This window comes from Hoplias malabaricus, chromosome X2 (assembly GCF_029633855.1).
Source record: "Hoplias malabaricus isolate fHopMal1 chromosome X2, fHopMal1.hap1, whole genome shotgun sequence".
NCBI lineage: Eukaryota > Metazoa > Chordata > Actinopteri > Characiformes > Erythrinidae > Hoplias > Hoplias malabaricus.
The window spans coordinates 39,879,801-40,023,979 of record NC_089819.1 but is presented as its reverse complement, the minus strand read 5'-3'; the positions used below and the strand labels follow the sequence as shown (position 1 = coordinate 40,023,979).

The window sequence follows — 144,179 nt, the reverse complement described above, 5'->3', positions numbered from 1 at the left end:
TTTTCGTCATTTTGCATTAAATTAAGTGCAACTTCTAGCTAGAGTTGTTGTCCACCATCTACGTCACATGCAAGACATCTATTAGAGTTTCTGAACACCGTTGGGGGGGGACCAACGGTCTTTTAAACCTTATTCGTTGAATTAGTAAGAAATAACATGTTTTATGACTATCAATAAACACAAGTTAGGAACTCAAATTCCACTGTATTTATTTGTTTGACACTTTCATATAGCTGGTGCTTAGCCTTTAAGATAATGCTGCTTTTACACACGGTTGATAAACAGGTAGCCATCTTAGATTGTGAATTACGGCCTGGTGATGCTACCCTAGCTTTCTGAGTAGGAAATCCGACATCGTTCACCACACCAAAAGCAGTTCCTTTCCTCAAGGTGTGACTTCTCAGACCTGCAAGCATCATCTTGCCTTAAACTACATACAGTTGTAAAATAATCAAAAAATATATTTAAAAAATTGCGGGTAGCAATCTTGTTCCACTGAAAAGTGCTACAGTTGCACATTAGATTCATTGAGTCATGGATTCTAATTGGTTTCACTTTACAAGTATGAAGCACTGAATACCTCCCAAAGCATGAATGAGAATGTAAAAGACTAGCATGACATATTTCTGACATATCAAAATCTCAATCATTACAATTTATTTTGTAATATTAACCTTTATTTTCCTTTTTCTCATCCAGAAAAGAAAATCATGTCAAATTTGCAAGTCTGTGGGTTTTCTCCTGCTCCTAGTGTCTGAGACAGTTCTACTTCCATAAATACTTCAAGAAACCCAATTAAGAGGAATATATCACAATGTTGAAATCAGGAGAGATTAAATGTGAGGATACAGTCTGTGAAAGCACTATTTCTCTGGAAACATCCACAGCTATTCCTAACTCAAACACATCTGGCCGAAAAACGCAGACAAATGCAGACAAAGGGAAAATGTATGACTGCTCAGACTGTGGGAAGTGTTTTACTCTGCAGAGTTCTCTCAAAAGACACCAGCGCATTCATACTGGAGAAAAACCTTACCAGTGCTCAGAGTGTGGGAAAAGTTTTACTCAAAAAAATTCTCTCCAACAACATCAATACGTTCATACAGGAGAGAAACCGTATTCCTGTACAGTGTGTGGACAAAGCTTTACTTTACGGCGCAATCTACTAACACACCAGAACATTCACACAGGAGAGAAACCGTATTACTGTTCAGAGTGTGGTAATAGTTTTAATCAGTTGACTAATCTTCAAAGACATTGCCGCATTCATACTGGAGAGAAGCCATATCAGTGCTTAGTGTGTGGGCAGGGTTTTACTACACAAAGTAACCTCCAAACACACCAGCGCATTCACACCGGAGAAAAACCGTATTCTTGCTCAGAGTGTGGTCAAAGTTTTACTACACAAAGTCATCTTCAGAGACACCAGCGAATTCACACAGGAGAGAAACCGTTTTCTTGTTCAGAATGTGAGCAAAGTTTTACTCAACAGAGTAATCTCCAAATACACCAGCGCATTCACACTGGATTGAAACCATATTCCTGTTCAGAATGCGGGCAAAGTTTTACTCAACAGAGTAATTTCCAAAGACATCAGCGCATTCACACTGGGGAGAAACCATATCATTGCACTGAATGTGGGAAAAGCTTTAATGATCAGAGTAGTTTTCAAAGACACAAACGTATTCACACAGAAGAGAAATCATATCAATGTTCAGTGTGTGGGAAGAGCTTTACTAAGCAAAGAAATCTTCAAAAACATCACTGCACTTATGCAGAACAAAAAAAATACCACTGCACACAGTGTGGAAGCACCTTTGGACGTTTGGATTTAAAGAAGCATAAATGCATTAAGAAGGAGCTAAGAACTCTCTGATGACTTGTTTGCTGCTGGTTGGGGAGTTCTACTGATTATCATGTTTGTTTTATTTTAATTTGGAAAATAGCAGAGTGTGCTTAGTCATCAACAAACAATAATATAAATAAGCTAATTACTTATTATTATCTAAGAACTAAATTGTCCTTAAATCTGTTTAATATTTGGGGATTTGGAGACCTCTTTGATGGACATGTGTACTTTGTATGCAGAGGAAAATTATGTAACATTTTGAGGGACTTGTCTTCCAATAAAGAAAGTGAATGAGCAGCTATGCTGTCATGTCTTCATCAGTGTAATGTTTATTTTATATGCAACATTAAAACTCCAGCCACATTCTAATGTGAGACTTTGGACCATTGCTATGGAGATGTCGCATTTGGAGAAAATTCTGTCAGATACTTTAAAAATTATGATTTGCTTTTCATTTTGAAAGCATATATTTCAAATTGCTTCCCAATCAAACACATACTGATAAATCTTCATTTTATCACTCCACTTCGTTTAGGAGGAATAAAGTGCGCGCTGGATTAGCGCTGATTGACATGATGTTTCTCCAATCAGCAATGACCATTGCACCGTTCTAACCAATAACGTTTGAGCAGGGGTGGTACCAGCTGCAATGTCAGCCAATCAGGAGCGCTCTGGCGTTGATCACGCTTTAAAACCGTAGAGGAGCATCCCAGTGCTATAACGGCTGCTGAAAGACAAGGATTGTTTAGGTTTTAGCGAGTTTGACATAGACGTATTAAAAACAATTGTGATAAATTAAAATGTTCCAGTTTAGGGGCTTTCACGCGTTAAGGGAGGCGTACCGAGGCGGTTTAAGACGTGTTATATGTGAGAGCACCGTTGCGGAAGAGCGGCGGCCCTCAGCGGCTGGATGCCGGCCTGTGAGGGTCTGTGGTCGTGCTTTCTGCTCCAAAACAGACGCTGGAGCAGCTCACAGCGCGAAAGACACGGATAAGTGAGTACATTCGCTATTTAAATGTTTAACTTTAATGTTATTAAAGGTAAGCACATTTGAGAGAGCCCGCCCTTCTTTCATTGGCTGGACACAGGCTCAGGTCACATTCATTCACTCATTTCTTCGTTTATGTATTATTATAGGCCTGTCCTGGGAGTGATCGATACAGAGTGACGTCACGTCAAATCGTAAAAGGCACCTCGATAAGATATATTAGGATTTCAAAGTGTATACATACATTTACTTTAAAACTGTCCTGTCCTAACACATATGCTATATGACTATGACAATTTAGGTTATAAAGCTTATATGAAACCATGTGGCACAGCTATATCATTTTTATGATTACATTTTAAAATTATATTTTAATTTGTATGTACATTGTTGATCAAATACATCACAGTATGATACAATATGTCATTGTTTTGGTATGAACATGTAATTACTAAATAATACCTACTTAACTACTTAATAACAGCTAGTAAACACAGCAGATATTAGCTAAGTGGAAATATAATCTTTTTAAAATAATTTTGAATATTATATAATGTTATAATGAGATGACAGGAGCGTGTTGGTGTGAGGCTTTAACATCCACCCCCCCCCCTCCTTTCTCAATGACTGGTGAAGGTCAGGTTTATCTGTATAATATTGCAGTATTAGTATGTCCTCCTGTTTATCTTGCTTTAATGGAAATTATGATATTCAGTAGCAGTTAGATAATTGGAGAAAGCACTCTGTTGATGCTGTATGGTATATTTAGTCACGGTCCAGATGTAGTACATTTCCTTAAGTGTTTGATGAATTTTGATGAATTACAAATACAAAAGAAATTTGTTGTAAACATTATGACTCATTTTGCCTAATGCAGGTTTTGATTTCTTTTATTTTCTTACAGTAAGAAACAGTTGAGGGCCACACTCGTTAATTAACATGAATTATTTCCCCCTGTATGTCAGTTCTGAGTTGTTGTTTTTTATTTGTTTGTGTCAAGTATTTCCAAGTGTTTTGAAATATTTTGTATTAAACCAGTTTGCTCCCAAATGTGATCATCCACTCAACACATAGCGCTCCACCCCAACTTTTCAAACTGTGACACATTGTCTCTGGAGCTCAAAAAAAGGAGAACACTAACGGCTCATTCTCTTAGATCAACTAGCAGATGCTTGTGCAATGTGTTGACTGATGGGTGGGAATGAGAGAGAGAGAGAGTAAGAGAGAGAGAGAGAAAGAAATTTTCTTCCACTTGTGTTTACAGCTCAACACACTTGGAAAATAACAATGAAAAATAAGTCTTTTTTGTGAGCTAACAGATATCCTCTTTGGTAACAATTACTGATATAATACTGATAAATACTGATAAAAGTAATAACCCTAATACTTTATATCAATAAAATTTCACACACAACTCTCTCTCTTTTCTCACAAGCGCACACACAGACCGTCTAAGCCAAGGAATATTCACATCAGTCACAAATGGCTCTCGAGGCGTCGAGTGATAAACACAATTGGGACATTTAGTGATACACTCTACCTCATTGTTGAGCCTGGGGAATGTGTGTAATTGAATAAAATGGTGTTGACTGCATAATAAAACATATACGTCGCTCATAATTTTCACTGGACCATGAAATTACAACCATAAAATGTAACGTTCGTATTACTCTAGTCGTTATAATCACAGCAACTGACAGAAAAGCATTTATCATAAGAATTGATGTCCAGTGCTAAAACGTGCACTAATTCGTGTAAAGTTAGCGGGTGCCACCACTGACCCTCATTCATCAGTAACTCTCAAAAACCTAATTCTAACACTTTGTCAACAAAATGTGGGATTCACTGATGCAAAGTGTAACTGGCCATTGTAAACACACAGCAACCAGAAAAAAGAACTTACTACCAGAATCAATGGCTACCGTTAAAAAGTAAGCTCAAACGGCTAGCAGGTGCAAATTCTCTTTCTCTCTCTCTCTCTCTCTCTCTCTCTCTCTCTCTCTCTCTCTCTCTCTCTCACTGTCTCTCATGCTCACTTGTTCTCTTTATTCTCTTACTAATGTCTTTTGTTCTCTTCCTCCTTTCCCTCCTTTTTTCTCTTTTTGCCCTCCCTTCATCATCATTAGTATGGTTTGTAAATTGCTCTATGTTTTTGGGCTGGAGGTGAGAACAGCTGGTCTGATTTAAAACACAAAAGCACACATACACACACACAAACACACACAACCATGTATTTCAAAAAGTAGTGGACCTTTAAATGTTTTGTGGTACATGTGGCACTGCATTGCCGCCAGTACGGAAAGGTCACCAAAAAGCCTTCAGGACAGAAGAGCATCAGTCTGGCTGTCAATGAGCGAGATGTGTGTTTGTGTCGTTCTCATTGTTTGATGGTGAAATGAGGCCGTGGCACCAGTGGAAATTCACAGCTCACAGTGAGGACAGTCCACTCCAGGGCCAGTGAAAAAACACATCACAATCTGGAGCTCAGATTGCATCGGATATGGCAGCACCAGCTGACCAGCTGACTGCCAGAGGTGTATGTCTGCCTGTGTGTAATATATGTGTTTGTGTGTGTGTGAGAGTGTGAGAGTGTGAGTGCACATGTTCACACTGTTTCTTCATGATCCATGACTCTGGTTCTAATCATATGATGATGATTGTGGTAATGATAATGCCACCATGAAAGACTAATTTATGTGATTTATTTTTTTCAATGTGTAAAGGTATTTCTGCTCTTACATATGTTGTTTTATGTGTATTAATGGAGTAGCTCAGGAAAAATTTAAAACATAACTCCACATTTGCTTCTTTAGTTAGAGCAAGGGCTAGGAGGCTGATGTCACTAAGCAGCAATGGGGTAACATTAATTCATTGTAACTACTTATCCAGTTCAGGGTCGAGGTGGGTCCGGACCCTACTCTGAATCACTGGAACACCTGGAGACAATGAGACAGAGGCGGGGACTAGGGCGGAGTCAAGAACAACAACAAACAGTCTTTTATTAGTATTAGCTTAGCCTCATAGCTCTAGCTCTATAATAAAGTAGCAAAATTTGGACCCTAAACAGTGCTTTGCCAGTTGGTTGCATTTGCAAAATTATTTTTAGCTGCATCATTTTATTTACTCTCAAAATTAATCACACCAACTATGATGTAAGTCACATGCTAATGATATTGATTGTTAATTTAACATGTAAGGCTTCCAGTGCAGCTCCCGAAGTTGAACATGTCTGTGTATTAAGATCATCAGATATTTATATGAAAAATACTGGATATCAGAATATGTTTGTGATTTCCAAATCAGGCCTTCCATTTGGTTAAGGACGATGAACTTTTCCAATTTAATTTGCTATAGCGATTGCTTATATTGTATGATATAGTCCAGCTCTGTACATGTAAATATGATTTATAAATGTGGATATGTCTGATACCCAACAAATCATGTTTCATTTTTATGAGCACATCTGGATAATCTCTCCCCTGGCAGGAACGAGAGGATAAAACATGAAGCCTGACCAGCCAAAGACCCAGGGCCCAGGGCTTTCCGTCACTACTTATTGTCATCCAGTTACCATTCACTTATCTTCCAGTTCTGATCTGTGTATGTAACACCATGCTGACCACTGGCATAGTTCCGCTACAGCAGGGGATCAGTGGCTGTCAATTTAGGGAAGTTGAGGCTTAGCAGAATGCTAGCATGCCCTGCTTTATAGTTTGCCAAAAGCAAATGTGTGACAACGACCTTTGCTGGTTACTAATACACACTTTACACCGGACTAATCTCTTCTAGATTGCTGATGAGCTTGTGGCCATATTTCATTCTATCTACTTCTCTCTACATCTAATCCTGGATGTAGAGCTTTAAAAAAGAGCCCAGCTCCAGGATTTCAGGGTACTGGGTTCATTCCCTGCCTCGGGTCATTGTCTGTAAGGGGTTTGCTGTGTTCTCTCCATCTCTGTGTGAGTTTCCTCTGCATGCTCCTGTCCAAAAAAATCACACATCAGTTGATTGTGTGTAATTGCCCATGGTATGAGTGCATGGGTGAGTGTGTGATAGATGGGCGCCCAGGATGAAGCACAGGATGCCCACAGGACGAAGCAGTTAAAGAAGATGAATGAATTACATCTAAACATTAATCATTTATTTATTATATACCATCAACATAGGATTGCCTCTTTTGCTAGCCACTATAAATAAGATTTTTTTATGAGTATCATTTTCATTAAATTAAAATGCTGTAGTACCAAACTTGGTCAGTGTTATGCTGAACCACTACAGCTGCACCACTTCAAGTTGGAAGAATGACATTCTTAACTGCTGTAACATCTTCCTGCTGATGTTTATATGTTGGCATTACACTAGTTCGATCTGTAGAGGGTTTTGTACACTCCTGCTGTGTGGATTAACTCAGCAGGAAGGAGTAAGAAGAAGTGAGTAATAGGTGAAGGGTTGGTGACAGAGCACATTGGCCTCAGTCACAATGGTAGAGTGGGCTCAAAGAGGAGGAAAGAGAAAAGCTTAACTGTACGACACCTAAGGGGATCTAGATTTATTCATAGTTTCTCTGTCACCCTGTGTGCTATATCAGTGGTTCTAAATCCTGGCCCTGAAGTACCACTGACCGGAATGATTTATTGTTCTCCTTGCTCTAAAACTCACAGTTCAACTCATTAAGGGGTTGGCAATTAGTTCATGAGTCGCCTTAGCTGTGTTTGAAGCAAGGGATTCTTTAAAATATGTAGGTCAGTGGTATACCAGGACCAGGATTGAGAACCACTGTGGTAGGTCATTGCTTTGAATTTTGGTCCTGGGGATCCAATCATTTCTCAGCACTTTTTAAGTGTCCATGAAGAGACTCTTAAAATGAATGTGTTAAAGCTTGTATTATATTAAGATTTAAAAATAGAAAACACTTTACCTTGCCCTGGGAAGGACTGGCGCCCCCTCCAGGGTGTTCCTGCCTTGCGCCCAGAGATTCCTGGTAGGCTCCGGACCCACCATGGCCCTGAACTGAATAAGCGGTTACAGATAATGAATGAATGAATGAAAAACTTTCACTGCATCATTTAAAAGCACTTATAGCTGCATTTTAAGCTTGAATACGGGTAATAAAATTAACATTTATACATTTAAAAAGTCTCACACTAAGGATCAACTTACAAGCCTCCAAAAAAATATATATTCTGGCAAAAAAAAATTAAAAATAAATAATAAGTTTTTAAAATTGAAATAATGGGCAGAAAAAAACACAATCAAATATTATTTTCCAAATCATTCAGCCCTACTGTTCATTGTCTCTAGGTGAAATCCTTACTGCATTATTTTAAGATCATGTAACCCATAGGCCTGACAGTCATATGATAGAATGAATGAATTTCTTTTTTTTGAAAACATCTCCATAATGTGACTCTTCACCACAGTGTTTTTCACTAATCAGGGAATCGTTTAGGTTTTGTAGTTTTACCCTTCTGTTTTGTTGGATACTTCAATTCAGGAAATACTCAGTATTACGTACTTTACATTATTGTTTTGTTTTCTTTCTTTTCAGGGTTTTTTTTAACAACTTTTAACTTGTTTTCTGAGACTGGTTATTAATCATCATAATGAGAGCTATGACCATGATGAATGAGGTGGTATGTTGTCCTGATTTATGAGTGATTCTCTCATTCATTCTGTGTATTTTCTCTCCCTTTGATTGATCTGCTTGCTTTTGAATTTGTTGTGTAAGTATTAAATGTCGTTTTGTCTGTTTTCCTTTTAGTCACAGTAGTGTCTTGCAGCTTCTTTCCTCCAAAATCCCCTTTAACCAGCATTGGAACATTTTACACTCTAGAACCCTTCTCAATCTAGAATATTTATAACACCACTCTGACATTCCACATTTCAGAACTGTTCTCGTTCTTCACTGCTTTTGACATTTCTACCACTAGAACTCGTCAACACTGACATACATTTCTTGGACAAGAAGCTATCATTTCTGATATCTCAATCCATTTGTCCACACTCTAGAACTTTTGGCACCTGCTTCCACCCAGCCTATTGGCATGTCAGAAACTGCGCCCTATTCACTATATAGTGCAATTGATTTTGTGTTCCACCATTTTGTAAACCTAGTGCAGGATTTTCAGAGGACTCAAAAAATTCCACAATGCATCAAAAAAGTTAGTGTACCACCCATGTTCACTTGCTGACACTAGTGGAGAGTAGATACCCATAATGCACTGCGTTGTTTGGTAAAAACATGCATGAGTTAGTGTCCAAAACCGTTTACTATCCTCCTGAATTCAGTTCCATATAATAGTGCGCTGTATAATGAGTAATATGGAGAATAGTAAATAGGGAGCCATTTCAGACACATACTTGGCTCGAGAACCTCATTCATATTCAACATACAAAACTTCTAATACTTATATGCACCACTCTAGAACTATACTGACCCAGGTTTAAACATTCTGGAACAATTTTCACATGCTCCTGAGTCTTTCAGACATTCCAGAACTTCTTTCTTCTCCATTGTGATCTTCCACTTTAGAACTGTCTAACATCCAGTCCTCTGTTCCATTTCCTAGAGCCCCTCTGACTCCCACTTCAACACTAAAGATTCTAGAACTTTCTGATGTTCTGTGATGCTCTCAGCCATCCAGAGACCATGCTTAGAACTTAGTGACTCTAGCAGTTAGTTAGTCAAAAATACTGGCTACAGTTTTCTTTTGTTATAAGATCCTGAAGGATATTTCATTGTTATCTAGAAACCTTGGCTTAAACTGCAGACTTTTAACATTTAAAGCCTATAAGGCATTCTAATAGTTAACAGTGTTTAAATAAATGTTAAAATGTATATAATTGTGTCTCAAAATTTCAAATAATTTTAAATTGTGTTAACATATAAACTCTGACAAAAATAAATAAATAAAATAAAGTAGTTGTCCTCTGAGACTAATCTCTGGATGGTTAGACCCAGTCTTAGAAGCTGTACTGTGTTATGTTTTGCTCAGAAATCCCTCTCCAACATGGAGAAAGCTCCTCAGTTGTGAAGCCAAAGCTATCCCACAATCATCCTTCAGAACCTGATTTTGAATTTCTTGTAATGTTTGAATATATTTAAACACTATTTTTATTATACACCGTGTATATACACTGGGTTTGTGTGTATTGTGTGATCTTGGGCTTCTCTTACAACCTATAACACACTAACTCCTCTTTCTTTCCACATGAGAAAAGATTTCAACTCCATCACAATGTCAGTGAAATCTCATATGAAATAAAATTTGTAAACTATATTTGACCTGCACTATATTTCTAAAAATATCCAGTCACCTTAGTGAATCCACCAGTTTTAAGGTGCATTTATCTCCAAAGGATTGATTAAAAGAATGGCTTTGGAGCAGCTGCACATGAGCCTTTGTCACTATGCCCAAAGCCAAGAGTCTGTCCAGCAGTGGATCTGTGTTCTCTAGAGTTATGGAGCTTTTAACTGCGAATAGCTGTGATCCACAACTAATCATGTAACATCAGTACAATATATACAAAATGCTTGTGTTTGCTCTTCAGGTCCTCTCAAATTATTCCCAAAGACAGTTACCGTAGCAAGGAGCAAACCTCTAATTAATACACTTAATTTCAGACAAAACATTAACTTACAGGTGTCTACATGTTTTTGGTAACTAGCTAATAGCTGGAAATTCTTAGTTACAAGATTTATTCATATGCAGCCCTTCAGTTATTTTGTTATCTGATATTCAAGTATATAAAAAAATCTTTCTTGGCTGACATTTTGGTATTAAAGTTGAAATAAATCTCAGTTCTGTGCCAGTATTCTATGAAGTAATTGCTTCTTGTTGTTTTCAGTGCAGAGTGTCTTGTTTATAGTTACGTACATCCAGTCTAGAGCATGTGACCACTCTCTCACAGTGTGTATGTGTGTTACAGGAGAAGGAAGGCAGGGATTTTGCCCAGTCTAGAAGACTTGCTTTTCTACACAATTGCAGAAGGTCAAGAAAAAATCCCAGCACACAAATTCACCACGGTAAACACACCCACATATACTGTTTTTAATCATGTTGCATGTATTTCTGCAAATGGTAGGGCGCAAGCCATTAATTTCTCAGCAAAAACACTAATATTAAACACATAAATACACAGAAGTGTATAAATATAATGAGAACCATTTCTGTATTTATTATGCCCACACTTTATTACAGCTTTTGATCTTTCAGCAATATGTGCTTTAAGTTTCAGAGAAATCTTCAGCCAGACCTTCAGAGTTCATTCTTAGAAACGGGTTAAATATTCTCGTCCTATTCTCGTCTCGTGTATTCTCCTCAGGTAATTAACATGTTTTGGGTATGTGTGTGTGTGTGTGTGTGTGTGTAGGCACTGAAAGCAACTGGTCTCCGTACAGGTGATCCTCGTCTGAAGGAGTGTATGGAAATGCTGAAGGTTACTCTGAAGACCACATCAGACGGAGCCCTGGACAGACACCTATTTAAAAAGTAAGTGTGTGTGTGTTTGTGTTGTTGTTATTTGTTATTTATTTATTTAAAGAACAGGGACAATACGCATTATTCAACATCATCAATTCATAATGTAAATGTGCCAGATTTAGCCAAATGGCTAATTTTCATCTGCAGTCCCTGGGCAGGTTGATGTTATAAAAGAACAATCTGACAAAACATTAATAAACAAACATAAGTTATATATAATACAGCGCAAATTAAAGATCATGCTGACTTCATGTGTGTGTGAAGGTGTTTTATTTATTTATTTATTTATATTTGTCTGGAGTGGTCATGGATCATTAAAATACTCTGACGTTCCCCTTGAGCTTAAGATGTTACTTTGATGTTCTTTATTTCTGCACAACGTAAACAATTAAAGAGCTGATTCCAATGTTCTGATCTTTGATTGGTCACACAAAGCTGCTTATAAAAGATTAACAGCAGTTCTAGAATGTTCTCACTAATTCACAAAATTCTAAAATTTTCTGCCCTATTGAAACAATTTTAGGTTCACTATGTCATGGTTATGTAATTATATATAAACTGAATAGGAAATCATAAATGTATTTTGTTCATTTCTTACTTTTAAATAAATGTATCTTATGTTATTCTGATATTAGTGTTTATTTGATTTATTTTTAATTCATTTATTTATGCATTTTCCTTTTGCTTTCTAGTGTATTAAGATTGCAGTATCATTGTCAATATTCTGGGAACATGCAATACTTCAGAAATTCCTAAAAATACATTTAGCAAAACAATTAGTATATGAAAACACTGGCGGCATCTCCAGTTTTTACAAGTAGAATTACTCCTTGTTAAATATTTGGTGTAATAATGTACATCTGTTTCTAATTAAAATGTGTATATTTTGCATTTTACTCACATGCACATTTTTGCTTCTTTTAATATGTCACGCACAGTGTGTAGGAGGGATTTAAGTGTGTGTGTGTGTGTGTGTGTGTGTGTGTGTGTGTGTGTGTGTGTGTGTGTGTGTGTGTGTGCGCTAATACCAAATGGATATTTCCAGATGGAATTATTTCAATCTCAGGAAGACAGCAATAACAAGAGGGCTGAAATGAGATTGAGAGAAAGTGTGTTCCGTTATACTGAGAATGGAACATATTGAAATGTATTTATGTATAAATGTGTATCTGCTTTTCTTCAATAAATGTGTTAATATTCACTCTCTCACGTTTTATTTCTCTCTCAGGTGTGTTCAGAGTAATATTGTGCTGTTGACTCAGGCGTTCCGGAGGAAATTTGTTATTCCTGATTTCCAGTCATTTACATCACACATTGACGAGCTGTATGAGAATGCCAAGAAACTCTCTGGAGGACAGGTGCCTGAAGATTCCTGTTCTTTTTTTTTTTTCTTTTTTTTTTTTGAGGAAATGCTGTTATTTTAAAAGCCAGAACAAACAGACACCTGCACACACCAGAAAACATCTAAACACAACCTGATACAAAACAACCACAGAACACATCAAAAATCTACAACAGACATCAGAGAGACACAGACATGAAAAAGACACTGCAAGATCTCTACAGATGTCAGTAGACACAACAGACACCAGCAAACACCAGTTAACTCAAAGACTGATAGACACCATCGAATGGAGAAATTCGAGTTTTACACAACATACTCGAGTATGTTTCACTTGAGTTTTACAAAACATACTTTAAAATGTATACACTTTTGTATATTTTATATTTTCTTTGCAAAATAAGCTGTTTGCATGGCATAAATATCATTTTACCAGCTAATATATATCAGAAGTCTTGCTAACTATAAAACAAAATCACACTTGTATACTTTTTTTCATTACAACCTGTGGGCATATTAAGCTGTGATTAATGCTGATATTAATTTGTGTAGGTAGCAGACTATATTCCTCAGCTGGCAAAGTTCAGTCCTGACCTATGGGCCGTTTCTCTGTGTACTGTGGATGGACAGAGGTACCAGCATTAGATTGGAGTGTGTTTTTATAAATAAATAGGATTCTATTACACTGTGAATCTTGTACATTTTATACTTATTCATTCTCATCTTTGCTCTTGCTCTCTCTCTCTCTCACTATCTATCTATCTATCTATCTATCTATCTATCTATCTATCTATCTATCTATCTATCTATCTATCTATCTTTTTACAGACACACAGTGGGGGATACTAAAGTGCCATTTTGTTTACAGTCATGTGTGAAACCTCTGAAATATGCCGTAGCTGTTCATGACCATGGCACAGAATATGTCCACCGCTTCATTGGGAAAGAGCCCAGTGGCCTGCGTTTCAACAAACTTTTCCTTGACGAAGACGGTGAGACACACACACACACACACACACACTCGTTTTGTAACATTCACTTCTCACTTTAATATTCATGTTCATGTTGGCTTCCTTCTCACTTTAATATTCATGTAAACCACTACAAAGCTTTAGGACTCAGGAAAGCATCATATACTTGTATTTGGACATAGAAAACATTCCATTTACACCAGCAATGGATGCATTTTTTGATCACAATGAATTTACATTTTTCACTTAATGTGATTAAGTAAAAATCTGAACATGATTCAATCACCAAACACACAATTAAATGCAAGTGTTAAATGTCTGTGTGTAAATGTTTTTACCCAATTTTCTATTTTTAGATAAGCCACACAATCCCATGGTAAACGCAGGAGCAATAGTATGTACATCACTTATCAAGGTAAATCTGTTTACAACTGCTTATAACAGTCTGTGGTTGAAATAAAACAAAACAAAACAAAACAAAAAAACATCTCTATGCCCATGTGGGATGTCCAACAGATATCTGATGGGTGATGGCAAAAACTTGCAGAGTGGGTGGTGGCGCCTTATTTTGTTCTCATAAAAATGATTAAGATTATGAATAATGATTCTGAGAGAGATTTTTTAGACATGGGTGAGTGGGGGGTGGAGAGAGAGACAGAGAGAGAATACATATAACAGGTGATGAAGAGCGAGCTGTGAATAGCACGTGCCATGGGTTCATTTCACAGTAATCTTCCATGGCATTTCTGCAGTTTTGTTACACACGCACATACTAGCTCTGGTTTCAATTTTAGACTCAAACATCTGCCTATATTTTTTTGTTTGGACTCAGACTCCTTTTGCCACAAAAAATATAATATAAATAGGATTCTTAGATTATGAAATCATATCTTATATTTACAGTCCACTCCATAATTATTGGCACCCTGGTAATGATGAGGGTTATAAAAATTCACATATTTGTGCATTTTATGAATTTCATGTCATTTTAATTTAATATATTTGGAGACATAAATGAAGATTGCATAATTATTTTTAGCAAAACCATGTGCTACACTTATTAGCAACCCTGCATTTGCATGTATAACTCTTGGGCAGTAAAACAGCAGTTAGGCTTTTCGTAATTTATAAAGTTTGGTTAATTTGAGGCAGGTCATTTGAGACCATTCCTCTTTACAGAATCTCTACAGATTATCCAGGCTCCTAGGTCTTCTCTTATGTACTCTCCTCTTAAGCTCACACCCCAAGTTTTCTATGGGATTTAGTTCAGAGGACTGTGATGGCTAAAGCAGAAGCTTGAATTTGTGTAACATTTTTTCTTCATCTGCACGTATTTTATTGTATCATTGTCCTGCTGGAACGTTCAGTGATTACCCAAATTTAATTTTATGTCAGAGAGGCACAGATTTTGATTTAAATTTCTAGGTATTTCATGAAATTCATGATAGAATATACCCTAAGGGTGCCCATACTTCAGCCTCAGGTTCTTCAGCCTCAGTTTTTTTTTTTTTTTTTTTTTTTCCAAGAAGGTTTTTTGTTTCATCTGACCATAGAACCTGATTCAGTGAAAGTTCCAGTAGTGTTTAGCAAACTCCAGGCAATTACTTTTTGGTTAGATGACAGGACCTCAGTAACTCTCCAAAGGTGATCCTTGTCTGAGGGGAGCAATCTTGCACAACCAAGCAGGTTTTCACAGTTCCAGTTGTGTGGAGTTTTGTGGAGTTTTAGCTGTTGTCTGACAAATGAAATAAACACACTTTTCCCTTATTTGAATTATGGATTCATTAGTCTTTCGCATACTGAAGATTGACTAAGTGAGTTTGATTTTTTCAGAAAAAATTAACTCCAATTAACAGTTAGATTTTTCTATTGTCTTTCAATACGAGATGAAAATAAAACACCAAGGGTTATTAACTCATCTTTACCAGGAGTACCAGCAATAGTGCAGGAGATAGGTCATGTGGAAATATAGTAGTCCAAAAAAAGACAAGGACAAGGAACAGACAAGTAACACCTGGGAAGGATAATGAGAGGGCAGGGCAACAAAGGAGACTGATTATAAGGTGTGGCTAGGGCGGAGCTAAGGGGAAGACCAGGACAAACAAAAGCAGAGCCATGTGCTCCTAGCACATGGCAAACAAGGGAGATACACAGCAGGAAAACACAAGACAGGGCCAGAGCATGACACAAAGTTCTCAAACAGTATTGCAAGGGAAATTGGTGTGCTACTGTGCTTGCTGTTGCAACATGGGCTTAAGTGTACTTTAGAAAAAACATTGTCAAATCTTTTGCTGTGTCATGAAATGCAATCTGAAACTATTACACAAGGAGAATGCCATAGATCAACTTTATGCAGAAGTACTCAGTAAGTACTCTGGGCCCAAGCTCATCTCAGGATCACAGACTACAACAATTAATATCCTCTATTCCCAAATGATTTAAAAGTCTAATTTAAAGGAATGGGCATTTAACACTGTGTTGAACATGCTGCTTTCCCAACCTATTTTTGGATGTACAGCAGGTATCAAAGTCAAAATGTATTTACAAAATACAATTTATTTTGTCATTTAAAACACAGAAATCCTTTTTATTTTTGATTTTTTCAGCTAAATAAAAGTTCAAATCAGAGTTTCTTGTTTTTATTGTATTGCATATTTATAAACTGAATTAAATAATACTGAGTAATAACACTTAATCTATTATTAAGGTTATCTATTGATAAATGTAATTTGCCTACTCATATTAAGGTTGTGGCTGTTCTTAAAATATTGGCCACTGCTGTAGGCTCACATTAAAATTTTCCAGAAAAAATTGCATGTTCATCCAGGCTGGGATGGAAATGTGTAGTGTGTCTTTCAAGCATTTTTTGTGTTTTTTTCTATTGTTGTCTCATATTTTTCAGCATTATGAACTGTGGGAAATTATGACCACTCCAACAGGTCAATGGCGTCGGTAATTTTTCTTTCAGTATTTTTTCCTCATTGAACAAATTTCACAAATATTATTTATAAATCTGATGAACACCAACCTAAGCCACCTACATTGCAGTTAATATATATCCATTGATTATTATTTATTACCATTATTGATTATTAGCAATTATCAATGGTTATTATTATTCATGACTATTAATAATTATTAGTATTGATATTAATATTAATAGTTAATATTAATATCATATTCAACTTGGTATTAAAGCTGATTTTATTTCATAAAACAGGACACTTTTTATGTTTGATCATACTATTTCAATACGCTTATATCATCAGTGATTACACAACACATTTCTTCAATGTGGAAAAAATGTGCATAATTTTAAACTTTTTTGTTAGGTTTATTTTCCTTACACCCACAAGCCTAATGCAGTTCAACTCACCACATTGTTAAAATGCTCTACATACAAACATGTTTTTTCATGTAGTGTGGATTAAATCAATATTGTTGCCAAATACATATTAGGTACTTTCATTTAATAATCAGTAGGGGTGGGAAACAAAATTATACAAAAACGTAATAATTTGGATTTAGAAATAGTATAGATACAGGCCCAATGATAAAAAAAACAGAACCTATTATCAATGCTTTGCTATTAATATTTTTAACAAGTATTACACAGTTTATTTTTAAGAATTGGTCAGTAAAGTGGATAACATGCTCAATTCCAGTCTATCCATACAGACAGAAATGCCCACTTTAAATCACTAATAAATATCACTGAACAGGGTTAATAACATAGCATTACACTTGCCACTGTACATTTCTCTGAATAAAAGCAATTGTTAAAGGCACTGCTTATGATTCTGGAGGGCTACTGTTGATATTTACATTCAGCAAAATAAGCACACCCCTCCATTCAGTGCTGCTCAATTTCACACTCAAATTCATACACCCACATTGCCAAGGTAATGCCACTTGGGCTTGCAGGTACAGTCTCTGCATCTCCTATTCCCCTGTGCTGTGCACGCCCCCTGTTACTGATTGACTGGAATAGTGCTGTGTTTCTCCATCCAAGCTTTTTCTTTTAGTTTCCCATTTACTGGCCCAGGGCTGACTATCAAGACATGAATATTTTCCCTAGCACAAACAGCTGACTTTTACAGAAAATGTATCGGATTGAAATAATATATAGCACCTTTAAACATATTTGGATTAGAATTATGTGTAGGATGCAATTTCATTTAAATGTTCAGTGGTAGATGATGTCAGAAATGTGGCTGCTGGTAGGAAGACAGTGGGCTGGGCCCTATGTAAATTTCTAAAGGATTGGCATACAATAATTTTACATTTTATCCTGTGTATAATTAAAATGAGGATAAAACATGTTTTTCATTATTATTGCTTTTTGTTTGTTTGTTTTTTTGTTTAAATAACAAATAAAAAATTGTATTAGGAAAATATTAAATAGGATTATGTCACAATATGTCATACCACAACACTCATCACATCTCAAATCTTTAAATAGAGCAATAAAACTTGCACATTTCCCACCCACACTGTTCAGAGCTCCAGATATTCACTTCATAACACAAACACACTTTAATTTAACCCATCTTTTCTGTAGAATAATATACTTATTAGGGTTTACCTACTACATTTGTCAATGTACAGTACTCAAATGTAGCTGTAATATGTAGCCTCTTGTTGGTTTTCTTTTTTTCTTGCTGTTTATAACCAACTACTCAACTTAAATGTCTTTATTCTGATTATAGTAATTTCCTAATATAAACATGTTTGACCTTCTACTACTTAGTGTATTAATCAGTTTGTAGTATTTTTATTTATTTTTGATGTATATTAATAGTTTGAATCTTTTTCCATTGTGTTGTTGCTCTTAAGTTGAATTTACATTAATGTTTTTACCAAGCTAATATTTAAAATCATCTATATGTGTTTTAGCAAGGAGCAAGTAATGCAGAAAAATTTGACTACGTAAGTAATGTTTTCATTTCTTTTTTATATATAAAGGGTTCTCAACTGAAAATTGATTTATTCAGTGACTGCAAAGTTTGATTGTTTGATTGATCCCATAGAAGTTGAACTTCACAGAAATATTGTAAAAATAAAACAATTGCCTTCATTAAAAATGTCTTTGTTTTGGTGATTAATGTCTTATTACTCTTTTAAAGTAGTCAGGGATATGACTACATTTGTTTTCTTTTTTAACTGGTAGGTGATGAACTTTATGAAGAAGCTGGCAGGGAATGAGTATGTGGGCTTTAGCAATGCTACGTGAGTCACCTTTAAATTCATAGCTTAAAGAAAGCTGTTTATGCTTCTAATTTATAAACTGGACAATCAGCAGCTCTTTTTTATTAGTTGCACATTTTTGTTGTTTATTTTATGTTTTTGCTTTGTCTGTTTCAGGTTTCAGTCTGAGAGGTTGTCTGGAGACAGAAACTTTGCCATTGGTTACTATCTGAAAGAGAAGAAGGTGAATAATATTTCAATATTTTATGTGTTCAAAATATCAAGACATTTTGAATGGTATTATATAACTAAATTCGAAATGATAAATGTATTGATACATAGGTATACTTTCATAGGTTTGTAGGTTTGTTTTATATATATATATATACCTCTGCTTTCTCATTTGTCTATAGTGTTTCCCAGAGGGTACTGACATGACTTCTATCTTGGACTTCTACTTTCAGGTTAGAAATCTTAAAAAATATGCATTCTCTGTTTAAGAAAGAAAAGAACTTGGGGATTTCCTAATCAGCATTACATAATATTATTATAAGTGTCAGAGAAGCTGGAGAATACTCTTTATATATAGAATAAGGCCCAAAAACTTATATTAACAGGACTTGAATATTAGACCATCAGGTGACACTGCATTCAAAACAGACACGATTCTGTAGTGGTAGTGGAAATTACCGCATGGCCTCAGAAACACAAAAAAACACTGTCTGTGAATACAGTTCGTTGCTGCATCCACAAATGTGAGTTAAAACATGCAAAGAAGAAACCACATATATACAAGATCCAGAATGCCACTGCCTTCTCTGGGCCCAAGCTCATTTAAGATGAACCTAGGTGAAGAAGAAAAGGTCATTTTAACTCATTTTGGGATTTATGGATGCTCTGTCTAGCTCTGGGCTAGAGAGGAAAGGAATCGTAAGCCCACAGTTCAAAAGTGGAACAATATATACAGGTTTTGGAGAAACATGCTGCCATCCAGACCTTGTCTTTTCAGGGAAGTCCTTGCTTATTTTAGCAAGACAGTGCCAATCCACATTCTGCATTACAGTATTACAACAGCATTGTCCCATAGTAAAACAGAGGTGCTGAAAACAGTTGGTACATTATGAAATGAAAAATAACATAATGAAGACCTGAACTGTTGAGTAGCTGAAATCCTCCAGCTAGAATGTAAAACGCCACTTTCAGAACCACAGTAATGGCTCTTCTCAGTGCCCAGATGTATACAGTGTGTTGTCAGAAGAAGAAGTGATGCAACACAGTAGTAAACATGCCCCTGCAACTTATCTTGAGATGTGTTGCTAGCATCCAATTTAAAATGGGCAAGTATTGTTTTCAAAACAATTACTCAGTTTCAGCTGTAGATATGTTGTCTTTGTTCTATATTCATGTAAGTATATGATTTAAATGATTAACACATTAGTGCATTCTGTTTTATTTACATTTTTCCAAAACCCCTAATTCTGGAAATGGGTTTGTGCACTGACCTTTTAATAAGTTCAGATCTAAATAGTTTTCATATTTCTTATATGAAAAGCGCTATATAAAATTGATGTATTATTATTATAGTCACCAATAATTTTATACGTTTGAGGTGATCAAAATACAGATCACAATATAGACTTGTCTCTTTAAATGATGTAGTATTTAAAACAATATAATTTCATTTGGACTTATGAAACTGATATAAAATTAGAATATTTGTGTGTTTAACTGTGTTTTTGTGTGTTTGTTTGCTTGTTCATTTGTTTAGCTGTGCTCTATTGAGGTGACGTGTGAGAGTGCTAGCGTGATGGCTGCTACACTAGCCAACGGCGGCTTCTGTCCAATTACAGGCGAGAGAGTGCTCAACCCAGAGGCTGTGAGGAACACACTCAGCCTCATGCACTCCTGTGGCATGTACGACTTCTCCGGACAATTTGCCTTCCATGTAAGTGTACAGGCACGCTATGCACACACATTACAATTATGACATTGGTTAAACCTTCTTATCCAGGGCAATTTATAGTTTAATCATGTTACAGAAGAGCTCTGGTTCTTAAATTGGGTCCATTCCTGATTCTTGGAACCTTGGTGTCCTTCAGTGGACTGGCACACATTTCCACCAGTGTAGATGGGAACCAAAAATATGACATCAGCGGGGGAGAGCTGCAAGTTCGCTCAGTTCTAGCGTCACCTTTTCTGAATACAGCACCATAAACAGAGATAAACAGAGTTATGACAGGGTCATTGTTTATTCTTTGTTTACAGCGAGGTCAGACCAGGGATGATACATGTGTAAATGTAAACGCTTGACATGCCCACAGACAACATAATGAATTTTCATGAATTTTTAAGATCTTTGGTTCCAGCTGGAAACTAACTTTTCTGGTTCTAATTTATTTTAGTGGAAACACACCTAACACTCCAGATTGGGTTCGGGTTCCTCATTGGTGGAAAAGCACTATGAAAGAAAATATAACATAAACATGGCAACGCAAAATTATGTTTCAGTCTATGTTAGTGCATGTGATATTGATTGACATGCGATTTTCACAGAGATTTGGTGTCCTGGAGTATGTGTTAAATTGTATTGAGATGGTTGTTGAAACTGATAATGTGGTGCAGACAACCTCACCTAGAATATTTTTTATCAGTAACCACTGGTTTACATTTACAACATTTACAGCTGCTTTTATCAAGAGCAACTTTAAAACGGGCTTTTAAAATCAGAGAATCCTAGGGAGTATAAATAGCTTTGAGTCAAAATACCCCTGAATCATGATCACACTAAATACAGGATTCATTGCTAATACCTAGAAGGCACAAATACAAAATGAAAAGATCTTAAATACCATACCAAATTAATACTAATGCTAATACTTAAAAAAGAGAGACTACAGTACATTTTAAAAATGAGTAATGGATTAAATGCTGATCATAGATTTGGGTCTACAGGTGAATTTGAAGGCTGTCAGAGACATTTTTGTGAGTGTTTGCGTGTCTGTGTGTGTAGGTGGGTTTACCTGCTAAATCAGGTGTAGCTGGTGGGATTTTGCTGGTGGTTCCTAATGTGATGGGAATAATGTGTTGGTCTCCACCTCTGGATAAACTGGGCAACAGTGTCCGTGGCATCAAGTTCTGCACGGTACAGACTTTCTCTTTCTCACTTTTTCTCACTATGTGTATACATAGAACAAAAGGACAGGCAAAGAGGTATAGCTGTGTATAGCTCTAGTATAGCTCTGCTCATTTACTTTATAAAGACTTTAATAATTTTAAGTGGTTAACGTCTGGTCTGCTATTTGATTGAACCAATTGAGCATCCTGTGTAATCCTAGAGTTTGGAAAATGGATATGTAAAAAACATATTATGATTGACCCAGGTTTACACTGGGACAGAGCCCTTTATGCTATCACTATTAGACTTGTTATGCAGTTTCTGACCCTGGACGACAAATATATAAGCTTGTATTTTTATTTATATGTCTGTATACATCTATTTCTCTTTCTGTAGGATCTGGTGCAATTGTTCAACTTCCACAACTACGATAACTTGCGTCATTTTGCTAAGAAGCTGGATCCTCGCAGAGAGGGAGGTGACGAAAGGGTGAGGCATTATTCCTCCTTCTTCTTCCCAGTGACTTGCATCCCTTTAAACACAAGTGCTTCTATGTGCCCAGAAAATATGTTTCTAGTTATAGTTAACTCATTCACTGAAGGTAAAATCAGCTCTACTGAATTTGCTGTTTACGCAGTGTCACAAAACACATATACATATGTTTGCTTTTTCGGCCTATAGCAGTATAGCCTCACCCATTTGTGCTGAAAAACTAAGAAGTGTTTCAACCCAGAGTGCTTTCTTTTTTAATGGAGCTATAAATACAATGCAGGTCAGCCAATCAGAACAGAGCCCCTTTATATGTAAATCAGTCCTAAAGGCACAGCCCATTTAATTCTAAGGGATACAAAGAAGTCGGAAATGATATATGGTTTTGGTATATAAACCAACATAAAAAGTAGAATATGAATTCAGGAAAATTCAAGAAACATGGGCTCTTTAAAGTGGAAAATTTTATTGCACATTGAGAAGAACTGAACCAAGATTTGTTTGATTCTCAGGTGAAGTCAGTTATAAATCTGCTGTTTGCTGCTTACACTGGAGATGTGTCTGCTCTGAGGAGGTATGCACACAAGCACAACATACACAGTATACATATAAGCACACACAACTGCATCAGCCTTATGTCCTGGGGTTGTGGGTTCAGTCCCCACCTCGGGTCACTGCCTGTGAGGAGTTTAGTGTGTTCTCTTTGTGTCTGCACGGGTTCCCTCCTGGTGCACTTGTTTCCTCCTACAGACCAAAAACACATGCTGGTAGGTGGATTGACCATGTGAAATTGTTTGCAGGTGTGAGTGTGTTGAGTGACTGGCTGAGTGTGTGTTGCCCTGTGATGGATCATTGCTCTGTCCATGGTCATGCCTAGGACCCACTGCGACCTTGATCAGGATTAAGAGATTATAAGCAATGACTGACTAACAACTGTAACACTGTTCATTTTTCTACCTGCAGTCTTTGGTCTAATGAACTTTGCTGCACTGTATGTGTGTGTGTCTAGGTTTGCTTTGTCTTCTATGGATATGGAACAAAGAGATTATGACTCAAGAACAGCTCTTCATGTGGCTGCCGCAGAAGGTACCAAGAGCTCTATTTCCAGCAACAGAAAATAAATATGATTTACAAAAAAGAAAAGCATATATCTGAACAAAACTTCATTTGTATTTTTAGGTCATGCTGAAGTGGTTCGTTTCCTCTTGGAAGCATGTAAAGTGAACCCAGTACCCAGAGACAGGTATAATCCTCCCAATATATGAAAGGTTTATGCTCCACAGCACATAGTGTGGCATCCAAAAAAACAGTTATGCACAGTGTTATTTCATTTAAATTTTCAAAATGGTTTTGTGGTTCCCAGTGTTTTCTTTACTGTGTGAAATGGGTCCAAATGGCTCTTTGAGTGGTAAAGGTTGCCGACCCCTGCTCTAAACCATTTATTACAGCAGATTGTAGATATGCTTGAGGTGATGTTTGTGTTTTATTTCTATGATAATATTAAGGTGGGGTAACACTCCAATGGACGAAGCCGTGCATTTCGGACATCATGATGTAGTGACCATCCTTCAGGATTATCACAACAAATACAGCCCTCAGGAGACCACCGCCGCTGGGGAGAAGGAAACAGCAGAAAAGAACCTGGACGGTATGCTGTAACTCAGCTCTGTCTTCATCAGGTCTTTACACACCAAACTTTATTTACTATTAATTCAGTGAGAGGGTAAATTTTTTATACTCCACAGAGGCCATGTTTAAAATGTGTTTGAACAGCATCTCTGATACATACAGGCTACTACATGTCAGTAAAACAACTGAAGAAGAATCATTTGAGAAGTTATTTATTTCATTTTCTCACGCTCGGTGTGTACCGGCTTCTTGTTGAAGGAGATTCTCTTGTTTGTAAATTTTTCTGTGTGTGTGTGTTTGTCTCTATTATGGAAAATGTAGATTAGCGACGTAATTTTGCAGCTGTATGTGTTTATAGGTTTCAGTTCTGAGCACTTCTGATCCAGTTCCCGCTGTGCTGGGTGCGTGAATGTTTGTGTTTGCAGGCTCATATTATCCTGGTCCGCAGTGATGTGTATGTAGCCTTCCCCTTTTACTGTGTGTGTTTTCACACATACACACACTGTAAATGTATTTTAAATAATTTACAATGTACATTTATGTATTGTTTTAATATGGAATATTTTTCGACTTTAATGATGTCGTTTATATCAATATAAAGATTGAGGGCTTCATAAAAAGAGCCTGAGGTGGAGAAAACTGCTGTTACTCAGTGGGATGTATCATTCTAAAAAAGATTATTTAATTTAATTTAATTTATTCACATATATATTCAGTGCTGCTCTGAAGTTTGGTAACAATGATTTTCCACACTATAAAACCAGGTTAGGTATGAACAAATTTATAAAATGCTTCCAGTAGAACTGTAAAACTAAGAATTGTCAGGAAACTGTAAGAAACTATGAAAGACAGAAAATCTTGATGAATGAAATCTAAAAAAGTGTCACAATATGTATACCCAGAAAGATGAAGGTACAGAATAAAATTATTATAAAATACACAAATAAATCATTCCAAAGGTGATGATCAAATCTTCAAATCTTGGATGGCTACATGGAAAAAGCAAAATAACTCATGGCTGTTTCTAAAATACTTCTACAATGGAAATAAATTTAATATGTGATATATTTCTGTGAAAAAAAAAATCTAAGATATGCCTATAATCCAAACTTCTGAATGGTAGGGAAAATATTTAAGTGGCATCTGCTTATTATTGCAGTGTGGGTGAGGGTTTTTTTTTTTTTTTGCCTTTTGAATAGTTTGTGATTTGTGATCTAATCCAAAAGAGAAATGTTTTTGATTGTATGGAACCATTTGCACTAGTTTTGTGTGTATTTGTGGATATTTCAGAACAAAAAAGATGTTTTTAGGGACCAGCCATTTCTGCAGAACATTCCCAAAACTGATTTTTGTTGTTTCTTGATTAGTGTTTTTTTTTTTTTTTTTTTTTTTTTTTTGTATTTGTTAAAAAAGACATTATTAATACCTAATAATTCAAATCCCACCACTGCACTGTGACGGCAGGAAGCAGTACAAAAAAGAAAATAAAATTTTCTTATTTGTTATTTATTTATTTATTTATTTTTACACATTTGCTGGACGTAGATAACAAGACAAACCAGAACTTATTCCTCATTTTTCTGAAAATTATTCATTTTTAAAGGCCAGGATGCACTGAAGAGATTTGCATTTAAAAACAAACAAACAAGAAAACAGAACACTAAAAATTAATAATAGTTAACAAATAATATGATTTCAAGATGAGTTTGTATTTTTAAGAACCTACTAAATATGTGTCCGTGTCCCAGGGTCCAGGAAAAAGAAGAAACAATTGAAAATGTGCCAAGGTTTTTATGAGTGGTTTAGTTTATAATTTTCTACAGAGAACACACTTCTGGATTTTTTAGTAGACAATTACTTTTCATTTACAGAAATTTTGGGGAAAAAGCACCCTTATAACAGCCTCTGCAAAAGTTATGGCACAATATGGTACCTCAAATACATAAAAGTAAGCAAATAAATATAAGTTGTGCACTATAATAGCAGAAAGGTGCCGTATTTTAGCGTTTATTTTATCAATGTTTTTTTCACCGAAAAATCAATTTAAACATGTAATTTGGCCAAATTTTTAATCTAAAGTTATTCAGCAAGTCAGTATTAAGTCTTTTTTTCAGTAGATTTTGTACTGTATTTTGACTTCTGTAAAAAATGTCAACTTTGTAGTTCTAAAAGCATGGAACTGTAGCAGAACAAGCAGGCAACTTTAAATTTTGTTTTAATGCAATATACAGTCAAATGATGCGCTCCAGTAAAATTACATTTATTTGTGCAAAATAAATGACAGCTCATCAAGTGTTTTCATGCATAGTTTCTATTTTTAACATATGATCAATAAAAATAAAGCATGAAAATATAAAATGTGGGTGACGCGGTGGCGCAGCAGGTAGTGTCGCAGTTACACAGTTCCAGCGACCTGGAGGTTGTGGGTTTGATTCCCGCTCCGGGTGACTGTCTGTGAGGAGTTGGTGTGTTCTCCCCGTGTCCGTGTGGGTGTCCTCCGGGTGCTCCGGTTTCCTCCCACGGTACAGAAACACATGTTGGTAGGTGGATTGGTGACTCAAAGTGTCGATAGGTGCGAGTGTGTGTCTGTGTTGCCCTGTGAAGGACTGGTGCCCCCTCCAGGGTGTATTCCTGTTTTGCGCCCAGTAATTCCGGTAGGCTTCGGACCCACCGCGACCCTGAACTAGAAAAGTGGTTACAGACAATGGATGAAGGAATGAAAGAATGAATGAATATAAAGTGTGTCATGATGTTCACTGCATATTTCTCTAATTATACATTTTAAATGCTTAAATTAACTAAACTGTGCAGTAATATTATTTATTTATTTATTATTAATATTGCATATTTAATGTGTGTTCTCTGCAGAGAATTTATTCATTATTTTTCACTTGGAAAAGCGACCAATAAAATTTGTGAACAGGGGGCAGAGAAACATTTGCACAAGAAGAGCTGTAGACTCTCAGAAGCTTCAAATCTCCTCAGTGTACCCAGGCATCCATCAGAAACAAAGAGCTGATAGTGAAGGTCCTCTGAAGAAATTTACAAGCAATTACGGATGGAGTTGCACACAAAAAAAACCCACTAAGAATAAAAATAAACTGAAGTAGATGGAGGCTCACAAAAAGCACAAGAAGCGTGTGTTCAACAGACTTTATATTTCCGGTAAAAACACTTAGAATGCTACTTCACTACTGTATGTTTGTGTGTGTGTGTGTTAAGCATGAGGGTCACATTGTGAACATTATTTAAAGCAAAACAATAAAACTGTAACCATTAAACAAAACAAAACAAAACAAAAAAAACTAAACAGGAGGTAAAAGTGTAGTACAGGCCGTAGTCTCTTCCCTTGGCTGTATCTACATTACATATATCCAAAAGTATTTAGACACAACTCATCCAATGTTACCTTTGTATATTACTATAGAGGTTTGTTTTTCCTTTGATGCAGCAATAGCTTCTAATCTCCTGGGAAGAATAGACTGTAGACATTTGCTATGATGCCACCAGAGCATAGGGAAATTATGATTCAGCATTGTTCACAGATCATCACAAAGGTATAGGATAGAGCTTCATCACTCCTGAGAAAAGAGTTTTGCTGCTCCATATGTCACTGCTGGGGGACTTTATGCCTCTCTTGTGTATTTCAGCTACTAGTATTTTTATCAGTGGAGATTTCACACTAGGGCTGAAAGATTGGAAAAGGAAGGAAAGTTTCCAAAATTGCAGGAGCTGCAATTTTATTTATAGCCTGCATTATCAAGAACATCTCTTCGAAAATGGTGACATCTAGCTTTAATGCGACAGAGATAAATCAATCATTCTGCTGTACACATGATAATGATTACAACTAAATGACTGTCTGACACTGTTCAAAATTTAAGCTAGATTGTTGTGGTCTTCTCAGTTATAAAATCAGGCTTGAAATAATAGCAGTGGATGCACACAAAATAAGTGTCCAGATACTTTTGTACATAAGGTGTATTTTAGTGATACCTCATGTTGAACCTATCTGCTAAAACCAAGAAAACAACAATTCACTGGGTGTGTTTAGCGCTGTTACGAATGTACTTTATTGTCTTTGTTTACCTGCTTTTTTTTTTTGCTGTATTAGGCTTTTGTCCTATTGTGTGTATACAAACTGCACTGAGTATTTCACCCATGTAAATCAATTAAAAAAATGGAAGCTTCAAAGTTGTCTGTGAATTTTTGCTGTTTAAAAATGTCCGATGAGCAAAATCCAGTTATTTTTTGTATAAACATTAAGTGCTAACTAACTATTCAGTTTTACTCAGCTACTGTTTTGGCATTTGGTGCCATTTCCCTGCATGCAAAGATACACATTGATCAGCCAAAATAGTAAAATGACCTTTGATTGTTCCTACATTTGTCTATTTTATCAGCTCTATTTCTTCCTGTGCTCCTGGAGTGAACATCTCAGAGTCCACCTTGAACTAAGAATGTTCCACCAACTAAAACTATCCAGCCAACAGCATCCTGTCTCCTCTGAAGAAGGACAAGACAAACTCTTCAGCAACAAATGAGTTACTGTCTCTGAATTTACATCTACAGAGTGGACTAATAACGTAGGTGTGTCTAACACAAACACACCACCATCATGTTTGCATCAGTGCAGTGCTGAGAGAGAGCCTCCACCCAAATAATACTTGTGCTGTGGTGGTCCTCTCGGGGGCACTGAAGAACGGGGTGAAAGGGGCAAACACAGGATGCAGAAAAACAGATTAACTGAATTCTGCAATTGTAGAACTACAAAGGGCACCTATATGGTCAATGGAACGTTTAAAAAATGTATATATGTATATGACTATATGTGTAGAAGGAAAGTGATTTTAAAGTTATGGCTGACCAGTTTAAATAAAAAAAATTAAAATATAAAAAGTCAACTCTACTTAAGTACTTTTGATTATTACTTAAGATTATTTGATTCCAACTTTTGAAACTAAAATTCTTTTCTGCAACATTTCTATACTTTTAAATGAGGCTATATTTGTAAATATCCTGTGAGGCTATAAATAAGGCTTGCTTGCCAAATAAAGTAAAATATCTGAAGTGCCAGTTCACATAAATGTGGATAAAATTTCTCTTTACTTAATATCAGTAGACCAAGACAATATTGATAAAGTTTGCTTTCTTTCTAACACTCATTTACAGGTTATTCTGCCTTTAAAACTAAGGCCAAAAATTCAAATTGACAGTCACATTATCAGCTTTGTCCTTGAGCTTCAGGAAGATGGGGGATTTGGAGAAAAAGTGCTTATATTTTCTTTTTTTTTTTTTTTTCTTTTTTTTTCTTTTTTTTTTTTAAACATCACAGAACTGCCACAGTTGCATAACAGTAAGAGTTTTTAAAACTCTCACGGTGTTTACACTTCAGCAAATGTTACAGCAGGTGAATCATGAAATGTTTTCTTTTTAACCAGCTGGAGCTCTGGATCATTTCCTCATGAATAAGTGGAGATTCTCTGTCAGGCCATCCACTGTTTCCTTCATTCTGGAAACCCTCGGTACAGCTAGACACCAAAAAGAAAAAGAATACATTTAATTGTGAGTTTACACTAGATGTTCTTTTTTGTAATTATGTTATAATGTAAAATATGTATTATAAAAAGCTCTGGCTTGTATCTGTTGATTTTCAAATTGAAAGTTAAGGTTTCTCTATGATGAACAAATCATTAAAAATACATTCATTTGCTAAGTAATATAGCTAAATATACAGTATAATTGCTGAGTCAACATAATGGAAAAACAACATACAATATAAATTTGGCCATAACCTCTGCACATTTGCTGGTATGGACCATGCATATGAAGCCAACACCCATCCCACACCGTTGGATAGACGAATACAAGAAAGATGGTGGATTTGGGAGCCAGTTTGTCCGACACCGAAATGAGGTGGGTTCACAGGGTATATATAGGGCTGAGGGGAGGAGTTTGGGCATGGTCCTACCTATTTTCAAATAAGTTAAATTAACAGTAAGAGGATATGAAAATGTGCAGAGGTTTGTTTTCTATAGCAGGTGTGTATCTAAGGGTATACAGCTGCCAAATAAACTAATCAAACTGCACTGTTCCCTAAAGTGTACTTTTATTTTAAAAATAATTCAAAGAAAATTTGATTAATTTGCATTTCCTTTGGCTTTTCAAACTTGTCCAAGATTAAAAACTTCCCATCCAGATTTAAATTTGGTGGTTGGAAAACCTTCCTCTTTACAACCTCAAGGTATCAACCAAACTGGAGTTAAAATGTGTCCTTGTTTGCATAATGATAAAAATTGAACATTTATTTGGGTTGATGTTCATATACCTTAGTATACTGTAATGGAAAAGCCTATGTTGAAAACATGTTTTTATAATTTATTAGGTTTATTTTTACCTCTCCAATATCACCAGTTGTCAGATCCCGAGTCTGTAACAGGACACAAATTGCACACATCAGTGTAACATCATCATCCGATAAACTGGTGAAATATACTATAAATATTTTTACACTACCATACTTTATCAGAGTAAATGCTAATCTCTAATTTAATCAGTGTAATTCATTAGAACAAGATCTAATGTTTACAGTACTGTATTTTACCATGCACTTTACACAGAGTACTCTAAGACTTTCTACTTACTCTGATAATTCACCATAAACTTGTTTTTAGAGCTGATTTTTACAGCACTATTATTATAGTACATAATAGTAGGTATAGCACTATTCTTAATCAGAATAAGACTTAATGTGAACTGTAATGTATATTAATATATACTTTACTGGAGTAAGAGCTAATTTTTAAAATAGTGTTCTTTTTTTGTGTATTTTACCATGATGATTATATGAGCCAGTGTTAATGTTTACAGTACTGTACTTTACGATGTACATAACATACCAGAATAGGCACTAGTCTTTGCTGTACTGTACTATGTATACTAATTATATCATATGTTCTTAATCACTGTAAGCAATAATCATTGCCATACTGTATTTTACCATGTATTTGCCCTGTACAACCTTTACAATACTGAAATTTTATGAGTGTAATCAGTAATCTATACAATATATAATCTATAACAATACTGTATCTGAGTAAGCATTAACCTTAACTTTACTGTACATTATCAGTGTCAATCCTTACATTGTTAAAGTGCACCAGAAAGATAGTATTTCATAAAGGTACTTAGGTATTGTAAGTTTTTTTTTTTTTTTTAAATTGTAATTTATCATTCACACTTACCATTCTCTCCAGTTCTCCATACACCTCTGGAGACAGGGGCATTATATTGTCATTGTATTCGGATGTTTTCCTGTCAGTAAAACACAGTGGAGTAAGATTTACATTTACATCCTGCTGAACTGTTATTAGGAAAAAATTAATATATTTGATAATGGCTTACATCTCAGAGACAGAGATGAGGGTTGTGCTGATGTAACCTTCATCTTGTTTCTTATCCACGTCCATAGGCTCATGTTCTACAAAATGAGAGAAATATAAAAAGGAAAATGAGCAGAAAATGTATATTAATAAATATGAAAACACAAAAGCCCTTGTTAAATATATATATATATATATATATATATATATATATATATATATATATATATATATATATATATATATATATATATATATATATATATACACATATATATACATATATATACACACACACACTCTATCTCCTCTAAATGCAAACCTTGCGATATTTAAAAGCTGCTTATGTCCATGTCCCTTTGTTTTAAGTTTGATTAAATAAGAGCCAATCACAAAGCAATGAACTGCTACCGTCTTATCTATGATGAAAAGAAGAGAGCCATTACCCAGACATTACTAAACCAGTTAAATAAGAAAGTGAATAAATCTAAGCCTTGCCAAAAATCTGAACTACTGCTAACATCATCAGGTGTTACATCTTGATCTCTGCCTCCTGTTGCTCATGACCCATCTCAACCATCTCCCAATACAACCTCGTCCTTCTTCACTCAGTAACCATTTTCTTCTTGCCACTCAAAGCTGGTCCCGTGTTTATTAGTTTACAGTGCTATTATGCCATATGCTAACAACAATGCTGGATGTCAGGCTAACTCTTTTGCACATGTGAACAAACAGAATTTGCAAACGATTGTAAAAACGTTTGTATTTAGGGGACTATCTCTATAATCATATCTTTAATAAAAATATAAAAACATAAGTGCTTTCAGGTTTTAAAATTTGATTTAGTAAAAAACCAAAATTATTATTATTAATGATTTGAGGCATTCGGCTATATGGTGCATTACTTGTTTATGTAGTTACGAATTATAGATTACATATATATTGTAATGACACACTACATGTAGGATTGTATACAAACTTTACAATTACATCTGCCATTTTAGAAATTCTAAGTTCATAATAAGAACAGCAGAAAACATCTGTATACAATTAGAGGAAGGGAAAGCAAGTGTTTGGAATATAGATAAATGTAAGATGCCAGAAGCTTTCTAGGAAGTGAGTTCCAAAGTTCTTGAGCTGTCATACTGAACCTCCTACCACCAACTAAAAGCAATCTAAAACAGGCAACTCTGAGCACACCAGTACCAGAGGACCTAAGTGAATGGGCTGGGGTACGGATATGAAGAAATCCATGTATGGCTTTATGGGTTATGGGGAATAGCTTGTATTGAATTCGAAAAGTGGCAGGTAACCAGTGATGTTTGTGTAGGTGTAATGTGGGCAGAGTGTTTAGTCTGAGTGAGGAATCTAGCTGCTAATATATGTGCATTTGAGTAATTTAGTGAAATGTTTAGTGGGGAGACTTTAAAAAGGGCTTTACAAAATTCCAATATGAGGTGGAGTTTAGAAATATTAGAGGTTGAAGAAGGCAGTCTAATGAGAATAGGTTATCAAATACGATACCAAGATCACAAAAAGGCTGTGAGGGTTTAACATACTCTATCAATGCTGAAGATTATCATCAGAGAGGATGACATCAAGTAATTTTTGTTGACATATTTGACGGCTTGTATAATCTCTATGGGAAAACATGAAATGTGGTACCGTATATGTGCCTGATGTCTACATGCTCAATTCCTAGTGTTGGTTATGAAAGGAAACAGCCATGAGGCACTGGAGTGTGGAGCAGTAGAACTGTGTTCTCTGGAGTGATGGCACTCCATCCAAAACCACTGAGATGCAAAACTAATCATCACAGCAATGTAATGTAGAGTGTCTGAATGTTGAGGGAGTGAGTAGAGCACTTACTCTCGGTGGGTTTGGAGTAGTATTTGCGAAAAGCCTCATCTTTGGGAGTGGAGGGATACAGGAAGCGTAAAGGATCTTCAGGAACATTATCAGTTGCCATCACTCTGTAATTTCGGAGGATATCTGGCAGAGAGACTGCAGACAGCTCTTTCTTTGTATAGGGCTCAACAGACCGAACCTGTGGCTCATCTACACAAAATAAAAAATAATTATAATTAAAAAATAAATAAATAAAAAATAGAAACAAACCACAAACTTAGTCTTCAATCCAAATTGCTCTGCATTTTGAATGTGTTTTTTATTAGAATTTTTTTTTTATAAGATCAAGAGCAAGTTTTGGCTCACCATTTAAAGTGTGTTCTACCCAGCTGAAGGTGATGGCTCCATCGCGGTTGCTTTCACTGAAACGCAGCAAAAATGTTCCTGGAGCCTTATCACTGAGAAGAGCTTTTGTTCGGTCCTTCGTCACAAAACCCATAATACACCTGGCACAGAGTGAGAATGACGCAAAGAGAGAGAGAGAGAGAGAGAGAGAGAGCGCAAGTAAACAAATTATACAGAGAATAAGAGAAAGGGAATACAGACAAGAAAATAGGGGTGGGGAATTCACTGAGGATCCTTAAATGGAAAAACTGAAAAATTTAATAAAATTAATTAACTGATTGATGTATAAAATTGTATTTATTTATTAATTTTCAAAAATGGTTTCTAGTTTCCTGCAGGGATGATTCAAAGGAAGCATGTCTGTAAGCCTAAAAACAAACTGAATCTTTTCTATATGTAGAATTTATGTTTGCTTTCTTATGTAGAATATTTCTATAGTAAGCTGCAGTATGTATTTTGGAGTGATTTCAATCCAGTATGAATCTGAAGCCTGTGTAATTTTGTTCTGCTGGTAATAAATGCAGACTGATACTAATTTCAGTAGGAATCCTAAGTGTTTGTAATTTTTACAATATGATGGTAATGGTTGTGAAGTGTGTAGTTTTTACTGTTTTCACAGTCTGATGGTACTAGTCATGGAGTGATTTCACTCCAGTATGAATCTGCAGTGTGTAGTTATTTTTAAAGTCTGAAATGACTCTGTATGAATATACAGGTGCATCTCAATTAATTAGAATATCAAAAAGTTAATTTATTTCACCAATTAAATTCAAAAAGTGAAACAGTGAAATAGATTCATTACAAACAGAATGTTTGTAACAGAATATAATCTATTTCAAGTGTTTAATTTTTCTTTTAAATATGGCTTGCAGCCAATGAAAACCCAAAAGTCATTATCTACATAAATTAGAATAATCAACACAAAACACCAGCAAAGGTTTCCCAAGCTTTTAAAACGGTCCCTTAGTCTGGTTCAGTAGGCTACACAATCATGGGGAAGACCGCTGACTTGACAGATGTCCAGAAGGCAGCCATTGACACCCTCCTGCTGTATCCAAGCATATTAATGGAAAGTTGAAGTGTGGTAGAAAAAGGTGAACAGGTAACAGGGATAACAACAGCCTTGAAAGGATTGTCAAGAAAAGGCCATTAAAAAATTAGGGGGAGATTCACAAGGAGTAGACTGCTTCTGGAGTCAAGAGCCAACACACAAAGGTGTATCCAGGACATAGGCTACAACTGTTCCATTCCTTGTGTCAAGCCACTCATGACCCAGAGACAACACCAGAAGCGTCTTACCTGTGCCCAGGAGAAAACTTGGCACTAGTCTACACTGCCAACAGTACCAATACCTGGTTTAATAACCACAGTATCATGTGCTTGATTGGCCAGCAAACTCGCCTGACCTAATTTTCAAGAGGAAAATGAGCTGAAGGACGCTATCAAAGCAACCTGGGCTTCCATAACACCTCAGCAGTGCCACAGGCTGATCGCCTCAATGCCATGCTGCATTGATGCAGTAATTAATGTAAAAGAAGCCGTATACTGTACATGCTTTTCAGTAGACAAACATTTCTGTATTAAAAATCATTTAAAATTGGTTTTATATAATATTCAAATTTTCTGAGACAATGAATTTTGGCTTTTCATTCGGGTGTTTAATCATCAACATTAAAATAAAATAAATACATATACAATAAATAAATACATCCTTTAAATAGATCATTTTTCATGATATTCTAATTTATTGAGATGCACCTGTATATTATATTCAGATTCTATCTTTAGATATCTGAAGTCCAACAGTAACTGTGCAGCAAACCAGTATATATCTTAACTGTGTGAAATAATACAGACAGTTTATACCAAACCAGTCAGCCAATAAAATCCTGATTATTACCCATCATCCCACAAGCTCAGCAGGTGCCGTTTTATCAAGTCCAGGATTCCCTCGATCCACAGCCAGAAGGTGAAGTTTCTCTCACTGCCGCCCTACACAAATATACACATCAGTCAAACAGCTCATTGGATAGAGAGATTGTTATGATTATGTATTTGCTTGTTGTACAAACCTTGCAAAATTTATTCCAGGGAATCTGAGCTTCTGGGTCTTTTGATGCTTTTGGGCCTGATGGGGTCAAAGCACAAAATTATTCAATCCAGTAAATGAAAACAGATTTTAACAACACACAAACAAAAACACACAAGCTTTGTTCAAAATGGCTCCCTACATTTTTCACTATATAGAGCAGTATTGTAGGGAAGTGAAATCAGTGGGTAGTACCTTGTGTTTTTTACCAATCAATACTGTTTATTGTTGTTATCTGCTATAGTGTATATACTACTTATTACAGTGCATTGTCGGGTTGCCTGAGTGCACTAAAAATTGTTCACTATGTTTTTTGGACACCACTACAAAATGGCAGAATCCCTAAATAGTGCACTATATAATGAATAGGGAACAATATCAGACACAGCAACAGTTACACAGAACTATTTGTGTAACAATTACAATCTGCACAAATATCGACAAAGAACTTACAAATGCTACATATATTTTTATATTATATTAAAAATATTTTTAGAACACATTCAAGCTGGGAAATATATACCCATATACAAAGTGTAAGGTCCTGCTTATAAAAAGAAATTTGTAAAATAGTTCCTATTTAACAAATTCCATATTAAAAAAAATAGTATATTATATGTATACATATAGCATATGTAAGTGAAGCTTACTGAAAAAAAACCTCAATCTAGTGTAGATTATAGTTAGTAAAACACAGCCATATATTAAAGGCTACAATTAAAAACATTCACCCAGAAGTTTATGTCCCAGCATGCTTAGCTGTTCCACATTGAGGCCTCTCTTCGTGATGGAGGAAAACTGCCAGCTCAAAACCTCAGACAGCTGACCCCAAGTGACCGAAGGAGGGTTGACAAAGAACGAGAGATTCTAGAGAGGGAGAGAGAGAGCAAGAGACACAGAGGGTTAACTGGTCGAATGGTTTGTATTATGTGATTCTTGCATTATTACGTAAAGTCAACCATCTTAAGGAAATGATTGGAAAAAAAAAAAAAAAAAAAAAAAAAAAAAAAAAGGAGGAGCAACTCAAACAACAAATAACAACAAAACAATTTGTAAAAAAGTAGCTGCATTTCAAAGCTGAGACTGGAGCTTCAGAAAGACTCCTGAGGACCTGAAACATTCCACTGAAAAGAACAAGGTGGTTTCCAAAAGAGAAGCTGTTTCATAGGATCACTGAACAAATTCAACTGCATCAACAGCTTACTTTTAAAAAGACAAACTCTGATCTGGAGACTTCAGATTCCACCAAATTTTTATTTTTTTACATGGTGACATTCACCAATCAGCCATAAAATTATGATCACCTTGTTTTGTACTGACCAGACCTGAGCACTTTGTCGTTCTACAATTACAGACTGTAGCCCATCTGTTCCCGCATGCTTTGATTACCCACTTTCACCGTGTTCTTCAACGGTCTGGACCTTCACAGGACCACCACAGAGTTGGTATGATTTGGAATGGTGGATGATTCTCAGCTCTGCATTGACACTGATGTGGTGGTAGTGTGGTAGTGTGTGTTGGACTGGTATGAATAGATCAGACACAGTAGCCCCGCTGGAGTTAGAGCGACAAATGGACAACAGTCTGCTAATGTAGAACTACAAAGTGCTCCTGTATGGTCAGAGGAGCTGAGAGAATGGACAGTGAGTGTCAAAACAAGGAGGTTTTCATAATGTCATGATTGATCATGCATGCAGGAACTGTGGATAACTGAACAAAGTAACAGGTACATCATTGAATGCATGGGCACATCATCCAAATCTCTCAGAACAAAGCCTGCATTTCTTGGTAGTATTTGGAGGACCCTTCACACTGGAACAGCCTTCAGAGATGAAACTGCTTGACTGCAACCTGGACTTTGAGACTAGGCCAATATAGTGTGTGAAACTAAAACTGGACCTAGTGTCGCCTAAATTAAGAAATTATGGGGAAGAAATGCTTTGGTATACCTTGGGTTCCGGGGTCAGCATGTTGTACCACAGGATGGAAGCCCAGCCACAGGGCAACTGACTTACATTTGAGATCACTACAATGGGCAGAGAATGGGTCTACAGAGAGAGACAGAGACAGAGAGAGAGAAAGATTACTAGTCATCATTACTGTGGTAGTAGAAAAATCTTAACCCCTTGTGAATAGTAAACATGCTCTAGTAAGATGTGCACTGCAGACTGCCTCATGAAATATTCATATTATGGAAAATAGTGATTTTTTTCAGTGGATGCAGACTAATTTTGGATATAATCGACTGCCTATTAACACACAAACTGTGAAATAAAACATCCCAGTCCATTTTTAATAGGCTGACAATATCAGAAAACATATGCATTTGTATTACACCTCCAATTTACATAAAACCAGCCATTATGATTTTGCGCTGCTTTGTACATCAAGGGCAGAGACTTTAAACCTGTACCCAATGTTTAGTACTTACCTATTCAACTTTTTATAGTATAATACTTTTTTCCCCCCTCTCTCTTCCCTCCAGATGTGTATATATACATTATGCAATGGGTAGGATGTGGTGGGTTGGGTTGTTATTATGTTATGCTTACTGTAACATAACAAAGCTTTAAAAAAAAACACCTGTCTCCAATGACACTGTTGGACCTGCATTTACGTGAGTGCACAAAGATGAGGTTAAACTGAGTGCAGAAGTATAACAGTTCTGAGTAAAGGCGAAAATGAGAACTAAGAAGAAAAAGAACCAAGGGAAAATGACTAAAAACAAGCACTTTTTGCTCACTTGATTTTTACTATGGGTGTGGTTGTGTTGAACTGATATGTGATTCATTCTCATTTAAAAGGAACAGGCACTCAAACCAGCCTTTCTAAATAAGTGTGATTAAACTGTTAACTTGTGGAAAAGGGCCATGTTATGTCCCCTGTAATGCTAAAATCACTACACATCTATGAACTCAGCATCCAGTAGTATACTTATTAGTCAAATTTTTTATCTCACCTCAAAGTTGATTACGAGTCCGGACCAGCAGAGCTCTGCCTCAAAAGTGAAAGAGTGGAGCTCCTCAGTGACAATCAGTGGACCCTAGTGCGCACACACACACAAAAACACACTTAAAATGATCAATATTAATCAAGCAGGTAGTGTCTGCGACCAATATTTATTTATAATGTCTATATCTAACGTTACATCAAAACAGATTTTACAAGCATAAGATTACCAATAAATGAATTGTTCATAATATAATGTAAAATAAAAAAAATGTTATGCCCTACCTCGCTTGTTCTGCTTCCAGCCATCTTTCTTTCTTTCAGTTGCTGTTTTTGTGGGAAAAGAACATCAGAGCTTATACTTAGTGATAAGAAACTAATCAGAAGGATAACAAGGCATGTTATGAGTTTTTTCTCCTCTTTTACCAAATGTCTGAATTCTGCAGCCATCCCGATAGATTCCTCCATGTTCATCACTTTCATAGCGGTCCCCAGGATATTGAACTTACGGTAACTAAATACAAAAGCATGCATCAAAAAACAGGCTGTTTTAAAGTGATGGTTTATTATCATCATCACCACCATCATCATCTTTTCCATTTAATCCATTTCAGAATAACATCTCCAGTAACTAAAGACAGGCACAGAGTGCCCTAAACTACTTCATGTTGTCAATTAGCCAAGACATACTGGTTTTTGTTTATTTTTTAGCTTTACATTTGAGAAGCTTGTGGAAAAGTTATGAACATGAAAATCTCTCTTTGAGCAATATGGAGTTATTGGGTGATTTTTAATAGACGTCATTATATGATTTCTGTCAATTTTATTCATTGGACAACAGTGTACATCTATTTTCATCCTTTAAAGTAGAGATGCATGAGTACCGATACTGGTATCAGGTATTTGCCCGATACCATGTTCATTTGCTCGTAATCGTAATCACAAACAGGACTCCGATACCTTGTGCCTAGTGCGCGTTGCTGTGCTAATGAGCTAATGTGAATTATTTCACAAGTTCAATAAACCTTCCTTTCTATTCCTAGTAAACACAGCCACGCTGTCCGGTGTTTTGACGGGTTGTGCTACCTTGTCAAAATGTGCTACTTTGCAGCTCTGCACATGCTCAGACCCAATATTTTTCATGTTTTCATTTCTTTTTCGTGTTAAATCTGTTTTTTTTCCCTCCAGTGTATTACACAATATTAGTTTACTGTTATAATTTGCTTGAGTGTATCAAAACTGTAAATGACGAATTAAATGTAAAAAAAAAAAAAAAAAAAAAAAAAAAAAAAAAATATATATATATATATATATATATATATACTATAAAACTTTATCATCGTAATAATCTCATAATTTCTTTAATAAAGGGGATTTGGACTGTGCATATCTCCTGCTTATACTTCTGTAGGCAGCATTTTCTGCTACATTTATCCCACCTAATGTTTTATTTAAACTACGTATAATAGTACTCTATGGCAGCACATCTCGAACACTGGCACGTATACTTATGCTATCATGCATATATTTTTTTTTTGTTTGTTTTTTTGTTTTTCTCTGTATTTTCCTCCCAGGAAATGTTCCAGGAAAATTCCCAGCTGTTATCATATAACAGAAACTGTCTTACCAAACTCTCTTACAGAGCAAATGCATATCCAGAACTTGTTGCTCATCTTACTAATTTATAGATCGGTACGTTATTGATCCCAGTGGGAAATTCAAATTATTGGTATAATGTGGGAAAATGCTAAATAAAAATGGACAGTTCCAGAAATTAACAATAAAGTTTTTAATTAAAAAAAAAAAAAGGTTTAATTAATAACTACACTAGTACACAATGCTCCTGATTGTTTAATTCTAAATCGGCAAGTACAAAAATGCACATACTTGGTTGGGGAAAAAAATTTTATTTATGCATCCCTATTTTTAAGTGTTTTGATGTGTAGTGAGACAGATAAGAATTAACACACAATATGGTATGTTATCTTTTACCTGGCTGGCCAACAAGTAAATGCAATTTCTAATTGTGAGAGGGCATTGTGGAAGCCAATATGTGGAGTTCAATATTCTCTATAAACATCCCAGATGCCACCCCGTCCTGAATGATTAAATTGGCTAACAATGTACTTACAACCACAAACAGGACTGTGGTGTAAACATTATACTCAGAATCTTACCCTTTCCGCTCCTCCGTTACATCTCTATAAAAACAAAGCAAAAATGACATCAGACGTTCATGTAAACATGCATTACAACAATGATTTAATATTATATAAGAGCATTTTATATGAGGAGTTGACTACATTAAAAATGAGCCTCTGTACGTAATTGTCAGAGGGAGAGACCAGTATCAAAGGTATTCTGGCTACTACTATTTTGCTCAAACCATCCTAACACAGAGCAGTGTTTTACATTTATAACTGGTTGCTAGCTGAAGGAGTCACTTACTTATCAAAGTTCACCTTGACTCTGACCATGTGATTGAATTCTTGAAGTCTCACCAGCAATCTGGAGAAGAAAGTCATAGACAAAGGTTACATCCTAAAAGGTATTAATGCATTTCTGGGGTATTTTGTGTGCGAATCTAAATGTGAGCTGGAAGATTTATCTAGTACTCTGAAAATCTTTCATATTTTAGCAATGTGGACCAGTTAGATTGTGTATGGATGAGTGTTGGAGGTTGAATATATTTGGTGAGTGTGTGTATATGTAGAAGCAAGTGTGTTTATTGAGTGTGTGATGGCAGGCTGACTGTGTGTTTTGTAAGAAGGCTTTATTACTTGTTACTTGTACTTTGGAGAGCATGGTTAAGGAGGTTGAGTGTGTGTTTTGTAGTGTGTGTTTTGTAGTGTGTGTGTGTGTGTGTGTGTGTGTTGAGAGTGTGTGTTTGATTGGTATGTGCATGGAGTCTGGTGGGGTGTTACCTGACTTTGAGGGTAAATAGAACACCAGTCTTCAGTACTAGGGGCCTCTGCAGCTGTGTGGGCATGCATGGTTGTCTTTCCACCACCATGGAGCTTAAAAAAAAAAAAGTTCAGGTGTCAATTGCCTCCAATGTAAGTTAATTTAAAAATGTACGCAAATTCTAGTAACCACAAAACTTTAACACAATGTAATTATTGGTGGAAGGGGTATGAAATTGTGGTAAAATATGATACCACTGAACCAAAGACTATTCTATTGCATTTCTCAATATTTTACACTAACACACACTGCTATGGAGCTATGGACATATGACAGTTATATAACATTGCAGGGCCTCCAATAATGTAAAATAAATAAATAAATATATGCGTAAATAAACAGTGTTGTTGGTTTAAAGATTTACTTGGTGATTAATGTCTTTAGGAGTGTTAGTGCCCTCTCCTCCAGTGTGCCCCTGCTTAGTGCAATAGGATCATGCTGGTATGAATATTTCTGCTCCAGCTCCAGAAGCTTCTTCAGCTGCTGACGAACCTGTAGCAGGCACTCACCTACTGCCGTGAACCTGTCAGAAACAGAAATATAGAAATTTTAATTAACTCACTTGTTTGTGAGTGGGGCGGCACGGTGGCGCAACAGGTAGTGTCGCAGTCACACAGCTCCAGGGGCCTGGAGGTTGTGGGTTCGATTCCCGCTCCGGGTGACTGTCTGTGAGGAGTTGGTGTGTTCTCCCCGTGTCCGCGTGGGTTTCCTCTGGGTGCTCCGGTTTCCTCCCACAGTCCAAAAACACACGTTGCAGGTGGATTGGCGACTCGAAAGTGTCCGTAGGGTGTGAGTGAATGTGTGTGTGTCTGTGTTGCCCTGTGAAGGACTGGTGTCCCCTCCAGGGTGTATTCCCGCCTTGCGCCCGATGATTCCAGGTAGGCTCTGGACCCCCCGCTACCCTAAATTGGATAAGCGGTTACAGATAATGAATGAATGAATGTTTGTGAGTGGATGAGTTTTAAGTTCATTCATTATTTATCTTACATTTAAGGTAATGTTAATTACATTTTCATCTAACTACACATAACAAAATGGCCTTAAGACATATGCCACTATGAAACTCTGATTTTAATCCAGGATGAATCTGCAGTGTGTGTAGTTTGTACTGTCTGACAGCAATAACCATGGACTGTTTTGAACCTGCATAGTAAGTAATTTTACAGGAAACATTAATTCGTTTTAGAGTAACAATAAATGAGTGATTATAACCCAGCTTGAATTTGCAGTCCCTTAAGCCTCAAACTGGCATGAGAGACTTAGCTCCATATTGCATCACATAGTTGAGCAACTTCCTGTACACTTACACAATGCGTAGAAAAACTGTGGCAATGTGCTACAGACTCTGTAAAAAAGGCTAAAAATATTTATTCCAAACTGATGGCATACCCTTTTGACCCCTTAAAACGAACAACTATGACACACACATTAAGCTTAGAACTTGACATAAACTACTCAGTAACTAAAATGTATTAATTAATGTCATTATTATGTAATGTAATGATTAAGCGAATATTGTAAGTAATAGGGATGTTTCGTAATTTAAAAGTTTTAATGTATAAATATTTTAAAAATACTACAATAAACGTTCATACTAAAATGATTAAAATAGATTCCTCATCAGAGTGTGTGTCGCCCTGCTAAGGAACAACACACCCTCCAGGGTGTGTTCCTGTCTTGACCCCAGTGACTCCGGGGAGGCTCCGGACCCACCGCTACCCCAAATTGGATAAGCGGTTACAGTCAATGAATGAATGTGATCACTGGTCAGTTCCCACTCTTGGGCTAATCCAGTTAACCTGTTGCAAGGGTGAAATATTTGATTCATGTGTGTTGGGACATTAACATACCTGACTCAGTTGTGTTAGGAATATAAGTTAATTGGGAATATTGGTGCACCTGACTTATACCTGACCCAGATGTATTGGGAATAATAACAGTAAAAATCTGTGACAAATATGTACAGCACTAGCACACCTAGCTCAAGCTTACATAGCTCAGGTGTGTTGGGAACACCTGCATAATTATTCAAGTATCTTTTGGTGGCTTACCTGGCTCAGATTTATTAGAAACATTAATCTACTTTGTTCATATCTGAATAAGATGCAATCAAAACAATAGTGTACCTTTTTCATTATTACGTACACTAGCTTACATATGTTTAGAACACCTACACACCTGGCTCAAACGCGTTGATTACACTAGTGTACCTAGCTCAGATGTGCTCAGAACACCAAGGTGTTCCTACCTTATATTCGTGTTCTGAGCGCAATTGAACATCTATTCAGAAAGACAGTGCAAGTAAATTTGGTGTTTTTAAACTTTGTAATTTTTTTTTTTTGGTATTACCCTGATATAAATGGATCAGATACAGCAGTGCTGCTGAAGTTTTCTAAGACCCCAGCATCAGTGTTGGACTGAAGGTCCATACAGCAACAGCATTGTGTGGGCAGTGCCAAGTGACTACAGATAAAGGACTAGAGAATGATAAACGAAAAATGTGTAGCACCTCATAAGCTACTGTCTCTGACTTTGTATAGAAGGTGGACCAACAAGCTTCATGTGTTTAATAGAGTCGACAGAGTTTTTAAAACTCATGTAGCACTAACACATCACCCCAGTGCTGAGAATGAGCCACCACTCAAACCATACTTGCTCTGTTATGGATCTGTGTCTTGACCATTAAAAACAGCATGACCAAGGGCTAACAAATTATGAAGATCAACAGATAGACTACCGTATTTAATTGTAGAATTATAAATTATATTTACATGGTGAGTGTAGCTGATAAAATGAAACGAGTGTAGAAATGACAACATAAATTTAATGTTTTAACTGCTTGGTGTGTATAGCATTGGCCTGTCCAGAAAATGATCATATCTAGCTCAGGTGTTTTGGAAGCTTATCACGTGAGACTCATTGTGCCAGGAAATGTCTTACCAGTTCTGCAGCTGATCAAGACAAACATTGGTGAGGCCTCCAATGCATGACATTTGCTGACGTCGTTTCCATTCACTTAGTTCCACAGTGATCAGCTCGTACTCCAACTGCTCCACCAGGTTCAGCACCTCTGACATCTGACTCACCACTCCCTAGATATACACCCAAATTCAGCGTGTCCATTAAAAAATTAAGCTTCCTGATATTCCAAAATATGGTCAAGCACATACTGTGTTTGGTATTTGAAGTTTGTTCAAGATGACCACTACTTCTGTTCTCAGCTACATACTTAGGTACTCTTCCCCCCACACATCTTCATGTGCCTCAACAGTTAAATCCATTTTAAGGCAAGTGAGTAAATCTAATTGCATTTATACAGCATCATAATTTGTTTCAAATGCTACACAGCAGGCAGGAGTGGCCCAAATCAGATTTCATGATCCAATCTGTTCTTTTTTCCCTGGCATTCCCATTATCTATATAATGTGACCTATATCTGACATCAGTCTGAACAGATCATGCTCCTAAACTGCCCCACATGTACAAATGACAATGCTTCAGGCTCAGATTACAAAAGTCAGCAATTATTCATTGGCCAAGCATATGAATATCTGTTACACTCTACGTGCAAATTTGCCAGGTCTGTCTCAAACGCAAGGTCTCCAAAAAAGAGAACAAGAGATTTAAAAAAAAAAAAAAAAAAAAAAGTATCCTTGACCCACATTTAAGCAGCCTTCCTATAGACATGAACAATATGAAATTGATAATGAACTGCTAAGAAATAGCTCTTCTTGTGTTTGTTTCATAAAACACTTAATACAAATTTTCATGAGATTTATTTTCTCACAAACGAGTGACAGGAACTTGGATTAAGAAATTTCACATGTTTTTCGTTGGCGAATATGCTCTACAAAAAGAAAATGTTTTAAATCGGTGAAAATGAAAATGCTTTGGACCCGAGTCTATAAATCATTCTTAACGGCCATGGAGTGAGATCACATGAATTCAGAGTCAAACAGATCGGAGATATATATATATATATTCAATACCACATATTTCTGCTAATCATACAGCAACAAAATAAATACATCTGTCTCACTTATGAAGAAACACATAGAATCTGGCCACTTTTATCTGTTTTGTGAACAAGATAAGGATAAGAACAAGGATACTTTAAAATTTTTTACTTTAAAAAGTAACCTGTACCATAGGTTGAACTTCAAATTAAAACCACATGAAGGATCTTTTCTACTCTGTCACAGTTAATACAATGTCAATTATTTCCAGAAATATTCTACAGAGTTGACTTGTTGACTTATAATATATTTGCACCATACATCAGCCTCTTACCCCTCTCATGTCATTGAGCTTCATGAACATTGCTTTCAGGTAAAGCTTCTCACGATTCAGTTCCTCTCTCGATATTGTGCCATTGAGTTCCTCTGTTAAAAGCAAACATGTTCTCATAATCCAAAGAATCTCATAAAAGAGATCTAAAAAAAGAATCTCAAAAAGCTGTATATTAAAGTTGAAAACTGAGAGAAACAGTAAGAAAAACTGTAAAAATACACACTAACCTTGGCTCTGCAGTGTTTTGCTCTTAAAATCATGCTCATCTTGCAAATCCTCCAGATTTTTTATGTTCTGTTCAGTTTCCTGTGCAGATTGATGTAAAATGTTTACAAAATATTAAAATATTTATTCAAAAATGACTGCATGACTTAACTAAAAATAAACAACGGCATATAGATTATATATATTTTAGTGACTAATAACAGAATAGTTTTATTTTAGTAAATGACCAGTCCTCACCTGTACTTTAGTCTTAATGTCCTTCACCTTGCTATCCAGCTCTCTCTGTTTCTCCATCATCATGTCACTCTGAGTACTCTGTGTTGTGCTCTGCCACAGAAACATCAAGTTTGCATATATGTTTATGCATCAGAAACCCCCAACATATAGGACTGTAGTTACAATTTATCAGCACCCTTCTAAATCATCAATCAGTTTCTAACCTGAATTTACCACAACAAGCAGATGCATTTCACAACAGAAGGGTATCTGATGTCATTACTATTTTGTAACTCTGAAAAACACAATCTCATGAATTTCACTGTCCCTAATTGGCTGCAATTCATCTGAAGTACTGCACCATTTTATTCAGATATCTTTATGGTCAGACATTTGCAGCCTACCTCTGAAACTTGTGCAGCTGCCAGGATCTTCCTCTCCTCACTTAGGTTCTTGCTGATGATCATTGCCATAGAAACAGGGTTGTCTTGGAACAGAGTCTGCAAGATAAATAAGTATGTAATCATGTTATCTGGAATCCACATCACGTCTCTGACGTCGAAGAGGTTAGATGTTAACTCGTGTTCAAAGAGAACAAAGTACATGAATGGTTTTGGGAGCAACATGTAGTGCTACTAAGCATTTTCAAAGATTTCAGACCTTTGAAACGAAGTAGTGCATACATCTGAAAAAGGCATGCTGAAAAAAAGTGGACTGTGCGTCAATTTGTAACAAATCAAAGAATCTGTACCTTGATACTAAGTAACAGACACTGGGATTTTAGACATTATTAGTGTTTAGTTGCTGATATTTGTGATTCTCCCATTGTTCTCTCTTACAATAATAAAGAGAGCTGCATTTATACTTTTAAAAGAAATACAAAACATCATGTATGTGAGTGCATAGAGCAACATGTTGAGAAAAAGGATCTAAGAAACCACAAGCACTGTCTCTGACCTGCAGGTTGCGTTTGATCTTGCGGATGTTGTGCTGATTCAGGAAGTCCTTCTCCATTGCAAAGCGGCTGTGCTGATGGTCCAGCTGGGTCAGAAGATCATGGAACCTCACAGTTGCTAGAGACTCATTCTCAACATTTGCAACATGGTCCCTGGAGGAAGGGAGGAAATGATGGGAACAATAGGTATTAGCATTTCAGTTTTGCTCTATTCTACCTTCACAAGCCCATATATAAAATAAATATGCAGCACAAATGAAAGATGCAACTTCAGATGAGTTAAAACTAGAGCTAAGTGTTATAACCTATGTGATGGGGAAGCTACCATTATAGTTTTAAGATTCGTTCAATAATAGTAAGATTAACATTAATACATGAAGATATTCATTTGGAGTGTTGAAAAAAAATTCAATTCTACAAACATAAGAACAAACTCCAGATATTTGTTTTAATTGTCAAGTCATTGGCCGTGTATTAAGCCAAGCTGCACCCTTATATGCTTCCATTTAACATCCATCATTAAACAAACAACTCAGCTATTTAAAACTCAGGGTCTAAAAGATTGAAAATGAATGTGATCAATTCTCATGCATCACATTACCTGGAATAAAAAAGGGGGCTTAAAGAAGTAATTTTTTGTAAAATAAATGTAAATAAGTGTTTTAATTAATGCTGATGCCTGTTCTAGTTCTCACCAGTCATGACTTTCGATCCAGGTACTCAGGTATTGACGGATGGCCATGGGGAACGTGTCATCGTAGAGTTGATCCACCTGCTCCAAAAATTTTGAATCTAGCTGTTGCAGCTCCAGCCACTGACTCATCTCCACTTGTTACTCTGGGAGTCACTGGGGAGGAAAATATTTTAATAACTAGGTGGATCAGCATGTGTATAAGCCAACAGACATTCTTTATGCTGAAACTTTAACTAAAGATGCATGACTAATTGTAAGACATTTACATTCACATTTATGGCACTGAATATCGTTAGGATTCTTTTCGATGACTGCAACTGGTAGACAGCAATTTCACTGTCTGAGCTGGGAAAAGACCACTAGTCTGTTGTGTCTGGTAGCAACTATTTACCCAACAACCACTACTACAGAGACAGCAAAAAATATTTAACCCAAATGTGGCACATTTGCACGTCTTTTATAGCCCTGGAATGACAGCATTGACTCACAGTGAGCCTGGCTACCTTAACTCAGCCACAGGTCCACTTTACATGTGACAGAGGTTAACAGTTAGCCCACATCCGGCCCACACTGCATCTTCTATAAGCCACTGGCAACACTTGCCAGTAGTATAACTGAACCATAAGTGACAGATTTGACCCAAATGTGTCTGCTATCAGGGTATGAGTATCACAACAAAAAACTTCTTCAGTGTTGTATATTTAGTGAATGAAGCAGTAATGGCTGTCACAACAACTTGAGACACCACAAATACTTTTCAAGTAATTAAATACATATTTATTTGCTTTGAGGGACCAAATAAAAAATACACATATGCATTCACCTGTTACCTTTACCATTAACAAAAGTAAGCTGCATTCATTTCTGCACATAGGTATCTACAAGGTATCCAAGATAGACTCTGTTAAGTGGAGAGTTAAACATGGTGTAATTGTAAACGTTAGCTAGTTAACGCGACATTTAGACAGTAGTTATATAAAATGGCAGTTGTATGGACGTAGAGACGGGGGTTGTGTCCGATTTTTACTGCGTGTCCGATATACATCATCATCAGGTTTATATTGTGGCTGATATAAAAGACAAGTTTGAAGTTAACGCTAGTTACTCATTAGAATGTCATCGGAATTAGCCATTCCACCTTAAATTATACAGTAGCTATCTACATGTAACAACGGCGCTACTTAAGGTGGAAAAGACAATTCAAGTGAAAACAAGCTGTCGAAAAAGTAGCAACTGTCAGCCTTTTAAGTTACATGTCATAATTTAACGTTCACTACTGCACCATTTACGTTGGAATGAATAATTATAAGAAGCTAGCGACAAAGAATTTAACTTTATCTTAAATAGTTACATCTTAGCTTACCTGGCACGTACGAGAGTAAAAACGAATTTAGTTCCCTTCTGTTGATATAACAGCAGCTGCTGAGGTTTAATACAGCCTCTTATAATACCTTTGTCGCATTTAATTCCGTACAAAAACACACAAACTATGCTTTTCTATCTCCTCCAACGCAGTCCCATAGCAGAGGCAGGGAGGCGTGTGAGACACGTACACATTTCAGCCAATCAGAAACTATACATTTCTTGGTTTAGCCAATCGGCGCAAATAAATGGTACAAAGAGCCCGCCTCCTAATTTTTGTCACGTGGTTTACGGGAAACTGAAACCTAGGCTGCTGTGAATTTCCAGACGTTGAATTCAATCAGTTTAAGTACTTATATTTTTTATAACAAAGTTTAATGAACAACGCAATTGTTGTCGATATTATTAAATATACACGAGATACACTGTAAAAATATAAATTTTGTAAAACGCATAATTCTCATGTTTTAGGGCATAAAGTGAGTTTATATCCAATGTCGTTTAAGTGTGCTGAAGAAAACAAATGCCTTTGTTTTGTTCTTTATTCACATAATTTGTGTCAAATATAGATTCCAAGTGGCATTTAGTTCTTAATAGCTTGTAATTATAAATAATTATAATCAAAATATAAATATAATGAATGTATGCATTTGTATATATGTATATGTATGTATATATATAATCTACATACACTATGTAGATTATTAAATGTGTGACAAGACCGGGCTCATATTTATTTGACAGGGGAGAAACCCCAAGACAACGTTTAAAAATGCCGAAATGTCAGTGATTTCATGGCGTAACATGTATATGTTGTATCACACAGCTCCAGGGTCCTGGGGTTGTGGGTTCAGGCCCTGCTCCGGGCGTCTGTGAGGAGTTTGGTGTGTTCTTCCTATAGCGGAGTGAGCAATAGACTTTAGTTAATAATAATTTATTTGATTAATTTTATTATTTTGATTTATTTTATTATTATTGATCTGTTTAGTGTGTAATAAATACAATGTTATTTAAGAATAAATTTGCATGGTTTCAGAATGGGATCTTTTTCTCAGATTTACACTGGACATCAATGAGAAAATTCCACACATCTTTCAATTTAACACTCTCTCCTGCTGATTATCTTAAGGTGTGAAGTGGCGCTCTGTGTTGATACTCTTGTCGTGAATTTTGATTACAAAGGTGCCGACTGCAAGGTCGAGGGTGCCTGGATAGGTCCCCCAATCTTCCTTGTTCCTTAGAGAAACCAGACGCATGGCATAACAGAAGGGGTCTGTGTTGTGGCCTTGAGTAAACAAGAGATTTTAACTTGGGGCATCTGATTTACTTCAAAGAGATTTAATTTGAGATTCGTCCTGAGTCTACTACATCCCTGTGTGCTTTTGGGTTTCTTCTGGGTCATCAAAAAACACATGTTGGTAAGTAGATTGGTTACTCTAAAGTGTCCATAGGTGTGAGTGTGTTTCACCCGATGAAGCCTATGGTGCCTGCTACAGGGTGTGTTCCCACCTTGTTCCCACCAGTGATTCCAGGTAGGCTCCAGACCAACCACAACCCTGAACTGGATAAGTGGTTAAAGACGATGAATGTACTGGAATATTTTTTGTTTATATAACAAAACTGAACATAATCAATTTGAAGACTTAGAACTTCTCACTGTGCTTCGAATTAAACAGGGTGTTTCCTCCCCCAGGCAATGAACTAATTAATTTTTATAACCTCACCTTATAATTAAGAAGAACAGTTATACAATTGTGCGGCATAGTGGCACAGCAGGTATTGTCCAGAGACCTGGATGTTGTGGGTTCAAGTCCCGTTCCGGGTGACTGTCTGTGAGGAGTTAGGTGTGTTCTCCCCGTGTCCACAGTCCAAAAACACTTGTTGGTATGTGGATTGGCGAATCACTCCATAGGTGTGTGTGAGTGAATGTGTGAGTATGTGTGCCGCCCTGTGAAGGCCTTGCACCAAATGATTTCGGGTAGGCTTTGGACCCAATGCCACCCTGAACTGGACAAGCGGTTACAGACAATTAATGAATGAATGTTATACAATTACTCACTGTAGCCCATGTGTTGTTTTGTGTACTTAATTGTCCTCTCCTTTCATCCTGTTCTTCAATGCTCAGGACCATAACAGATCATAACAGATATGTTGACACTGGTGGGGGTGTGTTAATGTGTGTTGAAGCTGTGCTACTGCAATTTTTAAACCCCTCAGTGTCATTCTTGGATTGAGAATTGCCCACCAACCTAAAATATTCAGCCAACAGCATCCTGTAGCCAGTGACCTGAGACCACTGATGAAGGATTAGAGGACGACCAACAAAATGTGCCTTGGCCTAATGGTTAGAGGACTGGGCTTGGTACAAGAAGGTTGCCGTTTTGATCCCCAGGACCGACAGGGAACATCCATGGCTGAAGTGCCCTTGAGCAAGATACTGAACCCCCAAATGCTCCCCGGGTGCTGGGGATGGCTGCCCACCGCTCTGGATGTGTGTTCACAGCCCTTAGTGCACTAGTGTGTGTATGTGTTAACTGCCACAGATGGGTTAAATGCGAAAGACACATTTCCTTGTATGTTGTACAATAACAAATAATTGCACATTGCATTACATTACAACAGATGAAATATATCTACAAATTGGCCCAACAAGATGGGTACATCAGGTAGAGTGGACAGACACCACCACTGCTTTGTCTGATCCAATTTTATTGATGGGTATGAGTGGATCAGAGACACCACCAAAATAAATACATGCTTTATAGTGGTCCTGTGATTTGTGGTGGTCCTACCCGGAATTAATGGGCGCAAGGTGGGAACACACATCATGGAGTTGGCACCAGTCCTTTACAGTACGACACACACACATTCATTTACAACTATGGACACTTTAAGACAACAATCCATGTATTAACATGGGTTTTTGGATCGTGGGAATAAACCGGAGCACCCAGAGGAAACCTACGTGGACACGGGAAGGACACATCAAACTCCTCATGGAACGTGGCTCCGAAGCAGACCTCGAACCCACAACCCCAGGACACTGGGGCTGTGTGACAGCAACTCATGCTTTGCTGGTTTTTATAAATATGTTATATAAAGTGCATGATCACAGTGCAGCAGGTGTGCATTATATGCTTTGTGAATACCAAATGTTCATTCATTCATTATCTATAACCGCTTATCCAGTTCAGGGTCGCGGTGGGTCCAGAGCCTACCTGGTATCATTGGGCGCAAGGCAGGAATACACCCTGGAGGGTGCGCCAGTCCTTCACAGGGCAACACAGACACACACACCTACGGACACTTTTGAGTCACCAATCCACCTACCAATGTGTGTTTTTGGACTGTGGCAGGAAACCGGAGCACCCGGAGGAAACCCATGCGAACATGGGGAGAACACACCAACTACTCACAGACAGTCACCCGGAGCGGGAATCAAACCCACAACCTCCAGGTCCCTGGAGCTGTGTGACTGCGCCACCGTGCTGCCCAAGACTAAATGTTTCATTGATAAATATTTTATAGGCTGCAGTGTGCAACAGCTGTTCTGTTGTTTTGCAATCAATATATATAGCAATAATTAAATGCACATGTTATGTCTAAACATTTGTAGAAGTTAGTGAATTCAGCTAGGTTAAGGTGCACCCATTCTGATCATTTATAACATTCCGTTATTGTGACCAATTTGTATATCTACATTCACTCGTGTGCTCTTGAGTTTGCCATCAAGTTCTTGTAGCAATGTTCCAGCCATTTAAAGCTGATTTAATTCATAAGAAATTTTGGGTGATCCACTAACTTTTGATCTAAAAGTGTATGCTAATGTCTGTTTCAAACCTCACCTATAAAGAATGTGTTTAAAATATATATTTTTGTTTAACATACAAGGGTCAGAATGCATTCCCATGCACCAGGACTGACTTAAATCTCATCAGCGTGTCAGCAGAAATGTGACAGTTTTGATATTTGTGTCCTAAACTAGCCCAGCTCTAACACAGGTCACTAACACATAAAGCATCTAGTAACACTAGTAAATTTGTATTTGTTAAGGAGCAGTTAAACATTAAGAAGTGAACCCTCTAATTTCACACTGATCTTCAGAGAGCCATTTAAGCAATAGGAATTAAGAGTAAAATGTTTACAGATTGGAAGAGATAGAAGGTATGATAAATATTTCCCAAACAGCATAAGACAGATTCATAAAAATATATAATTGATAAATATAGGAACCAAGACAATCTGAGGAATAAAATTAACATGAAAGAAGAGACAATGTCTCCAGTGAACTCAGTTTCATGGTTTATTGAGCGCTAACAGCTTTTATTTGTTATTGGATTGACATCAGAAGATTGCCAGACATCTGTGGCTAGTGTTGTGTGTGTGTAAAGACCACTCTGGAAATATGACTTCCTTTTTCTCAAGATCCTTCCAAATAAACAAAGTGCTAAAAAAGCAACAGATCTCATTTAACTTGTTTCAGACAACAGTGCTTTAGCCTGGCTGTACTGGCTATATTCAGTCAATTTCAAATCCAAGGGCCCAAATAACACTTCAGTACAAACATTAGGGGATATCCCTTTTAATTTGGCTTTTTTTTGGCTTATAGTTGTGCCTACTATAAACATAAACATTCAATTATGCATGCTCAGCTTCTATTAAAGACACCAGCAATATAAACGAGCTCACTTAGACAACTATACATGAGCCTAGGGTCACCATGCTCAATGCCTAGAGTCAGACAATGAGAAATAAAGCCTCCAGCATTGGGCTATGGAGCAATGGCACTGCATTCTTTGGAGTAATAGAGTTAAATCATATAAATTTGGGTTAAGTTAGAGCCATCCAACATTTTATCTGACCTCACCAATGCTCTTGAGGCTGAATGCCATCAAATACAGTACAATCTTGAAAATAACGGTGTTACAAAGGCTTCTTTGAGCGATTCCATAGAATAACCACCTTTGATTCCATAAAGAATTGTGTTTGTTAAGAGACGTTTAAGGTTTAAAATCACTCAGTCTGAAGGTTCTTCATCCATTTAAACAATTAAGCACAAATTGTTCTTTGTGGGACAACCAGAGGTTCTTCATCACTCAAAGAATCCTTTGTAGCAGCTTAATTTTAAGAGTGTAATGTCCCAAAATATTGTCTAAATAAGAAGTAGTTATTGTAGCTAACTGGGAAGCAATGTACATTGTCATTTTATTCTGCTCAAGTGAAAGGATCTTTGAAGACTTGCAGAGTACGAATTCTAGAATGAACAACAAGCACTGTGTATACAATCAATTTAGGATAGAAAACATATCTACTGACTTTTTAAAAATCATACTTTTTAACATTCACATATTGTCCTCTTTAGCTAAAATGTGTTAGATCCATCAAGGCACAAATGTTTTAATTCAAGCCCATTATTTTTATCCATGTCTATATATAACAGTATGTCATACAGTTTCAGAAACCATTTACGAGACAACACCACACAATTTGAGGTGAGTGTGTGATGACATTGGAATCGATGCTTGGTGGGTTATAAAACTTTCTTGTTAGCTACATTGCCCTAGTAGCTCCAGTGCCAACAGAAAAGACACAAACCTCAGACACTAGACATGTCTTGGTCAACACTATGTTCACATGTACATTTACACATGATAATTAATGGATTTTGGCAGTTAACTCATTATCATAATTGTCATGTATACAACAGATTGAACAAAATCTCCTATAAGATTTCAACAAATCATATAAAGAGCACAGTAATGGGATTTTGTCATCACATGTTTTCCCTTAATCTTATTTCTTTAAATTATTTACATCTGCACATGTGCAGTGACGAAAACAATTTAAAGAGGGGTTAACAAGAATCTGTAAACTCTTAATGCCTATATAAATGCTATAACTGTTAAATTGTAACAAATTACCTTATATAAGTTACCTTACATTAATGAGAAAACTGTGCCAAGATATTTTTAATATTTTCATTATGTGCTGTTGAATTTATTGGCATGTTGCTAAACAACAATAAAAATGAAATCTGATAACTGCCTGACTCATGTAGACTGAGTTTCTCATTGATTGGTAAAGTGACAGAAAAGTTGCTGAATGGATTATTGTAAAAATCAGATTTTCTGAAGTTATCAAATGATTGTGTGCATGAAAACACAGTCATTCTTGGGTTCCAATTGTGCAAATCTCTTCTTTGACCATCTGCGGGCGTCCTTGTTGTCCTCAGGCCAAGGCCAGTGCTATTGTCACGACCCAGTGGGATATTTCCCAGCATGCAAAGTAAGCTGGGTGTTTGTTTATTTCTTTAAAGAGCCGTAATCCACTCCACATGCCCCAAGGCAGGGTTAGCGGGGCTGTTCGGTTACCAGAGGACGAGGTGCTTTCAGGTCGTCAAACAACTCATCAACAAGCATCCAGCAGCTTTTACAAAACAGCGTTTGCTTATATTCACCATGACTGGTCTTCTCCAACCAGTTCTGCTGATATTAACAACATAGTATTTGTAGTTCTGTTTCTTAACTATTTATACAGCTACAGAGATAGAAACATTTTTGTAAATTGAATTTACATTATCATTCTCACCGATCCTAAAATTATTTCATCATTTTTGCCTATGTATGTCATATCAGAAAGCAATGACGCACTATATGTCTGAGGGTTTACAGATTCCATTATACAGTGAGTGAAATTTAGATACACCTACTGTTGACACTGATTCAATCATACACCCTGGGTATAATATTTTTAGAAAAGCCTACATAAAACTTGTAATTTTAGAGCAGCTGCACATGAGCCTATGGTCATAATATCCAATGGATAGTGTGGGCAACAGGGGTCTAAAACCCCTGAGCTTTGAGCTGTGGAGGAGTGGAACTGCATGCTTTGGAGAGATGGATCTCCACTCAGTAAGTCTGTGATGTGCTGTTCTCACTATTGTTCTCATTGCTAAATGCTACCAACTCCACATAGCAATGGTTTAGTATAATGTCTAAAGCAAAGGTGGACAAATCTGCTTAATAATACTCATTTCAGAAAAAAATGTGGAATAAGTAGGTGTCCACAGTCCCTAGGCCATAGACATTAAATATTCGTAGAGACCACCATTTGGCCTAGATATTAAGACCAAAGTAGCTAAATAAAGCTAGGCAGCAACACTTAATAACTCAACCTCACAGCTTGCAGTGGGCCCTAACCTAGTCATAGTCAGTAAAAATAATAATAATAATAATAATAATTATTATGTAAATTGTCAAAACTGGTTTATACTTCATCATCCTAGTAGTCATTCACAATGACAAAATATTGTGTCATATTACAATATTTTTTTCCTATATTTATAATGTGCCTAAATTTAACGTGTTGTCTTCACGTCATGAATGTGGCACATTTGTTTTGAGGGGAGGTCCACAATTATTTAAGTCCTCAAAGATTTGATGTGATATTTTAACTTTTAGTGCCTTGGTCTGGGTTGAGGCACATGATTTTTGGGGAGAATCTGAACTTTTACTTTAGTCCTGGGCCCGGAGATTTGCCCTAAAAAGCTCAGCTATTGTTCAGCAAAGCACTGGCTATGAAATGCTCCTGGTAGCATGACTGGGCTCAGGAGCAGCCACAGAGGTCCACGACCATGGAAGGAATTTTCCCATAGATGATCTGCTCACGGTGGTTGAAGTAGAGCATGTTGATGGGGGACATCTTTGTTGGGGTGCAGCAGGGTCCTGCGGTGCCACGAGGGTTGGCCTTGTTCACCAGGTGAGTGTGTGGATACTTCTGCAGGTGAACCTGCTCACACTCACCCGAGCAGTAGTTGGCTTTGTAGCGTTTGGGTGCAATGATCCAATCCCAGCCGAAGTCCTCAAAGTCCACAGTAAGTGGATAACGACAGCAGCGAGACTCAGTTGAACGCTCGTCACAGTCCAGACCCGTGTCTCTCCTTGAACGCTTCAGACTCTCTGCAATCTTCACCTCCAAGAACGGCTGCTGTGAGAGCAAAGAACATAGTTATTTCCTCCAGTAAATCTTCTTCATGTTATGTAGCAGCCATTTTGCTGACAACTACAGGCCTGTAGACGTATCAGATTTTATATTAACCCTGCTATAAAGCAACACTATGTAAGATTTGGTATGTTTGCTCCTTGGCTCCTCTAGACTCGCTTTTTCAGCACTGTCCTGCAGTCAAGAGAGACAGGGATGGAGGGGTGGATTCCTGCCCACCTCCAAAGGTTACATAATGCAGTGTCTGCAGTGCTGAGGCCAGAGAAGCAATGACCCTATTCTCCCTATAGTGGTACATAACAATTATTCTGAAGCTGTAATTCCAAGGTAAAAACACTACATATCATTATTTTAAACATGGCCACCTCCAAATGGAGCATGAACATGTAAAAAGGAATTTGTGTTTTCATCTAATACGACTTCAATTTCATAGAAAAAAAATAATTCATAAATATTGCTGGTAAAAAATGTCTGATTGTTCCATTAATGGCTGTTCTGATTTGAAATGTATAAAACATGCTCTAAGCAGGAAATGCCTTACAAGCCCCTCCTCTCCAGACTCAGCGGAGGTGATGGCCAGGTCCTTGCCATGTGTGTCCAGTGCCTTGATCTGGACACCGAAGCTGCTATTCGGCCGCTGCAGCCAAGCTTGGAGCGGCTGCTTCATGTCAACACTTTGCCATGGGCTAGTGTGAGAGTCCACATCCAGGCTCAGTGAGTGGATATTGGAGCTGCTGCTGAGGCCAGACAGCTGCATGGACACAGTGGTGGCCTCTCGTCCCAAGCGCAGGTGGAACCACAGCTGGGCCTTCACAACGTTGTCCGGCAGGATCTTGGGGCTTAGAGAGAACAGGCAGCAGCGTGGCGCTCCATTGCCCTGGACCATGCCTTGTGCTGAAACCAAATATAACCAACATCTTTCTTCACTGTGAAATTATGTACCTATGTTAAAAGCAATAAAAACACTAACTATTCCATCAAATCCGAACTTCAGAAGCATGTGTGTGTACAATTCGTGTGAAAACCATTCCATAATGTTGTCTATATACAAGCCTATAATAATTTTTTCATGACATCAGAAGCATGTTTTAATAAAAGCTTGCATGAACATTATATATACTAAGTGGCCTAAACTTTGGGGACAGCTGACGGGTATAAATCAGAAGTTTGTTTTTCTTTGCTACAGTAACAGTCTCTACCCTTCTGGGAAAGTTTATCCTATATTGTGGAACCTTATATGGAGCTCATTCTCTCCACTGCTCCACAGTCCAGTTCTTTTTGGGATTTAATAGCCCTCTAGCACACGCACTGGGCATGAAAGGCTCACATGCAGCTGTTCATTATAAGAGTATGCTAATTAGAATACATTAATTACGTGCGTCAGAGCTGTAGGCCCTGCCTGTGTATAAAATAATAGAATAATGAAATTATGCGTAAAAGCACGTGGTCTTACGTTCCGTGGCCACGACGATGATGGTCTCGGTGGTCGCCTGCTCTTCGTCGTGCTCCGCGCTCTCGCCGTTTTCGTATTGACTGAGCAGCTGCTGCAGAGGTGGCGCGCGCGGCAGCAGCTGCTTCACCGCCTCTCTGCTAATGTTAGGCGCGTGCTGCAGACGCAGTAAGCTCAGGATCTGCGCCTTGATGGAGTGCAGGCGCATCCGCTTGCTCTGCTGTCGGGACTCGCACGTGGCGCATTGCTCGCCTTCCTCTGTGGGCGCGGGGCTCTGAGCCTGTCCCGCGCGCAGCAGCGCCAGAGCCGAGAGCGCAAGAATGACAGCCTTCATCTTTAAATACGCGTCCAGGACACGTTAGGCCACGACTGTGCAGAATGTCTGAAAGGCGTTCAGTTCCCATCCACAGGGTTTTATAGTGCGTGCGTTCATCCCCCTAAGCCCCCCCCACCCCGCGAGCCATGATTGGCTCAGTGCACAAGGATGAAAGGAGGGAAAGTTGCCAAACTGTAACATGTGCAAGACTTTTAACACCACTGGTCAAATTACGTGCTGATTATTCACTGTTTTAATATACCCAGTAAACATTTAGACGTTGATTCAACGTTGAAATAACGTAATGACTGCCGTCTAATCAACGTTCTCTTAAGGTTGAAAATGAAAGTTGAAAAGACATCCAAACACAGACATTGAAAAGACGACTATTAGACGTATTTTGGACGTTTTTTGGCGTTATTAATTGGTCCCGAAATAAATTACTTGTATATTACGCATTTTGGACGTCCAGATTACGTTATCGATTGGTCACCACTTAACCAACTTTTTAAAATGGATTTTGGATGTCCATTGACGTTTAAAATATGTCCCTGACAGACAGACTACTTTTAGACCTATTTTGAACGTCCAGGGACGTTCCTTGTTTACTGGGTATTAACTGGTTATACCTTGGCTATTCGGTGGCCCAGAGAGTCCAAACACAACAGGCATCATCCAATCATTATACCTCTAAAACTAATATTTGTAAATCAAAACCGCATATTTATATTTTACTGCGTCAAACCAATAAGCAACGTGTAGGTCCCGCATTGACACGCACCTCCCCCCAAAAGAAATCCTGTCATTGACACAGACTGCAGACAAAAGCAAATTTATTACAATAGATTTCCTCAGACATCAGATTGAACATCATGGAGTAAAAAATACATTCACCTCTGCTTTTGTTGCTTTCCTGGTACCGAATGTATTATGCTCTGTTCCAAATGGCACCCTATTCCCTAAACACAAAAAGTGTAAATACTCTGTCACAGGGGCGTCGCCTTGCCCGGGGCTTCCGGGGCTCTATATTGGCCTTTGGGGAATTTTTTTTTTCATCTCATGTATTTTTTTGTTTTTCTTGCAGAAAAAATGGTGATATGTAGAGGTTCTAATTGTACATAAATGTTCAAGTAAATAATTGAAAATAATTACTTATGAATGCATGTTTTGATTTGGTGGCCCACTTCTAAATACCCAAGCAGCAGAGTGGGTGGGGAAGTTGATGAAGAGTACGGTGGACAAGGGGTTTACAAAATTGCGGGGAAAAGGGCGAGGCACAATGATGTGATGAGCCTCGCGCCTGGATTTAAGGTGGAACACAGTGCACTTACTCTCTATGAAGTTTTAAGTTAGAATGTCGTATCTTAACTACTTAGGGTGACCAGACGTCCTCTTTTACCCGGACATGTCCTCTTTTTTAGACTTAAAAATATGCCCGGGCGGAATTTTACAAACGTCCGGGATTTTGTTTTTCTAGAGCTTACGTAGAATTTCGATAAGCGTTTCATTCACAAACTAGTCCCGCCCTCCTCCACTCCGATTGGTTCGCTTGAGTGAGAAGGGGGCGTGGTGAAGTAGCCTAAAATCTTCGGATTGCACGGTCTGACTGTAGAGCTACTGTTATTGGTCGATAACCTTCTCTGTAAACACTTAACTTGCTTAGCATACTTAACTGAATCTTAACTACTGACAACTCGAAGTTTCTCATTTGTGTTGTCTTATGGATTGTTAAGGCCTTAAGGTCTCAGGGACTGTTAAGGGCTGGGCGAACTGAGAGCGCCTTCGCAATCTTTGCACGGTCGCCTGCTTTCTGCGGTTTCGTTTTGCCTGTCGCGTACTCTCCTCTACTGCAAATGCTCCGAGAATTTCTCCTCAAAGTCGTCCATGTTGTCCAGCTACCGGAGGCACTCAGACTTCCTCTGACTATGTTGGACGAGACTCTGTCTGCATTCCCTATCCTTAACCCCTGCCCCACCAGCGAGGATTGAGTGTGTATTTTTTTTTTTTTTGGTGGGGGGGTGCTCAATAAAGAACGAAGCGGCCATTTTAGTTTATGGCCTTGCCGCACCCAATCCTCATGTGGCAAAGGAAAGAAAAAATATATATATAAAAGGGTGCCTAAGCGCTATGGTTGACAGCAACAAATCAGTGTTCTGATTGGTTAAACAAACCTCGCGATCTGATTGGTCCAGTTAAAGCTTTCCTATTGGTCCATCAATTGGCTAACAAAACGGTCATATATCCGCAACTGAAACATAGATTAACACAAGCAGCAGAGAAGTGGAATGTATGGATTTTTTCCCAAAACATTTAAAAACTCCCACTGACATATTTGGAACCTTAAAAATGTTGGCTCTTGCACATTTTAAGCCATATACCATTAAGAGGTATATGCAGTTATTTGATTGGGATATTTGATAGAAAAATCTTTTTACCAAAAGCCAATTAAAATTAGTAAACATCCCCTTTATTTTGACTTAATATTGGGTGTTTACTACTTTTTTTTTCGAAAAAAATTAGAGTTATTACAGCTGAAAGGGCCTGCTAATAATATTTGTTAGAATAAGTATAGAGAATGGGCCACTACATAACAGCGAATTGCATTGTGGGTAGTGTTCAACATTTTACAGGACAAACTCAGCAAAAGAACAAAACAAGGGACTGGGTGAAGAGCAAGCGCTCCCAGTATACTGAAAATAAGCAAAGGCTAGAGACAGGCGTGAATAATTCATATTTTATTGCAAAAACGGCAACGTGGAAACGAGAAAAACAAACCAACACCAGTGAAATACTCCTAAGCCCAGAAGGACTAAATGTAGAGGCATAAATAGAGAGAACACTTAACTGAAGGAAAACGACGTGGCAGATCTTCACATCATTAAGAGTCCTAAAACAGTTTAACAGCATCGCACCTCCTTTACTTACTGATACAAGTGCTGAGAGCCGCTGTGAGCACCTGCTCCAAGCATCACGATGTTCTCACCTATAGTCTATTAAAGCACATATTAAATTGAGCTCTCTTCATGTTGTTTCTTTAAATAAGCATATTTCCCCCAAAATTGTAAATTTTCTCATAAATGTGTAATTGTGTTTAAAGCATCATATTAGGCCTAATTATTATTATTCAGCATAAAAGAAACTGAATAGTTTAGGTAAAGTTATTTATGAATATGGAATGGCAAGGTTTGGTAGGTTGCATAAAAAAGTAAAGTGCACAAGATATAGTGAAGTCAAGATGGTAAGTAGAAATAGATAAACTAATACAGGAGTTAAGGGCTCTTAGAAACAGTGGAGGCGAGTAGGGGAAGAGGAAAGAGGACTTGAGGAAAAAGAAGGAACATGCTAGGGCAGTGTTCTTTAGGAACCCTTTTAATTTTGTAAAGACCTTATATGTTAGAGAGAAATCTGGGGGTTTAAAAGTTGGAAAGAGGGAATTGGAGGAGCATTTCAATGATGTGTACTGATAAGGATAAAGCAAAGGAGCTAGAGTTGCCACAAGATATTTCACCAGTAGGTGTGCCGTATCGTGTGTACAAGTATGCACCTGAGGTCTTGAAGTTTTTGTGGAGGTTGATGGTTATAGTTTGGAAGAAAGGGATCATTCCAAAAGAGTGGAGAAGAGCAGGCAGTATCCTTATCCTTAAGGAGAAAGATGCTGTGGCTATAGAACAGTTTCGGCCTATAAGTCTTTTTAATGTGGAGGGTAAGATTTTCTTTAGTGTGATAACGAGGAGACTTGCTGCTTATTTGAAAGAAAAAAAAATTGATACGTCAGTACAAAAGGCAGTGTTTTCTGACTTTGCAGAATGTTTGGAAGATAGCCTTTGCCCTTGATTTTTTCCAGATGTCAGATAAGGTTACTAGGCTTGTTAAAGCATATTTTAAGAACATTCAGTTTTGCTTTTGTATGGGGGAATTTGTTACATCATGGCAGTGGTTAGAAATGGCTGAATGTTCAATTTCACCATTAGCATTTATGATGGCGGCTTCCCACAATCAGGGCTTACATGGGCGACATGACGACCCTGACGACTACTGCTCCTTGGACACGGCGGTTGCTGGGGAAGTTAAATGGTAATCTAAGGTTGGCTAGGCTGAAAGTTAAACTGAGCAAGTCTAGAAGCCTGTGGATTGTCAAAGGAAAACTTGTACAGGAAAATGTTTGGATGGAAGGAAACATTATCAGGTGCTAAGTGTTTTAGCATGTTCATTGCCAGTTCAATCATGGCGGGAACATCCATGACTGAAATGTCCTTGAGCAAGGCACTGAACCCCCAAATGCTCTCCGGGTGCCGCGGATGGCTGCCAGCTGCTCTGGGTGTGTGTTCACAGCCCCTAGTGCACTAGTGTGTGTGTGTGTTCACTGCCACAGATGGGTTAAATGCAGAAGACACATTTCATTGTACATTGTACAATGACAAATAATTGCACCTCAACAAATTATCAGATATAAGCCAGCCAGTTCCAATAGCAAACTCAAAACCAAGATTTGTATCTCAGGTGATAGCCCCAAGCTGCTCTGATCCAGAGGTGATTGTTTTAAAGAAACATGTAAAGAGGTTGCAACAGAAAATCACCACCAAAAAGGCTAATTCTGCCCCTATGTCTGCTGTTGCCGTTCTAGTGGAACATTCTGAACAAACAGAATTGGTGTTGTGAGATTGGACATTTCACAAAATGCAAAAAATCCTGAAAACCAGAGCAAAGTTATTCAAAAATGTATTCGGTCCAAAAGAAAATACAAAGAAGGGACCATCCTTAAGTGATGCAACCCAACCTGATGTCGTATGTTCTGTGAAAAAGAGTGCTGTAGAAGCTGTTGAACCTAAAAACATTCACAAAGTATTGATAGGGCCTCCTACAGTGGTACAGGTAAAGCGAATGGTCACTCATGTGACACTTTGCTAGATAGTGGCTCTCAAGTCACCATAATATTTGAATCCTGGTATAGAAAGCATCTGTCTGGGAGCAGGTGGTTCTCAGTCCTTGATTTATGCAGTGGTTACTACCAGATAGCAATGGTGGAAGAGGATAAGGAAAAGACTGCTTTATCTTCCCCCTGGAGTTCTGTCAGTTTGAACAGATGCCTCAGGGCATTGCTGGTGCCCTAGTGACATATCAGAGGCTTAGGAAAAGGCTGTGGGAGACATTAACCTTCTGCAGGTGATGGTGTATTTCGATGACCTAATAGTCTTTGTGAGGTCTTTGGAGAAGTATGAAGAAAGGCCTAAAACTTTCCCTTTATAAATGCCAGTTTTGTCAACCCAAGGTGAAATATGTGGGGTACATAATATCAGCGGAAGCCATCGCCAATTACCCTGCCAAAGCGGAGGCCATTACCAACTGGCCTCAGCCTACTGAACTGAAGTCATTGCAGTCCTTCCTGGGACTCTGTGGGTACTACCAGCACTTTATAGCTAGCTACTAGTTCATTATGAGTCCCTTGACTTACCTAACCAAAGGACATGCACTGAAACAGCAAGGTGGAGCATCAGACAGTCAGAGAGCTAAGATGTACCTGAGGGAGTAGGAGCCATTTGGTTATAAGTGGGACCAGGCATGCAGTAATGCATTCCATCACATTATTTAGTGTCTGACTAATGCCAAAGTACTGGCATTTGCTGATGTCAGCAAACCTTTATGTAGATGCAAGTTTGAAGTTGCTAGGGAGTGTGCTATATCAAGAGTACCCAGAGGGGTTAATTCCTGTAGCATTTGACAGCAGAAAGTTAAGCAAATCTGAACAGAACTATACCATACACCAGCTTGAATTTTTAGTCGTGGACAAGTTCCATGACTACTTTTACTGTGCACACTGATAATAACCCACTTATGTATATCCTTACCACAGCCAAGCTTAATGCCACGGGTCAGTGCAGGCTTGCAGCATTAGCCTGATATGATTTTGATATACACTATAGGCCTGGCAAGACCTGGCAGGGCAGGAGGAGGGTGCAGATAATGAGCATATCCCAAAGGCAGGCATAAGAGCAATGTGCCAACTCATTAGTAGTGATGAGCTACGTGACTCTTCTCTGAGATATATAGAGCAACTAAAAGCTACACTGTTCTGTATCCCAGATGTTTATGCCTACCCCACGTGCCTGAAGCATGATTCACTGGAGTAAATGTCAAAAGCAGAGTTGATAGAGGCCCAGAAAAAACACAGTCATAGATGGATTGAGAGAAGCTGTCATAACAGGGGAGTGGCCAGATGATAAGTCAGACCCAAACATGCAGCTAATGAAGTGAGACAGATGAAGGCTAGTGATGAGAGAGAAACTTCTATAGGACCAGTAAGAAACCTGATGGAGAGGTTTTCCAGCTTGTGTTGCTGGCTGAATTTAGGAAACTCACTTCATGATCAGATGGGACATATGGGGATGGAGCGAGTAAATGATCTCTTGAGGAGTAGGTTTTACTGGCCCAGGATGACATCTAAGGCTGTGGGTAGTGAGTGATTCACAAAACTCCTTGTAAAAAGGTAGCCCCGTCCACATCAGTGAGGATTTCACATTGACACTGAACACCACGAAGCTGGTCATAACAGCTCAACAGCGGCTGTAGTTCCTGAAGAGGCTGAGAAAGTTTGGGATGACTCCCAAAATCCTCAGCGATTTTTACAGCTGTGTCATCGAGAGCCTCCTGACTAGCTGCATCACTGTGTGGTACAGCAGCACGACTGTGATGGACCATAAGCGCCTGCAGAGAGTGTTGAAGACTGCTGAGAAGATCACCAGGACTCCACTGCTCTCTCTGCGGAGCATCTACCACAGGAGAGCCTCCTTTAAAGGCCCCACGCACCCCCAGCATATAATGTTCACACTTCTGCAAGAATGCAAGACCACCAGGTTAAAGAACTCTTTCTACCCTACTGCCTTCAGACTCCTGAACCTACCTCAGAAATAACCCTGCGTTTTACTGTCTACAGGTTTAAATGCCACTGTCACATTACCGTCATACAAAATGATTGTCAAGTTGTTTACATGCCAATGTCAATTTACTGTAGCACATGTTCACTTATGTATATATCTATAATTGAACTATTGTACTTTATACTAGTTATTATTTCTTGCTTCATTGTAATTTTCTTTTTCTATTTGGCATTCTTAGTGAGGAGCAAAGAAAGAATTTAATTGTAAACGGAAACCTGTCTCCTTACTGTGCAAATGACAAACTCTTTGACTTGACACTACTAAGGTATTGCTTAGCTGTTGATGTTTCATCAAAGGTGGTTGCTATGGCGCTTATGTTAGTTCAATGATTACTTATGTCCTCTTGAGCCATACTTATGTGATCCCAGTTGGTGGCTGAGGTGTGGCAAGACATTTGCTATGTTATCCAAGGCAGGTGTCATGTTACTAGTGTTATTCCAGTTGGTTGCTAGGGTCGTGTGATGAAATGTTGCCACCTGCTGACCAATCAGTGACTTTACAAGAAACGTGAACATGGTGATAAGGTTGGACAGAAAATGGCGCCATATCCTCACATCAAAACATTTGTGCTTTACATTTACTCATTTCAAATGTGACAGGGTGAGTGAGTGATGTGGACCCTGTCCAATGTGTGTCCCTACATTGAGCCTAAGGATTAAAGATAGGCTTCCACCATAGTCCTAATTATAATAAAATGTTTACAGAAGATAAAAAAAAATAATGAATTCATGCATACAACATTTCCATGGGTTGGTTATATTGTCTATATTAATTGCAGTGTGCAGATGCTTTTTAATTAAATGGTCAATTTATGTCTTTTTTGTACTTGTAAAAGACATATATTTGTCTTTTACAAATTTATTATAAGATATATTTGAACAAATAATGCATAATCAATGCAGAATATTCTGACCACACTGGAATACAGCAGTTTATCATTTTGTTTAAGATTTGATATAATACTGAAAAATGAAATATGAAAAGATTCTGGATCAAAATGCTTTGTTGTAGATTTGAAGGGAGAGAGGTGGGAATTCAGTGGCATTGATTGGCTGCCTCCAGCACTGCAGCAGCGCTCTCTCTTGCTTCCTGCAGTAGTGCGGATGCCCTTTCCTCTGTCTAATAAACACAAATAGAACGAAAAATAAATAATAATCAATTAATTAATTAATTAATTAAAAATATATTAATACATTAATTTAGAAAATATTTTTTTTCAGGAGGTGAAGAATCAAATGATTTAGAGGTTTGTTTGTGTATTGTTTTTTTAAGTTCCTGGATGAATGACGATGAATGAGTTTGTTTACTTACAGCCCTTCTGAAGGACTCATCGGTGATATTTTTTAGGTTGATGATGATATTGTAATAAGCTCCATACACAGCCGTCTCCAGAGCTTTAGCAGCTACCTGTTCATCAGGAGAAGAGTGCAATTGTCAGGTCTAGTTAATTAGTAGATCTTTAAGAAAACCAACTATTTTCACCAATTTTGGTGAATCACATTTCCCTATTTGTGTTAAAGTGAATCAGTTATATTATTGTGGTAAAAATATTTTTAATGTCAATGTACAGAATGTTTGAAGAAATTTGCATTTGTGTTGTCCATTTAATATCACAATTGCTTTGTAGAGAGGACAAAAATTGTTTTACAGCACTGGTTTTCACGGCTTACTGCTCGCTAACAGCTCAACTTACAGTCAATAACAACAATTTTCTTATTATAATAAGTTACTTTCAATACTCTCTGTGTGCCTTTCTCTCTCACCTGTGCGTCTGATTTGCAGGCCACATTGCCATGCTGGATGAGCTCTCTGAGTGCTGGCCACAGTGTGGTCACTTTCTCAGCAAGAGAAAGTGGAACACTCACAGCTTTCTTCAGGCCGTCCTGCATAGCCTGCTCCCTCCTGAAGAACAATAGAGATTAAAATTAATACAGACCACCTCCCATTATTTGCATTTGCAGCCATAAAGTAGATTATCCATAATGTACTCAGTGTTCATACTTGAAAACAATGTCTAGAGAGATAAAATCATGCTTGCTTTGTTTGAGCACCCACAGATGTGTTACTTATGTCCTCCGCTGTACTACAATTACATTTTAACAAAGTAAGCTTGGGGTGGTGTTATGCTTCTTTGTGCTAATTTGGTTGCAGAAATAACCTAGTGTTGTTTTAATAACGTAATAAGTTGAGCATGTCCCAGGCCAAGTTCACACCTGGCATTATCAAAGAACATAGTACAAATGTAAATGAGGTACAGTGCATGTCGTGGAATGGAATGGGTATATGTGAATGGAAGGGCGTTTTTCCGAAAAACCAGGACAATAGGAGTCCTGAAAAGGATGATTAATTTTCCAGGACAGACAGTAAAAAAAAAAGAACAGTCCCGGTAAAACCAGGACGTGTGGCCACACTAATGCCAGGTGCAGTGTGAAGGGGCCCCCAGTTCTTCTTTCAAGTTTCGGACACGTTCAATGTGTGCTGTGCATTGGAGGTTGAATCCACTAGATGGTGCTATAGCATGTAGTAGGTCTGATTGATAGCCGTATACAATTAAGTCCATTTCTCCCCTCCTATTGAGGATATTTATATTGAATTTGTGTGTTAATAATTTGAAATGTATATTTTTTTTAAAACACAGTTAATGACAAGTAAAGATGTGCATGAGCATACCTTTTAATTTCCTCTGGTGAGCTTTTGGACATTTTTAAAGCAGCCTGGAATTAAATAGAGATCATGGAATTCATGTTAATAAACAAGGAGTAAAAATATTACAACTTTATAATATGTTGGCGCACATGTGTTTACCATGTAGCTGTTAAAGGCTGTGCTGTCCGCATCTACAGTGAGCAGCAGCTCCTTCATGGCTTGATGAAATGGAGGGATGAGTTTCCTCATTACACCATCCACATCCTCAAACTGGCGCTTTCCATATGTCATCTGACCCACCATACAACCCAAAGCTGCTCCCTGAAAGAGGGAAAGAAAAAAACTAATCTGTAAAGGGAAAACAAGATAATATCACAGTATAAATAAAATTGTATAATGCTGTTAGTACTTGTTAGTAATACTTCATTACTCAGTTAAGTGTTGCTACAATGACCATGAAGGGATGTGATAGGCTTTGTTGCCACAGCACAGTACTGTTGTTACCGTGGTAAAGAGTATAGGGAACATGACAGCTAGTTTTAATCCCTTTCATTGTTACCATGGTAATTACTACTAATTGTGATGTACATTGATTGCAAGAGATACACCTAAATTTGTTACCATGGCAATAATTGTCACAGATGTGATAATCAGGCCTTAATGCAGCAATTGAGAGAGATGTGATAATTATTTCTCGTTACCATGGCAGCAATGGCTGCAGAAACAGATCCTCCCCCTGGAGCAGCTGTCCTGGCACCAACACTGCACACAAACTGCTGCAGGGACAGAGACACCAGTCGTCCCTCGTCCTGATTGGCTTCCACCATATATCTGTGCACAGCAGCAGCCAATCATGTAGAGAAGAGAGCATTCATGTCTTCACTGGAGAGATTATGTACACTGTACACTTTGGAATAAAAACTGTCCTAATCTTTACGTTAAAGCATGTAATAAAATAAGGAGTGGCTTACACTAGTCTACGATCACCATGCTCACTGCCAGACATGGGCAAGCCCCAGTTCAGTAGTGGAAATTTGATTTATAAAGAAATGTTAGATGAGCTGGTGTCTGCATACTTTTGGCAATAAAAAAGTAGAGACTTACTCTATGATTCTCTCTTTAGGAATGAAGGGACCCAGAGAATCTAAACCCAGTTTGCTGATGACCTAATAAAAGGGATTAGATCTTAAGGTGAAAAGTGTTCTACAAAACTATAATCCAAACAAAACTACACTGAATTAGTTGACAATGATATACGTTTTGTTTTCATTTTGCTTTAAGGATATTGCTGAATGAGCTTCTTCTCACCAGCCGAACTTTGTGTTCCTCTTCAAACACAAAGAGTTTATCTCTCTGGATGTAGAAATCAGCACAGTCCAGCACTGCTTTTAAGGGGATGAGTCCAACAATCTGAGAGCCAACCACTGGCAAATTCAGCTCCTGGACAATCAGACACCTTGTTAGCATTCACACTGAAGTCGCAATAAATCTGAACTGAAACTGTAATATAAACAAATCGTCACCATCCAAAGAATTCACTGTATTTCACTTTTTGTTGATTTTTAATTTACTATGTCATTTGTCACAGCACTTTCCTTCACACTGTATGAAACTTTCAAAATGAATAGATAAATAGTAATGCTCCAAAATTATGTGGAATAAAATCTTTTTATTTGCGTCACGGTAGTGTCACAGTCGCAAAGCTCCAGGGACCTGGAGGTTGTGGGTTGAAGTCCCGTTCCGGGTTGATTGTCTGTGAGGAGCTTGGTGTGTTCTCCCTGTGTCCACATGGGTTTCCTCCCACAATCCAAAAAAACACACATTGGTAGGTGGATTGGTGATTCAAAAGTGTCCATAGGTGTGAGTGAATGTGTGAGTGTGTGTGTGTGTGTCGCACTGTGAAGGACTGGCGCCCCCTCCAGGGTGTGTTCCTGCCTTGCGCCCAGTGATTCCGGGTAGGCTGTGGACACACCGCGACCCTGAATTGGATAAGCAGTTACACTGACCTCTGCTGACCGTTGAAAAAAGTTTTTTTTCCTTTTCCAATAAAGTTACTGCTTTGGAGATGTTTTATAAAGACACTAACTAAATAATTTATTTAATTACACACTAATTAAAGATGTGCACAGTTAAATATAAGCTATTTTGTGTTAACATGTAGCTAAAGGTACAGCAATGTTTAAAGGCCAGTTGTGGACATTAAGGTTTTAGGATACATTGCATTTATTGAAAGTGCAAACACTTGGCACATTTTTGTTTATATTGTTTATTATAGCCATAATATACAAACATGACACAGCATGTAGTGGGGAAAGAGGATTAATTAAAAAAAGTCATTATAATAAACAAAACAAACAAAAAAATTGAATACATCAATGACCACATGCAAATGAAAATTACTGACATACTTGCACATTTTAACAACCAAAATAAAGGTAGGTTAAAGTGGTGGAAATACAAGGTGGGTGTTTATGATAAAGTGGCCAGTGTGTATAGTATAGTGTAATAAAAATAGTGCTAATAAACTGACCACTGAGCAGAGATAAGTGTAAACTTAGGTGCAGAAACTCACTCTCGCATCCCTGCAGATCTCCTCATACACACTACTGAGAGGTGTCTGTTCGAAGTCTAAGATGTTGGTGGACACCTGAGCCAAGTTAGACTCCTCCAGGTACCAGCCCATCCCCTGCACCTTCTTCAGAGTACCTGGCTAAAAAAAACACACACACATACTACAATTATAAAAAGATACATGATGACACTGAGGCTAAGCACTGAATTGCACCTTTTTCTGAAAGAGTGTGAATGAATGAGTTACAAGCAAGTTAAATCCAGCTTCATATCTTAAATTGACATTCTGTGTGTGCTCAAGAATTCTACAGTGTACTATCAAAACCTCTTTATCAGGGAAATAACAATTTGAATAAAAGATTCATCCTGTTTCCACACCTCTTCTGTGTCGTTTGTCCAAAAGGACAAAAACCTAAACCTCAATCTGACACATGAGTATACCTGGTCTTTTCCTCTTCCCTGCTCACGTATGTCCAAAGCAATTCTGTGTGCCTGCTCTTTGGTGCTCAGCAGGTTCACGTTGTATGCGATGAGGAACTTGCGAGCTCCGGTAACTGTGGCCCCCCATGAAGGAACGAAGGTGGCAGGACCATAATCTGGAGCCCACTCATGCTTCTTTAGCTGTAGGAGAGACATCTTCCAGTTAGAGTTAGTACAAGCTTGGTGGGGTTTTTAAAATAAAATAAAGAACTGAGTGGAAAGTCAAGGCCTTTAAGAAAGTGGCCAGTGTGAAAAAGTAGTAGGTTTGGGTTTCTAACAAAGTAGCCAGGGTGTGAAAGTAAAATGGGATTGTTTCTATTAAAGTGAAACTAGAGTTAGACCTTCTCTGCTAAAGCTTCATATTCTCCCACTCGTATAGATGGTAGAGATCTTCTGCTCTCAGTCCGCGCTGCCTCTCCATAAAGATACACTAAGAGAGAGTGAGAGAGTGATTTGTGATCTCAAAAACGTGTTACATTCAAAACAGGAGGACAGTGCAATCATAGTTCCCATATATGGATTATAGACTATAGACTGACTAGGACGTCAATGTTTACATATCTACAGTAATGTATTTATGTATTTAAACAGCAACTCAATTATCTATAAGTTCACATTTCAGAATTGTATAAAGTATATAGAAATATTCTTAGAAATGACATAATGTTATAATAGCTTTAGAAAAACTGCACCTTTCTTTTAAGCAGTGCACTCATGAGACACAAATTCTATGCTCTACTGTCTTCCATTCTTGTGTATCTTACCTGGAACCTGCAGCAGGTCGGCTAGCCTCCGTCCAAACTCATTTGCACATTTCACACAGTCATCCATACTTGTGTTTTGCACAGGGATGAAGGGACATACATCCATAGCCCCTGTCCGAGGATGCTCACCTACACATAAAAACATGAGACTAATTCAATTAAATTCCTAACCTTGAGTGAGTGAGGGTTTTTGAATGAGTGAGAATTAAGCTAGTTCCATGAGGTTAGGAATATCAGCACAGTTGGGTGCTATTGTGTTTTATATCAATGAAACTTGTGGCCTAGGTTTTTTTTTCCAATTCAAGTTCATTTGTGTTACCAGAGTGTTTGGTCATGTCGATTATGGAGAAGGCAGTTTGGGCAGCATTTATCGCCCCCTCCACTACGGCCTGGGGGGATCCTACGAATGTGTACACTGTCCGGTTAGTGGATGACCCAGGGTCCACATCAAGCAGACTGCAGCCCTCTGTGGCTGAGATGGCATCAGCTATGGCATCAATCACCTGGATTGGAGCAGAACATCTTGAAACATATTTACACACACAAGTCATTCAAACAAACTTTAGCAATGAATATTCTTGGTATAATGCATCACTATAATTGTACCCTATCAATTTAAAGAAAGAATACATTTTTCTTTACAGTTTTCTGCAGTTTATACTCCAAAAAGTGTGTCCCAGTATAGCAACAGTCATGTATACAAAAATACATCCATGCTACTACGTCTCAGTGTAACAGCTGTTTGATGACAAAAGGTTGGAGAAAATGACTGGTAGTTCCTTTAATATATCTTTCGTGGGTATTTTGCTATACTTCATGTAAATTGTAAGTTAATTTGCATATATATTAAACTTTTAAATATATAGTATTCATTTTAACAAAGTAGCAGAAAAAAAATCTAATTGTGGGTGATTTTAAAGTAATGAAACTGGCAATAAAACTTATTCACAACTGTATAGTGCTCTTGAGTGGCACAGTATTTTTATCCTTGGCCTTCCCACCAGGAAATGAATTATTCATATTGATGATCCTTATTGTTACTAATCCTAGAGAGCACTCACTATCTGTGTAAAATAACGCCCCTCTCCCACCAGCAGTTTGAAAAGAAGCATGTGGTTGCCTCACTGTGCAATCAGGGAAGATGGAACTGAAAACTAATACTAATTTTGGAAAGAAATTGGCATTAGATTAAGATATCTAAATAAATAGAGAGAAAATGAATAAACAATAAAATAATTTGCAACTTTTGGTGGTAAAGATGATTATTGCTTCTTTAACAACTTAAGGTGAGTGTGTGATGATGCAGGTATGCCATTAGTACCATGTAAATTGGTCAGATTTGAGCTTTTATTACTTATTAGTAACTTTGGACTCCTAACTCCAGTGCAAAATCCAAGAAACAAACTTCAGAAACTAAAAATGCCTTGTCTTAAAAAATTGTAAATTAGAATTTCCAATGAAATATTACTTTAAATATTTAAATAAATAAATAAAACTTCTCAGGCCAGAAATTTGCAAATATTTACTTTCCAAATATACTTCAGGGTGGCACAACACGCACTAACACCACTACCACATCAGTGTCACTGTAGCACTAAGAATGATCCACCAGATCCATCATACCTGCTCTATGGTGGTCCTGACCAATGAAAATCATTGAAGGAGAAATGGGGATTTAAAAAAAGCATGCACAGAAACAGGAGGACTAGAGTATGTAAACGTAGAACTACAAAACTACAAAGTGCTTCTTTATGATCAGTGGAGCTGATAAAATGGACAATGAGTGTAGATACAAGGTAGGTGTTTCTAATCCAGTGATTGTTTAGTTGTTTACACCATACAAACACCTGCACATTTAATGTGGAATAATATGTATGCTAAATTTAACATAGTAGAAAAACACACACACACACACACACACACACACATATATATTTGCATGGTCGATGAAAAATGAAGTGAGGTTGTGGCACCTTTTGTTCTTCCTGATATGTTAATCTCATCAAATGAGCAGAGTGTACTAAAATATGCAGAAATGCCCGTTTCTTGTAGATGTTCTTGTCATGTTAATATAACATAACGCTGCTCTTTCTATAGCTTCTATGTTTGCAGTTATGGTTAAAAACACGGTCTAATTTTGTTAAAGAATTGGATATAAATATAAATAAAAGTCAGCCTTGCCTAGATTTGTAGCCCAATGTATATGCATGTAGACCAGTATGCAAGCATGAATTATGAAGCATTGTGGTTAATGGCATGCTCAATAACAAATCAATCCTTATTTTTCTTTCGGTTCACGGCTCCTTTTACCTCTTTATTTCGTCCCTCGGAGAAGTTGGGTACACACTCGATTAGCTTTGCCATGGTTGTGAGATCACACTTGGAATGAAACACTCACACAGATCCAAGCGCTGAGCCCTTAAAGCTCTTCGGACAAGTTTACACAGCCGTCACCAAGTCAGAGTTCCTCTGGAATGATTAACCTGCCCCACAGAGCATTATGTGGGTCAGCAGACAATGATTGTCCACTTTTTTATATAACACTGTAGTCTGTCCCTTTTAATCACTGAAATGAATGCTAATAATTAAAATGTGTATAACAAGAGTTACACACATTCACCACTTTATTAGAAAGTGCCTTCTATTTCTGTTCACTCACCATTTTATTAGGAACATACCTTCTGTTTCTACTCACTAGCCACTTTATTAGAAATCCCACCTTTTTAAATCTATTGTATGGATAGACCCCAATTCTAAGTCCTCTCAATGGCCACTTTGTTGGAAATATCCCTCTTCTACTTCCATATACTTGCCATTTTATTTGTTGTCTACTTACATTAAGGCCTGCTGTTGTCCTAATATTATGTGGGTGGAGGACTATTCTCAGGATCCTGTGTCATTTAGGTTATAACTAAATAACCTTGCAGTAATTACTTGTCAGCTAAATCCATCTTGTAGCTCCAGTGCAAAAAGTGGCAAAATGTAGTTAAATAGCTACATACTTTATTTAATTATGTACTTTGAATAATGCTAACTGGAAGCACTGCACAGTACGAAATCACAAAGTAAAATATGGTTTGATTCCCAGCTTTGGCAAGACTCCGAATACTACATTAGCCCATACATCCGTAACCTTAATAAAACTGTAAATGGTTCAAGTTAAGTAATGGCATTATAAGCTTCTGTTACTTAGCTACATTACATTTGCAGATTCAGTTCAAAAGCTAAAAATAACATATCATGAGTCATTTCTATTTGACATTGTGGGACATTTGGAAATTGTGTGAATTAATGTTGGGATCAACTGACTGCTTTAATAAAAAAAACTTTAATGGAACATAGTAGGCATCTACACTCTCTAAGTAACAGAGCTGTGGATCAATCCCTCAGTTTAATAAATTACTCTTTCATCTTTCCAAAGCATTTCATCATAACCCAAAGCAAACACAATGTCTGCAGGGTCTTAGTTAATTAGTGATTCAGCGGTGGGCAAAAAGCTTGGAGGGGGGACTCTTTTTTGAGTGATGCAACTGATTTTCACTAAACATTGTCAACAGGCCAGCACTTCTTCCTACTTGACTTTTAGAGATGGGAAGTACCCTGATTTTCTTATTGATCCTAGTGAGTAACAGGAAATCTACTATCTTTACAGAGTTATTCTAAGAAAAAGAAAATGCAGTGAAACCCGGTAACTACAGATGTTATCCATTATCCATCCATCCATCCATTTTCCACCGCTTATCCGAGTCCGGGTCGCGGGGGAAGCAGTCCAAGTAAAGAAACCCAGACCTCCTTCTCCCCAGTCACTGCTTCCAGCTCCTCCGGGGGTATACTGAGGCGTTTCCAGGCCAGTCAAGACATATAGTCTCTCCAGCGTGTTCTTGGTCTGCCCCGGGGCCTCCTTCCCATTGGACATACGCAGAACACCTCACCAGGAAGGCGTCCAGGAGGCATCCGGATCAGATGCCCGAACCACCTCAACTGGCTCCTCTTGATGTGGAGGAGCAGCGGCTCTACTCCGAGTGTCTCCCGGATGTCCAAACTCCTAGCCCTGTCCCTAAGGGAGAGTCCAGAAACCCTGCAGAGAAAACAATCTCATTCTTTCAGTCACTACCCAAAGCTCATGACCATAGGTGAGGGTTGGGACTGTAGTGGAGTATGGGCCAAATATGAACACTGGACAATGAAGAAATAATGAAATGAAAGGCTTTGAATTAAACCTTTCTCACTCTGACCAGGACCCTGCACCCCCACAAACACCCACACACACACACCCAATCTAAAACATCAAAGAACCCTTTAAAGTAACACATGGCCCCAACAACCCCCTTCTCTCTTTTAACTAACAGGAACTGTCGAGATAACCAATTTTTATAATGCTCTTAAGAGACAGGAACCTCAAACAAAAGGAAGGATTATAATCCCGCTTGGGACAAAGTGGCACCTCGATGTCTCGTTATCTTCCACGGGAATCAACATATGTTCAGAGGGGGTGACCTCGAATTGAACCCCATTGACTCATCTAAGCGACAACCTACACATGGATCAACAGCAACCCCAAATGGACACTGGCGAAACTACGCCTCGCTCGGAGTCGCCGGAAACCATAGCGGAAAATAGTCGAACTCTGATTATTTGTGTATAAGCAGATGTATTAATGTCACTTTCTGTACCCTCAGATGAATGCCTACCTCCTAATGAAATGTTGTATATTGTGGATTGTTTCTATCATGAAAAGAAATCCTACCTCTGAATAAGAGAAAACGGATTAATATTCCTTTCTAGCGTATCGTCATAAATGGGACCTAAAAATGAAACCTTATGTAAATGTTTGATATTAATGATCCAGTGTACCCATTGTTATATGTTGATAACAGGTATAAGAATTTCAATACGCGAAATTCATATTCTTTATGTGTGAATCAATGATTCAAACCCCCTTCGACTCTCTCCCCCTCGCGAGAGTCACGTGAGACTGAATTTGTGTCCAATCAGAAAGAGGACTCCTCCCGTTAAGGCGTGACCGTGCCAGCCTTGAAAACACAGAGCAGCCCAACGCAGTTCAGTTCGAAGTTCAACAGAGTTACGAGAATTCAGTCCCGAGAGCTCGACAGAAGTAACGAACCACGAAAGAAAGCCAAGAAGAGTTCAACCGACGAGAAGAAACTTTGAACAACAAAGAAACACTTTCTTCTCCACGCCGACAACGAAACAAAGGAAAATCTCAGACTTCAGAAAAAGCTTACGAGAGACGTCTCGAAATTAGCTAAGAGTATGAAGTTTTACTAATACGTCGAGTAATTTGAATATCTTCTTTTCTTTTAATCTTGTTTATGTTTAATTACCCATCGAAGTGTGATCTCACAAGTGATCAAAGCGGGTGAAACTTATTTGTGGCCAAAGTAAGGTATCAACCGTTTGATTAGTCGATAACAGATATATTAACGTTATAACTGATTCCTGAAGACAGTACTCCTGGAAAACTGAACAACGAGACTAGCTAATACTCTGAAAAAGCCGCTCCATTCCGGTGGAAACCAGCCACGCCTGTGAAAATCCAAAGAAGAGAAATCTCGATCGACGCAGCTCAGCTTGGAATCGAAAGTCTTCAACTCAACCGGAAAGAGATCCTCCATAAGCGGGCCTGTTTCTCACCACGTGGGAACGACGAGAGCACCCCAGGACACGGAGATTAAACAGCAGGACGCGACGGCTCGGTGAAACGGCGAACGAGTAAGCTAGCGTATTTAACACCTTTTCCAGGAGCTGATGTCTAAATAAACCCTCTTTATAATTTATCATTTATTAACCTTAGTTAGCAACAATTTAATCACAAGACAGTAGTGCCTAGCCCACCTTAAGGTCAAAATCGGGTTTTTTCCCGCTGTGATACCGTGAGATTATAAGGCTACGCTATGTTAATTAAATATCTTCTCTTTATTAATAAACTCTCATTATTTGAAATCACAGTGTTTGCGATTTGTTCGTTATTCTCCTGAAAATCCTGACGTACTCATTTAGCATGATTATTATTCATTCTCAAACTAATTATTAATGTTTTAATTGCTTAAGCCAATTATAAATCTTAATTAATTTCATTAAGTCAAATATCAGAGGTTGGAGGAGTTTGAATAAGGTCAAGGCTATAAAACAAATTATAAAAATATATGTATATGTTACACTACAGGACGTAGATTGAATGGTAAATCGAGAGCTTTGCTTTTCTGCTCAGCTCTCTCTTTACCACCACGGACCGATACAGAGCCCGCATTACTGCTGACACTGCACCGATCCGCCTGTCAATCTCCCGCTTCATCTTTCCCTCACTCGTGAACAAGACCCCGAGGTACTTAAACTCATCCACTTGAGGCAGGATCTCACTTTCAACATGGAGAGAGCACTCCACCCTTTTCCGACTGAGTACCATGGACTCGGACTTGAAGGTGCAGATCCTCATCCCTACGGCTTCACACTCGGCTGCAAACTGGTCCAGCAAGAGGTCACCCTGGAGGTCCCGGCTCGATGAAGCCAGCAAGACCACATCATCCGCAAAAAGCAGACATGGTATCCTGAGACCACCAAACCAGACACCTTCTGCCACTTGGCTATGCCAAGAAATTTTGTCCATAAAAATTATGAACAGAACCGGTGACAACGGGCAGCCCTGACGGAGTCCAACCCTGACAGGAAACCAGTCGGACTTACTGCCAGCCATACGAACCAGACTCCTGCTCTGTTTTTACAGGGACTGGATGGCTCGTAGCAAAGAGCCCAGTACCCCATACCCCCAGAGCACCCCCCACAGAATATCCCGAGAGACACGGTTGAATGCCTTCTCCAGATCCACAAAACACATGTAGACTGGTTGAGAAAACTCTCATGCACCCTCCAGGACCCTAGCGAGGGTAAAGAGCTGGTCCGGTGTTCCACGACCAGAATCCACATTGTTCCTCCTTGATCTGAGGTTCAGTCGGGCTCTCTTCCCCAGTATCCCTGCATAGACCTAACCGGGGAGGCTGAGGAGTGTGATCCCCCTATAGTTGGAACACACCCTCCGATCTCCCTTCTTAAAAAGGGGGACCACCACCCCAGTCGGCCAGTCCAAAGTCACTGCCCCAGATGTCCACGCGATGTTGCAAAGACGTGTTAGCCAGGACAGACCCACAACATCCAGAGCCTTGAGGAACCCGGGGCGAACCTCTACCGCCAAGGAGTCAGCCCCAGTGATAGATGAGCCCTCCCCAGGATCCCCAAACACTACTTCCTCTGTGGAAGACGTGCTGGTGAGATTGAGAAGATCCTCAAAGTATTTCTTCCACTGCCTAATGACGTCCCCAGTCGAGGTCAACAACTCCCCACCCCCACCATATACAATGTTGGTGGAAAACCGCTTTCCCCTCCTGAGTCGCCTGATGGTCCCACACCCGAGTTTTTGTCTTAGCGACAGCTAAAGCCGCGAGCCGGTTAGCTCTTTGGCACCTTTCAGCAGTCTCTGGAGTCCCCCAAGCCAACCAGGCTCGATAGGATTCTTTCTTCAGCTTGACAGCCCACCCGGCCAGTGCCACCCCGACAGGCACCGACAACCTTGCAATCACAGCTCCGTTCAGCCGCCTCAACAATGGAGGTCCAGAACATAGCCCATTCGGACTCAATGTCACCAGCCTCCCCCGGTATGCAGTCGAAGCTCTGCCAGATGTGGGAGTTTAAGATCTTTCTGACAGGTTCCTCTGCCAAACGTTCCCAGCAAACCCTCAGCACACATTTAGGCCTGCCAGGTCTGTCCAGCATCCTCCCCCGCCATCTGATCCAACACACCACCAGGTGGTGATCAGTTGACAGCTCAGCACCTCTCTTCACCTGAGTGTCCAGAACATATGGCCGCAGGTCCGATGATATGACTATAAAGTCAATTATCGAAATGCGGCCTAGGCTATCCTGATGTCACGTGTACTTGTGGACACCCTTATGCTCAAACATGGTGTTCGTAATGGATAAACTGTGACGGGCACAGAAATCCAATAACTGAACACACTCGGGTTCAGATCAGCGGGCCGTTCCTCCCAATCACGCCCCTCCACGTCTCACTGTCATTACCCATGTGAGCGTTGAAGTCCCCCAGCAGAAAAATTGAGTCCCCAGAATGAGTACTCTCCAGCACCCCCTCTAGGGTCCCCAAGTTTCAATAAGCGAGGATCAGAATGCCAAGGTCCCTACCCTCGGCTGACACCCGATCCACAATGCACCAGACCCGGATTACTACCTCTCCCACATGTGGTGGGCCCATGGGAGAGTGGACCCATGTTGCTCCTTCGGGCTGAGCCCGGCCAGACCCCATGAGTGAAAGTCCGACCACCAGTTGCTGGCTCCAGGGTGGGGCCCCGGTAACCCTACTCTGGGCAAGGGAAGCTTTGTCTCTGTTTTTACTCTCTTCATCTGGGTCTTTATGGATCACTCTATGTCTGGCCAATCACCTAGGACCAATTTGCCTTGGGAGACTCTACCAGGGGCTATTGCCCCAGACAACATAGCTCCTAGGCTCACGCAGGCACGCAAACCCCTCCACCACATTAAGGTAGTGATACAGGGAGGGGTTTATTAAAAATTAATATTTTGTAAATGGTTGCTGGCTCTCATCTTTTTATATTTATTTCATCCTCTGAAAAATGTTTGCTATTTTTAATGTGAAATGTATTACAATGCCTCATAAAACACTTTGCTACCACTTTAAAATAAGAATACACTAATAAAGGTCAATTAAGAGATTAATATATGTTTATTACATGCTTATTAATTGGATTGTAAACACATTAAAATCAATAATCATTTTGTCACAACTCTTCTGACTTCTGTTTTGTCTAATAATAAAAGTCAGAGAACTTACTGAAAGCATCAAGGTAAAGATTAAACTAAGATCTGAGAGTGTGAATTTTGTCATTTCACATGTTAAGGTAGAGAACATAATCATCGGTGTCTAAAAAGGCATTCTTTTGGTGATTGGTTGATTAAACTTAGTTGTTAAATGGTTAAACATATTAACAATATGTGCTGAGGTTGACAGGCTTAATGCTGACTGATGGAGAAAACAAAGTAAGGTCAGTATCCGGCAAGATCTGAGGTTGGACAGTGTAGATGGATGTGGGTTCACTATTTGGCAAATAATATTACTGTTACACTTTTTATCTACATGTCATAAATAATTATATAATGTATATAAATTATATTTAATGTGTATAGAACCTTATTAATAACATAAATAGATTGTAAAACAATTGTAAAAACAGATTTTTAATAAAAATCTTCATAAGTGTGGTTTTATTCTAAAATCGTAACTTTTAATTTGGTTGGGAATAGCCATTTCTGCTGTAACCTGGTTGTTAAGGTGTTTCTAGGTCATTTCTGAGTTATCCCAAATTGTTGCTGAAGTGTAGCTATGCAGGGGTGACGTTAGCTAAAATGATAAACTTTGGATTATGAACTGTAAAACAATGTGTGAAAACAATAGGCAACATATATGTGACCATTTGTGCTTTGAGAAGTTTAAATGTTTCAGATGTCTGGTTCCTATCATCACCATGTTCAATAACTTCTGACATGTGAAGTATTTCCCACCAAACCACCCTCAGTCACTGTCCATGCATATTACTACATTTAGTATGTACAAAGTGTGACATATTATTGACATTTGGTGTTAAATATGACATTGATTAGGAAAGGTTGTGAACATAACATACTGCTAGTGGGTACAATATTGGACTATTTTGCTTTTTATGTACAAAACTATACTCAATGTTTAAAGCAATGTCTCTGCAACACTTTGATGAACACAATTATCACAGAATTATGTCACCTTTGCTAGAGAGAGAGAGAGAGCATTCTTGTCACCTGACATTTAACTATGAACCCATGCCCTCTTTAAAACACAAATAAATATACAGGTCAGTTGTGATCACTGGTTACGTGCTTTGATTTTTATTTTATTTTTTGTGGTGTTTTATTGGTTATTTCTTTGTCATTTAAAGATATTTTATATTTGATTTTTCATTTTGTTTAAATCTGGTATTTAATTAATTTATTAATTATATTGTCATAAAGCAATTTTCTGTTTGGTGACCTTGGCTTAGAAAAGCATGCAAAGCTGACCTAAATCACAAATTAAACCCAACTGTTCATAAAGGTTATAAAAGTACCTTCATTCAGCAAGAGGTTCTATGATTATGCCTCTATGTCAAATTACCTTTTAGCCACTCATCTGCAGTTTGAAGGTCCTGCCCTGCAAGCTGACAGGATTGGCTCCTTAAATTTATGACATAAGAAAGTTTGACTTTATGACCCTGGCTGCATCGCCCATTTGAGGCTGTCCTTGGAACACTAAGGTTTTGTATTGCTGGACAATGGCTCAATGGTTATTTCACTCATGATATGCATTTTAGCAATTAAAAACCCCCACGTGGACAGGGTGATTTTTTTTTTTTTTACCGGAGTTGTAGTCAATACAGAAAAGAAGTTGATCGTACGCCCTCTGCTGGAACTACTATGACTTGCGTTTGAGTTGTGAAACGTTGTATTCACAACAGACAACATTTTCTATGTGAATGAAGGAAGTTTCAGTAATTTTGGCAGAGAAGGATAATCCACGGCTCCAGAAAGGTGAAATACAGCCCTCTGACAGAATGCTGGCCACGGGAGCGGTGAGTTAGAGAGCATTGTATTCACATTTTAACCTTCATTTACTATCACTAACTCTGACTGAGGCCTGTTAGCCAAATAGCTACGTAGCTTACGTTGGCTGCTTTTCCGTCCACCTTAAAAAGTGTCTTGAATAGGCTTATTTTATGGGGCTGTGTTTGGCTTCTTGTTCAAATATTCTGTTCTACCTTAAATGAGAAAACTATATGTAGCCTTTGGGTTATTTGTTCACCGTTTTTTTTTTTTACATTTTTTTAATTCTACCTTAAATGGACGTAAATTGGAGGAGGATTATTTGAAAAAGGCAACCTGACTCGTACAATGCACACATATGGTGCACTATTTAAGGTGGACTGAAAAGAAGGTGGAAGTTACCAAAATCAAGTTGCACTATTTTAAGGGGCACGATAGCCAAGTTAGCTATCGCTAAGGTATCTGACGTGTACTGTTTGCTTTAAATGCACATTTGAAATCGTTGCTTCTATAATATTACGTATTTTTGATTTTACAGAGCTTGCATTTATTATTTAATGATAGATTGGTGATTCAAATAAACTGAAAAAAATGAATATGATTGTCTTGTTGTTGGCTAATGCTAACAATGCTAATTATCTGTTAGCCCTGCTATACTGTGAGTGTGGGATATAAGTCTTTATAGGCTTCAAACTTTCCCCAAATAACTAATAACTCCCATAGTTTAACAATGCTTCCTATTAGTTTAATAAACCATTCCTTTAGTTTCACTAAGCAGTTCTGGAATAGTGCTTCATTCAGTTTAACTAAATGGAGGGAACCAATTTATTGCGAGAATGAATTAATAAATTGAGGAAACACTTTCGTAAAACAAAATGTGTAATTAAATAAATTGATAATAGGCATGTACTGAAAACAACAAATAGTGGGCTACTGGGATTTGAGTAGCAGTTAAAACAAGGTTTGTGCATAAACCATGACCTATGTCATTTTTGTCATATTGTAATATCAGTGTTATTCTGAACATAAACATTTACGACTTTCATACAATAAACAAATACTATGATTGTTAATTTAATTATTTGTATATAGTTACATTTAAAACCTAATATATAAAGACATCCCAATTTACTGAAGTTATATTAGCGAAAATAATGTCTTATCAAATTGTTGTGCCTGTGATCATACAAAAGCCATTTGCATTCTATCAAAATGTGATAACAAGCAGGACTAAATTAATTTTTGATCAGGGAGCAATGATGTGAAAATACTTTTAATTTAGGCTGATTAGTCATGGTGGTGTGTGGTATGTATCACTGCTATTTTTAATGTAGAAGAATAAGGTTTGGTTCCATGCCTGTCTAATATCCTGCTACATCAATAGCAAAAACATTTCTGAAATACAATAATTGTAAAATTTGACTGTGTGTGTTTAAGGCTGTAAGTACTGCGCTGGCACAGGTGGACAGAGAGAAGATTTATCAGTGGATCAATGAGCTCTCAAGCCCTGAGACGAGGGAGAATGCACTGCTGGAACTCAGTAAGAAACGAGAATCTGTGACTGATCTGGCTCCAATGCTCTGGCACTCGTGTGGAACTATTGCTGCACTCCTTCAGGTACAAACAAAAACGTTGGAGCATTTAGAAGACTATACTATATAAATGACATTTATTTACATGGGTTGAACAGTAACTCAAGCTTAAAGTCTTTAAGTAGGATCCTCGCTCTTTTTTTTTTTTATTTTTTATTTATTTATTTTTTTTTTTCTCCTCCCTTTCTACTTGTTTGTGAAATTGAGTTTTGATACAAGGTATAAGGTTCAGCAAGTCAGATTTTCAGACTTGCACATTTGAAATGTAGATGTCCAACTTGTATGTATGTTGAACGTATGCTGTAATCACTTAACTAAAGAAATTTGAAACTGAGTTCTGAGATAAGGATTGTACAGAAATTTTTTAAACTACAAATTTACAGGCCTTGGTTATTTTAAAGAATATAAATAAATAAACTGTTAACTGTTGGAATAATCAAAGAAATACCTTTAGAAATAACTTGGTATATGCTGTTCAGCTAAGATCAACTGAAAAAAATAATCTACATTTTACTAAACAATATTCGGGCAGCACAGTCAGGTCAAGACGTTGTTATACTCGGGGTGGGGTAATGCCAGACTCATACCAGTAGCTTGTACTTTGGGAAATAAATGAAATTTGCACAACACACAGAAATCTGCCAATTTAATAATGTCTGGTTTCATTAGGACAATTATAAGGCATTACCTGAGGAAAAACCAGACATTTTGAAGATGAGAGAGGCTGTGCTTGCTGGCCAAAGGACCAGCACCAGGCCGCTGCTCAGTTTGAATAACATCGTTTTTTTGTTCTACCCATTCCCAGCTGCAGTGCTTCCCTCTCTGCCATCAAAAAAGGGAAAAACTCATATCTACTTATATTAAGTAATTTGATTGTATTTTTTTATTGTTTTTTTTTTATACAGGAAATAGTGAATATTTATCCCTCAATTAACCCCCCCACGCTGACGGCCCACCAGTCAAACAGAGTGTGTAATGCCTTGGCATTGCTGCAGTGTGTGGCCTCACATGTCGAGACACGGTAATTGTTGCAGAACATACTCTACACCCTCCAAACAAAAACATATTGCATCTACGGCCATTAAAACAAAGCTACTGTATATTGTGTCTGTGTATGTTTGTAATTTTGAAATATTTTTCACAATCTATATATATTCAGTTTCAATATGTTTTCTTTGTACTATTTTCCATTTAATATATGATTTAAAGCCCCTAGGAACTCAATTGGAAATTTAGATTTTTTTTGTATAATTCTAAACTTGGGTGTCATGTGAAACGTTCAGCAAAGTTCAAATAAAAATGTAAAGGAGAAATGTAATAAATCTCTCCTCAAAAATGACCAAAATACGCTCCTTAGAGCTGTCTGAGAACAGTATGTGCATGGTCCAATATGCTAGTGACTGACAGCTGTCTATCACTGGAGAACAGGATGCTGTTTACGTTACAACACAGCCTTGAGACAAAACAAAAAAGTTTTTTTTCTGGGTTTTTACTCTGAAGTTCGGTTGTCATTTTACACAAGATAAACAAAACAATAATATGGCACAGGCGGGAAGAAATGACATTATACAGCCGTTCATGTCTTTTTTCTTTTGTGTGTCTTTGGTGTGATTTTGTTAACATAATTGTATGAATGGGATATCTTTCCCAGCTGCTGCTCTGCTGTGCTCCCCACTGAGTGTAGCTGTTATCATCTCAGAGAAGAGACTTGGCTACAGTAGCCTTGTGATTGGTCAGGGTAATACTGACAAAAGTGTCACCCAATTTTAGGACTGCCCTTTCTACATCAAGAGGAGAGCAGTACTGGTGATTTTTGAGGAGTGATTTATCATATTTCTTTTTTGTGTTTTTTATTTAAACGTTGCTGAATGTTTCGCATAACACCCAAGTTTAGCATTATAAAAAAAAATCTAAATAAGTTCCCAGTGGCTTTAATGGTCCGTGTACGTTTTGGTAATTTTATTCTCATTTTAAAAACAGATATTAAAACATTAAAAACGGATGGTTATTAGATTTTTATTTCATACCCAAATCCATATAATGTAATATCAGATCTGATATTATGGCTGTAGCAGATGGTTCCATTCTTGACATGTGTGACAGAGTGTGGATCTAAAACTACCATTCTATCTAACAGCTCTAGTAAACTTACAAGAGAAACATAAAAAAAAAGTGCTTTGTATTTATGCATCTTGAGTTACCTTGATGTTAAATATTGGTTTGAAAAAAATATTTCAATTTTTCCGTCTCTTATTCTTCACAAATTTGTTGTTTTGGTTTCAAAGATCAAAAAAAGAAATATTGTTCATTTTTACATTATATGGATTTGGAGTATGAAATGAAAATCAAATGACCATCTGTTTTTCATATCTTAAATATCTGATTTTAAGATGAAAATAGAATGACCAAAATATACACTGACATACACTGCTTTGAACATCAACTTATTTTTTATTTTTATTTTATTTATTTTTTTTACGTTTTCCACAGAATTTTGTTTACGTTTTGTGCACTTCCTTGGAAATGGGTTTGCAATTTGCACTGTATGTCTTGAAGGCTCATCTATTGTTGCTGTTCAAGAAGATTGCTATTTTCGCATTATCCAGTATTGATATGATGCATTCCCAGTATATTTTCAGCAGCTTATTGAGCTTTGGTTTGTTCCAGCTCTGCATTTCTGGCAGCCCACATTCCACTATTCCTTTACCCATTTCTGCACACGGTCAGTAAAACGAGACCATTCGAGTACCTCCGTCTCACCAGCCTTGGAGTCATTGGTATGTGCCAGTCTGTTTCTTGATCTGTTTTAGAGATGAGCTTATGAGAAAGGTTTTTGGTATTTTAAAATTACATATTGGACATTTGGCTAAAAACGATGCTGAAAAATGTTACATATAAATATATCCTTGATAATATTAAAGTATCTGAAATATATTCAGCCGGTTTGTTTTAAATTTTTACACATATTCACATGTTTAAAAGAGAAATGTTTAAAACAATGTCCCTGTAAACCAAACATCGTCTTGTTTTGTATTTCCAGGAGCATTGGTCAAAACAGATGAGCAAGAAGTGATTAACTTCTTGTTGACAACAGAGATCATCCCGCTGTGTTTGCGCATCATGGAGTCTGGCAGTGAACTCTCCAAGACGGTGAGGTCACAAATTCATCATGCTGCCCCTGTTAGAACTGTTGAGACTAACAGTGATCTTTTAAAGTGGCAATTTGGTCACATATTTTAATCCAGAGCACAGTAAATGTATATCCAGGCTAAATACTAGGCTGCACGATGTTAATTCAGACAAATTTTTATTTGTAATGCTTATATTTTAGTTTTAATTTCATAAATCATCTCTTGGTAAACAAAGGATTTTAGATGTTAGCAAAAAACATGTTGCCAGATAAAGAATAAATCACTGAAATCAGAAATGACTAGTAATGTAACAGTTCAAATATCGAAATCTGTTGAACTGAAAACTTATGTTCACAGTCTGATCTGTGAAATAAGCCCACGTGCTGTGCTGTGACGAGGCTATTTGTATTTACTACTGTATCTTTTGTGTTGTAGGTTGCTACGTTTATTTTGCAGAAAATCTTACTGGATGACACGGGCCTGGCCTACATCTGTCAAACCTATGAACGATTCTCTCATGTAGCCATGATCCTGGTAAGGGCAACATGCTGATTGAATCACAGTGGGGTTAGTTTGGGCAGATAATGTGGTTAATGTGGTTTTTAAGGGAACATTTAAGAGCTTAAGGGAAGTTTAGGGGAAAACCTAAGGTACATTTTCACTCAAGGTGTTTTATGAAACTGGGCACAGGGTTTTATAGAGAGTGTGTGTGTGTGTATACAGGGGTTGGACAACGAAACTGAAACACCTGGTTTTAGACCAATACAGCATCAATTCGTCTTGGGAATGACATATACAAGTCCTGCACAGTGGTCAGAGGGATTTTAAGCCATTCTTCTTGCAGGATAGTGGCCAGGTCTCTACGTGATGCTGGTGGATGAAAACGTTTCCTGACTCACTCCTCCAAAACACCCTAAAGTGGCTCAATAATATTTAGATCTGGTGACTGTGCAGGCCATGGGAGATGTTCAACTTCACTTTCATGTTCATCAAAAAAATCTTTCACCAGTCTTACTGTGTGTATTGGTGCATTGTCGTCCTGATACATGGCACCGCCTTCAGGATACAATGTTTGAACCATTAGATGCACATGGTCTTACTGGTGCAATGTGCAGTTAATTAAGATTGGCCACCAGGCTGCTCCAATTTAGCCATGAAACCTCCCACACTACAATGACAAGTGTTTCAGTTTCATTGTCATTCAATTGAATGATTGTTCACAATGGATGCAGCTTATAGTAGCTGAATTTACTAAATAACCGTGTGTGTGTGTGTGTGTGTGAAGTTGACACTATAGAAATGATAAAAGGGAAAGTATGAAGAATTTCTCTGTGCATGTTATTGATGATCTATCCATAGACCTCGTTGTATTTGCCTGCCTCATACTTTGATTTGCTCCAGTGCTGACCATGAACTTTATTAAATTCAACAGCATTTATCATGAGTGATTTCTATACATTTTTACATGGTTGTCTGTTGTAGGGGAAGATGGTACTGCAGCTTTCTAAAGAACCTTCTGCACGGCTGTTGAAGCACGTTGTACGCTGTTATTTACGCCTCTCCGACAACTCCAGGTATTTCAAACATTCTTTTAATCCGTCTCGTATGTTGTGTGCTCTTTCCCTTGAATTGCTGGCCTGGCTAATTAGCAAGCTTTTTTCAGTAAGAACATGTATAAATTGTACTTTCAATTTATACAGCTAGTATAAGTGGGGATGAGATTGGTCGTTCAGTTTCCTGGACCACTAAACCTGTGTCATAATGGCTGGGAAAAATTACAACATTAAGTAGTTGTTGGCCCAGGTTCAGAGAGGACAATGTTTGGTTCCAGACTCAGGCTGCAATCCCCCTATTAGTGACCCCTGCTCTAGCCTATGCTTTTATACAACTTATGCTACTTAGCTATATTAGGTACAATTTACATTAATTTGGTATATAGGAGTATATGTAAACCATTGGATATAAAACCTAGTGGTCTGTTTAATTTGAATTAGTTTTGGGAGAAAAGCGAAATGGACGAGAATTGTGCCTGAGTTGCGTCATGGAATTGCCTTTGCTGCTGATGAATGGTTGAATGCAGCCTTAAAATTCAGCAGATTTAAGATATCTCAGTAGGCAGCATAATGATGTATCTTAGAATTGGGACAGCCTATGTATAGGGAGAGCGCACACTATGACGTAAATTGCCCTCTATGTAGACAGCTCACTAGGTTTTGGGACAGACCCATTGCGTACGTGTTAGAGTGGGTGTATAAATTTACATACACCACATTAAATTTTACATCACTCAGGTGATGTTTGCCCAGGTTAAATGTTGTTTGCCCTTTCTGTCTGCCTCATAGTCTCACTCTCTCTTTTTTTTTTTTTTTTTTAAACACCCCTTCTGTAGAGCGAGAGAGGCTCTCCGTCAGTGTTTACCTGACCAGTTAAAAGACACAACCTTTGCTCAGGTGTTGAAGGATGACACCACCACCAAGCGCTGGCTCGCTCAACTGGTCAAAAATCTGCAGGAGGGACAGGTAACGGACCCCAGAGGAATCCCCCTGCCTTCGCAATAACACACACAGAGACTTGGGTCAAACAGTGAAACAGAAACAGGGTGTAAAGATCACACGTCTGTAGCTGATGTTAGTTGTTTCATGCTTAAACACTTAAAGGACTGTTCTTGAACACAAGAGCACTTACATGCGATGTTTTCTTGCCAAGAGGTGCTTAATATTTTGCTCTCAAGTTTAAGTTTAAAAAGTTTTTCATGGGTGTTTTTTCCAGAATTACCCTGGATGTTACTGGACTTTACCAGCAGCAAAACATACTCCATTATTATTTTTATTTTTTTTCAAACACCTGCCTCTTTCTTCATTCTTTCTCCCTTAATGTCAAACTACTCGCACAAAGCTGATGGAGATGTTTGAATACTGTAAAATAAAATTGAATCACCCTATCCATTCTGCAACCTCATGGGGGCGTTGAATGGAATTGGGGAATTGGATTTTGTAAAATATTTTTGATGGTGGTGTTTACTGTGTTGACTGTATTTCAGTGCATAAAGGAGCTTTACAAAACATTAAATCATGCATGCCATTTTATTTCTCGAGCCTTCAGCTGTTTTTCGTATAGTTTCACAAAATATTTAATTGTAGGATGAGAATTGTTTTCATGTATATTATTGTGGATATAACATTTTCAGCTAATATTTTATTACTGACTTACGATACAGGTATTATTATTATTATTGTTGTTGCATAATATCAGTACCATAATAGAGTTGAGCTATTCCTATTTTAATTCTCAAATATTGTGTTATTTGTGTAAGATGCAGAGCACCTCATTGAAATAGACTTCAACTCACTCACATTCAGTTTTACTAATACTCACGTGCTCACTCAAGGTTAGTCTAAATTTCCTGTTAATGTGGCACCACGCTCACTTTTTAAGAGCTGCTCCACATTGGGTAATATCTTTTCCTCTACATCAGAGAAATGTGTCCTGATTTTACAAGTAGCACACACTACTTTTTAAATAAGTGTACTTTGTTGTTATACTTGGGTATATTTCCTTGGGTATGGGAAAGTTGCTCTATAAATTGTGCATATTTTTAATAATAATAATTATTATTATTGCAAATATGATACCACTTATTTTTAGTTTAGTAGTACACATGTGCAGCACAGGGGTGCAACAGGTAGTGTCACTGTCACACAGCCCTGTGAACCTGGGATTGTGGGTTCGAGCCCCGCTCCAGGTGACTGTGAGGAGTTCTCCCCTTATCAGTGTGGGTTTCCTCCCATGGTTCAAAAACACACGTTGGTAGGTGGATTGGTGACTCAAGAGTGTCCATAGGTGTGTGTGTGTGTGTGGTGCTCTGTGATGGATTGGTGCCTCCTCCAGTGTGTATTCCTGTCTTGGGCCCAGTGATTCTGGGTATGCTCCGGACCCACGTGACCCTGACTGTGATGAATGTGTACAGACAATGAATGAATGAATGGTTATTACCCACCTATGATTGTATCAGAAAGCTGATGGTAGTATTGTTGATTAAAAACAAGCATTAAGTGTGATGATGTAATTAAAATGTGAAACACTGACAGCTGATTGGAGAACCATGTTGTGTAACAAATATGATTGGACACTTAGTGGCCAACTGCGTGAGAGTTTCACCAAGGTGCTGCTCGTAATGGAAAGTGGTTTGTGTGTGTGTGTAAAACGCTAAAGGGACCCCCAGTGTAATGATGGCTGCAGCCCTGTGTGTGTGTGTGTGTGTGTAAATGGAGCTCGGAAGCAGAGCTCTGCTGTGTTTTATTAATGAATAGAAACCTGATCGGATGGAGACAGAGGGGAAGAGACCCTACATCAGCACAGACTGCACCTCCTGCCTCCTCAAATGCTCCAGGAGAGTGGGTGTGAAAAAGGGCCAGGCAAGGACAGCAATCTAAAGAGGAATTCCAAAGATTTGTTAAAATTCCTCCATTCCTCCTTTTTTTTCAGTGGTGGTGATAGTAACCAAATCTAACATTTTATTTGTTCTCCATTAGCACTAGCAAAAATCGGCAGATAAAAACAGTACAGAGTAATTAGAAAATACTTTTATATGTACATACAAGGAATATTTTTTCTGTTACATATGTTTATCGTATTAATGTATACGTTGTTTTAATGTCCCAAACTTGATGGATTCAAAACCAGCAGTGTAAAACGATGTGAAAGTTTAAGAGAGTAAAAATAAACTTTCACATCCTTTTACACATTAGCACAGTCCTTTTTTCTATGATTATGGACCCTTCAACACAGCCCTGTGACTTGTCTGTCAGTGAAACCTGAGATACCTCGAGCTCATGAAAGGTGCGATGGAAAAGTATGACCCTCTTTGTTTGGGATCTAAAGTGGGTGAGCTGCTGAATCGTGACCCAGTGGAGAACGATGTGAAAGTGTAGGAGTCCCTCACACTGTGCCCTATATCTCCCCTCGGTGTCCAACATCTTCCTTGAGTTTCAGGAAAGACCCCATTCAGTAAAAAACATCTCTCTGGGGCCCTGAGCTCCTATGTAATATCTTGCTCATTTTTCTGCAGGGATGGAGAGATGGATGATAAATAGTAGGTGAAAAGTGTGAGTAAGATCTGTGAGGAGGAAGAGGAAAGTGTGTTTGTTTTTATCTTTATATCAAACTGACAACAGTCTGATAAGATACACAGTGTTCAAAATGTCAGAGTAATAAAATGGTTAAGATATAAAAATAATGTGCTCCTCCTGTTTGTGTACTTTCCTATTCCTATTTCACCCTGCTCTCCAATGGTCAGGACCACCACAGAGCAAGTATGATTTGGGTGGTGGATCATTCCCAGTGCTGCAGTGACACTGGTGTGGTGGTGGAGTGCTAATTGTGTTGTGATGAAACAGCGTGGATCAGACACAGCAGCACTGAGAATGATCCATCACCCAAATCATACTTGCTTCTCTTGGGGTTCTTTGGGGGTCCTAAACATTGAAGAGCAGGATGAAATGAGGATAAAGTATGCAGAGAAACAGGTGGACTATAGTCTGTAATTGTAGAACTACAAAGTGACCCTGTATACCCCGTCATTTTGTGGTAACATTTGCAGAGTATTAAAAAATGAAACTAATTTTATTTTAAAAAAAAAATAGTCAAGAAACACAAGGGATGGATTATTTAAACTTAGGCAGTTGGGGTCTAAAATTCCATGTACGTGATTTTTTCCTTTCCCAGTCAAATTATTGACTGAGGATTTATCACACAGTTCGTTTAAGGTAAGAAGGGAAAAAAAAAACAATTCAGTTGTTTAATACAGGTATATTGTCGAATTAAAAGCAAGTGTTACTGGCCAATCCCAGCGCAGAAGGGGCGGGGATTAACGCTTCAAAACGCTCAGGTGTGTGGATTGTTGGAGAGTATGAATTGCTGTCCAATTGGGGCGCGTGGCCCGACAGAATATGGGTGGGTAAAGAACACTAGCACCCGGTTTGTTAGAGGCGCGTGTGTGTGTGTGTGTGTGTGTGTGTGTGTGAAGCCGCTCACCGAAAAGTGCGCGGACGTCGAACACTGCTGACCGTTCTTCAGGACCATCTGGACGGTGAGTCTCACATTAGGTCAAGAGCTTGTGTGCCCTTTTACCCATGATTACTTCCCCCCTTTCTGATCGAGGTGGAGTTCATGAAGGCTGATATTACTTTGGTACACCTTCTTTCTTTATATTGCATTGTATTGCTTGGAATAAATAGCAAATTGACACATTTCATACATACAGACGTTAAAAGCAAGTTAATTACTTTAGAATGGATATTCTACTTAATTATGTAAGTGAAAGTCAAAGGAAAATACTTTTCAAAAACGGACAAAATGACTAAGAGATAGGAATTCCTAACACGCATGGTTACTGTAACATGTGAGTCGCACCGAAATTTCCCCATCAGATAAACACGTGAAGCTTTCATGTCTAAGAGCGAGGGGAACATCGGGTACCACTCTCGTTCCTTATATGAACAAATCCACAACAGCTTCCATCGTTCCACTGTCAGAAGAACAACAGTGTGGGTCTGAAAGGACGTGGAGCTGCTGAGAAGCACTTACCAAGAAAAGAGAGTGAAGACCAAATACGATGCTGGTGCTTTTCAGTAAAATGAAATGCCTGCACAGTAAATTCACCAGTGTTACATCAACACTATTAGTGTTAAATTAACACTGTTCGTGTAATAATTTAACACTCTCAGTGTTACGTTAACACTAGTGGTGTATTGTGACCCACCCTCCAGAATCTCTGTATTTGGAAATCCTTGAAGAAAGTGAACTCAACCCTTCAGACTGAACTTTGGACGAGCTGATTTCCTTGAAAAACGGGAATCACTGTCTCCTAAACCCAATGATATGTAAATATAAATAACAGCTTATTAACAACAAATCCACAACTGCTTATGTCCATCCTTCCACTGTGAGAAGAACAACAATGTGGGTCTGAAAGTACATGAAGCTGTTACCAAGCACTTACTAAGCACTTACGAAGAAAAGAAAATGGAGACAAAATACGATGCTGCTGCTTTTCACTGCTTTTCAGCACAATGAAATGACTGACCCAGACTGCAGAATCGCTGTATTTAGTCTCTCTTCAGATGTCAGTAAAGTCAATAAACTAATTTATTCACTTTACATTTAAAACCTCACTTCAGTCTGTTTTATTTGTAAATCTTTTTTTTTGAGGGGGGGGGGCATACTACATTACTATGTAATGTCATCTATACAAGCAAATATTATTTTTCTGAGGGTTCAACAGCTGTTTCATATTACATTGATTATTATGACAAATTATTTTTTAGAGATTCAGGACGCCTGTTCAGGTATTAGAGGGAAGTATTGTGTCGTTATTTATACATTTACATTTATTTAATGTTTAGATAAAGTGCAGTGTCTCAGCAAAATGTGTTTTGGACCGTTAGTGAATGACAGGAAAACCGTTGCCTTAGTAACGGCGGAGACAGTTAAATCACGAACCATTAAAGAGTTTTGCCGCTGCTACCCTCCCCGTTCGTGCCCCGAGCGATACCTAACCACGTTTTTAAATGTAAACATAAATCCGAATTTAAGATAACGAGAGAAGCGCCCGAGCTGTCTGGAGACTCATCTCCATAGCAACCCCTTTGATCTGAATCTCAAGACGCTCCCTACTCCCTACATGGTGCACTAGTTAGCTTAGGTGTGAACAATTCCACGTAAGGCTACAGTTAATGTAAAATATTTGGGAAAAAATGCTAAAAAATAATATATGTTATTGTGCGAAATGCCCTGGAGTCTTACTTTTAAACGCATCATGCATTTTTAGCTATATAAAATAATGCTGTCACATTTAATGTCATGGCTATATGTTCAAAATCTGGTGAATAATACTTTATTCAGCAGCAACATTTTAAACATTTTCCACTTAGAGATCTGTTTATCTTTTCTTTAATTAAAATATATTAACAAAAATATGAATAATATTATAATTATAAAAATAAAGTCCTGGCCACAGAATGAAAATTTACACCAAACCGGAAAATATTTGTATTTCTAAAGCCGTAGTTGTTCTTGTCCACCGTGGTGGATGCAGCTGGATGTTGAAGGCTTTCTAAGGTCTGTAGCTGATGGTGCATTTTTTTATTTAAAGGCACAAAGAGCAGCTCAACTGGGCACAATACAGACCAGTGTGCCTGACTGAGTCCTGAAACCTAGCATGTCTTTGTATAGACATTGATAATCTCTGCCCATGCCCTCTTTATTCTCAAAGCTCTCAGTTTCTATAAACAGTCTAAAAACATAGTCAATGCGAATGCCACAGTTTCATTTTTTCATTTTGGTTTCTTTTTTTTTTAACTCCTTCTATATTTTATTTACTTTAGATTTTTCCCCCTTGATATTTAATCCCACATGGGCAAACTTTATTCTCAGAATTTTCAGTGTATATGAATACACTGGTTTTCTTAAATATCATTCCCTATTTAATTTGTATTTTTCATTGTGGCAGATTCCTGAAATATGACACAGGAGCAAATTATTACCCCAAGTTTCCTCCGTAAGTATAATATTTTCATCAGCTTTCATTCATCCCTCAGTATGTTCATTTATTCCATATTCTACAATTTATTCATTGTACATAGTCATTTTTCATTGTCTAAAGCAGGATACCGTTGCTTTGGAAAAGCAAGGAAATTTTTTGTCTGCTTCATTTGGGAGGCAAATTGCAGATAAACAGGAAAGCTGGAGGAAATTTTATGTATGAATATGCAAAATTATCACACCTCTTTCCAGAAGTTATGTATTCTAAAATTTATCTGCTGGCGATACCACTGTCTAGCTCAAAGGGCTTTTGATTAATGTTAGCACTGTAGTAATGTTGGGTAACATTCTGTACAGCTGTATTTAAATATATGTAATCGTAGCCCAGTCTGATAATTTCTCAGTAATATGATGCTTCAAACATGCAGTTTATTGTAAGTCTAACTTTACTGAGAACAGGACTTTATGGTCATTCTCTGCTATTGGTTTATTTCTTCCACAATGTCTGAATAAAAGCTGTTTAGATGCTCATATGCCCTTTGATTTTAAATTACGTTTTACCTATTTTAGAAAGTGGTCGATTTTGGCAGTGGTTATTAACAAACGAGTAACGGTTTTTAATTGCACTAGAAGCAATATTTAAAATGATCAACTATATGTCTCTATTGCAGCAGTAACAGCCCTGACAATTCTTAAAAAACGTTCTATTGATAGGAACATTTCTGTGAGGAGTTGTTAGCAGCTGACCTTAGCATTAATAAATTCACGTATTGATTTTGGGTAATTGGCTCTGAATCAAAAACACTACTCCCAATTAATCTAAATGTACTGAATAGAACTTTTATACACCTCTTGCCAAAACTTGCCATTGAGCCTTGTGAACTTGCACTCATGTGCAGATGCTCCAGAGCATCCAATTTGATCAGTTAGTTTGCTAAATTTTGGAAAAGAAGATTTCTTTGCTTTTATCTTGTTTGGCTGACTACATTTTGACTCAAACAAAGATTAGATGCTTATTCATATTTCTATCAATATTGCATATTAAGTGTCAAAGTTTCAAAATAAACTGTCGTCTCCACTGTCAGTGCTGTCTGTATATGTATAAAGTAAGCTACTGTTATTCTGAATTATGTGAATTCCAACAAGTTAACAATGTTCAAGCCTGGACTGCTTTTTGATTGAGGCAAAAATTTAAAAAAGGCAACCAATCAGAATAGGACTTGTTTATATGTATCAGTCTTAAAGGCACAGTAATAAAACTACTTAATTATAAGTTATAAATGTAAAATATAAGCTATTTTAAGTGATTAGCATAGTAGAGAAACAGTGGAAGGAGAGAGAAGCTCAAGCAGCAAAACACAGGATTAATTTCCTGAACATGAGAGACAGGGAGGTGGATATTTCACTCTGTCCAGGGTCAGGGTGGGAGTCAGGGTTAGGGTCAGGGATCACTTGAAGATATCAGAATGTGGGTCAGGTGTATTACCTGTTGTCTGACCCTTCCTCAACTGTCCCCCTGTCTGTCCTCCTCACAGGTATTCAGGCAGATGCTAACCTGCAGTCGATGCAGGTGGGCTCTGTGATGCGAAAGGTAAAATCCAGAACCTGGAAAAAGCAGCGCTATTTTCGCCTGCAGGATGACGGCACTACCATCTGGTACCAGAGCAAAAAAACTGGCAACGCTCACTCCACCTGTAAGCTCCGTTGGCCGTGGAAAAATACCCTCAGTATGAGCCATTTACTCCATAAACTCAGGTTTTAAAGCTGAAAATACAGCTGCTTTAAATAGACACCTTTCTGGAAAAGAGGTTCTGAACAGGTACCTCAGGAAGGTTATATAATCAAATCAGATCTAGAATGTTCCACTGGAAAATCAGAGCAGTACAATTATGCTGATATATATATGAATTAGCCATCACTAATAACCAGGTATTTTAAATAGCATATTAGTTTTCACTCTGCCTGTATCAGTTGTTTAAACTCTTGGCTTTTATTTGTGTTCCCAGTTCAGTTTCTATAATATTTCCTGAGTAATTTTTAAACAAATTACTCTATGTTGTTTTTCTTTGTTTTTTAATGGGTTTATAACCCATTATTCTACTCCTTTAATCTACCATTAAATATGTTTTTTAGCCATTTTTAGACAACTTTTATAAAGTATCGCTTTTGAGAAGACTGTATATTCAAACATGTCCTTGCATTTGTATTGTTATAGGGGATAAATATACAATGTGATTTTGTGAACTTTTCATGATTATAGCCAAGATCATTCTTAGCATTATTAAATCTACTATGGTTGGTCTGTTTCAACTTTGAAACCTCAGAATAACTAAATAGCTGATAGATTTGTCATATTGCCCATAGGTTTAATGTAATATTAGACTATGTGAAGCCATTAGTTTTTTGTTGAATGTGTCTATGTGTGTGTCTATGTGTCTGTTTTTACCAGTCTCTATTAGTGATGTAGAGGCAATAAGAGAGGGTCATCAGTCCGAAGTGTTACTGAGCATCGCAGACGAGTTCCCACCGGACCGCTGCTTTACGGTGGTGTTTCGTGGGCGCCGCTGCAACCTGGATCTAGTTGCTGAGTCAGCAGAAGAGGCACAGTCATGGGTCAGAGGCATGAGGAAACTCATTGAGAACCTAGAGAACATGGATGAAAAGGAGCGACTTGACCAGTATCCTTCAGAGCAAACACACGTACACTATACATCCAAAACATTTTGTAGACAACCCTGAAAATTAGTGTCATCAGCCTATAAAATATTTACTCATTACTGACATAGCTGGTATAATCTTTATAGAAAAGTATGAAATAAAATAAGAACAGCTGAGCCCAAGATCACCTTGCTCAGTGTCAAGTGCAGGGTGAACCACAGTGTTCTGACATCTATTGTAAAATTGTCTCTGAAAAGTAGTACCAGTGGTTGCAGCGAAGGGGAAATTTGTGTAAAGTTTTTTTTCCTTAATGGTGCCCTATCCAGGTGGATCACTGACTGGTTTAAGAAGGCAGATAAGAACGGTGATGGCAGGATGAACTTTAAGGAGGTTAAAGACCTGCTGAAGATGATGAACGTGGACATGAATGAGGATCATGCTCTGCGCCTCTTCACGGTATACAATAAACAACAACAAAACACATGGTCTCAAAATCTCAGGGTGCTGCAAGAGTTTCTTATTTATATGTTTATTGAGAATTTTCTTACATAACGGTATTTAAAGCCAAACTAATGAATGGTTGGAAATGTACCGGTATAGCACCCCACTGGTGACATGAGCATTTCCATAAAATAATTATAAATGTAGTATGTATGTATCTTTACACTTACATAGCGCTTTTCTAGACACCCAAGGACGCTTTACAATCCACACTGCTCAGAACGCTCAGAACACTCAATCCACACACACTGGTGAGAAGCGGCAGCCAAACGCGCACAGCGTACTCTCGACCAGGAACGACCATCCACCTGGAGAACTGAATCGGGCACTAGGATTTCACCCAGGACACCCTCACACACATATACAGACAGATATTCATTCACATACACACTCATACACCAGGACAGTTATTAGAAAAGCCAATTCACCTACCCTCCATGTTTTTGGACTGTGGGAGGAAACCAGAGCCCCCGGAGGAAACCCACGCAGACACTGGGAGAACATGGAAACTCCACCCAGATGGGACTTGAACCCAAGATCCCAGCGCCGGGAGGCGAACGTGCTAACCACTAACATCACTTTGACTCTGTATACTGCTATTGTGCTTAATGTATTACGATGGGTTGCAGGGGATATTACAAAAATCAGTTGTTCTCAGTTTAGCTGAATAATTTAAGCCAAAAATGAGAACTGTCCACTTTTTGGGAACTTATGCATCAGTTTCTCCCTAACATTTTTGTGTCCAAATATTGGACCTGCCACTAAAATACTGTAAGCTTAAAATGCTTGTAAGAGAACATGAACTGGTTCCCATCTTGTACCCAGTGATTCTGGGTAGGCTCCGGACATACTGCGACCCTGAACTGGATAATCAGTTACGGACAATAAAAGAATGATTGAGAACATAAACAGTCAGTCTGTCTGTCACATTTTTCCAAGATAGGGTCCCAACACTTGGAACCACTTGGGAATATCAAGAACACTTTTGTATGGCCCATTTTGTTGTCATTCACATTTTTGGAATGTCAGCTGTAGCGATGTTTGTTCAGTATGTTCTGTACTTGACTTGCTCTTGAATAAGTAATGCTAGTGGCCAGACTACACAAGTCCATTATACTAAGCTCAGCTTACTCAGAGTTTTAGGACTTTAACTTAATGATGTTTAGGTGAGTTAAATTGTTTACATGAATCTTGTCAGTAGCTACTGCATGTAGCTTGTAATTCACTCACTCATGTTTAGCAGTGCTGTTAGCACTCAGCTATATTGGGCTATATATTATAAATGACACTGTATCTTTGCTTCTCAGTAATAGCAGGTTTTATTTATGTTTTTATTTTCTGTAAGCATTACCTGCAGTAATATATAGACCTCTCTTTTGACTCTTCAGATGGCAGATAAGTCTCAGTCTGGGACTCTGGAGGATGATGAGTTTGTACTGTTCTATAAAATGCTGACACAGAGGGAGGAGGTGCTCAGGATCTTTCAAGATTATTCCAGCGATGGACAGACACTTTCGCTATGTGATTTAGAGGAGTTCCTGCGAGAGGGTCAGCTAGAGCAGGAGAGAGTTCAGCTGCATGCCATGGCGCTAATAGAGCATTACGAACCCTCAGATACAGGTACACATCTCACCTGCAGATTGAAAAAAAAACATACCCTGAAATACATACATAAAATACTCTTAAATAAATACATAAATAATCATAAAAATTTTGGCTTTCTGTCTGCTTAAAATAATTCGATTTAACATCCAAAACACCGGGTGGCACTGTGGTGCAGCAAGTAGTGTCGTAGTCACACAGCTCCAGGGACCTGGAGGTTGCGGGTTCAAGTAAGAACTCCGGGTGACTGTCTGTGAGGAGTTTGGTGTGTTCTCAAGTCCGCGAGAGACATAACAGACACAAGTTAATTACTAATATAACAACTATATCTGAGAACAATTGTAATGATTGAACACAGGCAAATTCTTTGTTGATTGTCAGAGGAGAACAGACTATGGCAAATTACTTGCAAATCAATCTGTAGCATGATTTGGATAAATTTGATCCAAAATATTTAGAATCACTTACATCTTAATTAGTAGAAGATTGTTTTCTTATATACTTAACTCTAATCAGTGTATGTTTTTAAACCCGTTTATACGTTTATACCCGTTTATTCATGTAATTGAGCTAGTTTCCTGGATCTAAAATCTAAGCATTGACTAAAATTAATTTTGTTAAATGAGCCACTGTAAGCAGGATTAGGCTTGCCAAGGACAAGGGCTGTTGTTAGGTTGTTGTTTCGTATCTTTCTGTGAAAAGAATTTAGATATGTTCTAATTAAAATATAATGTTAATTTCATTAAAAAATGATTAGGAAGATTATTATAATTGTGTTGTAACATCCTCGTGTACAGGGGTGTACATAACCAGAGTATAAGAGTCTATCTCACCTGAAGTCAGCATAATCTTGGCCTCACACCTACCTGCAGACAAAAACGAAACTTCAGATACAAGCACCATCTCAGTTACCCCTCTCACTTGGACACAAAACACCCTCTGATAGAGATATGACCCCTCAGCTGTCCAGAGAGGTTCCTACATAACACGCAGACATAAAACACCCTTTCGAAAAAGAATACAGCTAGACGACTTAAGGAAGCTGTATAACTATTTAATCCTCATTAGTTTCTTATGTTTAAGCTTGAATTCTTTGGAGCAAGTCTGAATACCAGCCATAATTTGATCTGTTTAAAAAAGTTTGTTCTAGTATCTATTAGTTTATACTTCATCATAGCACTAAATTACTGTAACTTGCCTAAAAATGTTTATTCTACCTTTAATCTTTTATGGTTTTACAGTTATTATTATTATTATTGATTCAAGGGTGCTGACTAAACTTTGAAAGCTGTGTAAAGTCAGAACCATTCTAATAGATTTTTATCATGTATCAGTATGCTGAGCTCCAATGATATTACCTTTGATGTAGTGTGTTTCTTCCTGAAAGTTGGACACTAAACCTCTGTGCATGGCAACTGTGTTCTCCACTACACCATCACACCACACTGCAATATCTTACACTGTATTACTTCATCTTCTGTAGCTAAGCTACGTCAGGCAATGACAATCGACGGATTTCAGATGTACCTCCAATCATCAGATGGTTCCATCTTCAAACCGTCCATGCAGAAACTCTATCAGGACATGAGCCAACCACTCTGCCACTACTTCATCTCCTCTTCACACAACACCTATCTGATGGGCGACCAACTACGAGGACATAGCAGCGTGGAGGCATACATACGGTACAGTTCATATACATTTTATTTATTTCCATATACACAATAAGATACACAGGGGACAGTTGCTCATTGAAAGTTTATTTTGTTCTGAAAAAGCCGTAACAGCTTTTACTCTACTGTGAAAGCTTTAAACTAAATGTTGGAAAATTGAGGTGAGGAATACATGGCAACCATGGGAATTTCACTGCGGTCAGATACTAATGGTGTTTAATTAGTTTTGGAACACAAATCATTGTAAATGGATTTGGATCAGAAAACAGTTTCACTGCTCCACAGCCCAATACACGAGGGGTTTATTTCTCTCTAACTCATATTTTACATCAGGCATTGTGTCATTAGTCTTATGTGCATATGTTCCAAAACTGTCTATTATTTCATGCCTTTCTTCAGAGAATTTAAACAATTTGTATATATTATTGAATGATTGTTCACAATGGATGCAGCTTATAGTAGCTGAATTTACTAATTAACCTTGTCTCTGTGTGTGTGTGTGCTTGTGTGTGTGTGTGTGTGTGTGTGTGTGTGTGTGTGTGTGTGTGTGATACAGGGCTCTAAAGCGAGGTTGCCGTTGTGTGGAGGTGGACTGCTGGGACGGTCCAAACGGAGAACCCATTGTTTATCACGGACACACTTTCACCTCCAAGATCTTCTTTAAAGATGTTGTCTCTGTGGTCGGAAACTATGCTTTCAAAGTACATCACACACTGCAGGCTTTAGTTTCTTAGCTATCTCTATCTCTCTCTCTCTCTCTCTCTCTCTCTCTCTCTCTCTCTCTCTCTCATTACTCACTAAATCTTTTGACTCTAGTTGATCTCATTGCTCTTAAACTCTTTCTTTACTGCAGTATAAATTATGTGTGTGTGTGTGTGTGTTTGTGAACACATGCCTGCACATGATCAGCATGCTGTCTCTTTGCCAGGTTCAGATGTTTGTCAGGGCACCAAATTTTGAATGTGTGTGCGTGTGTGATGGTAAAGTGATATGGCTTGGTCGACCCCTCTTTGGCAGTGTGTTGGCTGCTGGATTGTGTCGTGGGGTGTATCCTTTCCCTTCATCACTTATTCACACATGCACACACACATTCACACACAAACACACTAACATACAGTATAATGCTAAACGTTTGTGGAAACCTACTAAGGGTTATTAATCAGGAGTTTATTTCTCTTAGCTGCATTAACTGCTGCTACTCTTCTGGGAGGGTGTTAAGCTCCCTGAAGTTTTAGTTTTAGTGAGGTCAGATACCCACTTGGGATTATTAGTTCTGGTATTAGAACACTTCAGAGAACACAGTTACATTTTATACTCCTCTAGTTGACAGTTGCCATTCAGCATGGTTACATTACCCTCAAGTGTAGCTGCTCCAGTGCATTTTGTTTCATGATTTTCTTGGGAGATTATAAAATATGTGTCAACAACAATGCACCTTAAAAACGTTAAACTCACTCATTATAATGTGTGTCTGCAAACATTGCGCTTACATTGTATAAAACCTCAAACAACATGTATATGTTCACCCTTGAATGTTGTTGCAGACGTCTCTATACCCAGTGATCCTGTCTATAGAGAACCACTGCAGTGTGGAGCAACAGAAAACCATGGCCCAACACCTCACTCGCATCCTGGGAGACAAACTGTTGAGGAATGCTCTGGAGGGTAAAGTCAGCAACGGTCTGCCCTCACCTGAGGTCAGTCACAGTAAATCTTGTATTTTGATATTGGCAGAAATATCATGACCCTGTAATTAGGGTCTTGTATTGAGAATCGAATTCCCTCTGAATCCAATATGAATCTTTTTGAATCCTTGTGGCGCAGCAGGTAGTGTCATAGTCACATAGCTCCAGGGAGGTTGTGGGTTCGAGTCCCGTTCCGCGTGACTGTCTGTGAGGAGTTTTGAGTGTTCTCCCTGTGTCGGCATGGGTTTCCTCTGGGTGCTCCAGGTTCCTCCCAGAGTCCTAAAACACACGTTGGCAGGTGGATTGGTGACTCAAAAATGTCCATAAGTGTGTGAGTGTGTGTCGCCCTGTGAAGGACTGGCGTGATCTCGCCTTGCACCCAGTTATTCAGCGTAGGCCCCGGACCCACTGCGACCCTGAACTGGATAAACAGCTACAGAAAATTAATGAATATTAGACTGATAATAAATTTGTAAAAAAATTTGAGTTTTTTTCCTAATCACACTGTACACTGTAAACCTAAACAGAGTAGCAGTAATTGATGATGTAATGGAATCCCTTTTGACCCCAAGACTGGTAACACACACACACAGCCCCCTGTAGTGTTGAGGCCCTTCACAATCCTGATCACTTTCTCTCTGCATTGGCTGAGCTTCAGCCATATGATCTGCATTCATGATACATTAACACACACACATGAATTATTAACTCACACAATATTATACACACACAAGCACTTTATGCTGAGATCATTCTAGAACATCATCTTATATAACGTGGCTAAACCTACAGCATTTTCTATATACATTATATAATAAAATTAATATCAAGAATGAAATTATTGTTTTATTTGTCATTCCTCATGACTTATAGTAAAAAGTTGTGATCAGCTCCCAAAGAGATAACCTTTTTAATTATGACCTGGTGTCTATACTATATTTATTAGTATTTAGCATATTATTATGTTTTTTCCTACATACATATTATTTATTAACAATATTGGACAATACATAACTTTCGTTTGTCTTAATATTCATATTTAAATCACTATTACATTATTACTCAATATATCATAAAAATAATAATTATTGTGACTTTGAATTTTTGATTGAAAGATGATGTCCCTTATATTTATTCTCTTCTTATTAACATATTTTACAGGAAGAGCTACTGTATATATTCTTGGTTAGCTGGAGGCTAATTTACATGCTCGATAGACAGGCAAATTACATTTATGTAAATCTGTTAAATAGAGATTTAAACTAGGAAATATTCACACACGCGAATTAACAGAGGTTCTTTCTTTCATGCAAATAGAAGATTTGGTCCAGAGACACTAAAATGTTAGTGTTATGTTGTTGTTTCCACTATAAATCTCAACATATATGAATAAAAAAATTACCAAAATGTAAAGATATTATTTACTAAGTCTATTTTAAGCATGGACACTATTATGTGGAAGATTTGCTGTATGTAGCATAAACTAATTTGTACAAGGATAAGTAGGCAAAATTAATAAATGTATACAGTCACATTTAGACCCATTATTTACTTGTAATAATTTGCTTATGTTTTGGTGATAAAATGCTTTGGTCAAAATACCACAAGGATCAAACAAAACAGCACTGTTCAGCACCTGCTCCTTTAAATTTCAATTAATAATTGTGCTCTTTATTTTCTGTTCTCATCGTCCAGGGCCGTGCTTAGAGATACAGTCCCAAAATTTCTGCACTATACATACAAAGCAGCACAATATCAAAATGTCTAATTTTATCCCAAGTTCTCTGATGTCTGCACACCACAAAACATTAACTAGGTTGTCATGTTTCACTGGTTATGTGTTGGTAGGCAGTCCAGATACATTTGTGTGTGTGTGTGTGTGTGTGTGTGTGTGTGTGTGTTTATTTGCATAGGATCTGAAGGGTAAGATCCTGCTGAAAGGGAAAAAAATTGGGGGTCTGGAGGGGGCCCTGAATGGAGTTGTGGAGGACTCTCTGGCAGCGGAGATTAGTGACGAAGAAGATTCTACTGAAATAGATGAAGAAAACCTTCACAATGACATGATCCGCCGCAGACCAAAGGTAGAATGCTATCTCTTGCACTCTCTTCATACTCTATCTCCCACACTCCTTCTCTCTTTCTCTAACTCCCATGCACTTTACATTATTTATTTACATTTCAACCACTGAATTATGCTGAATTTTTGAAAATACAATTGTGGCCCTCTGCAAGTCTAACAGATTTTATAAGCTATTGTCACAATCTGTGCATGAGCGTGTGTTCCATGTGCAGTTAAATCACCCTCCCTGTGTCTCACATTATCCTTACATAACCTGACACACACACTCTTCCTGTGTGTTAAATTCCATAGGTTTGGGTTTCAAACACCACATACATGTACATGTACGGAAACATTCACTAAAACTAGTCATTTCAGCTACTTAAGTTGTGGTGCAGTATTTGTGGACACAGATTTTACATTGTGCACAACCAAATTATATAATCTACAGAAAAAACACATGAATTGAAATGTGACATTATAGAGCACAAAGTTTAAAATCACTAGATTTAATGCCATAGTGCAGTGTAACTCTTTCCTCTGGAGTAATGGAGCCCCATCTAATATATTTTGGATGAGTTGGTCTGTAGTTTGTGATCCAGAAGTTGGAAAACAGTAAAGTAAAATTAAAAATTAATACACACAAATGTATATAAAAACATATTTAAATATATCAAATAAATAAAAAAAGCAGTATATCAACCCTTTTAACTCTGCCTTGAAATGTCTGAAGTGGCAAGTGGAAGGGGACGGATTAACAACTAATAAAACATGGATGTGTTGAGAGCGAGGCAAAAAATAGACACATGCGAGAAGACAAAAGGAGAGAGGGATACGTTGATGGTGTTGTGTGTGCAGACAGAGACACAGAGAGAGAGAGAGATACAGCACTAGATTGAGATGGAGATATTAGAGGCAGTGAGAGGGCAAGGGAGGTAGAGAGAGCAAGAGAGACTGACAGGGTGAGAGAGAGAGAGTAACAGAGAGAAAGAGAGATTAGATCGAGAACATCACACTTCCCTCTCTTCTTCCTCTCTGTGAGAAGTGAATGTATTTGATTGACTGGGAAACGTGCTCATTTGAACTCTGCCTAATTGCAGAAGGGATATTGTAACTTCTTAATGCCCTGCCGTTTCTGAATCACGAATGTCCAGAAGCTTTCTGTTTTCTGTCTTTATTTTCTGCAATAGCCATAAGGAGGAAGGACACTGGGGGCAGGAGCAATTTGGCCTTCTAGTTGTTTATTCACAGTAACAAACATAAATGAATATGAAACTAAACAGCCTTTCAGCTCTGCAAAAAATGTAAAACTTTATATCCTTATCAGCATGTCCTTCACCAAGTGTTTCACAAGCTTAATTTTCATCCAGGGCCACAAACTGTAGATAATTACTTGGCAAACACTTCTTCCGAGTGGAGGGGTATAAATAGGTATTTTTACATTTTTATTTATTTAATTGTTTTACTTTATTGCTGTAATAACTTCTGTACTTCTGGGAAGGCATAACACTAGATGTGACTTAACATAGCCTCAAAAGCATAAGTGAGGTCAAGTTGTAGCTTCATCACTCCAGAGAACAAAGTTTCACTGCTCCACTGCACATTGCTGGATGCCTTTATAACTCTCTAGCTGATAAATTGCATTGGACATGGTAACCTTATGCTCATGTGCAGCCTCTCCAGAGGATCCAGTTTCAATTCATGTTTTTCTATGAAGATTATACAAGATATGGGTCCACATTCAAGTGGCTGATAACACTAAATATTAGAGGTGTCTACAAACCTTTGAGCACAGAGTGTAATGAGACAAGTTCCCACTTAAGACGCACAAGTAGAGTTTCACATTCCATGGAAGGTCTGTAAGGTAAACCCAGCAGGTGGAGACCCAGTGAGTTCGATGGATATGTGTCAGTGTGTGTGTGTGTGTGTGTGTGTGTGTGTGTTTGATAGCTGTTTATCTGGCTTCAATTTAAGTCAAGAGTGAGATCAGTTTTCATTTAGAGCAGCAGCTGTGTAGTGCCTCTGGCTTTGAGCCTTGGATAGTAAAGCTTCACTGGACACACACCTGAGTGTGTGTGTGGATGAGCGACCTGCTGGAACACACCTGCTGACACAGTTGGACTGATAACAGCTATAGATATCATGCAAGCAAACATAAATGCCTCTATTAGACAAGGTCCATCTGTTGGATGTTGGATTAAAAACACCACCATTATTTCACTATAAAACCTAATTAGAAAAAAAACACTTACTTCCAGTTCTTTACACATAATTAGAAACCCAGCCTTCTTCGTCCACTCACTGGCCACTTTTATAGAAACAGCTTTCTTTAACCTCCACTCACTAACCCATTCAAATACTTGTTGTTTACCTCCCTAATGTACAGCATATGTCTGTGTGTGTTCAGAAATCAAAGCAGCGTTTGTCTAAAGAGCTGTCGGACTGTGTGGTGTACTGCAAGAGTGTCCATTTCAACAGCTTTAAGCATTCACGCGTCCACTCCAAGTTCTATGAGATTTCCTCCTTTACTGAGTCCAAAGCCAAAAAGCACATGAAGGAAGCAGGTAAAGCCCCACAAAATCCATGTGATTTCTTATTCTACAACCTAACATACTATAGACTACTAAGTATATTTCTATAAATCCAAAATGGTAGGACCCACTGGTAGTTCCAAATTTCATAAAACACTGTTACCTAAATGTGCAGACATTGGTGTGATTATTTTTTTTACATTTTATTTTCAGTAAAGTACAACTCACATGAAGAATGAAATAAATTTTTATTTGGTATAGTGCTTAGTGCAACCAGATGGTGGCACAAAGCAGCTTTCTCAATATGAACTTATTGCCTATATTGCTTTCTTGAATGTCCCTGAATGAACCAGTTTATGATTCACTGAGTGTGTTTCCTATATGGGGAAAGCATGTATAAAATCAGTATAAAACCATGCTCACTATTACAAATCATAATAGTTGTGTTCTTACTTGGCTAGGCAGTGACATTGCAAAACACCATCTCTAACGGGAGCCGCAAGCTTTGGAATCCACAAACAGCAGTTTATTCATCGTGTATTCATTGGTTATTTATGTTTTTTAGGGACTCAGCACAGCTTTGCAGTTCAGACAGATCAGAAGAGTTTTTCCATTACATGTTGCACCGTTTCCCCCTCTTTATAGTCAGATAAAAACAAATGTGATCTCCTGTAGCTTGGATATTTTTCAAACGGCTAGTTTAAGCTGAATGTCTGCATTTTGTCATGATTGACAAGTCTCTATGGCCAATCAGCATTGGCTGTTTGGGAGTCCCCTCTCAGCTCACTTAGAACCACAATCGGACCATTAAAAAGTATCAGGTACCAAGTACCAAATTTGCCAAACGCCAAAAGTAGAGCCGAGTCAAGTAGATTAGGTACCATGCAGTGAAAAAAGCACCAGTAGTTATAGGCTGAACATATGCACTATCTAATTATTGTAGTTTAATGTCAGTTTAATCTGTAGTGCATAATGATTTGGTGTTAGTAAATATCACCCATCACCCTTTTTGTTGCTGGATAGGAGCAGATTTTGTTCATCATAATGCCCGGCAGCTCACCCGTATTTACCCCAATGGCATTAGAACAGACTCCTCCAACTTTAACCCACAAGAAATGTGGAATGCAGGGTGCCAAATCGGTGAGTGTCTCTCAGTTTCTGATTCTGTTTCAAAATGTGAGCCTCTGGCTTTAAATTTTTTAAATGTGCTCTCTCTCTCTCTCTCTCTCTCTCTCTCTCTCTTTCTCTCTCTTTCTCTCTCTCTCTCTCTCTCTCTCTCTCCTCTTTCTCTCTCTCTCTCTCTCTCTCTCTCTCTCTCTCTCTCTCTCTCTCTCTCTTTCTCTCTCTCTCTCTCTCTCTCTTCTCTCTCTCTCTCTCTCTCTCTCTCTCTCTCTCTCTCTCTCTCTCTCTCTCTCTCTCTCTCTCTCTCTCTCTCTCCCTTGTCATTCTACCTTTTCTCTCTCTCAGTGGCTCTGAACTTCCAGACAGCTGGTACAGAGATGGACCTGAACGATGGGCTGTTTGCTCAGAATGGTCGCTGTGGTTATGTGCTGAAGCCGGTGTTTATGCGAAGCTTGGAAGAACGTTTTGATCCAGATCATCCTGAGATTCGAGATGGATACCGGCCTGTAAATCTCACTGTAAAGGTAACAACAACAAATATAATCTCCAAAGAAAAAGCATTGCCAATAGTATGAGACTCACTAATGCAGCTGGACATGGGCCTGAGATCAATGCCAAGTGTTGGCTAGAAGTGTATAATGGACCACAAGCACTGGACTGTGGAGCAGTGTATCTGCATTCCCTGGATTTAGGTCTACCCAATACAGTGATACTTGACTTCACTAATAATTCCGTGACTAAATGCAAATCATTAACGTGTGTTTTTTCGTGTGTGTTTGTATGAATGTGATAGTATAAGGTGTTTATTTGTGCTTGTGTATGTAGTAATCCTGTGTAATGTTTTGTGTGTTTTGTATATGAGACTTACTGATGCATGTTGATGTATATTATAAACTCAGTATATGTACATAAATGTTTTTATATTATTAATAATATAATAAATATATCATATCAAATAAATAAATCATTTTAAATCTGCACCAATATGATAGGCAGCTTTTACATGATTTTATCTGCTGATGAAAACAATACCTTTACAATCATCCATCCATTATCTGTAACCGCTTATCCAATTTAGGGTCGTGGAGGGTCCAGAGCCTACCTGGAATCATCGGGCGCAAGGCGGGAATACACCCTGGAGGGGACGCCAGTCCTTCACAGGGCAACACAGACACATTCACCTTCGAGTCGCCAATCCACCTGTTTTTGGACTGTGGGAGGAAACCGGAGCACCCGGAGGAAACCCACGCAGACACGGGGAGAACACACTAACTCCTCACAGACAGTCACCCGGAGTGGGAATCGAACCCACAACCTCCAGGCCCCTGGAGCTGTGTGACTGCGACACTACCTGCTGCGACACTACCTGCTGCACCACCGTGCCGCCCTACCTTTACAATCATTAAACTTTTAATGATTCGGACTGTATGGATTAGCATTTTGGAGAAAAATAATATGTATTTCTGTAACATTACATATACAGTAAACATTCTGCTCTTTTGTTGTACCATAAATAAGTCATCAACTATCCATTTTAAACACTTCACCTTTGTCAATTATCAGGTAATCAGTGGTCAGCAGCTGCCGAAGCTGAACCAGAAGGAAGCCTCAATTGTGGACCCTCTAGTCCGAGTGGAGATCCATGGTGTCCCAAAGGATCAAGTCAAACAGGAAACTCGTCACATTGACAACAACGGTCAGTTAAAAATTTGACAAAAATCATATGACAGATTTTCCCTAACCTACAAAACAATGTGTTTTACAATGACAGAGGCCATGTTATCAAGTCTATTAAAAACTTAAGAAATCAAAGAATGTTTTAGCCAGAACTCCTTTTAAAATGAGGCAAAAAAAAAAAAAACAGCAGACAATCCAAACAATCCTAAGAGATATGGAGCAAAGCATATGCAATATTTTACCATTGTTATGAAAATGTATAAAAATCACAAAAATTTCACTAGAGGATGAAAAAGTATATGGGTCCTTTAATTAATTTCAAGCTTAAAAAAAACATTGTTTTCCTGTACAGGATTTAACCCCATGTGGCACGAAACTTTGACATTTACCGTCCATGTTCCTGAACTTGCTCTGGTGCGCTTCGTAGTGGAGGACCATGACAAAACTTCGAAAAATGACTTTATAGGACAGTACACCTTGCCTTTCTCCTGCATACAGCAAGGTACTGAGACTAAAATCAGCACATACTCAATGTTCAATTCAGATTTGACTGGAACCAATACATTGATTTAATTACCCTTTTGGGATCTCACTGTCAGAACTGGAAGTAATTTGCATCCTTAAAATACACCCCTAGAAGTATTGTTGACGGAAGTATTATATCCAAAATGTTCAGATCATTTTGGCCCATTTTTACTGATTCATAATGAAATGTTTATGCAATATAAAGGTAGCTGCTGTGGTCAAATGATGAAGAAAAACAAGAAGTATTTTTTTTTATTAGAAAAAATGAAGAATAACATGTTTTGGTCTGTTTTCTGTTTCAGGATATCGCCATATACACCTCCTTTCAAAAGATGGCACCAGCATCCCTCCATCCTCTCTCTTTGTTCATATCCGTATCAAAGAGGGCACTTAACACCATCTTTTTACAGAAACTGTAACAAACATCCTCTAACATATACAGGGCTTGCACAATCACAAATCTTCCCTGTAAAAATGTACCATAAATGACAATAGGGAAACTATCAGCATGAAAAAGAACTGGCTTTTTATAGATACACATTATATGGCCAAATGTTTTGAAGACACCTAATCATCTACTCTTCTTAAATGGAGGGTATTCGTGGATAGGTTTTTTCCTATTTGTTCCTGCATTACCAGCAAATTCTGATGATGTTTTTGCAGACACAAGAAAACTGGTTTGTTCCAAATCCTCCCAAAGGTATTGGATGGATATCTGTCACACTTGAGAACCAATGTGGGAGGCTTATACCCCATTAGCCCACACATAGCATTAGGCTAATGTTTGAATTGCACTGCTCCAGAGCTTCCTATTCTATTGGTGCTGTTCTAAGGCTATCCTACAGTGTATTCTCAATTGAGGTGTGATCAATAGGTGATGTAGAATGCAAGGGTTGTCCACAAACATTTGGATATTTAGTGTAGTGCATATAATAAGAAATGGTGCGCCAAATGTTTTTTTTAACTATATTAGACTATTGCTTGTGTGACAAAAAGTCTTTCATCATCTTCAACACGTCTGTGTCCAATGTTGTATCTTGGCAGTGCTTTTAGTGTATGTGATGAATTTAGACTTAAAGGTGAAACAAGTGATTTCTTTCATTTTCTGATTTTAACTTGCTTGCTTCTGGCTTGGTCACACAACATTTTGCCTTCCACTGAAGTGCAACACTCCAAAAAAACAGGTGTCACTGTGTCCCTGCCAAACAGGCACAGAAGTCTAAAGGAATGACATATGGTTGATTGTGATATAAATAACATGGAACCAGATTTTAGGAATGGGAGTTTTATATTGTATGTAAAGTTTCAGAACATACTTTTCGCTCCTGAGTTGATATATGCAAGCAAAAAAAAAAACAGCCTATTTATTATTTTTGTGATATCACCAACTCAAGTATATATAGTCGACTACAACCTACACTGTTAATGTAAAGCTGGTGATTATGTCCAGGTGAAAGCAATAATGTTGGTTAGAAGACTGACTAATAGAGTCCATTACATCATCAACATCACAAAAATTAGCTGTTACACAGACACAGAGACAACAAATAAAAAAAAATTGGGGTCTACGCTACACAATATTACAGCACTTGCAATAATAATACCATTAATAACAGACGTACTACAGTATAATATTATAATTGAATAACCCATGTAAACTTCGCATATAATTTTGGTAAAGAATCCCTGACACATCTAGGTGTCAGTAGTATGGTTGTTTCGTAGCAAGTGTAAGAATCCCTGGAGAAAATTATTTATTTATTTATTTATTTCATATATTTTAACTGATATGCTGACATTAGTTTCAAAATATTTATCACACACACAGCACACGTATGTATACACACACACAGAATTAAACTGACTTGTCTGCTGTAATTTTTTAATAATTCATGCTGCTCATTACTAGTATTATTTTTGTACTCTTGTGTATATATATTGAATGACATTTATTCATTTGCCATGCTCAGCTGGAGAATAAATATGATTTTGTGTAGATTTTTAAAAATGTATTTTTCTTATGTTTTGTTCTAATTGAGAGTACTTTGCGTCTACTTAGTATCTCATAGATTTTACGTCATGAGATTATTTCTTTTCATCCATCCATCCATCCATTATCTGTAACCGCTTATCCAATTTAGGGTCGCGGGGGGTCCAGAGCCTACCTGGAATCATCGGACGCAAGGCGGGAATACACCCTGGAGGGGATGCCAGTCCTTCACAGGGCAACACACACACACACATTCACTCACACACTCACACCTACAGACACTTTCGAGTCGCCAATCCACCTGCAACTTGTGTTTTTGGACTGTGGGAGGAAACCGGAGCTATTTCTTTTCATTGTTATTTAAAATATTTTAAATTATAATTTTAACAAACTCTGGGTAAGTCATTATGAAACTTTTAATTGGTATTGTGAGATGTTAAGCCACTAGTATTTTAAGTATATTTTAATATACTACTAGAAGACATCATGCAATAAATAAGAAGGCCATAGCTATGGCTTTGCCTTTTTGCTTTGAACTGTGTTCCAATTTAAACGGATGGATTTAGACAGGCCAAGTTTTTTATGTCATAAACCTAGGAAATATGTCCTGAGTAAGCTACAGACGAATGGTGGGGGGGTGGGTGGAGACGTAAGAGCTAATTGCATATTTATAGACCTGCACATACTGGAGAAATGAAGGAAGTCAATTTCAAGGCTTTAGATCATTTTTTCTGCGAAATACGTTTCATTATATATGTAAACAACATATAAATTATTGTTTATGCATTCTTTAAAATTATGTTGGTACAAAAGAAGCCCTTATTCATATAATGTATGATACGGGCCCTTTAACGGTACCAAAGTGGAACTGATGTCGGTCAGTCCTCTCCGGACGATTTTAGATGTTGCTCTCAGTGAAACGTGAAAAACCAAAACAAAGCACGCGGTTTAAAAAAGCAGATACAGATTTTTTCCGTTTGATATTTGAAAGTCATAGCAGAAATGGTGGGGAAAATAAAGAGAGCTCGACAGAAGCTCCACCACGGGGCAGTGAGGATAGAGACAGAGAATTGCTCTCCAGCAAAACTCGAGAAGACGCATTTAAATGTCCAGTCTAAAGAGTTAAAACCTATTATAAAACCTCCAGTTCTGCCAGGACTACAGAATTATGTACCAAAACCAACTGGAAACCCTCAGGACTTGAAGGTAAACAGATATGCAGTGTTACCTGTATTTAATTTTCCATTCCGCCTAAAATTATAAGGCTCCAATGTGTCATTTAATGTCGAACGGAACATTTTCAGGTGCACAAAATATTGGGTGATAAATTATGCACAAATAGACAACTTAAAGTATTTGGACAGCTATTTATTGGTGTGTGGAAGTAGAAGGGGGTGTTTTTAGTAGATTGTCCATTTTGTGGATGTAGACTGATGTTGTTTATTATAAAGTGGGCAGTGTGTGAAAGTAGGCTGTTGCCAGTGTGGACATAGAAGAGTTTTCCCAATAATTTATACAGATGTGTATGGTGTTTCTTAAGTTGCCAGTGAGTGCACGTAGCAGAGTATTTTTTAGTTTGTCCCTAATAAACTGCCATAGTGCTGCTGTAGAAAGGCAGGGGTTCTAAGCGGTGAGTATAAGTAGAAGGGGTGTTTATAATAAAAAGGGTGGTGTATCGTGACATGTTTCCAATAAAGTGGGTAGTGAGTGGAAGCTGAAAGGGGTCTTTCCAATGAAGTAGCGAGCGTGTGAAAGGGTGAGTGTTTGTAATACATTGTCCAGCAAAAGGTCTTTGTTTTGCCAAATACATATCAGTTTAATACAGCATTACCAACATTTTTCCAAAGTTAAGGCATGTCCATGATGTGCAGACGTCCACATACATTTGATCATGTACTGTATTAATAATGACACAAAATGGAGCAAATTCTGTTTTTAAATGTGGCCAAGTGACCGTTTGAATTTTTCTTCAATTTCTTATCCAAAAGGCCTTTAACTTCCCAAAGGGAATATTCGCTGACACCACAATCACTCCAGATGTTTTGGTCCAGACTCTGAAGGTGAATGAACCTTCTCCAGTTGCAGCCAAGCTAACAGCAGAAGAACCTAAAGGTGAGAGATTTTTTTTTTCTTCGTAACAAATGGAAAGTCAGTTGCAGCAATTGGTATAACATCCTGGATAACATGGCTGCTCTTTTTGTGGGAGACGTAGCATATCGTCACAACACATGCTCCACAAATGATCCACGACCAAATCACACACTGTTGAGGGTGTTTGCGTTCACACATACTGCTCTGTAACATTTCTGGGTTTCCATGCATGTGTGACAGTGACGATATATTTGATAACATGTATCCTCTGTATCACACCACTGTATATCCTGGATGCGGAGCAAAAAATTAACAGTAAATAATAATGATGATAGTAACAATAAAAATATTAACTGTTGATTAAATATACAAATATTGCTAATAATTCTCAAAGCTCAATCGAATATTTTTCCCTGACAGCACTATATAATTACTGCCCTTCCACAAAATAATGTTATAATCTCTGTGCCTGACTCAGGAGATGATGAATATAAAAATGCTGAAAGAACATTGTTGCAATTAATAAATGACTTGGCTCAGTTAGGCTAGGAAGGCAGTCCTGTAATAGCTCAGTAATAGAACTTTTTTAAAAACAAACAAACAAACCAGGATCCCTCCATGTGTGTGAGGATTGTGAATTTTCTTTAGAAAAACTCCTGTCTGTTCTTTGTAAATTATGTCTTTATATAAAGTCATACATTTTCTGGAAACGTTATTTGCTATCTGATAAATAAGAAGCTACAGTTTGAAAATAAATAACACCATCTGACTTTTTACAACATTTTTGCTTGTGCTTAGACAACATTCTATTTTGTTGTTGTTGTTGTGTTTAAAGGGACAGTACATGTTTGTTTGTGCTCTTAGAATACATTCATTTTTATTTATTTTTTTTTAAAGGGACAGTACAACATATTCATTCATTCATTCATTCTTTGTGTCTTACTAATTTATGAAAAATATGGTCCCTCTACTCTGATTCATAGAACATTTGTTTTCTTTTTGTCATATATTCAAAGAGAACTGTGGTTGATTAAAAAGCATAATTGACTGTTCCTGCTTTAAAACAATATAAGATACATTATATAAGCCAAATATAAGCTACATTTCTAGGCTGTATTCATACACCACTCCAACAGCCTACAATGACATAATAGACAAGAAAGGCTGTTTGGGCTATGTTACTGCAATGCTGTGGTCCCCAAACATATTCTGCAGTGCCCTTCTTTGGTGGATGACGATAATTGTGAGGCCCTCCACTCTGACACGTTATCATCATCATCATCTTTTCTGTTTATCCATTTCAGGGTCATGGACTGCGAAACGTCTTTTGCTTTAAAACTCTGCTGGAATTGATTTTAAACACTATAAATGGTACAAAACTAAAATTTCTTATATCACAAAACAAAACAATGTGACAAATAACGTCAGCACTGAAATGATTACATTACTATATTATTGAAGCCCTGTGAAGGACTGGCGCCCCCTCCAGGGTGTATTCCCGCCTTGTGCCCAATGATTCCAGGTAGGCTCTGGACCCACCGCGACCCTGAACTGGATAAGCGCTTACAGATAATGAATGAATATATATGTTATTTAATATCACCTGATTGTTAACTAAAAATAAACTAAAAACAGAACAGCAGACTTCAACCAACCCCACCCTCTCAAAACACACGCATTGAAACACACAATGAGTGCTGTCATTATAAGTTATTCCCACTAGAGGGCAGCAGCTATTTAGACATTATTGAGACCAACGTTTCTCTTTGAAGAAACTATCATTAATTTTTTTCACTGTATCAATTTATAAAACAGTCATTCCATTGAAACAATGTGACTTGGATGTATCAGAGATTTGGTTCATATTCTGTGCACAAAACAACATCCTGTGTGTGTGTGTGTGTGTGTGTGGGGGGGGGGGGGGGGTGTTTGAGGTTGGTTGAAGTCTGCTGTTCTATTTTTAGTTTATCTGTGGTATAAATAACTGATGCGTGAAATAGTTCAGCTGCATCACAGCACCACTGCCCTTCAGAGTGTGTGTGTGTGTGTGTTCTAGCTTGTAAGGGATGACTGTTCTTAGCATGATAGCCTTAAAGAGAGAGGAGCAAGCAAGAAGGGATAATGAGGACTAGAACATGAAGGAGACAAGGCAAAGAGACAAAAAAATAAAATATAAAAAGGATCAGAAGGAGAGAGTGAGAAAGCAGGGGGAGAAATAAGGAGTGAAAGACCTAAAGAGGGGACAGAAGGAGGGATAGAGTTGGAGGGGAAACAAAAAAAAGAGAAAGACATAGAAAGAGAATGAAAGACACCAACAAACAAATGGAAAAATGGAGAGATGAGATAAAAGAACAGTAAAAGAAAGTACATGAGAGAGTTTGTTTTATTTGACTTTTAAATTATTGAAACTGCAACAATTTTTTAAAAGTTTAATTAAGCAAAATTGTAAATGAGATTCTAAGATAAACCAGTGACATCACTGAGTGACATACTGTGTTGACAGCAATTAGAATCTTCTTGAAATCCAAATCAATGTGCAGTGATCAAGGATGACCCCTATTCACTCTGACCTTAACAAGGGTCACCACCTATGAGAGGTTTTATGTCCCAGTTTTGACCTTTTATTGATTAGTTTCAGCTACCAGTCACTACTTGGTAAATACAGGGATACAGTATTGGCTCTTATTTTTTAAACACAAATTAAAACTCCTTTATTCTAATCATAATCTCACCTCTGTGACCGCGAGTTTCCAACAGCTGGGTTAATATCCAAAACATTTGGATGTTAACACTAATGTTACTCACGATAAAGTAATGTGGATAGGAGAGAAGATGAAGGAGAGCTGAGGGAGGCTGGTAAAAGCTTGTGGGTGTGTATTATGAGACTCTGCTGTGCATGAGCCACCTGAAACATTATTGTTTATTTGAAAAATTCTTTTCCATTACTGTTTTGCATGTTTGCACTTTATGGATATTTTCCACATTTTCCACCTCATCTGAATGTGGGTGGTTCAGGTTTTATATGTGCATTTGTATAATTTGCAAAAGCCCAGTGGATGGAAAACCCACCAGTGATTTTATTTCCCTCTGAATTGGCTGGGTTTTTTTTTTGTGAAAATTAAAAGCTTGATGACCTGTTGGTTTATACTTTATTTAGTGATGATTTTAGTGTTTGATACCAAGCTCAGCAGTACTCTGGTGATTTTATGTCTACACATCTATACATATAGGTCACCAACTCTTAAAAAGGATGGTTATATTATAGAATGGTTATATAGAACCCTGAACACTTGAAGAACACTTTGAATCATAAAAAGCTTCTTCAGTTTGATGGAGAATGCGCTATAGATGGTTCTATATAGCACCTTTTAGAAAATATGACACCAAAAGATTCCTCTGTTGTTGCAAGTTTGATATCATAAAACTATATATTGGCAAAATATATAGTTTAAAAAGTGGCAAAAGAAGTCTTTGCTTCTTGCTGTATTTAGGCTCTTCAGACATATCAGACACCATTTTCTTGGTTTGGGAGCAACGCTTCAACTCTATACACTCCCGGGGAGGATATTTTCAGGAGCAATAAAGAAAATCAATTGACTTTTCTACAATGTGGGGCCAAATGGTTACTAAATCTGTGCCATACATTTCTGTTGATGTGGACCCATTAGACCAGTTACGTTTTTTTTTCAGTTTGCTGTGTTGCTAAAACAGGACCAGGAATGCACCTTATAATAATTTACTGTTGCCAGATGTGTCCAGTCTCACATTCCCATGTTCATCTAGTTGTAAATATCCTTTTAGACTTTTTGATTTTTCTTATTGTTATTTTAATTTATATACTGATATTTATGTTTACAGTAACTACTAGGTTTTTTTTTTCCTTTGTTACACCTTTTAATTACTGAGTACTTTACTGTCCCTTTATTGCTGTAAGACTTTGAATTTTCCCACCGTGGGAATAATAAAGAATTATCTTAATTTCATAGAATAAGAAAATTAGCATACTAAGTTGCACAATGGGACATAGAAATAAAATGCAAAATTAAAAAAAAATATATATATATAAAGGAACTGGAACTTGAGGCACAATTTGATGAAGATATGAAACCAATCAGTGGATCCCTACATCATTAAGCCCTTCCACCGAGCAGTCCTGTGGCCACAAGAACAGTTATTTAACCATCTTGAGAAACCCAGGCTCAGCCCATTTTATAAATATAGCATGCTGAACCGTGTCCATATGGGAAAGCCCCTAGAACAGTTAACCTCCATGCTCAGAACTGTTCAGCCCTGGCAATGATAGTGCTTTTCCACCAAAAAGGAACTGGAAGTGTTCCCGTTCACAAGCCTAATTTGGAAACGTTTGGCATGTTTGCACCAATATTATTGGGTCGTGAACCTGAAAAGTTTATTCCCAACTGGAGCCAGAGAAAAGTCGGTTCATCAGTGCAAACTGCGACTCCGTCCATGGGTATGTAGAGATAAAGAAGCTCCAGAAAGAGCTCAGAGGCTCAATTAAAGCTTTATATATATATATAAGAATCCAGAATTGAAGCAGTTGAAGATTCAATCTTACAGGCTCAGTAGAGAGCTGACAGTAATGCCAGCTACAGGTAGAAAGCTTTATTTTTGTGATGGATAGTTAGAGATAGGACATCACGTATTAGGAGAGAAAAAAAATTAATTTGCAAGGATCAAAAATCTATATTACCATAAAGTTATTATAATGGCACAGTGTAGCAATACATGTGACCTATTATATCCCTTTTACACAACTTAACTCCTAGGATCTTAATGAAAAGTTTTTGACAAGTTTTGGTCAAAATTACACAAGGGTCAAGGACCTCACTCTGTCTAAATTACCCTGTTCAGAGGCCTATTTTAGTGTGTGTTCTTTTAAATAATAAGGTGCCAGTGCTCATCCTACACCTGAGCGAAGAGCAATGAAAAGCTAGTGAGCAGAAGTTTTTGTTTTTCTCCATTTTGTTTTTCTACATTTCTCTTTGGTTCTCTATTTTCTCTGCTACTGTTATTTCTGTTTTATGCAGTTACCCCAGTCACTACACTCTTACTAAAAACCCAGTATGCTGCCGTGATTGGAGATGCTTGAATGTGGAAGCACCGTTTTCCATATAACATCAGCTTCTGAGCCATACAAATCAGAACAGCTTCTTGAGTCCCATGTTTTCTGTCCTAGAGAGTCCACAAAAACAGACTTGGTTGTTTTATTTCAAAGGTTGTTGGTGGATAGGCCATACTCCTAAATGTATGCTAAAAGTGCTAAATGTATTTTTAAACATCTCTTTAATGTTTAGTTCTATGTAATAGTGGTGCCCCCCCCCCCTTTCAGACCATTGACTTTAAACGTCTCTAATATCCAATCGATCTGACTGAGTCTCTGCTTTGACAGGAATGGGCTCTTTAATCGGAGATATCATTGTCTTGCCTTGACCCCGAAAAACCGCCTCCTTAACCCCTGCCACTTCTCAACTTCTCCTCTTTTCCTCTGAGAGGCAGAGGGATGAGGATAACAGGAGAAAAAAGATACAATGTTCTGTTCATCCTTAATTGAGCCGTGTCCATTTCTGCCAGCTTTTGGAAGACGATACCCTCTCTGGGCCGGATGTGTTAAAGGAGGGAGGGATTTTTTTCCCCTCATCCCTCACTCACTGCAAACAGACAGAGAGTGAGGGATGGGGCAGAGGTACGGTTTCTCTGATAGAGATGCTATCACGCTGCTACAGCACATTGAACACGTCTGTTTTTGCAGCTGCGGGTGATGGTGATGGAGAGATTCATCACTTTCTCCATTTATACTGCTGCTATGCATTTTATCGTTAAAGTGATAGTTCAGCGAAAAGCCTTACCCCAGATGTGGTCAGTCAGCCTGTTAGGCTAATTAGGCTAACAAGCAGTGAAAGCTAAATCATTATTTTAAAGACTCAATCTATCAGGTGGATTTTTATAATTTTTTTATATTCTGACGGTACATTTCAATTTCATATGTAAATACAAGCACTTCTCAGCCCCTTCAGGAAATTGCTCAGGAAATTACTTGTCTGTAACCACTTATCCAGTTGCGGTGGGTCCGGAGACCCACCTGGAGTCATTGGGCGCAAAGCAGGAACACAACCTTGGAGGGGGCTCTGGTCATTCACAGGGAAACACACAGACATACACACACACACACACACGTACAGGAACCAATGCACACACACACGTACAGGAACCAATGCACACACACACGTACAGGAACCAATGCACACACACACGTACAGGAACCAATGCACACACACACGTACAGGAACCAATGCACACACACACGTACAGGAACCAATGCACACACACACGTACAGAAACCAATGCACACACACACCTACAGAAACCAATGCACACATACACCTAGTTGCCAAACCACCTACAAACCTGTGTTGGACTGTGGGGGGAAACCCACATGGACAAGGATAGAACACACCAAACTCTTCACAGACAGTCACCTGGAGTGGGACTCGAACTAGAGAATATGTTTTATACTTTAGATTCTTCAAAGTAGCCACCTTTTGCTTTGACAGCCTTTGGTGGTCTCTCAATCAGCTTTATGAGGTCCTCACCTGGAATGGTTTACAGTGAACAGCTGTGGCCTCGTCAAGAGTTAATTTGTAGAACTGCCTTCTTAATGTGTTTGAGACCATAACTTGGGTGGTGCAGAGGCAGGACTGGTACAGTGAATAGCCCTAGAAATTCAGGCTGTTCAGGACATTGTATTATCATGGAAAACTCATTATTGCCTGTTCATAACAAACAGCATAGTACACTGTACTTGAATGACATTCACAGCAGCTTGTTTACTCAAGCAAATTGTGACCCTGACAATCTGACAAGATTACAATTTACTGTGACTTTTTTAATGTTACTGAATGCAAGCACTTAAGTAAAATAAGAGAAGTAACAAATACTTGAAGGAACAGGGTATTTATGTAGAAACACTTATATGGCTAAAATGTATGATTGATGAAACGGTGGTGTATTTAATGGAGGTCCAGTTACATCATCTTGTTTAAAATATTAAGCCAAACATATTGCTCTGGTGTTGTGGCTTTAATAAACTGGAGAGCTCATCCATTGTTGTGTAAAGTTAAACAACTATAATTTTCATGTTTTATGCAGAATTTGTGAGTGAACGTGTTGCCCTGTGAAGAAGTTTTACCCCCTCCAGGGTGTGATCCCGCCTTGTACCCAGTGATTCTGGGTAGGCTCCAGACCCACCGTGACCCTGAACTGGATAAGCGGCAATGAGTGAATGAATGTTTTTTGCATTATAACTGATGCAATGCAATATATATATATTTTTTTTACTTTTTGACAGGAAATATTTGAAAGTTGTAGAATAATTAAAGACATTTAAAAGTCTTATGTTACATCATGCTTTGCTTGCATGTCTGATGTCAGTACTAAAGAAACATAGATCTTTTAACTTTAATTTAATGTGCTCAAACATATTTTTATCCTACACTGATTTACAATGCATTTAATGGTCTCAGGCATTGTCAGTGCTACCTGGTATTTAATTATAGTCATATACAAGATAAGATATAAAATATCCTATGCTGATCCATTAGAGCTTCACATAGGGCCCACAATACACTCTTCCTTCCTGCAGCCACCAAAATTCCTCAACACTAAGGTTGCTGTGGCCGTTTATGATCTGATCAGCAACCGGCTATCCTTAACAGCTATGGTTACTCATTGAGCCCATCACACGAGTACCCAACCAGCCACTGTATCACTAACTCTTCACAGGGGTCATCAGGCAGGCACCTCCTCTCATTAGTGTTTCACTGAATTAAGCCCACCACACCTCCAGAAGGCTCAACAGTGGTGTCCCAGACCCACCCCCCTCCAAGCCAGCTTTACAGTCCTACCTTACGCTTTACCATCAACCAACATAAATACACACTGGCTTCCCTGGTGACTAAGGCTGTACCTAGCCCCACTGGCACCGTTAATGCACGCTCAGTGCCACCATTTCCATGTCAACTTTACATGCTACGTCACCAACAATCCCAATAGATAGACAGATACTTTATTGATCCCAAAGGAAATTTAGCAATGTTGTTGTTAATTTACACTATGTTGATATCAAACAGGAGTTAGATTTAGATGCACCAACTGAGCAGTATTAATGGTGTTGAAAATTTAGGCCAAGGGGTTTTTTTGTTGAATAAGTTGACAGGGTCATTAACAGGACTACTCATGGTTTTATTTAAATACTGTAGGACTAGAAATACATAAAATATAGAAATTCCAGAAGTTTGGCATGATTGTAATTGTAATTTGGCTATGATAATTTCAGAGGGAATTTTACATCCCAATCCCAGAACACCCCCACTTTTGAAAAGCTTGATACACCCCTGCCCGGTGCAACTTTCCGTATGTGCCCAAGCAATCCAGTCTGGCTACCACTCTGCTCTGGTCCCACCACTATATAATGTTACACAGTTCTGCCACAAAATATTGTAGTCTTTGAAAAAGTCATCAAGGGCTTTAAATATCTCTGCACCTGTAGTTTGCCCTGGAAGTGGTTTGCACATAGCACTACTATCCTTGTTTGACACAAATGTCAACAGTTGCACATCATTGGTAATATCTGTTGTCTATTTGAATCAAAAAACTTGCACTGATTAAAGTTTCTCTATCAGCTGCTCTTTCACGTCAGTGGCCATTTCGTCAATTCTTTGCCCAGTTGTGCTATCTGACAATATAATAGTTTTTAATTTGTTACAGACCAAATTAATTTGTTTTGCATGTTCATGGAGTTGCACAATGCAAATTGTTTTTTGCTAGCAGCTGAGTTCCACCTGCTTTGATAATTTCAGTGCATTTTCACTAACATTTGCCCTCTTTCTCATGAGAGACAGCTGTCCTTTGATAGCACACAATGTCCATCACAAATACTCAATAGGTTTTTCATTCAAATAACCGATGCATCTCCATATGTAGCAGTAGTTTTGAAGGCTACGTGGCAATTTTTACAGCAAAAAAACACAGTGGTACCTCTTCTCCAGCTCTGTCTGTTACTGTAAATTCATATTTGATGTAAAATATTCATTGTTCTTTCTTTTTCGTCTTTCCCTGAGTTTTACCATTTCATCTGAAGATGTAACTTTTCCTGAACAGTACGCAGCATCAGAGGTTAGTTCCTCTGTAGTGGCATTTCTCCCTTTCCTCACCAAGTACCAATCCATGCTGACTAGCAAACTTCACTAGTAACAAATAGCTACCTCAGCTTTACAGTACACCACTCCAAATTCAACTTCATTCATTCATTCATTCATTCATTATCTGTAAGCACTTATCCAGTTCAGGAATGCTGTGGGTCCAGAGCCTACCTGGAATCATTGGGAGCCAGGTGGGAATATACCCTGGAGGGGGTGCCAGTTTTTCACAGGGCAAATTCAGCTTCACAAAAATATATTACCTAAAAATGATTACCTAAACTGAATTGTGTATATAGCTATCTGCTTTTGCTTGCTAGTTAATTCGCTAGTTAATTCGCCGTGAACAGGCGATATGATATGACCTACACAACTTTACTTGAATCTGCAGGGCTTCTTTGCTTTTCCACTGGCCAAATCTGGTACCTGGAACCAGGTAAGTTTTCAGTCCCAGCTTGCTCAGGGTTCCAACCGTGCCGAGTACTAGATGGTGAGGTGTAAACCCTACAGACCACTAATTGGCCAGAGAGACGTGTCTATCACCACCAAATGAAGAGCTCATTCAAATTCAGCACAAACTCTTGGCTTGTAAAATCTCTTAAGTTACAGCTGATGGCTGATGAAAATTTCCAGTGAAACCCGAACGTGCAACAAGTAAAACTGATCTGGGGCATGGAGTGGTGTTCAGTCCAAAAACTAAAACAACACGTGAATACACAATGATTAAACATCGCCTAACTTTACCACTGCTGCTGTTGTGGTTTTCAAAGCCAGCAATTACTTTTAGAGATGGGGTTTTGCAGCATTACTGGTTCCATGTTGCGGGGGAGCCCTGCCAGTGGAAAAGTGACAAGCTTTAAGAGAGCCAAGTCTAGTTAAGTCATGTAGAGCCAGACCCATGTGGTGGAAAAGCACCATAACACTGCATTGACAAAGTTCAGTTGATCTATCTGTTTGGTGCAGGGATAAGGTTGAATCTCCGCTCGTTTTTTCAGTATTTGCATTAAATTCTTTATTCATTCAGATCCCCAAATCATCTGAAAATGTTTAGAAAAATAAATAAAATTAAATAATTTTCAAATAGTATTTTCACTGATTAAACTGGATAGCATGTCACAGACCACCAACATTGCAGCAACCACTGGTGGAAAACCCCTGATTCAGATCAATATTGCTACAGCACAGACTGCTGAATAAGTTCTGGCTGGCTGTTATAGATGGTGTCAAAACACTGTGAACTGCAGCTTACTGTCTAAAGGGGCTGTGCCCACTGCTGATATCACCTACACTGAGCATAAGGGCATCAACCTGGATTATGGCGCAATGAAAGAAGGTGGCCTGGTCTACTTTTCTTTCATATCATGCAGTGGCCTGGGTCTGTATGTGTTTTTTCCAGAAGAGGCACACCTGAATGCACTGTGGGAAGATTTATAGCAGACAGATACAGTGGGATGCTCTGGTCAATGTTTTCCTGGGAAACCTAGGGTCCTGGCATTCATGAGGATGCTAGTTTGACATGTAACACCTACAGAGTGGGCCATTTATATGGATACACTTTAATAAAATGGGAATGGTTGGTGATATTAACTTCCGGTTTATGGCACATTAGTATATGGGAGGGGGGAAACATTTCAAGATGGGTGGGGACCATGGCAGCCATTTTGAAGTCGGCAATTTTGGATCCAATTTTTGTTTTTTTTCAATGGGAAGAGGGTCATGTGACACATCAAACTCATTGGGAATTTCTCAAGAAAAACAATTGGTTTTAAGGTAACGTTATTCATTCATGAATCAACTTTTTAATATATAATATAACTTTTTGTAAACTTTTTTAGGGACTATGCACCCAAGTTTTTCACTTACCTTACACCTGTGTGATGTGATGTGACAATAAACCTGATTAGACTTGATTCCAGCCTATTTTACTGAAAAGTGCTTTAATTGAAAATTTAAAAATTCATTCATTTTCTGTAACAACTTGTCCAGTTCAGTGTTGCGGTGATTCACAAACTTTAAAATGAAAGCTTTTTTTAAAACCAGATTTTTCAAAATGCTGCTAAACCTGTAGCCTTTTTTTAAATTAGGAATATTTTGGTCTAAAGAAATCTTGTGCATAATTTGTGTTTTTTTTCTTTCCTGAACAACTGAACGTCACCTTTATCCTAGTACCAAGCCTCTGGTTGATTGAACATGAAGGCGTCCACTGTCTGGGCAGCATGGGAACTGTTATCTTAAAACGCACACACACAATTGGACTATTAGAGAATCACATTGTAAATTGTAGTTCAATGCATATGCTCTTGTATCATTAACAACCTTGAAACAACACACGTACATTCCATTTGACCCACTCTTTAGGCCTGGTTTATTTTAAAATAGCAAGCAAGCACTCACACACGTATCCTGAGAACTGTATTGTGGTGGTAAGGAGGCTGTTGTAGCTGATAGTGGAACTCCATCCGGGAGCAGGAAGTTACACACAGCTACAATAACACAAGCTACACTAATCACTACACACAACTATGTACTTGCATGCTATAGTCTGCTTCTCATATCCACCAAACCGTCCCACACACACAGACACACTTCCCTCTATCAGTCAGAGCTGATCCTCTTTTTCCACTTGAACTATCCCATTTACAAAAATCCAGACAAAATATTCCAATTAATGTATAATTTAGTCATGACTTGAACAGAAAATAATAGGTTAAACTAAAATATGTAGATGAAATTAACATGATTTTGCGTCAAACTGCAGTGTTTTACATACTGATGATAATGCTTTAAATATAAATGAGAAACTCATACTATTGAAATGTAGTCAATTGTTTTAGTGCTCTTTTCTACTGCTCTGTTTCTGAACCCCAGACAGATTGTGTTAGTGTTGCAGACTTTATGATTTATATTTAACATTTCTTGTTTTCTCAGGTCAAGAGGAGAAGAAACAGCAGTCAAAGAAAGAGAAGATGAAGGAGAGAAGAGAGCGGTGGCTTAACAGTGAGTTTTCTCTTTCTTTCTCATATTGGAAGTATACTGAAACATTTCTTTGTTACACAGGGATGAGGGATGTACGGGTGCTGAAGGCATAAATTAAGACTTGTATAGTTACCTAAAATGTATAATTCTAAAATGGCAGTAACATTTTGAGCCATAAATATTTGGAAAATTAAACTATTTGATTGTAGTGGTTGCATTTGTCAGTTTATTAAAAAAAAATTATTTGATTCAAAAGTTCTCACACAATGTTCTCCCCATTCATTAGAAGTTACCAATCCCAATTACACACAATACTTTTAAGCTCTGAGGGTAAGGCGCACATTCCCTATGAGATGTGCAGAGCATACTACTGTTTCTTTTCAAACTGCTGCTAACAAAATACCACTGACCTATACATATACTGATCTATATATGCTTGAAGGAAAAGCAGATCCACTCAGTGGATCAACAGTCTCTCAATGAAAGCACTTAGACCACTAAACCTGGTGCAATTTTATATTTCTAAAACCATTAAAGCTGAAAATATAAAAAAGCAATTAAATACATAAATGCATTTTGAAATATCTTAATATTTTTTTTTACTTTATAGCAGTGAATTAAATTGCAATATCTTACCAAAAGAAACAGTACTCAATACAGAATGCAGTCAGCATTAGACAGAAAGACCAGCTGGTCTAGATCTATTTAATAAAAAAAAAAAACTCAAACAAAAACATTGTACAAAAAAAATTTAAAAATCAGATATCTATAAAATATAATTCAGTTGTTTGGGGAAAATATCAGAAATATTAATGTGAGTACTTTTATTTGGTCATCTTTGTTATTTATAATGGCAGTTCCTTGTAGAGTTTTACCTGCATTATTATTAGGTATTATATTAACTAATTAATTATTGATATGATGAGGTGCATTCCAGTTATTCTGTCGTCTCTGATGACTCTTTGTTTTCAAATTGCGTCTTGGTGTCTGCAGGGTTATTTAGCTCCATGTCTCCTCTGTTGCCGTGGGAAACTGAATCTGCTTGGCCAATCAATGCCCAGAGTAACACTAGCCTGGATGGTGATTATAATTAGGTTTTAATGGAGATTCAGACTCTGCAAGGCCATACAGCTGTTAAAAACTTAGCCAAAAGTATTGATCAGTCTCTGCTATGGTCTGAGGACACAATGCTGGGGCAAGAACTTAATGACCTCTGCGTGTCTATTGTTAGCTTCAAATCAAATTTTGAGAAAATGGAACACACATGTCCAGATTTGTTCCAGTTTGGAACACCTAAGCGAGAATAATCATCATAAATGGGAATGACAATAATTTTTTAATAAATAATTATATAAATAAATCAGCAATATTATAAACTTATGGCCTGTGCAAAAAGTTATGGTACATTTTTAAGTGTCAAGCTCAAAATATCAGTATAAATTGTGTAAATCGCTTCCTCGCGCGCGCACACACACACACACACACCACACACAAGCAAACACACCTAAAGAGAATGACAGGACAAAGAGAGGACAAATATATTCTCTTGGTCTTCAAGTTTTCTGGTTTCTAGGATTCTGCTGGCATCGCTGGAGATCAGCGTGTGTAGTAAATGTGCAGTGTGTGTGTTATTTAGAGATCAGTGCATTTAAAGTGTCTCGTGAGCAGCAGTCGGCGCTTAAACGGAGGCAGTCGACTCCAGTGGTAGGCGATATGAGGGTCCTCGTCGATGCTCTTCCAGAGCTCTCGTCCATCACAGAAAACACTACTCTGACACAAAGGAGAAAGCAAGGGTAAACTACACAACTCTCTCTTTCTTTCTCTCTCTCTCTCTCTCTCTCTCTCTCTCTCTCTCTCCTCTTAAATAATATTCTCACTGACTTCTCTGAGTTGTTTTCTTCTCTTATCTTTTAGCACATTTTCTCTTTCTCTAATCTAATATTCAAATCAAGTGATTACCTTGAATACAACAAACAGGAAAAAATTTTAAATTGTAAAAAAGTCTCATAACTTCATAAGCAGTTCATGCTTAAGTTCTTATTTTTGCACTGATGAACTCTTTTCCAAGTTTAAAATATTTTGTCCATTTTAGTTAATCTTCTCTGCAATTCTGAGCTTGATCATAGGGTTTAAATATTTCATTTGTTTTAACAGAACTGTGTTCTAATATCATAATTCATCCTCTCAGTCTAAACACTTCACACAGCAGGAAACATCTGATTTTTATAATGTTACACAAGCTGAATATATATCTGTGTATATTGTCATAAGAGAAATTAATCCAGAAATATAACCAGTGCAAATCAAACGTGGAGTATTTCAGTGCTCTAGGAGGTGATGGATTCTGAGTAGGAAGCATGTATGTGGCTAGTTAGAGGCACACACATATGCCTTTGAATTCCTTTATTTTCTATTTCCCTTTGTCTTCTCTTCTTTATTTCTTCTCTGCTAAGTTCTTTATTTTTGTCTTTTCACTTTTGTCAAACAAATTATAAAACAAATAGGTCTCATACTGTGTGATAAATTTGTTTTATAATGACACCATTTGTGAGTGACGCCATAGCTCCATGCTTTCTACATTAAAACTGGTCTCTCTCTTGGTCTCTTTCAGTCCAGTCAAGAAAAGGAAAGCTGAGCCCACAGACTATTTCCGCATGAAGCAAGGACAGAAAAGAAAATTACTGTAAGGAAGAATTACATTAAAACTTCTTGATGCTTTTACGTCATTGATAAATATGATAACTTCTGCCTAAATCTGCTTTTTTCCCCTCAAACTGTGTTGAACAATTATGTAATTTTTAAAAACGTCATTACGTGGTTTCTTGCACTGTATCACACACCTATCTATAAACACGGACTCTTCTCTGTGCTGCATACTTTTTGCTACTTTTGGAATCACTCTTGACAAATTATTTATCGCCTTTTTACACCCTGTATTATAAATGAATTCAGTCACTCATTATGTTTACATACACTGTCTGTAATTTCTATAGACAAACATGAAAGGAAAGAGACACACTGGAGGAGCTGCACATGAGCCTAAGGTCAACAAGCCCATAGTCAAACATATGTCAAAGGAGTATGAAGTCCCTGATCAATTGTCTGTGTACTCTGGGGTGGTGGAGCACTGTCCAGTAACTTTTGGCTCCTGAACTAGTAATCTATGGAGTCTTTGCAAAAATTTAAGAGAGATCAAATAACTAAATATTTGAATTATTGCCATCTGAGAAGTCATATTACGTGTGCAAAATGCCCTCAGTTATAGACATATTCAAAATAATTTACTCATCCATATAAATAGCACAAATAAATGGCATTCAGATGGTAAAGGCCATAGCTTATCCCTCAGCTCATTTGAATGGACGATTGTTTTTTTTTTGTTTTTTTTTCAGGGAGACAGAAATGTCCCGTTTCAAGCGGATGATGAAAGACCCCGCTTTCAAGGCCAACCCACTCGCTGTGATTGGAGAACACTTGAGGAAAAGCCTCCGACAGGAAGATGAACAGAGTTAATCCCAAAAACAACTTACCAGACTGTTCTATACACAACAGCCTAGTGGGACAAATGTCCAATGTACTCAACGACTCTGAAACCTAATCTGTAACTTTTAAAGGAGCAATTGGTCATTTTTAACAGCCAGCGATAACAATCAGTACGAATCAATGTGGTTGTGTATTTTGCATCTTTTTTCTAAAAAGAGTCTATTTATTTAATAGTGTCTGATTGAATTAGATGGATATCTATGGATATGAGTTTATGCTCTATAGAGTGGGTTCCCCACATGTGGTTAGCCATGATTAAAATGGTTTTAGAATACAATCGCTGATACACCAGGCCTCTATGTTTTAGTATAAAGACGGTCTCAAGTGAAGAAGTATCATTGGAGAAAATAACTGATTGCTCTTTTAAGACATATATAAATACCCGCAATATTCAACACAACAACTTAATTTAGAGGAGAAATCTTTTCATAGATTGATTCTGTAAAGAAATATTTTCCCAGCATTTATTTAATGTCTTATTCTGGTTTTCTTTTGGGGGTGTTCTTTCATCATTTCTATGTTAATGAGGGGTTGAGGTTTTCCATGGTCTCCATGTTCAATTCAGATTAAAGAAACTACATAATACTCATTCTGTTGCACTGTGTGAAGACCATGCTTGTGCCTTTTGCCTTTTTAAATAATGTACACATGATTCGAAACATGACTCACTCGCAGAGCTTCACCCAGGACCCCTCCGGAGGGATTATTTATCCTGGCTGGTTTAAGGATGCCAAAGGATCCCCCAGGAAGCACTGGAGGAAACGTCTGGGAGCAGAGATGCCTGCGGTCCTTTGTTTGCCCCATTTCCAACACAGTCCTAAATTTAGGCCTAAAAGGAAAAGAAAATGGGCGGCATGATGGTGCAGTGTCACTGGCACACAGTTCCAGGATTCTGGGCTTGTGGGTTCAAACCCTCCCTCAGGTATCTGTCTGTGAGCAAGTTTGATGTGTTCTTTCAATATCAGTGCTGGTTTTCTTCAGGTGCTCTTCCAAAGTCTAAAAACACATTTTGGTAGGTAGATTGTCTATTGTAGTGTTTCCATATGTGTGAATGGGTAAATATGTGATGCTCTATGATGGTCTTGCAACCTGTCCAGGGCTTGTTCCTGCTTTGGCCCAGTAATTTCAGGTAGATGCCAGACATACCGTGACCCTAAGCAGTAGAAAGCAGTTACAGATTATGAATAAATTAATGAAATGGGAAAAAGTTGATTATTTATTTGAATTAAAGGGACATCACCAATATGGCAGACCTGTTCTGAGAAGAATTAACTGGTTATTAAGGGTTTACGAAGCCGTTCTCAAACAAATGATTTGATTGTACACGTTTATTTGCTACTTGTTTGTAAGGGTTATTTCTTAGTATGAAAAACATTCACTAAAATCTTGATTTACATCAATGTCCAGCCTTTATTGGTACGAGGTGCAGATTTCCAAGAGGTTTTCAGTCACAGAGTAGCTGCTCTGATGCCCTGTTGAGCTTCTGGCAGATTATATATGAGCAAAGCAAATGCAATCAATACAGTACAGAGTGGGCGAGAGGCCATTAGCTTTCATTAATAAACCATCAGCGAGAGAGAAATGTGTTCACAGAGCAATAAGAGCCCTGTCGCAAACTCAGTTTAAAAAGAAAAAAAATTTTTCAATAAGTGACCCTGAGTGTAATGGACTGAGATGGATTTCTGAATATTTATTTAATGTTTCCATATCATGAGAGACTCATATTTCTAATTTCTTTTCAATTTCCTAACCCTATATAATGTTGCATAATCTATCAATACATACAAGTTAAGCTCAAAAATAACATCCATTGTTTTTATGTCGCAATATCATCGCATGTGGTGGTGTTTGACAGCACAAAGACATACAGATATCATTTATATATATTAGTTTTATTGCTCTGTGAGGAGGTGTGTTTGGCGTGTCTGTGTGGGTTTCCACGATCCAAAAACACGTTGGTAGGTGGATTGGCTACTCAAATTTGTCCATAGGTGTGAATGTGTGAGTGTATGTGCTTCCCCGTGAAAGACTGGCGCCCCCTCCACGGTGTGTTCCTGCCTTGCGTCTACTGATTCCGGGTAGTGGCTCCGGACCCACCGCGCCCCTGACCCTGAGGCGGTTACAGAATGAATGAATGCCTTTGTTTTAATGCTGTAAATAAAAATAATATATTTTGGCAATTTAGTGCACAGTTTCTATTTATTTGTGTTTTTTGTTTGACATATGGCACAATAACAACCATAATATACTCACAAGTTTATTTTTTATTAATGATTAACAGTAAGGATTAGGGTATGTATCCTGCTTATTAAATGTTTGTTTTAGTATTACACAGATTGTAAAACATTCACCATAGACCAGATGTATTGCTCACTGACTGAATAAAAAGCAACATTCAATCCCCAAAGGGGCAATCCTTATAGGTCACGTTCTCTGAAGTGATGGAGCATCCATTAAACCAACCTCATCAGTAACTGACAAATGTTCTTGTGGCTGAATCTCTACAAATGCTCACAGTTTCGACATCTGTTGTAAAGTTTTCTCAGAATAGGGGAGATTAGTGCAGCAAAGAGGATCAAACCCCTGAAAAACACTCGAAACATTGTACGAGTGGGTTTCCCGAGACTTTTGGTTATGTGGTATAGGTATAATAAAGTGATTACTGAAAAATAGATGTTAATCCACATAAGCATCACGCGAACTATCGCTTTAATCAGCAGTGTCGTTCATCTTCCCTGTCAAAAAGCGACTCTCCAATATGAGTCCGAGGAGCGGAAGCTCCGCCCAATTTTTGGCCAATCACATGAAGCGTGTGTGTGTGGTGGAGTGTGTGTGTATGAATGTGTGTTAGTGAGTGTGAGTGAATGGCTCGTGGCAACATAAAGCTGAGAGAACGAACAAAGCTCCCTTGTTTTCTCTTATTTTTATGCTAATACTTTATTTACATTCTTTTGTTTATATTTCTGATTCACTGTTATTAATTCACCTGGCGCGCGAGGACGGAGGAGGAGCGCGCGTGTGTTTTATTCCCTCAGGAATCCGCTCGAGCTCTGAGAAGCGTGGGTAACCGAACGCCGTGGTTTGTGTCTTTTGTAATTTACTCTTATATTTCCAGGCTGGAGATAACAGACCGTATATAACAGCTTTCGGCTTCAGTGTTACAGCACTAATCCTGCCATTTAAGCTCGTGCCTTTTTATTTAAGGTGGTACTGTGGTATTGTAATGAAGGGATGGTGGTGTTTGAACATTTATATCAGTTTTCTCAAAATTGCTGCTATTTATCTATATTTGTCACATTTTAAGTCTTTCCCTCCCATAAAATCCCCATATTGTCAGAGTTATCAATAAGGTATATTGCTTCAGAGCAAAATAAAAGCACTACATTATGCAGGCAAATAGCCAGACTGGCCTACAAATATATTTAAGATTCGTGTTATTTCTTATTAGTTTACTATGTATTGGATTTTTATATTGCTTGATGCAAATGTTCATTGGTGTTATTAATAGGTGTAATAATATTGGTGGCTGTCATTATTTGCTCCTACTGCTTCTACGCATGGTGTTAGTTATAATCATTTTATGATTATTAGGCTTTTAATTTGCAAAAATTAATACACGTATTTTGACCACTACTACTAATGATCCTTAAGTCTTTTACAAAAAAAAAAAAAAAAAAAGAAAGTTAAATGATTGTAAAAGGCACCGGTCACATATTTAAAAATATAATAATTTTTCATAGTGTTATAACTAGTTATACAATGAGAGAGACAAGATTAATAATTATTAATATTATCATTAATACATGAAATTACTGTAGTAGTATAATATTATTCTCAACAATGTCATCATTTTTGTTATAAGTCCTAGCATCATGATATTTAAACACAGTGATATAGAGTTGATGGTGTTGTCAAATTATTTGTTACTTTGTTAACAACAAATAAACAAAAAGATATTAATGGAGATGAAATGCATTTTTTGGGATTTTTAGTGATATTCAGGAAAGAACTGCTAAAATTGCAAATATGTAAAATTGTACTTTTTGTAGCTGCATTTATGAGAGTGAGCTACATTCTGTTTGAAATGTGTTTAACAGGGATAAAGTCAGGATGAATTTATTATTATTGTACCCAAAACCCGTTAAACCTTTATAGAAAATAATTAAATGGAAGGTGCTTAAGGTCACTCAACCGTTGGCTAGAATGTGCTATATGTTTATATATTGGCCTAAAAATGTTTAATCATACAGCAGAAAGTAGTGTTCCACAGTCTTTGGGCATGTACTACATATGTATATACTGAGGGACTGTCTACTATTAGATAAGACCCATCTGTGTCTGTAGATTTGAATGTGCTTTATAGGTAGTGTTTACTTACTATTTTTGGAATCCATTGAGGACTGGTTCACTGTTAAGAAGGGCATGAGAATGAATGAATGAATAAATTTAAGGTTAAACAGTGGCTCACAGAACTGAACACAATAGACATCCTGTTCACTGTTCTATATATATATATATATATATATACATAACAATGGTACTGAATACTTCATAGGAACTATTGAGTAATTCATAACAGTTACCTAAAAATTTACAGCATGTTTTGAATATTTCTAAGTGGATCCTGAAACATGTAGTAAGTACTGAATAATTGATTGTATTCACTAAATATTTAAAGATACTTACTAAATAAAATGTGTGTGTGTATATATATATATATATATATATATATATATATATATATATATATATATATATATATATATATATATATATATATATAGGTTATAAGTGAGTTTTTTTTGTGCTTTTTGCCATTACAGGAGTCCAGCCTGAGGAAGTTTGCACGCTTTGTTATCAAGATCAGCGGTCATCAGTGTCGTCTGTTCTTCTGATTCTGCAGAAGAGAAGTATGTATTTAAATCTTCTCTCAATCATTCATTCTTTCATTCATCCATTCACTCATTAGTTTATTCATAAATTGGTGTGTTAATATAGATGGAGGTGAGTCTTTCTCTTGTCAGGTCATGTAAGGTCAAGTGTGATGAACATATGAGGGTTTATTCTGCAGTCAGGGTGCGTGACTATTTGTCTGTAGACATTTGAGTACCATGAACAGGATTTTGGGGGGGCTGTCCCATCTAATCAGCATTATGGTATTATCATTAACATTAATAACAATGATTAAAAGAACCATGTGAATATAGTCAAAATGGCTCATTATTCTAACCACTGGATGTTAATGAATGCCTCTTTGTTGTGGTAATAACTTATTGACATTTTAAAAATAAAATATTTAAGTTATTAAATAATTTAAATTACAAATAGACACTGCAGCATTCTCAATCCCACTCGACTACCTAAACAAATAAGTTAACATTAACATTCAGGTGTTCATCTTCTCTTTTGTGATGTATTCAAGTCTAGGGGATTTAGGCTGTTGTACACTGAAAGAAATTTATGAAAGTTTTACAATGGCTCCTTTTTAAGGCTGTGTACAATTTTGGTGTTGGGTTGAGGTTTTGTGTGTGTGCGTGTGGGAGAGAGGTTTAGTTGGGTGTGTGCGTATGTTTAGGCCGGACACTAACTCAGCCAGTGAAGATGAACATAAAGCCTAGAGAACTCCACCCTTTTAGGTCCATCACAATACATTGCTCATCTCTGATTTCAGACTCAATCATCAAACAAAACATGAATCATATGACTGTAGAGCCATGACTCAATTCAGAGTTGGGTTAGGGACAGAGTTAAGGGTGAGAGGGAGGGAGAGAGAGATAGAAGGGTGTAGAGAGAGAGACGGGACAGATAAAGAAAAGAAGAGAGAGATTTTGAGACAAAGTCTGCATTATGACTCCAGTGGACCAAATGGAATTCTGTGGTGCAATTGAAGTAGTTATGTACAGGGATTGATTTTGAGTGCATTTTTCCACTCTTGAAATTGCTTCATTCTTCCCTGATAGAAGCAGTGCATCACTAAAAGATGTTTCTTTTAAGGTTATGTAAGTGGTTTGTATCCAGGGGATACCCACCTGAGACCATTCGTTCGTCCTCTACGGGACACTGCTTACATCACAGTAACAAATAGAAAATATCCTACAAGCCATTAGAGTGGAAGCATGAGAAAAATATATAAATGTGCTCAACAAAAAGAATAACTCCAGCCTACTAGTGGACATGTTTATAATGGAGAGTATAATTAAAAGAAAATTTATAGAGGATATGGGTTAATAAAGTGTGATCTCTTACTGCCTCTTTAAATTAGGATTTTTACTTGTTTCTCTTAATGAATAGTAATGAGATTATATCATAAAAAAACAACAAAGAAAACAAACTATATTTTATTGCTATTGCTCTTATTATATGTAGAACTAGTTTTTTATAATAGGGTATATTGTAATATAAATAGCACATCATCTATCAGTGATAGGATCTTGTGTTCAAGTCCCATCTGGTTGAAGCTTCCATGTATTTCCTGTGTCTGCGTGGGTTTACTCCAGGTTCTCAGGTTTCCTCACACTGCCCAAAACCATGGAGGTTTGGTGAATTTTCCAGTATAAACTCACAGATGTGACTGAATGAGTGTTTATGTGAATTAATGTGTTGAATAAATGAATTAATGAATAGAGGGTGAACCCCCAAGTGCCTGATGCAGTCCTACAGATGGACTGTCATTCCTGGCTGAGTGTATGCTGTGTTTGGGTGCCACTTCGCCAGTGTGTATGTTAATTGATTGTTAAATGGCATTCAATGTAGTGCTGATTGTAAAGTGTTCCTGGGTGTCTAGAAAGGTGCAATTTAAGTGTAACTATATATTTTTTAAATTACAAACTGAGGGGAAAAACCTGTCCAAAAGTTATGGCCGTTTTTATTATTTTGTTTTCTGATAAAATATACTCAATATAGCGTAAAGTCATTGACCTTTATAGAGATAAAAAAGCAACACTTGATAGTCCAGTAAGCAACTGAAACAAACAAACAAACTGTCAAAAAACAAACAAACAAAACAACAAATAAAATGGGAGTGGGAGATTGTGTTCTCTCCCTGAAAAAATGTTTGAAACTGGTACGTGTAACAATAGTACTTGAAGCAGAAAGAGGTGGTACGCCAAATGACCTTGAAAAATGTACTACTTAATTAAGGAATTTAATTATGCCTGAAAATCTAACGTTTTCTTGTGTAAATTACATAATTGTACATACATTTCATTATTTTGTCCCATTTAAATTCATTTATTCATTCATTCATTCATTGTCTGTAACCACATATCTAGGTTGCGGTGGGTCCGGAACCTACCCGGAATCACTGGGCACAAAGTAAACACACTGGAGGGGGCGCCAGTCCTTCGCAGAGTGACACACACTCACACATACACTCACACCTATGGACACTTTAAGTCACCAATCCATCTGGCAACGTGTGTTTTTGGACCGTGGGAGGAAACCCACATGGACACAGGGAGAACACACCAAACTCCTCACAGACAGTCACACGGAGTGAGACTTGAACTCCCAGGTCCCAGGAGCTTTGACTGCAACACTAACCCGCTGTGCCTTTGTGAATGAAATTCATTTGTGTTAAAAAATACAACATGCTATGCATACACTATAGTTGATTAAGTCTCAAATGGGGGGACAGCGTTCTCTCACTTTTTTCCAGGGAGGGAACATGATCCCCCGTTTTTCTTTTGAGAAATCCAAAAACAAATTCTGTTCATTTTAAGGAAAATGTTGTGAGTGTATACCCACACAGAGAAGTGGTAAGCTTGATAAAGATGGAAGACTGCTGGATATTTTTGTCTTAAAATTTTGTTCCCTAAAGTTATGAACGAGTATTTGACAATTAACGTGTTCCTTTAAGGTTTAAGTTTTTATTTATTGATTTTGTAAAGCAAAAAACTTTTGATTAAACATTATTTCCTTGGTTGTCATCTCCATTCTTTATTTGCTAGAATAAACACAGTTTGTGCAATACATGCATTATTACTGCAGTAATACAGTGGTTGAATATATTATTTAGGAAAATAATCACACAAGGCAATACTTTATTTAATAAATGTGACATTATTTTTTGTGGCGGCACGGTGGCAAAACATGAAGTGTCGCTGTAACACAGCTCCAGGATCCTGGGGTTGTGGATTCAGGCCCCATCCCGGTGACAGTCTGTGAAGGGGTGTGTGCTCCCCGTGTCCACATGAGTTTCCTCTGGGTTCTTTGGTTTTCTCCCATGGTCCAAAAACACACACTGGATGTGGATTGGCGACTCAAAAGTGTCCAGAGGTGTGAACATGTGAGTGTGTCTCCATGGTGTGTTCCCACCTTGCACCCAGTGAAGCGGTTACAGACAGTGAATTAATTAATGTTATTTGTTTATTTCAAGCGGCACAGTGGCGCAGCAGGTAGTGTCGCAGTCACACAGCTCCAGGGACCTGGAGGTTGTGGGTTCGATTCCCGCTATGGGTGACTGTCTGTGAGGAGTTGGTGTGTTCTCCCCGTGTCTGCGTGGGTTTCCTCCGGGTGCTCCGGTTTCCTCCCACAGTCCAAAAACACATGTTGGTAGGTGGATTGGCGACTCATAAATGTCAAAAATTGTCCTTGCGCCCAATGATTCCAGGTAGGCTCTGGACCCACCGCGACCCTGAACTGGATAAACGGTTACAGATAATGAATGAATGAATGAATGTTTATTTCAAATGTTCCAATTTTATTCATTTATTCAATGCTATAAAATTTTGTCAACAGGGTGGCAGCGTGCTCTGATTTCAACTTTAAACTCCACTTATAGTGAAGCCGTTAGCTCAGAAGTCCATCTTTTCATTGACTCACCGCAGAAACATGTATGAGTTAGGGTGTGCTTCATGTAAATGATATTTAAAAGAGGCACTGGAGGCAGGCACTTGATTTCATGTGCTGAAGCTGATTAATCAACTGCGTACATATCTCCTGATGAAGGTCTGTGCAAAAAGCACACAAGAGATTTTCACATAAAAATCGTGCCAAGAGAAGTACAGTCTCTTCACACCAGTAAAGGTGGAATAACCTCATAAAATTTTCACTACCAAAAAACATCTAAGGAAACACTTAAGCTTAAAAATATTTTTACATTAATGCTGAGATGTATTTTATGACTATACACTGTAACTGGATATCCATTATGAATCATGAACTGATTTGAATTATTTTGTAACTCTTCATCTTACTCTTAAAGATCCAAATTGGACCTGGAAATCCTAATAAGTGCATGATGCTTTCTATGACTCTTTTAGACTGTCACTTTAGTGTTGCAATGTGTCGAAATACAGGAATATTAATGAAGCAAACCAAAAATCAAGAGAAAAAAAACTATGTAAAATATAAAAACAAGCATTGAGAACAAATAAATTAGGAAACGTACGAGAGAACACACAAACCAAATAAAACTTTTGCCCCCTGGGCCATTGTAAACGACAGACCTTCACAATCACACAAAATTATAAACTTCCATAACTGGAAAATTATAAATAGAGGTCATTACAGCAGCATTTAGAGTTAGACTCTAAGCAGCAGGACTGTGTGTGTGTGTGTGTGTGTGTGTGTGTGTGTGTGTGTGTTTGTAAGTGACACTAAACATACCCTGGAGGTGAAAATGATGCAGCGTTGAATCAGATATTACTCACTCTCCCTGTCATTTATCTATCTACAGACATTCTCTCTCTCTGTCTCTCTCTCTCTCTCTCTCTCTCTCTCTCTCTCTCTCATTGTCTCTCGCACTCTGTCTCTACTCAACTCCATTTATAGTAATAAGTTAATTCAAAGTACCATAGCCCAATCACACTCTGGAGCATCTGTACATGAGTCAAAGATCACCATGTTCAGTACCAAGTGTGGGCTAGAGAGAAATAAATATGAGGCACTGGAACTGTGTTCTCTGATTTCCTCCCACAGTCGAAATACACATGTTGGTAGGTTGCTTGGCTGTGCAAAAATTGTCCCTATATGTGTAAATGTGTGATGCCCTGCGCTGGACTGGTACCCTGTTCAGGGTGTGATCCAGCCTTGACTTCAGTGATTCCGGGTAGGCTCTGGACCCACCACCATCCTGATTAGAGTGAAGAGGTTACAAAAAACGAATGAATATTTAATTACTACTTATTGCTTTGGGCAATGGCTTGAAATGAGGTGTATTTTTGGTTTTGGAAAGTTTTTTTAACAGATGTCTTCTTTCAGTTAATTGATGCTGCTTTGTGTTTGCACCACCCTCTTATTTCCCTGGGGAGGTCATTTCATTAGGCAAGGCTTTTGATCAGTGATTAGATTCTTTATTTATTACTCTTCAGTGGAAACTCACAATTGTAGCCAGTGAACTGGAGTGGATACTGATGTTTGTGGGTGGGTGGTCAGACAATCTTTGTATGTATCTCTTTATAGGTCCAATACAATAAAACACTTAGAAGCATGTACTATTGAGTTATTAATAACATTTTTGCTATAAATTAAATTTGGCATTATTCGTCTGATTGTTATTTAAAAGTACACACACTCATTCAGTATGTCTTCTGAATTGAAGTGTTTCAGTGTTTGTTCCTCTTTCCTGAAGTGACAGACTACTCTTCAGGGAAGGTTTTACTCCAGATGCTGGAACAATTCTGTAAGAATTTGACAGCATTATTTAGGCCTACTACTGATGCTGGATGGTTAGTTATGATTCCAAATCATCCTAAGGTGGAACTCCAGAGAACATAGTTCCACTGCTCCACAGCCCAGTCCTGGAGGACTTTTATTCTTCTCCGACTGATGCATGGCACTTGACGTAGTTACATAGTGACTCATGCGTATGTGCAGCTGCTCCAGAGCATCTCAGTCTGTTGACAGTGGTCTACTATGAATATTAAGTGACTCATTAATTGGGGTGTCAATCTGCTCATATGGAGAGGATTATTTTTATTATCTTAAAACTGTAAAATTACATAAAATAACTTTTTGACTTAAATAGAATTTGGATCTAAAAAAAACAAACAAACAAAAAAAAACAGTATTCAGGTTGCCCCCATTGAAACATTGCTGGTAGATTGTGTGTGTGTGTGTGTGTGTGTGTGTGTGTGTGAGAGAGAGAGAGAGAGAGAGAGAGAGAATGTGTGTTGTGCTTTGTTCATTTTTCTGTTTATTCTTGTTAGGAATGTGAATGTGGTCAGATGTTATCAACTTGTGATCATATTGCTCTCTCTCTCTCTCTCTCTCTCTCTCTGTCTCTCTCTCTCTCTTTCACACACACACACACACACACACACACACACACACACACACATATTGTTTTGCAGCTATTGCCCTCTAATGGTGTTCTGCTGCACTACTAGTGGAATTTTCATTTTTGAGGGCATATATTTATTTAAAATAAGGCTTATATGTCACAGAAACTTGACTCTTTAAATGTGAAAATTCTGTGTTCTTTCAGGAGTCTTGTCGACACCTACACAATGTAAATGAAAGTTTTAAAAAATTGTAAAAAATGTAACACTCTGTTACACTGTACACTGGTTAATTTACCTACATAAATGTCTAAAAAAAACTTATAACAAGAAGAATCAGTGATTATGACACTTTCTATGGTGGAACCGACTCGAGGAATAAGCCTTTATTAAAGGAGTCTGTATTGTATTTACTGTACTTGGTCATAAAATGTCCAGGGCGCGTGGATTAAGGGAATAGCCTAGATTGAAGCACTAGCATCCCTGAGAGCAGTGCTGGAGCAGTAAATTCTTTTTGAGAAGTGCCCAGTGCAGAGCAGAGCACTACTGAAATTTCAGCCTCAGATCATGCTCTCTGTCCAATCATATTAC

At 37.8% G+C, this 144,179-nt stretch overlaps 8 protein-coding genes across 12 annotated transcripts in view; 5 read left to right on the top strand and 3 right to left on the bottom strand.

Moving 5' to 3' along the window:
* LOC136677222 (zinc finger protein ZFP2-like) overlaps positions 1-2,106 on the top strand; it is a 3,944-nt gene extending 1,838 nt beyond the window's left edge. For all 3 annotated transcript variants that reach the window (XM_066654691.1, XM_066654692.1, XM_066654693.1), the window contains one exon: positions 700-2,106. In XM_066654691.1, coding sequence (XP_066510788.1) covers positions 815-1,876 — 1,062 coding nt within the window. In that variant the 5' untranslated portion in view covers positions 700-814 and the 3' untranslated portion in view covers positions 1,877-2,106. The remainder of the gene's footprint in view (positions 1-699) is intronic.
* Positions 2,107-2,590: 484 nt separating this feature from the next.
* On the top strand, positions 2,591-25,492 carry LOC136676399 (glutaminase kidney isoform, mitochondrial-like). 2 transcript variants are annotated; one of them, XM_066653386.1, is made up of 18 exons: positions 2,591-2,843; positions 10,773-10,863; positions 11,211-11,329; positions 12,549-12,678; positions 13,215-13,294; positions 13,491-13,654; positions 13,990-14,048; positions 18,530-18,562; positions 18,804-18,862; positions 18,998-19,064; positions 19,234-19,284; positions 20,589-20,765; positions 21,831-21,962; positions 22,332-22,424; positions 22,937-22,998; positions 23,434-23,510; positions 23,604-23,667; positions 23,930-25,492. In XM_066653386.1, the coding sequence occupies exons 1-18, from the start codon at positions 2,650-2,652 to the stop codon at positions 24,081-24,083; spliced, it is 1,806 nt and encodes a 601-aa protein (XP_066509483.1). In that variant the 5' UTR covers positions 2,591-2,649; the 3' UTR covers positions 24,084-25,492. The 2 variants fall into 2 exon arrangements, with proteins under 2 accessions (XP_066509483.1, XP_066509482.1); XM_066653385.1 differs by having other exon boundaries at positions 10,767-10,863.
* A 77-nt stretch (positions 25,493-25,569) lies between these two features.
* Positions 25,570-49,600, bottom strand: LOC136676398 (signal transducer and activator of transcription 1-alpha/beta-like). Of its 2 annotated transcripts, none has more exons than XM_066653383.1 (25): positions 49,434-49,600; positions 48,072-48,223; positions 47,379-47,529; positions 46,826-46,921; positions 46,443-46,532; positions 46,208-46,286; positions 45,981-46,072; positions 44,631-44,782; positions 42,055-42,213; positions 41,651-41,743; positions 41,175-41,234; positions 40,904-40,927; positions 39,153-39,240; positions 39,012-39,053; positions 38,737-38,820; positions 37,727-37,825; positions 36,509-36,644; positions 35,761-35,816; positions 35,589-35,680; positions 33,650-33,789; positions 33,305-33,493; positions 31,458-31,533; positions 31,298-31,367; positions 30,451-30,483; positions 25,570-29,584 (listed from the first exon to the last, which is right to left on the bottom strand). In XM_066653383.1, exons 2-25 carry the CDS (start codon positions 48,197-48,199, stop codon positions 29,561-29,563), a joined length of 2,253 nt encoding a protein of 750 aa, XP_066509480.1. In that variant the 5' UTR covers positions 48,200-48,223; positions 49,434-49,600; the 3' UTR covers positions 25,570-29,560. The 2 variants fall into 2 exon arrangements, with proteins under 2 accessions (XP_066509480.1, XP_066509481.1); XM_066653384.1 differs by having other exon boundaries at positions 49,445-49,589.
* A 4,139-nt stretch (positions 49,601-53,739) lies between these two features.
* On the bottom strand, positions 53,740-59,217 carry LOC136676418 (growth/differentiation factor 8-like). Its single transcript, XM_066653420.1, has 3 exons — positions 58,887-59,217; positions 57,975-58,327; positions 53,740-57,418 (listed from the first exon to the last, which is right to left on the bottom strand). Exons 1-3 carry the CDS (start codon positions 59,215-59,217, stop codon positions 57,038-57,040), a joined length of 1,065 nt encoding a protein of 354 aa, XP_066509517.1. The 3' UTR covers positions 53,740-57,037.
* Positions 59,218-66,905: 7,688 nt separating this feature from the next.
* On the bottom strand, positions 66,906-75,049 carry LOC136677155 (formimidoyltransferase-cyclodeaminase-like). Its single transcript, XM_066654593.1, has 14 exons — positions 74,906-75,049; positions 72,915-73,098; positions 72,596-72,724; positions 72,173-72,261; positions 71,793-71,972; positions 71,353-71,490; positions 70,089-70,220; positions 69,885-69,946; positions 69,482-69,611; positions 68,940-69,101; positions 68,805-68,848; positions 67,898-68,036; positions 67,446-67,541; positions 66,906-67,253 (listed from the first exon to the last, which is right to left on the bottom strand). The coding sequence occupies exons 1-14, from the start codon at positions 74,957-74,959 to the stop codon at positions 67,170-67,172; spliced, it is 1,623 nt and encodes a 540-aa protein (XP_066510690.1). The 5' UTR covers positions 74,960-75,049; the 3' UTR covers positions 66,906-67,169.
* Positions 75,050-82,977: 7,928 nt separating this feature from the next.
* LOC136676954 (CCR4-NOT transcription complex subunit 9) lies at positions 82,978-90,966 on the top strand. Its single transcript, XM_066654267.1, has 8 exons — positions 82,978-83,283; positions 84,692-84,871; positions 85,752-85,867; positions 87,514-87,623; positions 87,887-87,996; positions 88,413-88,511; positions 89,460-89,551; positions 90,367-90,966. Exons 1-8 carry the CDS (start codon positions 83,188-83,190, stop codon positions 90,533-90,535), a joined length of 972 nt encoding a protein of 323 aa, XP_066510364.1. The 5' UTR covers positions 82,978-83,187; the 3' UTR covers positions 90,536-90,966.
* Positions 90,967-93,937: 2,971 nt separating this feature from the next.
* On the top strand, positions 93,938-113,435 carry LOC136676427 (1-phosphatidylinositol 4,5-bisphosphate phosphodiesterase delta-4-like). The gene is made up of 16 exons (XM_066653435.1): positions 93,938-94,065; positions 96,487-96,534; positions 98,054-98,212; positions 98,968-99,196; positions 99,503-99,632; positions 101,066-101,297; positions 102,763-102,964; positions 103,509-103,653; positions 104,497-104,649; positions 106,551-106,718; positions 109,104-109,260; positions 110,251-110,367; positions 110,695-110,873; positions 111,913-112,045; positions 112,379-112,528; positions 112,854-113,435. The coding sequence occupies exons 2-16, from the start codon at positions 96,498-96,500 to the stop codon at positions 112,943-112,945; spliced, it is 2,283 nt and encodes a 760-aa protein (XP_066509532.1). The 5' UTR covers positions 93,938-94,065; positions 96,487-96,497; the 3' UTR covers positions 112,946-113,435.
* Positions 113,436-115,416: 1,981 nt separating this feature from the next.
* LOC136676428 (ribosome biogenesis protein SLX9 homolog) lies at positions 115,417-133,369 on the top strand. Its single transcript, XM_066653436.1, has 6 exons — positions 115,417-115,747; positions 116,530-116,653; positions 128,776-128,844; positions 130,460-130,616; positions 131,435-131,506; positions 132,216-133,369. Exons 1-6 carry the CDS (start codon positions 115,544-115,546, stop codon positions 132,334-132,336), a joined length of 747 nt encoding a protein of 248 aa, XP_066509533.1. The 5' UTR covers positions 115,417-115,543; the 3' UTR covers positions 132,337-133,369.
* The last annotated feature ends 10,810 nt before the right edge of the window (positions 133,370-144,179 follow it).

What these genes read in the sequence shown, in the direction of transcription:
- LOC136676398 (XM_066653383.1), bottom strand. Translation starts at nt 48,199, where the DNA reads ATGAGTCAGTGGCTGGAGCTGCAACAGCTAGATTCAAAATTTTTGGAG. An exon ending in CTATTTACCCTCAAAGTCAG is followed by an intron (nt 41,235 to 41,650) that starts GTAACACCCCAC and finishes TTTCTTCTCCAG; the next exon opens with ATTGCTGGTGAGACTTCAAG. An exon ending in ATGGAGAACTGGAGAGAATG is followed by an intron (nt 30,484 to 31,297) that starts GTAAGTGTGAAT and finishes GTCCTGTTACAG; the next exon opens with ACTCGGGATCTGACAACTGG.
- LOC136676418 (XM_066653420.1), bottom strand. Translation starts at nt 59,217, where the DNA reads ATGAAGGCTGTCATTCTTGCGCTCTCGGCTCTGGCGCTGCTGCGCGCG. An exon ending in CATCGTCGTGGCCACGGAAC is followed by an intron (nt 58,328 to 58,886) that starts GTAAGACCACGT and finishes ATTTGGTTTCAG; the next exon opens with CACAAGGCATGGTCCAGGGC. An exon ending in AGTCTGGAGAGGAGGGGCTT is followed by an intron (nt 57,419 to 57,974) that starts GTAAGGCATTTC and finishes TTGCTCTCACAG; the next exon opens with CAGCCGTTCTTGGAGGTGAA.
- LOC136676428 (XM_066653436.1), top strand. Translation starts at nt 115,544, where the DNA reads ATGGTGGGGAAAATAAAGAGAGCTCGACAGAAGCTCCACCACGGGGCA. An exon ending in AAGAGAGCGGTGGCTTAACA is followed by an intron (nt 128,845 to 130,459) that starts GTGAGTTTTCTC and finishes TGTGTTATTTAG; the next exon opens with AGATCAGTGCATTTAAAGTG. An exon ending in GGACAGAAAAGAAAATTACT is followed by an intron (nt 131,507 to 132,215) that starts GTAAGGAAGAAT and finishes TTTTTTTTTCAG; the next exon opens with GGAGACAGAAATGTCCCGTT.
- LOC136677155 (XM_066654593.1), bottom strand. Translation starts at nt 74,959, where the DNA reads ATGGCAAAGCTAATCGAGTGTGTACCCAACTTCTCCGAGGGACGAAAT. An exon ending in AGGAACACAAAGTTCGGCTG is followed by an intron (nt 69,947 to 70,088) that starts GTGAGAAGAAGC and finishes CCCTTTTATTAG; the next exon opens with GTCATCAGCAAACTGGGTTT. An exon ending in CCTAAAGAGAGAATCATAGA is followed by an intron (nt 69,612 to 69,884) that starts GTAAGTCTCTAC and finishes TGCTGTGCACAG; the next exon opens with ATATATGGTGGAAGCCAATC.
- LOC136676954 (XM_066654267.1), top strand. Translation starts at nt 83,188, where the DNA reads ATGAAGGAAGTTTCAGTAATTTTGGCAGAGAAGGATAATCCACGGCTC. An exon ending in GAATGCTGGCCACGGGAGCG is followed by an intron (nt 83,284 to 84,691) that starts GTGAGTTAGAGA and finishes TGTGTGTTTAAG; the next exon opens with GCTGTAAGTACTGCGCTGGC. An exon ending in GCAGTGAACTCTCCAAGACG is followed by an intron (nt 87,997 to 88,412) that starts GTGAGGTCACAA and finishes TTTGTGTTGTAG; the next exon opens with GTTGCTACGTTTATTTTGCA.
- LOC136676427 (XM_066653435.1), top strand. Translation starts at nt 96,498, where the DNA reads ATGACACAGGAGCAAATTATTACCCCAAGTTTCCTCC. An exon ending in TTACGAACCCTCAGATACAG is followed by an intron (nt 101,298 to 102,762) that starts GTACACATCTCA and finishes CATCTTCTGTAG; the next exon opens with CTAAGCTACGTCAGGCAATG. An exon ending in TCGTCACATTGACAACAACG is followed by an intron (nt 112,046 to 112,378) that starts GTCAGTTAAAAA and finishes TTTCCTGTACAG; the next exon opens with GATTTAACCCCATGTGGCAC.
- LOC136676399 (XM_066653385.1), top strand. Translation starts at nt 2,650, where the DNA reads ATGTTCCAGTTTAGGGGCTTTCACGCGTTAAGGGAGGCGTACCGAGGC. An exon ending in GACAGACACCTATTTAAAAA is followed by an intron (nt 11,330 to 12,548) that starts GTAAGTGTGTGT and finishes TTTCTCTCTCAG; the next exon opens with GTGTGTTCAGAGTAATATTG. An exon ending in TCTTGGACTTCTACTTTCAG is followed by an intron (nt 19,285 to 20,588) that starts GTTAGAAATCTT and finishes TCATTTGTTTAG; the next exon opens with CTGTGCTCTATTGAGGTGAC.